This window comes from Dipodomys spectabilis, unplaced genomic scaffold (genome assembly GCF_019054845.1).
Source record: "Dipodomys spectabilis isolate Male_0828 unplaced genomic scaffold, ASM1905484v1 ptg000030l, whole genome shotgun sequence".
In the NCBI taxonomy this organism is placed as follows: Eukaryota; Metazoa; Chordata; class Mammalia; order Rodentia; family Heteromyidae; genus Dipodomys; species Dipodomys spectabilis.
The window spans coordinates 12,270,595-12,401,671 of NW_024870707.1; the positions used below are offsets into that span (position 1 = coordinate 12,270,595).

General features: G+C 55.1%; 14 protein-coding genes and 1 pseudogene across 24 annotated transcripts; 6 read left to right on the forward strand and 9 right to left on the reverse strand.

Annotated features, from left to right (window-relative positions):
- The first annotated feature begins 1,656 nt into the window (after positions 1-1,656).
- On the forward strand, positions 1,657-9,268 carry Rps6kb2 (ribosomal protein S6 kinase B2). 3 transcript variants are annotated; one of them, XM_042676606.1, is made up of 16 exons: positions 1,758-1,965; positions 2,268-2,308; positions 2,408-2,528; positions 2,806-2,874; positions 4,896-5,043; positions 6,003-6,060; positions 6,150-6,250; positions 6,506-6,596; positions 6,685-6,775; positions 6,888-6,995; positions 7,754-7,816; positions 7,923-8,000; positions 8,085-8,192; positions 8,283-8,395; positions 8,587-8,787; positions 8,821-8,834. In XM_042676606.1, the coding sequence occupies exons 1-15, from the start codon at positions 1,888-1,890 to the stop codon at positions 8,774-8,776; spliced, it is 1,458 nt and encodes a 485-aa protein (XP_042532540.1). In that variant the 5' UTR covers positions 1,758-1,887; the 3' UTR covers positions 8,777-8,787; positions 8,821-8,834. The 3 variants fall into 3 exon arrangements, with proteins under 3 accessions (XP_042532541.1, XP_042532540.1, XP_042532539.1); XM_042676607.1 differs by having other exon boundaries at positions 1,657-1,965; positions 8,088-8,192; positions 8,587-9,268; XM_042676605.1 differs by having other exon boundaries at positions 8,587-9,268.
- LOC122105363 (protein tyrosine phosphatase receptor type C associated protein) lies at positions 9,055-11,226 on the reverse strand. Its single transcript, XM_042676608.1, has 2 exons — positions 11,127-11,226; positions 9,055-9,839 (listed from the first exon to the last, which is right to left on the reverse strand). The coding sequence occupies exons 1-2, from the start codon at positions 11,127-11,129 to the stop codon at positions 9,231-9,233; spliced, it is 612 nt and encodes a 203-aa protein (XP_042532542.1). The 5' UTR covers positions 11,130-11,226; the 3' UTR covers positions 9,055-9,230.
- A 312-nt stretch (positions 11,227-11,538) lies between these two features.
- On the reverse strand, positions 11,539-17,337 carry Coro1b (coronin 1B). 3 transcript variants are annotated; one of them, XM_042676603.1, is made up of 11 exons: positions 17,222-17,337; positions 16,306-16,508; positions 15,852-15,974; positions 15,617-15,746; positions 15,255-15,436; positions 15,050-15,169; positions 13,984-14,088; positions 13,769-13,914; positions 13,504-13,561; positions 12,126-12,395; positions 11,539-11,992 (listed from the first exon to the last, which is right to left on the reverse strand). In XM_042676603.1, the coding sequence occupies exons 2-11, from the start codon at positions 16,504-16,506 to the stop codon at positions 11,867-11,869; spliced, it is 1,461 nt and encodes a 486-aa protein (XP_042532537.1). In that variant the 5' UTR covers positions 16,507-16,508; positions 17,222-17,337; the 3' UTR covers positions 11,539-11,866. The 3 variants fall into 3 exon arrangements, with proteins under 3 accessions (XP_042532537.1, XP_042532535.1, XP_042532536.1); XM_042676601.1 differs by having other exon boundaries at positions 11,539-11,995; XM_042676602.1 differs by having other exon boundaries at positions 11,539-11,995; positions 17,229-17,330.
- A 4,498-nt stretch (positions 17,338-21,835) lies between these two features.
- On the reverse strand, positions 21,836-23,317 carry Gpr152 (G protein-coupled receptor 152). The gene has a single exon (XM_042676600.1). It carries the CDS (start codon positions 23,315-23,317, stop codon positions 21,836-21,838), a length of 1,482 nt encoding a protein of 493 aa, XP_042532534.1.
- A 2,733-nt stretch (positions 23,318-26,050) lies between these two features.
- On the forward strand, positions 26,051-29,961 carry Cabp4 (calcium binding protein 4). Its single transcript, XM_042675854.1, has 6 exons — positions 26,051-26,404; positions 26,675-26,705; positions 26,815-26,958; positions 28,690-28,799; positions 29,594-29,741; positions 29,871-29,961. The coding sequence occupies exons 1-6, from the start codon at positions 26,051-26,053 to the stop codon at positions 29,897-29,899; spliced, it is 816 nt and encodes a 271-aa protein (XP_042531788.1). The 3' UTR covers positions 29,900-29,961.
- A 3,571-nt stretch (positions 29,962-33,532) lies between these two features.
- Positions 33,533-39,209, reverse strand: Tmem134 (transmembrane protein 134). 2 transcript variants are annotated; one of them, XM_042676512.1, is made up of 7 exons: positions 38,960-39,209; positions 38,026-38,090; positions 37,260-37,349; positions 37,066-37,142; positions 34,183-34,227; positions 34,009-34,062; positions 33,533-33,909 (listed from the first exon to the last, which is right to left on the reverse strand). In XM_042676512.1, the coding sequence occupies exons 1-7, from the start codon at positions 39,131-39,133 to the stop codon at positions 33,827-33,829; spliced, it is 588 nt and encodes a 195-aa protein (XP_042532446.1). In that variant the 5' UTR covers positions 39,134-39,209; the 3' UTR covers positions 33,533-33,826. The 2 variants fall into 2 exon arrangements, with proteins under 2 accessions (XP_042532446.1, XP_042532447.1); XM_042676513.1 differs by lacking the exon at positions 34,183-34,227 and having other exon boundaries at positions 38,960-39,201.
- Positions 39,210-43,103: 3,894 nt separating this feature from the next.
- Positions 43,104-50,562, forward strand: LOC122105263 (aryl hydrocarbon receptor interacting protein). Its single transcript, XM_042676424.1, has 6 exons — positions 43,104-43,336; positions 46,400-46,579; positions 48,166-48,354; positions 49,580-49,756; positions 49,849-49,990; positions 50,262-50,562. Exons 1-6 carry the CDS (start codon positions 43,238-43,240, stop codon positions 50,465-50,467), a joined length of 993 nt encoding a protein of 330 aa, XP_042532358.1. The 5' UTR covers positions 43,104-43,237; the 3' UTR covers positions 50,468-50,562.
- A 538-nt stretch (positions 50,563-51,100) lies between these two features.
- Pitpnm1 (phosphatidylinositol transfer protein membrane associated 1) lies at positions 51,101-64,682 on the reverse strand. Of its 2 annotated transcripts, none has more exons than XM_042675977.1 (24): positions 64,531-64,682; positions 63,479-63,597; positions 61,828-62,042; positions 61,604-61,725; positions 61,168-61,392; positions 59,588-59,914; positions 59,399-59,494; positions 59,212-59,316; positions 58,527-58,588; positions 58,186-58,436; positions 57,709-57,898; positions 57,517-57,624; positions 57,139-57,296; positions 56,854-57,059; positions 56,066-56,236; positions 54,446-54,610; positions 54,053-54,201; positions 53,857-53,967; positions 53,468-53,584; positions 53,140-53,288; positions 52,918-53,067; positions 52,655-52,838; positions 52,231-52,359; positions 51,101-51,622 (listed from the first exon to the last, which is right to left on the reverse strand). In XM_042675977.1, the coding sequence occupies exons 2-24, from the start codon at positions 63,554-63,556 to the stop codon at positions 51,359-51,361; spliced, it is 3,732 nt and encodes a 1,243-aa protein (XP_042531911.1). In that variant the 5' UTR covers positions 63,557-63,597; positions 64,531-64,682; the 3' UTR covers positions 51,101-51,358. The 2 variants fall into 2 exon arrangements, with proteins under 2 accessions (XP_042531911.1, XP_042531910.1); XM_042675976.1 differs by having other exon boundaries at positions 59,212-59,319.
- LOC122105407 lies at positions 56,596-56,709 on the reverse strand (annotated as a pseudogene).
- A 935-nt stretch (positions 64,683-65,617) lies between the features above and the next one.
- On the reverse strand, positions 65,618-67,659 carry Cdk2ap2 (cyclin dependent kinase 2 associated protein 2). Its single transcript, XM_042676492.1, has 4 exons — positions 66,974-67,659; positions 66,583-66,683; positions 66,371-66,503; positions 65,618-66,110 (listed from the first exon to the last, which is right to left on the reverse strand). Exons 1-4 carry the CDS (start codon positions 67,053-67,055, stop codon positions 66,043-66,045), a joined length of 384 nt encoding a protein of 127 aa, XP_042532426.1. The 5' UTR covers positions 67,056-67,659; the 3' UTR covers positions 65,618-66,042.
- Positions 67,660-74,357: 6,698 nt separating this feature from the next.
- Positions 74,358-79,127, reverse strand: Cabp2 (calcium binding protein 2). Of its 2 annotated transcripts, XM_042676223.1 has the most exons (7): positions 78,047-78,167; positions 77,465-77,629; positions 77,083-77,113; positions 75,965-76,099; positions 75,450-75,559; positions 75,215-75,362; positions 74,358-74,472 (listed from the first exon to the last, which is right to left on the reverse strand). In XM_042676223.1, exons 1-7 carry the CDS (start codon positions 78,101-78,103, stop codon positions 74,447-74,449), a joined length of 672 nt encoding a protein of 223 aa, XP_042532157.1. In that variant the 5' UTR covers positions 78,104-78,167; the 3' UTR covers positions 74,358-74,446. The 2 variants fall into 2 exon arrangements, with proteins under 2 accessions (XP_042532157.1, XP_042532158.1); XM_042676224.1 differs by lacking the exons at positions 77,465-77,629; positions 78,047-78,167 and adding an exon at positions 78,896-79,127.
- Positions 79,128-86,528: 7,401 nt separating this feature from the next.
- LOC122105105 (glutathione S-transferase P-like) lies at positions 86,529-89,076 on the forward strand. 2 transcript variants are annotated; one of them, XM_042676220.1, is made up of 7 exons: positions 86,529-86,606; positions 86,745-86,780; positions 87,221-87,327; positions 87,439-87,526; positions 88,339-88,442; positions 88,532-88,639; positions 88,818-89,076. In XM_042676220.1, coding segments are annotated over exons 1-7 (633 nt in total). In that variant the 5' UTR covers positions 86,529-86,605; the 3' UTR covers positions 89,007-89,076. The 2 variants fall into 2 exon arrangements, with proteins under 2 accessions (XP_042532154.1, XP_042532156.1); XM_042676222.1 differs by lacking the exon at positions 86,745-86,780 and having other exon boundaries at positions 86,572-86,606.
- LOC122105104 (glutathione S-transferase P) lies at positions 86,576-109,435 on the forward strand. 2 transcript variants are annotated; one of them, XM_042676219.1, is made up of 7 exons: positions 86,576-86,606; positions 106,862-106,897; positions 107,106-107,212; positions 107,303-107,390; positions 107,696-107,799; positions 108,935-109,042; positions 109,193-109,435. In XM_042676219.1, coding segments are annotated over exons 1-7 (633 nt in total). In that variant the 5' UTR covers positions 86,576-86,605; the 3' UTR covers positions 109,382-109,435. The 2 variants fall into 2 exon arrangements, with proteins under 2 accessions (XP_042532153.1, XP_042532152.1); XM_042676218.1 differs by lacking the exon at positions 86,576-86,606 and adding an exon at positions 106,589-106,659.
- Positions 109,436-118,170: 8,735 nt separating this feature from the next.
- On the forward strand, positions 118,171-123,903 carry Ndufv1 (NADH:ubiquinone oxidoreductase core subunit V1). The gene is made up of 10 exons (XM_042676137.1): positions 118,171-118,343; positions 119,849-119,931; positions 120,004-120,174; positions 121,550-121,733; positions 122,010-122,199; positions 122,528-122,740; positions 122,880-123,046; positions 123,306-123,387; positions 123,501-123,646; positions 123,753-123,903. The coding sequence occupies exons 1-10, from the start codon at positions 118,272-118,274 to the stop codon at positions 123,837-123,839; spliced, it is 1,395 nt and encodes a 464-aa protein (XP_042532071.1). The 5' UTR covers positions 118,171-118,271; the 3' UTR covers positions 123,840-123,903.
- Positions 123,904-124,060: 157 nt separating this feature from the next.
- On the reverse strand, positions 124,061-127,064 carry LOC122105085 (double C2-like domain-containing protein gamma). Of its 2 annotated transcripts, XM_042676190.1 has the most exons (10): positions 126,818-127,064; positions 126,659-126,738; positions 126,513-126,584; positions 126,293-126,402; positions 126,007-126,142; positions 125,851-125,904; positions 124,745-124,899; positions 124,582-124,663; positions 124,393-124,489; positions 124,061-124,325 (listed from the first exon to the last, which is right to left on the reverse strand). In XM_042676190.1, the coding sequence occupies exons 1-10, from the start codon at positions 127,062-127,064 to the stop codon at positions 124,195-124,197; spliced, it is 1,164 nt and encodes a 387-aa protein (XP_042532124.1). In that variant the 3' UTR covers positions 124,061-124,194. The 2 variants fall into 2 exon arrangements, with proteins under 2 accessions (XP_042532124.1, XP_042532123.1); XM_042676189.1 differs by having other exon boundaries at positions 124,061-124,489; positions 126,818-127,063.
- Between the last annotated feature and the right edge of the window lie 4,013 nt (positions 127,065-131,077).

The following is a 131,077-nucleotide window of genomic DNA, read 5'->3' on the forward strand; positions in this document are numbered from 1 at the left end:
ACTAAAAAGCTGAAATTTTTTTTTTTGGGGGGGGGGCCCAGTCGTGGGGTCTGAACTCTGGGCCTGGGCGCTGTCCCTCAGCTCTTCAGCTCAAGGCTAGCACTCTACCACTTGAGCCACAGCGCCACTTCCAGCTTTTATTCTTTTTGCTTATGTGGTGCTGAGGAAAAGCTGAAATTTTCTTAACCATGTGTTTGCTCTTGAGCCACCTAGCTTGGACCTATCTTTTCCCTTAACAGTGTATTTTCTCTCTTTAATTAAACTATTTGCTTTGCCACTTTACTATTTTGTGTGTGTGTGTGTGTGTGTGTGTGTGTGTGTGTGTGTGTACCTTCATTCAATTCTTGGAGTCTTGGATCTTCACCTCTGCAGTAGTAACACTTAGGCTCATGACACACTAGCACAGGAAGAGAGAATCTCTCTAGACTGTATTTGTTGTTCAGAAGCAAGAATTCTGTTTCTGCTCAGCACAGGAGCTGTGACACAGCTCCCCAGGCATTCCTACCCAAATAAAGTGACTGAGTGAAGTGCCTAGACTATGGGATTGTTTATCTCCAGTGAGGCTCAGCTGGGGAGGGGAGGAGGGAAGAAGGGGGGAAATTCTGCAATCTGGGGCTAAGTGAAAACCAGCCCACAAGCTGGACCTCAGGAATAATCTGTAGTAGGAATCTACCTTATACTCACCTCTGGTCCAAACCTGAGGACCTCCTCTTGTGGGATCACAATCTGAGGCTACATTCAAGTAAACCCTTCACACGGGAGTGTGGGGGGGGGGCTGCTGGTGGCTCATGCCTGTAATCCTAGCTACTTAGGAGGCTGAGATCTGAGGATCTCAGTTCAAAGCCAGCCTGAGCAGGTAAGTCCCTGAAACTCTTATCTCCAACAAACCACCAGAAAACCAGAAGTGGTGCTGTGGCTCAAATGTAGAGGGCTTGCTTTGAGCTGAAGAGCTGAGGAACAGAGCCCAGGCTCAGAGTTCAAACCCCACAACCGACCAAAAAAAAAAAAAGGCCATCAAGTAATCTCGTCACCACGTCACCAACCTGGGAACCCCCAAATTCTGTCCTACAGACACTAAGCCTCTTCTGTGCAAGAGGTAAAAACAAATAGATAAACCCCAGCAGTCAGAGCCCACACAGCCAGGGTGGGGCAGTAAAGATCTGTATCAATTCTGATAAAATCTGCCCTTCCCTGCTCTACGTTTCTAGCTCTGAATTCCAGCAAAGGTTTGCATCTTTTCCTAGTCAACTCGGTATTGAGAACCCTCTGAAGGCTTCAACGCTGCAGCTACAGTCCCATAAAACACAAATCAAGATGTAGTCTCAAGTCTTAGGCCAGGTTTAATATGTTCACTCATCTTTTCATCCATATTCTGTAATGTGCCTATTCTGTACCAGGCAGTTGAATTTAGTAAGTGTGCTTAAGAATTGACAGAAGCTCCTGTTCAGATGTCCCAAGCTTTCTAGGACAGGATCCTGGTAACAGCCTGGCACTAAGCTTGACATTCACACCTGTGTGTTGTACTTGTGACTCTGTACATCCAAACCCAGACTTTCCCTGGAGCCCCCAACTGGGAGCCTTTGAGTCGCTCCTATCTGATGTTGAACCGTAGTGTTTGGAAGAGAGGTTGAATAGAAAGCAGGTTCAGTGGGCTGAAGGAATAGGTAGGACGGGTCTCTTGGACTACAACTCCCGAAAGACATTGCGCAGGCGCCATCTTGGCTCCCGGCCAAACGAACAGGCCTGTCTGGAAACCAGGCGAAGCTATTTTGCGTCACGGAGTCGGCGACATCTGGCGCGGAATGATTATGTACTGGCCCAGGCCTGGGACTGTCAGTCAGAGCTCGGCTTCCAGCCCGCCGAGGGTCCTGCGGGGCCGGCGCGGCCATGGCGGCCGTGTTTGATCTAGACCTGGAGACGGAGGAAGGCAGCGAGGAGGAGGGCGAGCCGGAGTTCAGCCCCGCGGTGAGTGCTCCTCCCGGCGCCACTGGATGTGGGAGCCGAGCCTGTCACTCGGGCCAGGCCAAGCCGCGGCTCTGCTTCCCACAGTGGGCTCCGACCCCTGCAAACCCCGACCCTCCTCCGCTCCGGCGCGCTTCAGCTCCCACCCTCTCCCGCCCCTTCTTCCGTCCCCAGCCTCGGGCACCGACTGTCGCTTTCTGCCCCGGCCTCTCCTCCCCAGCCCTTGCTATCTCCCACCCCTGCTCCCGCCTCTCCCCGGCCAAGCAGAGCCCCTTCCTTGCGTCTTACCCCTCGGTTTCTCACAGGATGTGTGTCCCCTTGCCGAGTTGAGGGCTGCTGGCCAGGAGTGAGTGCGGGTCCTGAAGGGGGTTGGGGGATGGAGTGGGGAAGGGGTCCCTGGGAGCGCCGGAGCCTGGTCCGAATTGACGACTTCTTGTGCCCTTAGGCCTGTGGGACAGTATGAGGAGGTGGAGCTGACCGAGACCAGTGTGAATGTGGGCGCTGAGCGCATCGGTCCGCACTGCTTTGAGCTGCTGCGTGTGCTGGGCAAGGGGGGCTATGGCAAGGTACTGGCACCCCACCCCCACCCCCACTCCCACTTCCTCAGCTGCAGCCCTGGGGCCTTCGTAGGACTCTCAGTACAGAGTTGACTTGGGAGGGAGGCACGCCTCTGATGGGATTCAGAGCTAGAAACCTAGGAGGGAAGGGCAGACGTTCTCAGTGGATAGAGATCTTTACTGACCCGCCCTTGGCTTTTCGGTCTCAAGGCTACAACTGCAGGGTGGGGCTTCTTGAAGGTAGGCCTTGGAGAGGGAAGTTGATCCTGTCTCCCCTGCCCTACAGGTGTTCCAGGTTCGAAAGGTGCAAGGCACCAACTTGGGCAAAATATATGCCATGAAAGTCCTGAGGAAGGTGAGTCATTCACTTAGCCAGCAAGTACTGTGGCTGCCACCCCTGTGTGTGATGTCAGGCTTCCAAAGCCAGCAATCAACAGGACTGAGGACATGGTCCTTGTCTTTGTCATTGGCTAGTTTATTATTTGTTGCGATAATTATTAATTATTGATAATTGTTGGTGCATTGGAACTCCCAGGGGTCATGGGCCAGTGTTTGGCCGGGCGTTTGTATCAGAACTGGTGAGGGGAATGCTGTTGGCCTCGAGTGCATAGAGGCCAGGGATATTGCTAAACATTCCCCAGTGGACATGACCAACTCCCACAACAAAGCATTGTCTGCCCACTATGCCAATGGTATCAAAGTTAGTCAGGCCTTGTGGGGTGTACTTGTAGTCCCAGTGTTGGGGAAACTGAAGCAGTAGTAGCTTAAAAGTTCGAAGCCAGCCTGGGTTACAGAATGAGACCGCGTCTCCGAAGCATTAACAAATTTTAAAAATAGTGTCAAGTTGAAAAACCCTTTGTTAGAGAGGATAAACCAGTCTCTGAAAAGGCTGACTGCAGCAAAATGTCAGAGCATTTCAATGGAGTGACAGAATATGACAAAAAGGTCCTGGCTGGGAACCAAGAGAACCATGTAGAATATGTAAATGTAGACCATTGACCTTTAAAAAAATTCCAGTTGTGGCCAGGCACTAGTGGTTCATGCCAGTAATCCTAGCTACTCAGAGGGTGAGATCTGAGGATCACGGTTCTAAGCCAGTCCAGACAGAAAAGTCCTTGAGACTTTTTTCCGATTAACCACCAGAAAACGGGAAGTGGTGCTACTGCTCTAGTGGTAGAGCCCTAGCCTTGAGCAAAAGAGCTCAAGGACAGTGCCTAGGCCCCAAATTCAAGCCCCAGGACCAACAACAGATAGATAGATAGATAGATTAAAATCTAGTTGTTTTTGACCTGGCAGTTGTTGGCTGTAGGAAAGCAGCTCATTGTGATCATGTTTCACCATATGTCCCTGATTTTTTTTTTCTTTTGTTTTCTTTTTTTTTTTTTTTTTTGCCTGTCCTATGGCTTGAACTCAGGGCCTGGACATTGTCCCTGAGCATCTTTTTTGTTCAAGGCTAGCACTTTATCACTTGAGCCACAGCGCCACTTCCGGCCTTTTCTGTGTATGTGGTACTGAAGAATCAAACCCAGGGCTTCATGTATCCTAGGCAAGCACTCTACCACTAATCCACATTCCCAGCCCCTGTTTCCCTGATTTCATGTACTAATTATTGAGGGGGTGATCATGATGTCACTGTAGGTCCACAGTATACTCAGACCTTGGCTGGTAGGACTCAGTTGTGTTTAGTATGTAAAGAATTGTATCTCGGAGGGGCTGGGAAGGTGGCTCAGTGGTAGAGTGCTTGCCTTGTATGCATAAGGCCCTGGGTTCGATTCCTCAGCACCACATAAGCAAAAAGAAAAAAAGCCAGAAGTGGCGCTGTGGCTCAAGTGGTAGAGCGCTAGCCTTGAGCTGAAGAGTTGAGGAACAGTGCCCAGGCCCAGAGTTCAGGCCCCATGACTGGACCCAAAAAAAAAAAAAAAGAATTGTATCTTGGAGTTTTACTGAATTACCAGCCCCTCTTTTGTTCCTCTGATTATTTGGAGTTTTGTTCAAGGTTAAACATTGTGCTTGCAAAATAATAAAAGCAGGAAGTGGAGGAGAAAATAAAGGTGTTGGCTAGTGAGAGACTAAAGGAGAACTTGGTGCCTCATCTTCTTTTTTTTTTTTTTGTCGGTCGTGGGGCTTGAACTCTGGGCCTGGGCGCTGTCCCTCAGCTCTTCAGCTCAAGGCAAGTGCTCTACCACTTGAGCTACAGCGCCACTTCCGGTTTTCTGGTGGTTTATTGGAGATAGGAGTCTCACGGTCTTTCCTGCCCCAGGCTGGCTTTGAACCGCGATCCTCAGATCTCAGCCTCCTGAGTAGCTAGGATTACAGGCGTGAGCCACCAGCACCCAGCTTGGTGCGTCATCTTCTGATGGACCCCTGCATCTCTAGGCAAAAATCGTGCGCAATGCCAAGGACACAGCACACACTCGGGCTGAGAGAAACATTTTGGAGTCTGTGAAGCACCCGTTCATTGTAGAACTAGCCTATGCTTTCCAGACAGGTGGCAAACTCTACCTCATCTTGGAGTGCCTCAGCGGTAGGTGTCTGATCAGGGTGAGCTGGGGCAGCATAAGCAGCATTGCTGACTTGGGGAACCCTGAGAGGGTTGCTTGTAGCCTCACCAGGAGGGCCTGCACATTCCCACGTACCCTTTGTCTCTTCATTTGTTCATCAGTTCATTCAGCAAACGTCTGTCCAGTGCCTAGTGTGTCCCATTGTTTTGGAGGTGGTTGGGGATGGTGGGAGTTTCCACAGAAGTCCAGAGGGTGGTTTTATGCATTTCTACTTGAGGTCCTCCATTTAGCTCTGTCTTCTGCAGTAGCCACTGTCCACGCTTGTAGCAGTCAGAGTGGGCAGTGGTCATTGTTGTTCCTTCACAGGAAGGCAACTCCTCTGCTTAATGGCCAGGGTCTTCTTCTTAGAGTGCAATTGAGTCCTACACTCCTGCTCAGAACCTGCTGAGTCTATAATTTTGACACTGCTTTGGCCTCCAGGACCCATTGCTCACTGTGATGTGGGCCAGGCCTGCCCTTTCCTGCCCGCATCCCCAGTACCAGTTTTTCCCTTCATGTTCTGGATCTCAGTCTCTATCACAGAGCTGCTCTGCACAGCCCAGTGCCACCTCACTTTCTGTCTTGTGTTGGGATTAACTTCATCTCCCCTTTCTCCACCGTGGGGTTGTGTAGTGAGGCTCTTGGACTTGGTGCCTCGGCCAGGTGCGCTGGCACAGTGTGTGCGTGTCTGTCTCCCCATTAGAATGAGCGGCAGAGGGCAGTGGCTGGGTCTCCTCCTCTCTTCCCCCAGCCTCACTGAGCACAGGGCCAGGCACCGGATAGGCGTCCGTAGATGTTTGCTGATTTGAATTGAGTCCCCCACGGCAGCTCTGGGAGGCAGGTAGGGCGGGATTTACGAGCCCCACTTTCCCCAAGAAGCAATGGAGGCTCAGAGAGCAATAGGGCCGGGTCCTAGCACACGGCTGCTATGTGTTTGTCACAGGTGGGGAGCTCTTCACACACCTGGAGCGAGAAGGCATCTTCCTGGAAGACACAGCCTGGTAGGTGTGATGTTTGCAGATCTCCTGAGGGGTCCCTGGCCCCATGCTATTCCTCCTTCCTCATACTTAACCCTGTCCTGTCTCTGCAGCTTCTACCTGGCGGAGATCACACTGGCCCTGGGTCATCTCCACTCCCAAGGCATTATCTACCGAGACCTCAAGCCCGAGAACATCATGCTCAACAACCAGGGTGCGCACCTGCAATCTGCACACACACACACACACACACACACACACACACACACACACACACACACGAGGCATATACATGCATGTACTCTTCCTGTGTGTATGCACTCATAGGATAGGCATATGCATGCACATAGAAACACATGCACCCATGCACGCACACACAACTGCTAACCAGGGTCTGCAGGGCAGAGCTAAGGAGCCCGTGGTAGGCAGGGTCCTGACCGTACCCCCCTCCCCCCCAATTCTTCCTCAGGCCACATCAAACTGACAGACTTTGGCCTCTGCAAGGAGTCCATTCACGAGGGCGCTGTCACACACACCTTCTGTGGCACCATTGAGTACATGTAAGTGTCTCCTATCTGGCCAGGGGGGAGGAGGGCAGCAAGAGGGAGCTGGCCTGACTGACAGTTTTACCCAACCCCAACCCCCCAGGGCTCCTGAGATCCTGGTACGCAGTGGACACAACCGCGCGGTGGACTGGTGGAGCCTGGGAGCCCTGATGTACGACATGCTCACTGGATCGGCAAGTCCAGCCTCTGTGGGAGGAGGGCAGTGGTGGGGGAGAGCCCCCGCGTGGGCCTGGCCAGGGCCTGGTGGGAGGCCCACAGGCCGCCCTCACCTTCCGCCTCCTCCAGCCACCCTTCACCGCAGAGAACCGGAAGAAGACTATGGATAAGATCATCAAGGGGAAGCTGGTGCTGCCCCCCTACCTCACTCCGGATGCCCGGGACCTTGCCAAAAAGGTGAGGCTCCCTCCTGCCCACACCCCCCAACTCTCCTCCTAGGCCCTGTGGGCCACACGTTCCTGGGTGTCTCCCTGGGTGGCTGAGCAGGCTGTGCCACCCCTGTGTGTGTAGGGGGACTCAGGCTGAACCCCCCCCACCCCCGCCATATACACACAGACTTTGGGGTTGCAGACCTAAGTCCTGGTCTTAGCCTCCGTGGTAAGGCCAAGTCCTAGTCACAAAGCACCCTGGTAAGCTTGCGTGGGGTCAGCTGCTGGCCAGGCATGAGGGTGAGGATGGCGAGCATCACCCAGATCTAATGATGGAGCTTTACTAAAGCCATCTGGAGCCGGGTGCCGGTGGCTCACTCCTGTCATCCTAGCTACTCAGGAGGCTGAGATCTGACTGAGGATCAGATTCAAAGCCAGCCCAGGCAGGAAAGTCCTTAAGACTCTTATAGCCAATAAAGCCAGAAGTGGCACTGTGGATCAAGCAGTAGAGTGCTTGCCTTGAGCTGAAGAGAGCAGGGACAGCACCCAGGCCCAGAGTTCGAGCCCCACGACCGACCAAAAAAAAAAAAGTAAAGCTATCTGGGGTGACGCTAGCAATGCAAAACCTTTGTAAAGGCTTCCTGGAGAACGTGCCATCTGACTCACCCTGAAAGTCCTGGGGGGCTTGGCTTGGCCCTCCTGGCCCTGGCCAGCCCTGGGGGGGGGGGCTCTGGGTGTCACCAGTCGTGGCTCCCCCAGCTCTCACCCTCTGCCCTGATCCTGTAGTTTCTGAAGCGGAATCCCATCCAGCGGATAGGAGGCGGCCCTGGCGACGCGGCTGAAGTTCAGGTGAGTGTGGGGCCACCTGAGGGGGCAGGGCCCGAGGACACGGCGGCTACCACTGGGACCAGGCAGAGGGACCGCTTGGCATGTTTGGGGTACTCCCTACCCTCAGAGGCACCCCTTCTTCCGCCACATCAACTGGAACGACCTCCTGGCCCGCCGCGTGGACCCTCCTTTCAGGCCGAGTCTGGTGAGTGTGCGGGTCTGAACCCGGGGCAGGGGCTGCTGGCCCCTTGGGGTACCTCGAACCCTCCTCGTTTGGGTCGGCTTACAGCAGTCGGAGGAGGACGTGAGCCAGTTTGATACCCGCTTCACACGGCAGACGCCAGTGGACAGTCCAGACGACACAGCCCTGAGTGAGAGTGCTGACCAGGCCTTTCTGGTAATGCAGGGCCGGGGGGCCTGGGGGAGCTGGAGGGGATCGCAGCCCAGGGGTGCGGTCACTCAGCATGGCCCGGCCCCACCTCTCCAGGGCTTCACGTACGTGGCGCCCTCTGTCCTGGACAGCATCAAGGAGGGCTTCTCCTTCCAGCCCAAGCTACGCTCCCCACGGCGCCTCAACAGCAGCCCCCGCACCCCTATCAGGTACCGAGGTGCAGAGTGCGTGGCTGGGGGAGGGGCTCTGGCCCATGCACAGCAGACCTCAGCTGCTGCACACCGGGTCTGGGCAGGGGCTTACGCCTGGGAGCTCCTGTGCGGCCTGCCTTTCCTCCCGCAGTGCCACCTCCCCAGCGGGTCCTGGGGGCTCTGACTCTCTGCCTTGTTTTCCCCTGTAGCCCCCTCAAGTTTTCCCCTTTTGAGGGGTTCCGGCCAAGCCCTGGCCCACCAGAACCCATCGATCCACCTCTGCCTCCACTCCTGCCGCCCCCATCGCCGCCGCCGCCCTCCAGCTCCGCCCCTCTCCCCATCCGGCCCCCCTCAGGGGCCAAGAAGTCTAAGAAGGGCCGCGGGCGCCCCAGGCGCTAGGATGGTGGGGACAAGGGTGGCACCGAGGGAAGTGAGGCCCCGTGCCAGCTTCAGGAGCCTGGTGTGGCCGGGGGACGGAGGGGGATCTGGTGAGGATGTGGAGCCCCAGAATCACGCACGTGGAAGGCTGCACACTGCAGGTGGGGGACACCACACTGCGCTGTGCCCTTGTAGAATTAAAAGACTAAATCATGGCACACAGACTGGCTTCCACTGGGCTCCAGAGCAAGGGAGGCCCCCGGCTTAGGGAGAGGAGGGACACTTCAGGACCTCAGAACCACAGGGCTGCGTGCTTTTATTTCAGGGGTGCCCCAATGCTTGTGGGGTAACTGCCCTTCTGCAGGAGGAGCGCTCAGGCTTGGAGACTGGGGGGCACTATCTGGGGTTTGGGTGACAGCAGGTCTAGGGCAAGCTTGGGAAGCGGTGGCACGGGTCTGGGACCTGAGGCCGGCTCCTACAGCGCTGTGACGTGGAGGCCCGGGCCTCCTGCTGCCCTGGCGCTGTCGTCCCACGCCGCACTGCCTGAAAACGCATGCAGGTCGCTCAGCAGGGCCTCAGCACTGCCCCCTGAGCCCACCAGCCCCACAGAGCCGAGGCCCAGGGCCCCTTCATGGTCACTGTCCTGTGCTTCCAGGGCCTGCTCGGGGTGGAGTCCAGAGCCCCGCTGCTGCTCCTTTTCTCTGGGGATAGCCTCCTCTAGGCAGACACTGCCGCTGATGTCCTCATCTTCCGCATCCTGCTCATCCTCCTGCTGTTCTGGGTCCTCTGGGGACCCCAAGTCAGTGTGGGCCTGAAGCCAGCGGCCTGGGGGGCTGGCCCAGAGCAGGCGGCGGGTCCGGCCCCACAGCGCGGCCCCCAGGCGGGCCGGGTGGTAGTAGCCCCCCGAGTCTCGGCTGAGGCGGCGCCAGGCTAAGGCCAGGCCTGTGACCAGCAACAGGAGCAGCAGCAGCAGCAGGACAATGGTGACAGAGCTGGAGCCTGCGCCATCCTCTGACCCACCTCCGGAGCCCAGGGCCCCTGGCAGGGCCAGCAGCACTCCAAGCCCAAGGGCACGGGGCAGAGCCTGTGGGAGATGGGGTACAGGGGAGGCTTGTCATCTGGGCCTGGCTGGCTTGCTGAGACCACATTCCGTCTTTCTCTGAGAAAGTATTCTGTTGCTTCTCAGACAAAGTGGGGACAGTCAAGCAGAAAAGCCTGAGTTGTTATTTGGGGCCCTGGTCCAGCATGACCAGCCCCCAACCCTGCCACTCGCCTCTGCAGCCTGAGGCCTTGGCTTTCCCAAACTTTGCCCTAAACGCTGCACCCCACAGCCACGTGGCTGCCCGCTCACCTCAGCCTCGGCTCCACTGAGATGAGGCCCAGCCTTTGACCACCAGCCTGCTGCTTATGACTGTGGTCAGCCACTCAACACCCCCCATATCCCCTCACCCACCCTACCTTCTCCCATTGCACTTCTTACAGAGTAATTCTAATCGCATATGCTGTTGCCCCCTCAACCACAGTAAATTGCAGGACAGCAATGAAATTGGGGGGTCCAAACACCTAGATGCATATCTTGATGCTTAGTAAGTATTGGCAACACAACATCAAAACTACCGAGGGTGGAGGCGGAGCGGGGAGAAGGGGCCCTGCAGGGTATCAACCAGGCAGGACAAACCGAGGCAAGCTTTCATCTTCTGCTTGGTTGGGACCCAGGATCAGGATCCTTGAGCCCTACTCTTCCTCCTAGCCATGGGGCTGCCCCAGCTGCAGAGTTTCCGTTCAGCGCCCCATCTGCCCCCGTCCCCAAGGGCCTCAGAGCCGGGGCTGGTGGGTGCAGCTGTCAGGAAGCCTGCGGTCAGAACAAGGCAGGTGGGGTATGTGGTAGAACGGGTGCTGGGTGAAAGTTTTTCTCCAGTCCCCCAGGCTCCTGGGGCAAGAGACATGCCCAAGGCTCAGCTCACAAGAGGCCCAGAGGAGGTCCAGCCCAGGGGTCCTGAGCAGAACCAGACCTGGAGCAGAGTAATTTTTTGTTGTTGTTGGTCATGGGTCTTGAACTCTGGGCCTGCGTGCTATCCCTCAGCTCTTCAGCTCAAGGCGAGTGCTCTACCACTTGAGCCACAGCGCCACTTTGGTTTTCTGGTGGTTTAAGAGTCCCACGGACTTTCTTGCCAGGGCTGGCTTTGAACCAAGATCCTCAGATCTCAGCTTCCTGAGATCTGAATTATAGGCATGAGCTTGGAACTGGTGCCCAGCTTAGAACAGTAATATTGAGCCCCACAAAGCCTTGCAGCCCAGCTCCCCCTGCCCCATGATCTCCCTGGGTATTCTGCCCCAAGTTCCCAAGAGCCCAGCAGGCTTCATTGCTCACCATTGGTCCACTGGCCTCTGTGCTGGGAGCCCACCTCCAGTTCTGGCTGTGTTGAGCGAGAAGTGAGCCCCAGATCTCTCAACTGCAGCTACGGGTTACCCGACACTTCCGCTTCCTGCCCACAATGCCCCACCCACTCCTGCCTGTCACAGGACCCTGGTGGAGCCTCAGCATCTTAGGACCACCAGACTCACCAAACTGTCCAGGCCTCGCAAGATGAGGCCCAAACCACAGAGCCTGTGACCAGGCCTGCACGGGAGGAGCAAGTCCTGCTCAGAGCAGGGCACAGAGGCATGTATCCGTGGGTCTTCTGCTCCAGTCTGCCTGGAGGGGTTCAGGGGAGCCATGAGTTCCCACACCTCACCTGTCCCAGGCCCCAAGATCCCTGCCCTCTGCAGCAACAGCGCAAGCGTAGCTTTTAAAAAGAGAATTTTATTTGGAATGAAAATATAGATCCCATTCTTGCCATCTTCTCTGGGGAGTGGGCAGAGGGTTGGGTGGGCCAGAGACGCGGTCCCTCAGAATACAGGCGAGCTTGAACTGATACAAAGATTCCCCCATATATACGAATGACAAGCTAGGCGATGGCCTACCAGGGCCCCAGGCAGGGGTGAGGGCACAGTGGCTCATGCCCTGCCCAGAAGCCCTGGGCAGCCGAGTCTGGTGAGGCCTGCCGGCAGAAGTGAAGTGAGAAGGGTCTGAAGGAGGCGTGTGGGCACGGGCACAGGCGGGCAGCAGCCCTAAGCATCCCCGTTCTCCAGGCGGCCGAGCTGCTCCTCCAGGCGGCCGATGCGCTCTCCCTGCTCCTTGACCAGAGCCCGCAGCCTCCGAAGCTCCTGCACCACTTCCTCCAGCTTCCCAGCCTCCTGTAGGGACGTCCGAGGTCAGGGGCCAGTAGCCACACGGCTCCCCAAACCTGAGGCCCAGGCAGCGTCCAGGTGCACGGCAGATGAGGCCAACATCTGGGACTCCCTACCACCACCCTTGACTGGCACCTACCCCGGCCCCCACGAGGCTGCTGCTGGGGGCGGTGTCAGCAGTGGCGGAGACGGCTGTGGATGTCCCGGGGCGGGCAGCGCTGGTGGGCCGGCTGTCTGACAGCACGTTGCGCCGGCTGACCTTCAGGTCACGCTGCTTGCTGGGCACATACGCCTCTCGCAGTGAGATGAGGATGGGGTCTGCATCCCGCCCGCTCACCCACTCCTCTGCCTCCAGGGCTGCCTCAGGCCCCGCTGTGTTGGGGTACAGATCATCCTGGAAGAGGTCGGACTGCAGGGCAGGCAGGTGGGAGAGAAGGGCACGGTCAGGGACTTTTCATCTGGTCCCTACGTGCCCTCCCCCCCCCCCCCCCCGGCCTCCACTGGCAGCCCAGCCTCCAGTGTTCCGGGCTGGGCTGCAGGTGACAGTGCTTGCCAAGCGAGGACAAAGCTTTGCATCAAAACCCACGTGCCACCAAAAAACCCCACTAAAATCAAAACCTGCTCTTTCACTTCCTTTCTGGGCCTCTGTGATTCCCGGCGCCCTCTGAGATTCTCCCTAGCCTCCCCAGCCAGAATCCTTGAATCCCAGTCCTCACCCTCCCCTGCAAAGCACAGGGGTGGCTATGTGGCTTTGTTGGTTCCTGGGAGCTACACTGTGCCCTGCAGATGGAGAGCTCATGGGCAGGCTCTCAGCCTCGCTCTGGCTGCCCTGAGACGTGCCTGGCACGTTGAATGCAGCTGCTCTGTGAACTCGAGCTGAGAACAGTGGCAGTGTGTCCCAAGCTCCAGGCTGCACGTCTGAGGCCAAGCCACGTGTGGCCCGGCCCCTCTTCACCTGACTCCACGGCAGCCACAACACCCATCCCTCGTTCCACTCTCAGCTCCAACCTTCTGCCAAACCCTGCGTCGGTCCTGCCTCTTAGAGGAGGCCTTCCACGACTGCCACTCTCTCTTCTTTTTTTTTTTTTTTTGTCAGTCTTGGGGCTTGAACTCTGGGCCTGGGCTTTGTCCCTCAGCTCTTCAGCCCAAGGCGAGCGCTCTACCATTTGAGCCACAGTGCTACTTCTGGTTTTCTGCTTATTGAAGATAAGACTTTCCTGTCCAGGCTGGCTTTGAACCGTGATCCTCAGCCTTCTGAGTAGCTAGGATTATAGGCGTGAGCCACGGCACTCGGCTAGGACTGCCACTCCTGACTGTCTGGTGTCTGTCTCCTATGGCTTGTTCACAGCAGGACCTCAGCTCTCCCTGTCATCCGTGAGCACGTGGGTGAGATCTTGGGCACAATGATGTTCATCTAGCCCACCAGCACACCCATTCTTAGGCCCAGCCCGTCACCCTGTGCGGCTCTTCTGCTAGAAAAGCAAGCAGGTGGGGGGGGGGGAGCCTAGTGGCCTCACCTTTCTTGGCACAGTCATAACAATGGGCTCACACTTGCGCTCATGTAGTTTGTAGAACCTGGGAAAGGAGATGAGGAGCCATGAGTGAGCCAGCTTTCCTGGCTGCCTCCCACCCTCTAGAGGCAGAGCTGCGATCTCACACACAGCTTCCTTGGGACTCTCCCACAGACAGACCACCCTGCTTCTCTGCTTCGAGGGTCCTTGGGCCCTGTTCCCAGGCTGACCTGTACCCAGGCCGGGACCCCACCTCAGCGGCCCCTCTTACCGGGCAATCTCACACTTGCTGACCTCCAAGCCCCTCTTGGGCATGCTGCCCATGCCCCTCTGGGGCTCCTTGCTGGTGAAGGTGTTCAGGAAGTGGATGAAAGGAGACTCGTCTGTGATCTCAAAGTACCGGATACTGGAGTCACCCTGTGGGGAGAGGGGGTCAGCAGCTGGCCATGCTCCTTCTCTGCGTCGGCCAGCCCCACCCGGTCTCACCTTGCCACAGACATAGACCACGTTGGTGTCAGGGTCATAGAAGGGCAGCAGGGCCCCATTGCTCGAGTCCAGCTCCTGCAGGGCCATAGGCTCCTGGAGGTTTTCCTGGAACACAGAGGGAAGTCAGGCCACGCCAGCCCCCCTCAACCCAGACCCCTCAGCCCAGACCCCTCAGCCCTGGCCTCAGCTGCCTTCACACGTCACACTGCCCAACCTGCTGCTGGTTTTCTGCTCCCAATGTCCACTTTTTTTTTTTTTTTTTGGTCAGTCATGGGGCTTGAACTCTGGGCCTAGGTGCTGTCCCTGAGCTCTTCAGCTCAAGGCGAGTGCTCTACCACTTGAGCCACAGCGCCACTGTCGGTTTTCTAGTAGTTTATTGGAGATAAGAGTCTCACGGGGCTGGGAATGTGGCTCAGTGGTAGAGTGCTTGCCTTGCATGCATGAGGCCCTGGGTTCCATTCCTCAGCACCACATAAGCAGAAAAAGCCAGAAGTGGCGCTGTGGCTCAAGTGGTAGAGCGTTAGCCTTGAGCTGAATTGCTGAGAAACAGCTCCTAGGCCCAGAATTCAGGCCCCATGGCAAAAAAAAAAAAAAAAAAAGTCTCATGGACTTTCCTGCCCAGGTTGGCTTTGAACCATGATCCTCAGATCTCAGCCTCCTGAGTAGCTAGAACTATAGGTGTGAGCTAGCAGCGCCCGGCTAGTGTCTGCTTTCTTGGCCTCTTCCAGGCCTAAGACTCCTCCCAGGCCTCTAACCAAAAATGGAGAACATCACTGTCATGGGAGCCTGCAAGGCCGGGCAGCACCAGCCTGTCTCAAAGGGGCCCTGGAGGTCAGTGCAGATGCCCGCGACTGTGGGGCAGCTCAGAAGGGCAAAGGCAAGGAGAAGGCATCCGAGGGAGTGCTGGGCAGCAGGGACATGGAGGAGCTGGAAGATCCTGGGGTCTGGAGGGTCTCATGGGCCAAACTAAGGGTCCGGGAAGCACAGCCCTCTCTTAAGTGGAGCCCCCTGGGGCAGCAGCCCGAGTCCCTAAGCTGTCGCCTCAGGCTGTCCCCACATTACTCACTGGATCCCAGAGTGCCAGCTGCCGTTCACTCATACGACTGAAGCCCGTGGTGAACACCTTGCCATCTGCCAGGAAGATGGCCCGCATGGGCCGGGCCCCTTCATGAGCCTTCTCTATCTCCTGTGGGAAGGACAGGTAGCCAGTTCAGCATCCATCAAACCCCTCGGCCTATCCACAGCTGTCCTCGCCCTCCTGGGCCACCTACAGCAACCAAGGTGCCCCGGCGGGGGTCAATGATGCGCACGCTCTTGTCTTTACATGCGGAGCAGAAGAGGCTGCCGTTGCGATTCCAGCTGATGTTGTAGATGAGGTCCGGGTGCAAGCTATCTAGGCGGTACAGCTCCTCGGCGGTCCCCACGTTCCAGATGAGCACCACATTGTCGCAACCTGGCACGCAGGAGAACATTACTTCAAGTCCAGGGGTATGGAGGCAGAGGGGCCTCAGCCTACCAGGTCCACTTTGCCAACTCCCCCTGGACCTCAGGAGGCCTCAGTTTCCCTATCTGTCAGGTGGGCCTGGGAGAGGCACCTATGGAGAGGGCGTGGGGGTGGGAGAGCCGTGCAGACCTGCACTGAGCAGCACATTTCGGGCTGTGGGATGCCAGGTGACAATGCCCACACGCTTGGTGTGCCCCTCTAGCACCACTACTGGCTCCGTCAGCGGGGAGGTCAGCCCGTTCTCCGGGATCTGCCATACCTGCAGTAGGGGTGAGGATGCTGGGCTGAGGCTCCGCGTGTGCCCCCACCTCAGGCCAGCAGCTTGGAGCCACGCCCAGGACCCTGGCCTGAACAGTGTGCTCACCATCACGGTGCAGTCCTCCGAGCCGCTGGCAATGACTTCGTCATTGTGGGGACACCAGTCAATGTCCAGGACAGGTCCCGTGTGCCCACACACTGTCGGGTAGGCCTTGTCAATGCGGCCTGTCTGTGGGCGGGAGAAAACAGTCAGCAGAGACACCCTCCCACCCCACCCCGGACAACATGCCTCCCTCCCAGGGGCTTATGCCCCTCCACAGAGGGAAAATGACATCTGAACCATGGTTCAAGGGTGACCCAGATGGGCCCCACCCACAAGGTGAGCAGGAAATGTCTATAGTCTCTGACCTGATGGTAATAAACACCTTCTCTACCTGTGCTAATATCTTCTGGGTAGTAATTCAGGATTATGATACCTGCTCAGAAAGGGGGATGGGGCCACACGCATGGGTGTGGCTCAGGCACCCCCAGCCCTCCACCCTACAGCTGATGAGGCCTACCTTGCCTAAGGGGAGAACCATAAAGGCGCCTCCACCACTGGCCTCCACGATCACAGCCAGGAACTTGGGGTTGACGGCGCAGAAGGTGCTGTCCCAGGTAACACGGGACACCCGAATGTCTTCATAACATTGATCATTCTTGACCGGCTGCCCGAACACATGCCGGAATTTGCTCTGCCGAACCACTTTACGGAAGGACATGTCTGCAGGACAGAGGGCCCTGGATCAGTGCCGCCCCTCGGAACAAACCCCCCACCCCGAACCCTGTCCTTCCAGGGCTGCACAAAGGGCTGAGGGAGGATGAGAGGGAGGCCAGGTCATTGCAATCCACTTGGGTCTGTTTCTCCAGTTATGGAATGGGGTCACAGATGCAGACCATGCTGCCTCCTCGGCTGGTGGTTTGAGTAGGTAAATGCACCACCCGGGCCCTGTCCACTGCGGAGACCTAACCGGGGCTGTGCAGCCCCTCCCTGCTGGGCTATGTGGTGCTGAAACGGAGAGGGCTTAGCTCTCCTGCAGGTCCCCGCGCTCGGGCAGCCCTTCCTGCCCGGGGATCTGCAGCTGGGAGACGGGGAGGGGAGGCTGGCGAGGTCTTCCCACCAGGCCCGGCTCTGCGTCCCGGGGAAGCCCGGCCGCAGACCCCGGCAGGACCCGGTGGAGGACCGGGCGGGGGTTCGCAGGAGACGGCGCCGCCAGCCGCCGAGCATCTCCCGCGGCCTCGGAGCGCGGTCTCCGGGAGCCAGGACCCAACTTCCAGAGACCCCCCCCCCCCGGCCCGCCCCGAGGGGAGAGGCTGGGAATTCCAGGGTGCGGGGACCCGGGGTGGGGCGCAGCGGGAGGGACGGGCTCCCCAGACCCGCGCCCCCGCCCCGGGCCCCGCCCCGCCCGCGCCCCGCCGCGGTCCCGCCGCGCTCACCGCTCGCCACTGGCCGGGGCGCCGGGGGAGGGGGCTGCGCGGCGGCCTCGGGCGGCTCCGGATCCCGGTGTCTGGGAAGCAGGAAGCGGGAATCAGGAAGTGACAGAGGAGCGGGGCGGGGCCACGCGCGGGGCGGGGCCGGGCGAGGCTCCGCCCCGTGGGCGTGGCCAGCGGCGTCCCCGCCCAGCCTCCCGCCGTCTCCGGCCCTCCGCGGCCCCCGGCCGCCGTGGGGCGGGGCCGGCGGCGGGTGGGCCGAGGCTTCCGCTGGGGTCATCGTGGGGTGAAGCTCGTCCTCGGTCCCCGGACGCCCCATGACCGCCCCGCGTCGCCCCCAAACGACATCTACACGGACCCTTTCACGGCCCGGTTCTAGGTTTTTAGAGTTAAGAACACTAACAATGCGTAAAGAAGCTTTGGAAGGCCCGCGGGTCCCAGATGGACACCCGGGATCCCGTCCCGGCCTCTTACTAAAAACGGAGACGGAGCCGCCATCTAGGGGGGAGGCCTGAAGTCGGTCCTGGGCAAGGAGCCCAGACCAACCTCCACGGATCCACCCCGGGAAGCCTTTCATGTCCTGTCCATCTCACGCTCAGCCCTGCCGGGCAGCGGCCACCACCCTCCCTGGGTGGCAGGGTCCCTTTCCCAGAAAGGGAAGGAGTCCAGGGGAGCCTTGTCTTGGGCAGCACAAAGCCCCCAGATGTGTTGGAGGGTGGCTTGAGTTAGGACCCCTCACCACATCCTAGTAGGAAATCAGCCCAGAGAGGCCAAGAGCTTGTGGAGGTCACCCAGCCAAGACCCATTCCTCATTCACCGGCTCCAAAATCCTGGTGTTTTCCACTGTTCCATAAACCCTGGGTCTGGCTGGCCAGGACTGTGGGAACAGGAACACGTCTGTGGTGGGACCCTGAGGAAAGGCGGGGACCTACAGCCGAAGCTCAGCCAGTCCCAAGGGCTCCCGTTCACAAGCTCCCCCTACCCCGCGCCGGATGTGTCCCCCACCATCTGCCCCCTGTGAGCCCTGCTCACCTCCCTCATCACCCCCGTCTTCTCTTCTGCGTGTGACCAGCGGCACTGAGCCTCCTGTCTCTGAATCACGCCGCCTTCATCCCCATGCTGGCCGGGCACATCGTGCTCCCTGCCCTCTGGTCTCCACCGCGAGGCTCTTCCCCCAGGGGTTGTCATTGCCCGAGGTCTCTGCTGATGCGATCTCCCTTCTCACCTGGATTCTGTCTCTAGTCCCACTGTGGTGTTCTTAATCACTTCCAGATTCTAATTATACTTACATATTTCTACATCTGTCTTTGGCTTCACCCCACTTAAAGATGCCAGAGAAGAGACGGCAGACACTCTGATTTGCTTCCCACTGACCCCCCCCCCACCCAGTGCCCAGAAAAAGACCCAGTACCCAGTAGATAACCACTTAATACATATTGAGTGAAAGAAGGCACAGAACCCTGAATGCAGAATTGAAAAATGTTCATATTTACAATGCTCAGAATCAGCATCTGGTCCCTGTGAAGGAGAGGAAGGGAGTCTCACCCGGAGAAGGCAACATGAGCCCGCCCCCAGAACGCTAGGGTAAAGTGGCAGTTCTGTGGAATGTCCTCTCTTTGTGGCCCTGTTTCCTTCAACACTATCCTCCTCAGGGACCTCTAGGAGAACTCCTTTATAGCCTGCAAAACCCTCCAGGGCAGTGTTCTTTCTCTTGGAAAGCAATCACCTACTACGGCTGGGGTTGCCCTGGGTAGGAGGGTGGGGATCTTGCAGGTGGGACTGGCCCACTCCCAAAAAGCTGGGGCTTGGAGTGTGAGCAAAGTTGGATATTTTGTTCACTGATGTGCTGCTGGCCTGAAGAGGCTTTGTAATTCCTCCAGGGGGAAGGGAGGGGAATTCTGCAGAATGCCTGAGGGGAACAGAAGTCCAGGTCCTGCCTCAGAAAATGTACACCCCTACGGACTATGGTGTGTGTGTGGGGAGGAGGAGACCATGAGCCCCTGAAGGAGGAGGGAGGGTGGCAGGGTGGGAAGGCCAACACCTGGTGAGCCAAATACCTGCCAGCTGGACTCTAGCCTGAGGCAGTTTGGTCTGGGGGGGATGGCTAAGGTGGGGGGGAGAGGTGCACACTAGTGTGTGCACTAATGGCTAACAATTATTGAGCACAGATTCCACCTCAGACCAAGGTTCAAACCTTTCATAGAGCTCCACCGTAATTATGATTCCCAATATACAGATGGGCAAACTGAGCCCCAAAGACAAGTCCAGAGCTTTGCTGGAGGTCGGATGCCTGGTGAGTGGGGGAGCCAGGAGTTTAGTAGCCCTTGAGCAGGAGCACCAGAGACGTACCTGGACCCTGATGCCTGTGTGTCTCCAAAAGGGCAGGCACCTGGCACGTGCTAGCTAACTATTTAGCCAATGGATGTTTATATCTGTCTCTCATTGGCTACCATCCCATCAGGAAGATGCCCTTCCCTTACCTGTGTTGACAGCCCTGCAGGGGTCCTTCCACCCCCATTTTACAGAGAAGAAAATGGAGGCTAAGAGCCAGTCAGATGCCTGAACCAGATCTGACTGTTTTCCCTCCCTGCTGCCTGCACCAGCAGCCTCTGGCTCTACTAGAACACAAGCACCAGAAGAGCAGCCTAGAAAACGTCATCATTTGTATCTGCTGGGGAGGGCATCGGTCAGCAGCAAAAGGTCACAGTGCTAAATGGGAAGGAACGGTGGGAAGAGGGGGGAAGGATGATCTCAGAACTCTGGGGCTTGGGAGAAAGCCCAGTGGGGTGGAGGGAGGGGCAGTGTGGAGGGAAGTAGTGAGAGACAGGCTTTTAGTACTTCCTAGTTTTTCCTGCAGTGTCTGCAGCTCTACCAGAGAGGTCCTGTGACCTTTGGAGCTCTTCCCCTAGGACCATAGGTGCCCAGGACAAATCTGTCCCTGGGCAGCCTCTTCCCAGAACCCTTGGGCTGGGATGCTGGGCAAGCTGGGGCCGAGGAGACAGATGGCTATTAGTGGAAACTTTGAATGGTGTCCGAGGAGGTCCTGTGCGCTCTCAAACCACCTGGGTGCCCCCAGCTCGTGCAGGTCATTGGGATCTCAGCCAGGTGGTGCTTCTCCTGCCTGCCTCCTGCCTGCTGCGTCCATCACATGTCAGCAAAGGAAGAGGCCCTTGGCTTACTGGGCCCTGCTGGGTGCCAAGCTCCTGTGGGCACTGCCCATACTTCCTCATTTAATCTTCATTACAGCCCAAGAGGCAGGAGCAGCCAGACTGGAATCCAGGTTTTGTCACTCTCGCTTCTTCTCTGGCTGCTTTTTGGGGGGAAGTCCCGCCCCAGCCTCACTCACTGCCCACTAGAGAAAATCAACTGATGGAGATGGCTTAGCTCTGCTCAGCCAGCTCGTGGACCATTAGGGTTTCAAGGCTTTTCTTGAGTCTGTGGACTCCTGAAAGCTTCCCTTTCTCCCATCTGTTTAGGGTGCATGTGTTCAGGTTGGAGGATGGGACAAGGAAGTGGAAAGAGGAAGGAAGAGCGGCAGGGAAGTCAAATGTAACCCAGGACAAGTGACCCCTGTTGTCTTCCTCCACCAAGACAGGGGCATGAGGAGGGCAGGGAGCTGGGGAGGATGGGGGGGGGGGGGGGAGGAAAAATCCCAGCAGGACGCCATCAGCTGGGTGCTGGTGGCTCACACATCTAATTCTAGCAAATCTGGAGACTGAGATCTGAGGATCACAGTTCAAAGCCAGCCCAGACAGGAAAGCCTGTAAGACTCTTTTATCCAGTTAACCAGCAAAAGCCGGAAATGGAGGTAGGGCTCAAGTTGTAGAGTGCCACCCTTGAGCAAAAACACCAAGTGAGGGGCAAGGAAGGTGGCTCAATGATAGGGTGCTTGCTTCTCATGCATGAGGCCCTAGGTTGGATTCCTCAGTACCACATAAATAGAAAAAGCAACGGGGTGCCGGAGGTTCATGCCTGTAATCCTAGCCACTCTGCAGGCTGAGATATGAGGATCATAGTTCAAAGCCAGCCCAGGCAGAAAAGTCCGCAAGACTCTTATCTTCAAGTTAAAAAAAACAAAAAACACTAGAAAACTGAAAGTGGTGCTGTGGCTCAAGTCGTAGAGCGCTTGCCTTGAGCTGAAGAGCTGAGGGACAGCGCCCAGGCCCAGAGTTCAAGCCCCACGACCGACCAAAAAAAAAAAAAAAAAAGCCAAGTGAATGCCTAAGGCCTTAAGTTTTGTGCTCACTACAGGAGGCAAAGAAAGAAAGAAAGAAAAAAGAAAGGAAGGAAGGAAGGAAGGAGAAAGAAAGGAAGGAGAAAGAAAAGAAAGAAAGGAAAAAAGAAAAGAAAAGAGCCTGTGGGCAACTATGTATAAGCATGGAAGATCTGGGTAGGGAAGACTCGGGGATCACTCACAACGAAGTGGGACTTTTGGTGTCTTCTTTTCACTTCCCCTTGGTACTCTTTGTAGGCCCAAGGGATGGAGCAGTGGGTGGGGTGGGGGGTGGGAGACTCAGTGGGGCTTTCCACAGGGAGATCCTCCCACCTCTCTGATTGGCTGCTTCCTCTGGCTCCTCTGGCTTTTCCACTGCCCTGGTAGGCTTGGACTTCCCTGGACCCTCAAGTGGGGCCAGTACTGGGGGCCTCCTCTGGTGGGGCACTATTAGGCCTTTCTCCTTCAGGGGCAGCTGGTGTGAGTGGGTTCTCTGGGGTCTCAGGAGTGGGATCTGGGTGTGGGTTAGGGGAGGCTTCCTCACAGGGGCTGGGGGCCGCCCCAACAGGGCAGGCAGGGGTCTGGGGTACAGTGTCTGACTTTGGCTGGATTGGGGGGCTGGCCTGGGCCCCGGGATTCAGCTGTTGCTGGGCTGGGAGGCTGGCCTGGTTCTGGGCCCCGGGATTCAGCTGTAGCTGGGCTGGGGGGCTGGCCTGGGTCTGGGCCCCGGGATTCAGCTGTGGCTGGGCTGGGGGGCTGGCCTGGGTCTGGGCCCCGGGATTCAGCTGTGGCTGGGTTGGGGCGCTGGCCTGAGGCTGGGCCGTGGCATCTAGCTGTGGCTGGGCTTCAGGTGTTGGCCCGGGCAGAGTTGGCCCCTCAGAGCCCACCTGGGTCTGTGGCTCGGCTGGTGAGAAGCTGCTGGGCCATTCCTCACAGAGAGCCGCCGCGAAGGACGACAGCACCGAGCGCAGCAGGGCCCGGAGGTCGGCACTGGCCATGAGGCAGAGGAAGGGGCTCAGGCAGCTATTGAGCAGGATCAGGTAGTCGGAGTAGACCAGGGCCTCCCAGAGCAGGTAGCCGGGGTAGATGTCCCACAGGAAGGCCAGGTAGAGCAGCTGGGCCAGCTGGTATGGCAGCCTCAGGACCACATAGGCTGACAAAATGGTCTTGGCAACTCGGGCAAAGCCCTGGCAGGCAGGGGGCTGGGGCTGGTGGCAGCGGCAGGTCCTGCAGGCGGCAGCCTGGGTGAGCACATGACAGACCAGCAGCAGCAGGAAGGGCAGGAAGCCCCCGAGGATCTCCAGCATCCGCAAGGGCAGCTCCTCACTGTCCCAGAAGTCCAAACAGATGACCAGGTCATACCACCAGACGGCAGCCTCGGGGAAGACAAGCCAGGGCACGCTGAAGAGAGTGGCCAGCACCCAGACCCCAGCGCACACCCACAGTGGCAGGCGAGCTGGGCGGCGGCCGGGGTACCAGCGTGGGCACAGGCTTAGCAGGCAGCGATCCAGGCTGAGGGCGGCCAGCAGGAAGAGGCCTGAAGAGTAGGACACAACCCACAGGAAGTAGTAGAAGCGGCAAGCAGCAGTACCCAGCGGCCAGTGCCCTCCATGCTGGATCTCCAGGATCTGGAAGGCTGCCGCTGCCAAGAAGAGAAAATCAGAGAGGGCTAGGCTGAGCAGCAGCAGAGCCAGCCTCGTGCCTGCCCCATGCCGGGCCTGTGAGCCTGCCAGCCATGCCATCAGCCCGTTGGCTGGCAACCCTAGGAGCAGCAGGGCCACTAGAAAGACCGTGTCCCAGCTACCCTGGGGGTAGTAGTCGTCATCATCAAGCTCTGTGCGGGGCCTATGGCCGGCATCGCCCAGGTTGGCTTTCATGGCAGTGTCCATCCGGGGTCCCCAGGGTACTGCTGGACACAAGCTCTGTACCTGAGGAATCAATGAATGAATGAATGAATGAGTGAATGAAAGAGACTAGCCTGGCACCTGTGGCTCAGACCTATAATCCTAGCTACTCTAGAGGCTGAGGTGTGAGGATCACCATCCAAAGCTGCACCCAGGAAGAAAAGTCCATGAGATCTCTTAGCTCCAATTAAACAATAAAAAGCCAGAAGTAGAGGTCTGGCTTAAGTAGTAGAGTTACAGGTGTGAGTGAAAAAGCCAGGTGATAGTACAAGGCCTTGAATTTAAGCTCTGGGGTGTGTGTGTGTGTGTGTGTGTGAGAGAGAGAGAGAGAGACAGAGAGAGACAGAGACAGAGACAGACAGACAGACAGACAGATAGACAGACAGAGACAGAGACAGACAGACACAGACAGGAGAGACAGAGGAGAGAGAGAGAGGAGAGAAAGGCTCCTGCACATCTCCAAGAAAATCACTGTTCGTCTGAGTCAGTGTTACCCTTTGGGGGGTAGTTAGCTTGTGGCAGCAACTTCAGATAGAAGTCCTCCTGCAGTCTACCTCCAATCCATTTCCCAGTGGGGTGAGGGAGGGAGATCGTTTATTGAATCAGGGATTTGTCCAAGGTCACAGACAGGAAGGGAGGCAGACCTGATCTTGGCCATTCTGTCACATGAATCTCTACATCCATGTAGACTAAACCACAGGCTTTCAAACATATTGAGAGCTGGTGAGACTATTTAAATGAAGTATTATATGAACTAAAAGGTGGCGCTCAGATTATAGAGGCACGGGAGAGACACCTCCAGGAAACAGAGTTTGGAAACCACTTGATACACTCCTTATATGATCCCCTTATGCCTAATATTCTGGGCAGGGTTCAAGTGTTTAAAAAAATCCCAAGTGGAGGCTGGGAAGGTAGCTCAGCGGTAGAGTACATGCCTTGCAAGCATGAGGCCCTGGGTTCGATTCCTCAGCACCACATAAACAGAAAAAGCCAGAAGTGGTGCTGTGGCTCCAGTGGTAGAGTGCTAGCCTTGAGCTGAAGAGCTGAGGGACAGCGCCCAGGCCCAGAGTTCAGGCCCTATGACCAGCAAAAAAAAAAAAAAAAAAAAAAAAATCCCAAGTGGGAGCTAGACACTGGTGGCTCATGCCTGGAATTCTAACTACTCAGGAGGAGATCTGAGGATCCTGGTTTGAAGCTAGTCCAGGCAGGATGGTACGTGAGACTTATCTCCAATTAGCCAGCAAAAAGCCAGAAGTGGCAGTGTGGCTCTAGTGGTAGCGTACCAGCCTTTCACAAAAGAGCTAAGCAAGACCTTGAGTTCAAGAACCAGTAGTTGCCCTCCAGGGGAGGTCCTGGGCCACACGGGCGCATAGGAGTTGGAGAAGGGCCGCAAAGGAGGCCTCTCCCGCAAAGAATGCTGCTCAGAAATCTGGGGTAAGGTCTGAGTCTCGGGCCGTGGCCGGGGGCTGTCCTGAGAGCAGCATGTGCCCCTTCAACGTCCTCTGCAACCTCCTGAGGTCTTTCCTGCGTCCCACAGCACAGGCAACGGGTGGCCCTGTTGTTTCACACAACTACTTGACAGAGAAGGCGGCGCTGTAGGGAGGTGACAGGGAGGTGGATGGGGACACACAGGCCTGGGTCCTAAGTGGCTCGGTGCCTCCATGGCTGCAGCCTGCTGGCCTTCAGCATGGGGCCTCCACCTCCCTTGCTCACGGTTTTTCCTAAAGCAGACCCCCTCCCTGCTCCAGTCCCCTACTGGATCAGAGCTCTGTCCTCCCCCTCCCCCACCCCCCTAGGGCCCTGCCCGGCATGCCTGGCTTACCTGGGAGGCCTATGTGCCTGCCTGATTGTGGCCCAACTGCTTGCCAGCCCCACACCGGGGCCTGCTGCATGGCACCGGGTGGCGACACGAAGGCGGGCGGGCAGGAAACCCAAGCTGAGAGGACATCAATCATTCATGGGGCTGCTCTCCAGGAAACCCTAACCCCAGCCCAGGAAGGACAAGTGACCAGCAAGCGCCCTGTAACCCCCCTAGGGCCGGACAGCAGCACCCCTTAACCCAAGCAGTTCTAGGGTCTGAACCAAGGCCATGACTCTGAGATCCCAGAAAGGAAGAACCTCCTCAGCCTGCGAGGCTGGAGGCCCTGGGCCCAGCCACTCCCACACCCCTGCCTCTCACTCAGCTTTCCAGGCCTCTCTTCCCAGTTTATATGCCTTCCGTCCAGCCAGGATGTCACCCAGCGGAGCCTGAGGGTGATTGGTCTTTTCCTTCCCCACCTGCCAGCCTTTGGCCGCGCTTTCCTCCTGCTGCATGCCTCCTCTGTCCTCCCTACCCCGCTAAATCTTGCTCATGTTTCCTGTTGTGCCACAGTGCTTGGCTTTAAACCAGTAGCCCCCTCCCTTCATTTTACAGATGAGGAAACTGAGACGTGGGGTGTTGGCTTGGCCATGTCTACCAGCCAAGCTCCTTTCAGCCAGTCTGTCCTGACAACCCAAATGCACAGGACAGCAATCGGGATGCGTCAGGCTCTGCCTGGCCAACCTGGAGTAGAGGGCAGGAATTAGGTCCTGGGCTGCCTGCTTCACTTAACCCTAATCCCCCTCAGTGCCCAAACCCAGGTGATCGGCTCTAAGACTGGGGTGCATAAGCAGCTTTATGGGTCACAAAGCCAAGACTACTCAGGGGAGCTGCATCTCAGCCCCGGCGTCCATTCCTAGATGGCCACAGGGCCCAGCCCAGCCCAGGCCTCTGGTCCCCAGAAAGATCCTACGGGGGTTGTATCTTCTGGGACTGGTGGCTCTGAGGGTCCCCCTTTAGCCAGGACCAGGAGCAGGAGGGAGAGAGGGCTCCGACGGTCCCGGAAGAGCAGTTCTGGGGAGCAGAACCCTGACCAGGGTTCTGAGACCAAAGGGAACAGCAAAAACATCTCAAAGACTGGAGAGGGGAACGGGCCACCCGCAGTATGTCCTGGACCAACTTCTCGTCGCCAGTCCCACCGGCATCGTTCTGACCCCCAACAGGATGCTGCTCAGAGGACATATGGGCCTCTGCTCAACCGAATCTTCGGGAAGGTCAGGGGAGGGGGGGCGTGGGCGGGGCTGGCATCCAAGGTTGGTGGGGGGAGGGGAGGGTGGAAGCTGCAGCCCCTGGGGAGCCCAGGCCACGGGCTGTGGCTTCTGAAATTCGAAGCAAGGTGGGCTTCAGGCGTGCTTAGTGCTGGGGGCTCACTTGAAGCCCCAGAAAGATGATCCTGGGGCCCTCAGAGTTCACCTGCCCTGGTGGGGCTGCCCAGGGGTGGGCCGTGGCTGAGCTAGGGGATCTACTGTGCCATCCCTCCGCAGGACCGTGAGCTGGGCCCCGAAGAGCTGGATGGTGAGTGGGTGGTTCTCCACGCTGCCTGGGGAGGGAGGGTGCGGGGAGGGGTTTGGGGGTGGGGAGACCCTGGCCTATGGTCATCCGGCCTGACCTGCTTCCCTGGCAGAGCTTCAGGCTGCCTTTGAGGAGTTTGACACTGACCAAGATGGCTGTATCAGCTACCGGGAGCTTGGCGACTGCATGCGCACGCTGGGCTACATGCCCACGGAGATGGAGCTCCTGGAGGTCTCACAGCACGTGAAGATGCGGAGTGAGTGGCTGAGCCCCTGGGTGGCCGGGGTGGGAGATGCCTGGCTGGGCCCTGGGAGCAGGCTGGCCACAGTGCTCTCCGTGCCTCTGGCTCCTCCTCTTGGTGAGGAGCTGCAGGCCAGGAAAGCAGCTTGTTGGCCCAGGAGAGGCCCATGAGGCTTGAGTTAAGCAACTTGGAGCCGGGCGCCGATGACTCCCACCTGTCATCCCAGCTACTCGGAAGGCTGAGATCTGAGGATTGTGGTTCAAATCCAATCCAGGCGGGAAAGTCTGTGAGACTCTTATCTCCAATGAACTGCCAAAAAAACAGAAGTGACGCTGTGGCTCAAGTGGTAGAGCACTTGCCTACAACTGACTAAAAACAAAATCAAAAACAAAACCTGGCCTTGGTGGGAGCCATATAGCCGCTGTATGCATTTGTGCTGCCGCGGGCCAGTGCTGCAGCCTTGGCTTGGTTCCGCTAGGTCATAACATGCTCTTTGCAGGTACTAGCCACCTAGTGCTCCTCCCTTTCCCTCTCCCCCTGCTTCGCTCCCTATCCCCAGGTGACATCTAAATTGGGGTCACCTGGAAAGAATGCAGTCTTCTAAGGCTCCAGGAGGCTTGGTTTGACTGAACCCTGGCTGCCCTTGTTATGGAGTGCTGGGTTGATCACTCACCAGTTTTCTCTTTTTAGATATTTTTCAAATGTTTTATTGTAATTCTAAAGGTGATGTATGGAGCGGTTACAGTTGCATACGTCAGGTAATAAGTACATTTTTTTTTTTTTTTTTGTCAGTCGTGGGACTTGAACTCTGGGCCTGGGTGCTGCCCCTCAGCTCTTCAGCTCAAGGCGAGCGCTCTACCGCTTGAGCCACAGCGCCACTTTCGGTTTTCTAGTGGTTTATTGGAGATAGGAGTCTCACAGTCTTTCCTGCTCGGGCTGGCTTTGAACCGAGATCCTCAGATCTCAGGCTCCTGAGTAGCTAGGATTACAGGCGAGAGCCACCAGCGTCCAGCTATGAGTACATTTCGCTCTTTCTTTTTTTTTTTTTTTGCTGGTCGTGGGGCTTGCGCTCTGGGCCTGGGCGCTGTGCCTGCGCTCTTCAGCTCAAGGCGAGCGCTCTACCGCTTGAGCCACAGCGCCACTTCCCTACGAGTACATTTCCTTTTGGACGTTCTCCCTTCCCTCTCTCTCTCCCAGTTTTGCACTCTCATCCCCACCCACTAACTTTCACTGTTTTTTTTGGACGTCTTTCATCCTCTTCCCTCCATTCCAGGAGGTCTGTCGGTTTATTTTTGTCTTTGCTGCGATCTCCAGAAGTCATGTGTAATTTGCAATTGAATGACACATCCAGCGCCAACTTCGCTTCTTTCCCCCAAGGCCATTAGTGCGGCGTGGGAATGGAGCATCTTTAGAGCTGAGGGGCCAACAAAGTGCCTCAGTGTGTGGGGAGGCTTCTGAAGGGTCCCCACCACCCCACAGCCATGAATGCTACCCTCAAAGCCCATCCTAGCTAGAGGCCTGGAGGTGGGTAAGCCTCCAAGGCTGGGCAGCAGCACAGGATTTGAATCCGGGCTGCCTGCTCTGCAGGTACAGGCGTGGGAGCTTCCTGGAGGCCAGCTGCGGCCCTGCCCCAGCCCCAGCCCTCTGTGGGTGGAGATGGGCTCTGCCTTCCCTGGCGCAGAGTGGAGCAGACGGGAGAGGTGTTTTCCAGTGGGTGGGATTGTGATATTCTGCTCGGATTCACAGTGGGTGGATTTGTGGATTTCGAGGAGTTCGTGGAACTGATAGGCCCAAAGCTGCGGGAGGAGACGGCACATATGTTGGGGGTGCGAGAGCTGCGCATCGCTTTCCGAGAGGTAGGAACTGTGGTTGGGGTGGGCCATGGGGTGCAGCATCTGTGTGTGTGTGTGTGTGTGTGTGTGTGTGTGTGTGTGTGTGTGTGTGTACACTTGTGCATGCATCCACGCATGCATGCTGGGGCTAAGTCTTTTTTTTTTCTTTTTTGCCGGTCCTAGGGCTTGAACTCGGCCTGGGCATTGTCCCTGGGCTTCTTTTGTTCAGGGTTAGCACTCTACCACTTGAGTCACAGCGCCACTCTGGCACTGAGGAATCAAACTAGGGCTTCAAGTATGTTAGGCAAATCCTCTACCACTAAGACACATTCCCAGCTCCCAGGACTGGGTCTTGAACTCAGGACCTGTCTGCTGTCCCTTATCTTTCTTTGCTCAAGGCTGAAGCTCTACCTCTTGAGCCACAGCTCTACTTCCAGCTTTTTGGGTGCTTAATTGGAGATAAAACTTTTCCTGCCTGGGCTGGCTTTGAACCTTGATCCTCAGAACTGAGCCTCCCAAGTAGCTTGGATTATAAAAGTGAGCCACGGATGCCAGCTCTGAACAGCATCCTTGCTGGGAATGTAAAGGCCTCAGCCTTCAGGACGTCCAGAGCCTAGCGGGGCAAGACTAGGGCCCAGGGACAGGCAAACATGGTCTGTCTAGCTGAAGGCACCATTGAGGGAGACTGCGCGGAGCAGGAGAGCTGTCTTGGAATGAGACAATAAGAAAAGTTGGGGCCAAGTGAGTCAGTCGGGGTAAGTGGGCAGCATCTCATTCCCAGAGGCAGCCAGGGGAGCTGATCCCTGCCTGGACGCTAGTTTGACAGGGACAGAGATGGACGGATCACAGTGGCAGAGCTGCGGGAGGCAGCACCGGCTCTTCTCGGGGAGCCGCTGCAGGGGACTGAGCTGGATGAGATGCTCCGAGACATGGACCTCAATGGGGATGGCACCATAGACTTTGACGGTGAGCCGCTGCCCACCAGCCCTGCCCCAGCTCTCCAGCACCAGGTCCAGCATTGCCTGGGATTCTTCACCTAGATGACCCTGAACTCTTGTCTTCTCTTTCTCTCTCCCTTCCCCGCCCCCCCCTCAGAGTTTGTGATGATGTTGTCTGCTCGCTGAGGTCTGGGCAGCAAGAACCAGATCTCCTGAGACTCAGACACCAGCAGGACCTGCTCAAGGAGACCCAGCCACGCTAGCTGCTTCTTACTTTGACAGCACTGGCGGATAGTCAGCCTGGGCTGGCTTTGAACTGTGATCCTCAGATATCAGCCTCCTGAATAGCTAGGATTAAGGTGTGAGCCACCAGCGCCTGGTAAAGGACAGTCCCTTCCTTCCTTCCTTCCTTTTCTTCCTTCCTTCTTTCCTTCTCTCTCTCTCTCTCCCTCTCTCTCTCCTTTCTTTCTTTGACTCAGTGCCTTGTGCTTTCCACTTTGCTTGCTTACTCATGATTGGCAATCTACCACTTGAGCCATATCTCAAACCTCATTTTTTGCTGGCTATTCGAGATAGAATTTTGTGTCTTTTTTTGCCCACACTGGTCTCAAACCTCCATCCTCCAATCTCAGCTCCTGAGTAGCTAAGATTATAGATGTGAACCACTGTTTTTACCTTCTGTTTTCTTTTCTTTTTTTTTTTTTGGGGGGGTCCGGTCGTAGGGCCTGAACTCTGGGCCTGGGCGCTGTCCCTCAGCTCTTCAGCTCAAGGCTAGTGCTCTACCACTTGAGCCACAGCGCCACTTCCGGCTTTTTTCTTTTTGCTTATGTGGTGCTGAGGAATCGAACCGAGGGCCTTGAGCGTGCAAGGCAAGTGCTCTACCACTGAGCCACCTTCCCAGCCCCTACCTTCTGTTTTCTATGCAGTTTCTCTTTGTTTTTTTTTTTTTTCTTTTCCAGACTTGCACTGATTCAGTTAGGAATTCTCCTTTTCCCCACTTTCCTCCAGGTGTTCTCCCTCTGCTCCCCCAATATTGGGGGTTGGACTCAGGGCACTGCACTTAAGCAAGCACTCTACCACTTGAATTGTACTTCCTGCCGGTCTTCCTCTATTGATTTGACTGTTGAATGAAACATTCTAACTGTTATATTAATGGCAACCCTTATAATGAAGTCTAAAGTTAATCAATAAACAGAAGAGCAGATATGTAGATTCTTCCCTATTGCTGAGTCCAGGATACAGGAGACACACTCAGAATGCAATGACAACTAGAGGCTGAAAGTGATGGCTGAGAGCAGACTTATTAGAAAATTTAAGGAAAGCTGTGTTAGTGCAGAAATAGTGGCCCACAATGGACTACGGATCAAGGTGAATTGAGTCACAATTCACTAAGGAAATCTGCATGCTCCTAATTATACGTCTTTAGGCCAAGGAGACATATGGTATTTATTTGGAGTCTAGGGTCTCCATCATTTTCTGAGAAATGTTGCTGTCAATGTGATCTAGATTAGATAAACACACAAGAAAAAGCCAGACTCTGAATTGGGAATGTACCTCAGGGGTAAACTGCTTGGTTAGCATGTACCAGGACCTAGCTTTTTTCTTTTTTTTTTGTCTTTTTTTCTTTTTGGTAGTCTTGGGGCTTGAACTCAGGGCCTGGGCAGTGTCCTGGATTTTCTTTTTGCTCAAGGCTAGCACTCTACCACTTGAGCTACAGTACCTCTTTTGGCTTTCTCTTTGTATGTGGTACTGAGGAATCAAACCCAGTGCTTCATGCATGCTAGGCAAGCACTCTACCACTAAGCCACATTCCCAGCCCTATTGCTCACTTACTCATTTTTTTTTTTTCTTTTTTTTTTTTTTGTCGGTCATGGGCTTCAACTCTGGGCCTGAGCTCTGTCCCTGAGCTCTTCATCTCAGGCTAGCGCTCGACCACTTGAGCCACAGCGCCACTTCCAGTTTTCTGGTGGTTATTGGAGATAAGTCTCATGGACTTTCCTGCCCGGGCTGGCTTTGAACTGTATCCTCAGATCTCAGACTCCTGAGTAGCTAGGATGACAGGCGTGAGCCACCGGCACCTGGCTTATTGCTCATTTCTTAATGAACCATTTTGGTAATGTTTCCATTTTTGGTGTTTGTTCTGATCATATTTATTGAAAGGAATATAATGTGTACTTGGATTTGGTGTATCTCTTTGTTTCACTCTTCTAGTTTTTATTTTACCTAATAAAAGTATTGTAAACCCTTCATTCCTTGTCACAGCTAGTAGGAGGGGGCGGGTAAGGAGTTCCTGCATCAAAGGGGGCCCCCTAAGTGTTTTGATGGGGGTGTGAGGGAAGCAGGGCTGGGCAGGCCAGGGTGTAGCAGCAGGGGTGGGGGCATCTGTCCACTCAGCAATAGCACAAGGGCTGGGAAGGTGGCTCAGTGGTAGAGTGCCTGCCTAGCATGCATGAAGCCCGAGGTTCCATTCCTCAGTACCACATGCGCAGAAAGAGCCAAGAGTGGCGCTGTGGCACAGCGCTAGCCTTGAACAAAAAAGAAGCTCAGAAACAGTGCCCAGGCCCTGAGTTCAACAACAACAACAAAAAAATCATGACTTTAGCCAGGTGACAGCGGCTCACACCTGTAATCCTAACTACTCAGGAGGCTGAGATCTGAGGATCTCGGTTCAAAGCCAGCTCAGGCAGCAAAGTCCGTGAGACTCTTATCTCCAATAAACCACCAGAAAACTGGAAGTGGCGCTGTGGCTCAAGTGGTAGAGCGCTCGCCTTGAGCTGAAGAGTGCAGGGACAGCGCTCAAGAGTTCAAGCCCCACGACCGACAAAAAAAAGAGAGAGAGAGAAATAAACAACAGCACAAGATACCATGGTGCTCAGTGTCCTAGTGCTGTGGACTTGCAGGGGGAGAGTCCTCTTTTAAGGGTGCTGACATTTTAGTCAGAAGAACAGACTCCTCATTCAGTGGGACCTTTGACAGCTTGGTTTCCCCCTCCTTGGTTTCCCCCAGAGTCATGGAAAGGACCTGGTCTGGTGCTGGAACCCCTCCATTATGGTTCTGAGTGCGGGCAATCTGCAGGTGGGACTTGGGTGGGTCAGCTCTCCTCTGTAAAACGGGGGTGGCGGCAGTGAGGACTTCACGACCTGACCCACGTCTGGTGCTCAACAGCGGTCTGGTGCCTTAGCCCTAAGAGCTTGGCAAATAGGAGCTATTATGAGCTCAGATTTCAGTCTTCTCAGAGATTGTGTGTCAGTCCCCAAGATTCCAAGATGTTCTGATTTTCCAAAGTCCTGATTTTTTTTTTTTTGAGATGGTCTTTCTAAGTGCCTTGTGGGTCAAAGGGTCTTTAGTTCCTAAGGCTCCTGTCACGAGGCCTGCCTCCCACATCCTCTGTCCCCTAGTTCTCCCAAACTCTGCTTGGGAAATAGGGCATGGAAGGAGGGGCGGGGCCGCTGCCTTCACATGGCCCACATTTGCAGCCGGCTGTGGCAGCCCAGGGCCCCAGAGCCAGGCGGGATCCAGAATACCAGCCTCCAGGCCCCAATCCTGCGTCATCTCTGAGTCTCTGGGCCAGGGTTCCTAGAACAGGCTCTGGCTGAGTCTGCTGAGAGTTGGGGCAGAGAGGCTAGGACACTTCTTCCAGACCCAGGTCTGGCCCTCAACATTAGTGTCCTTGGGCAAATCTCTGAGTCCCAAGATTGTTGTGCATATAATGGGCGATGGATGGTCTCCAAGGCCGGTCAGCCCCGGGGTGGGGCCTTTTCTCAGCCTTGTGGGAAAAAGTTGTAGTCAGGCCAGGAAGGCACAAACATCCCTTTCTGGGCTCATTACCCTTTTATTAGCACAAAATACCACCAGCCCTGCAGCCTGTGGGCCCAGGCATAAGTTAAGGAGTGGACAGGCGAGGGGCAACGTTCCCAAGGCCGGGCTGGCAAGCCCCAAACTTCCTGAGCCAACTCCGGAGGGGGCCGGGCCGCCAGGGTCCTGAGGGCCTCTTCCCCTGAGATGAGGGGAGGGAGCGGGGCGCCGGTCGGTGGAGCACCCGCCCCGTCCACGGAGGCCGCGGCTCAGGGCCCTGGCCACAGGTGTCCGAAGGTCCCCCGGCGGCTCACTTGCTCACTTGTCGAAGTAGGGCAGGTAGAAGAAATGGAAGCCCCGGCGGCCCTGGACCGCGCAGTAGATGAAGATCACGTGGTACACTGCGGGGCGGGGCTGTCAGCGCGAGGCCCCGCCCCGGCCCCGCCCCTCCGCGCCCGGCCCCGCCCCTCCGCGCCCCGCCCGGGCCGGGCCACGCTCACCTCCCGGGACCAGCAGCAGGAAGCCCGGCACGAAGAAGATGGCGCTGGAGACACCTGCGGAGGAAGATGGGCGCTGACTGCCTGGCCAAGCCTCCTCCGCAGAAAACAGGGCTGAGTCCTGCTGGGAGGGGGGAAGGCTTGCCCAGGGCCCCTGGGCACAAGGAGGGCGCTCACCTGGAGAGGGGGCCACCTCCAGTCCCACGCCGACCAAGATGAGCACTGCACACAGACGGGCCCGGGGAGGTGAGGGCGGAGCCTCCCGCCCCCCCACCGACCCCCAGCCAGGCTAGGGTCCCGGGGTGGCGGTCCCCACCTAACCTGGATGCCAGGCGGAGACCCTCCCCAGGAAGCTCACTCAGCTGCTTTCAGAGCTGGGCACTTGGTGGGCCCTGGAAAACGTCTGTGAAATGGGAGATCTTTATCTGCTCCTTGGTGTGGCCTTTCAGTCATTTAATGAACACTTAATACTTCCTGCATGCCTGGTGCCCACAAGCCGGGGTGAAAGAGAAGGGCCCTGCCATCTTGGCCCTTCCTTAATGGAGGGACCAACAAGAACCTGAAAGCGGGCTTGCTGTGCAGCCCAAGTGCTGGAGTGTCTGTGTAGAAAAGCACAAGGCCCTGGTTTCAACTCCACTACACCCAAAACCAGCGGAACCAAGACTCCCCGTAACACTACCACCTAAACTAGGTGCCAGTGGCCCAGTCTGTAAACCTACTCAGAAAGCTGAGATCTGTAGTTCAAAGCCAATGCCTGCCCAGGCAGGCTTATTTCCAATTATTTGGAAAGCCATAAGTGGAGCTGTGGCTCAAGTGGTAGAGCTTGAGCCTTGTGCACAAAAGCCCAGAAACAGCTCCCAGGTTCTGAGTTCAAACCCTAGAACCAGCACACAGACTTACACACAAACACAAGCTACAACCCAGGGAGGGTAGGGGTGAGAACAGAGCTGTGTGGAAGCCTAGAGCAGTAGCCCTGTGCCAGCCTGGGAGACCAGGGAGAGCAGTCCTGGAGGCAGTGACAGCTAAGCTGAGCAGAGGTGAAATTGCAGCAGTTGGAAGTGGCACTGTGGCTCAAAGTGGTAGAGCAATAGCCTCGAGCAAAAAGAGCTCAGCTGAGTGCAAGCCTCATGACGGACAAAAAAAAGGTGATCTATCTCTAAACATATAGTTTATCTACAGATATATAGATATCTATAGCTATATCTATATTTATAGGTGTATCTGTAGATATCTATATCTGTATCTATAGTATATCTATATAGTATATCTATAATCTATTGATCTATCTACAGATGGATCGATAGATAGATATCATCTTACTTTGCTGGGCACTGGTGGCTCATGAAGCCTATAATCCTAGCTACTCAGGAGGTTCAGATCTGAGAATCACTGTTTAAAGCCAGCTGGGGCAGGAAAGTCCATGAGACTCCAATTAACCACCAGAAAACCAGAAGTGGTGCTGTGGCTCAAAGTAGTAGGGCAAAAGAGCTCAGAGACAGTGCATAGGCCCTGAGTTCAAGCCCCATGACTGATCACCCCCCGTCCGCCCCCCAAAAAAGAAAGAAATAGCAGCAGTTCACGTATGGAGCACTTCCGGGGTGCTCCAGACACTGGCTAGGTGAGTTCCATCACTGCCTTGTCACTCTGATGGAATGGAAAGTCACCTGCCCACGGCTGCAGTTGGAAGGTGAAAACTGGCTGTAGAGGCTTTGCTGTGGGCATTGTTCAGGCAGAGAAAGAATTCCAGGCTGAGGGAACAGCATTACAAATGCTAAGTCTGGCTGAGAGCTGCCAACCTTGGGCAAGACTGCCCAAGAGCCCAGCTGGAGGATTCTGGTAGGGACTGTGGCCCCTGGCAGGGATGTTGACTTTGGCTGACAGTGGGTGATAGACAAGATGGACAGGTTATGGCTGGATCTACTTTTTCAGATCCAGAGTCCTAGTTGGAGGGGCAATGGGGCAAGTTTTGTGTGAACAATACAGTCTGGGCCACAGTGTGCTGCCGTCTGTTTCCTGTACTGCTGAGAGCACCTCAAAAAGGGGCACAAACTCCCTCCCTACCCTCTTGCTTATGGCTGCAGGCTCTGCCCTCCCAGAGGAGCCATCTTTTCCTAATTCCCCGCGAATCCTTTATGAGACCTTGGTGGGTCCCACATGTGGGTTTATTCCTGCTTGTCTGCTTCCAGACTCAAGCAAGCCCCTTCACTGGCCTAAGTCTATGCTGCCAGGCTGCTAGAGATGCTTGTCTCACCAGCAGACAGGGCCATGACTGGCACCACAGCTTCTTCTTCTGCTCAGGCTATTGGGCTTGGCAGAGACTTTGACCTCCCTGGAGTGGGGAGGGGGCAGCAGCCATAACTGGTCCCTCTTTAGGGACTCCTGACTCAGCCCCTCAGAATGAGGAGCCTGGGAGTCAGAAACATATAGCAGTGAGATGTACCTGCTCAGGGCCTCGGTTTTCCTCATTTGAGCAATGGGAATGGAATGAGATCCTGATTGGCTCTTAGATTCCAAAGAAGAGAAAGTGATACGAGATCCTGATTGGCTCTTGGACTCCAAAGAAGAAGTGATACTCATGTAACTGTAACCCCGCTGTACAGTATCTACAAAAAAAGTGACAGGAGCCCCTGGATGGGGTGGCTGGCACTCAGCATCCTTGCCACGGGAACACCTGCCCTCACACTCAGCTTTTGGATTCTGTCTCTCCCTTGCTGTGTGACCTCTGTATGGTGGGAAAATAAGCCTGCCCAAAGTCAACACAAAATAACTAGCAGAGGAGAAGGAGGGAGAGGAGGAGGAAGAGAGGAGGAGGAGCAGGAGGAGAGGAAGAGGAGTAGTCAAAGTCAACAGATGTTTGGAGCATTGACCCAGGTTCCATTTTCAGTCTGTGATTTCCTGGCTGGTGATCGGAATCCTGGGCCTGCCCTTCTCAAGGGCCTTCTCAAGGCCCTGGTTCCTGACAAGTAACACAGAGGACTGGACTCTGGGAGCCCAGTGTATCAAGGGGATATGGAGGCTGTAGGAAGAGGGAAGGAGAGGCTGGGCCCTTAAGGCACTCACCTAGCCCTAGCAGCAGGAGCAGGAAGGAGGCCAGCACTACCCTGCGGTTCTTCTGGATCAAAGGGTGTTGGGTCCAGCTGGTGGCAGGAGAGCAGGATGAGGGTGAAATAGATAAAGGGTGGGGAGCTAGGGCTGTTGGCTGGAAGGGAAGGAGGGCACTTGGAGGTAGGGGCTCAGGACAAAGAGGGTCTCACCTGCAGCAGGCATTGTAGGAGCGCTGGGTGGTGTTGCTGATGGTGCTAAAGGACCACTGGGAGCTGCGGATGGATGTTTGCCCAGAATCCCTGCAGGACACAGGGGCCCAGTGAGCAGGAGAAGGAAGGGGCGTGGAATTATGATAAATGTAGGCGTGGTGCCCTGAGAGGGGGCAGGGATGAGGTCAAGTGTGTGTGGGGGGGGCATCCTCAAGACTGAGTAGGGGAAAACGGGGATGAGAGCTAAGAGTTCCTGCAAGACAGGTAACCTATGGATAGATGGGGGATCAGAATAGACTGTGGTTCCCATAGGATAAAAAGCCTGGTGACTCAATACTGGTGGTTCGCATCTGTAATCCTAACTATTCATGAGGCTCAGACCTGGAGGAGATTTGAGGCCATACCAGGCAGGAAAGTCTGGAGACTCCAGTTCCAGTTAATCAGCAAAATGCCAGACTGGGGGTATGGCTCAAGTAGTTGTACACCAGAAGTGATCAAGAAGGCCCAACAAGAGCATAAGGCCATGAGTCCAAGCCCTGGTACTGGCACATACACACACAAAGCCTGATGTGGTAGGTGGTTGATGTAGTGCACTGCAGTAATGTGGTCTTGGTGGACAGGAGACCCTACCAGAGTAGTGGATCTAGCAATCTTATAGAACATGGGAGAGCTGAGTTTAGTGAGTGGGGGACTGGGCAGGTCCCAGTAGACAAGGGCCAGAAGCATGGGGTTCAAGGTACAGGGTGGGTCCCCACCTGGCCCTAACCTGGTGCTGATTCCCCCATCTGGCTCTGGAGACGCCTGTGCTCCATCCTCATCATTCTCCAGGTTCTGTTCCAGAACACAGGGTTCAGTCGGGTTGCTGAGCTCAGGCCCTTGTTCATGCCCCTCTTGAGAGAGGAGACAAGCAGCCACACAGCAGTTTGTCTGGCCGCCTGGCAGCTGCTATCCTGGCCCTTCACCCTCCCAGCAGAACAAGTTTGATGATTCACAGACACCGAAACCTAGGTAGGATGTGGGTGGATGCTGGGAGTTGTAGGGACCAGGAGCTAGCAGAGGTCCCAGGAGCAAGTTAGGGAGTCCGAATGGAGCTCTCAGGATATTTCAGGAGCCAGCCACAGAGGCTGGAGATCTGGGGTGGCAGGGCAAGACAGCCCAGGGTTCCCAAATTTGGGGCACACAATCTCCTCCAGGTTGGGAAAAGAATCCCAGGAAGGAAACTAGGATTGATGGAGGAGAAAAAGGATTTCTAGTTTAGTCGTGGGGGTCAAGGGGTGGGCGGATTCCGAGTAGGGCGCCTCCCAGCTCTGGGATGGTATGGGGATCTCTAAAACAGACAAGGGGATGCAGGTTACCCTAGATCATCTGGCCTGGGCCAAAGGGGTTACTCCACGGATGAACAAGGTCTGCTTCGGATTCAGTAGGGACCCCAAACTCAGTGGGAGTCGGGTGTCAATCTCCAGGAAGGGTTAGGACTCTGTGTGCTCCCTGAGGGTTAGCTGGTCCGAGGTCCCCGCTCTTGGTGAAGGCTGGGGACACAAATCGGAGCTGGAAGCGTACAGGCAGGGCCCCGGAGCCGGGGACACGGCCAGGGGGCAGTCTCCCGCTCTGCTCGGGCCCCCAGACAGATTCTAAGCTGGGCTCTCCAGGACCCGGCCTGCAGTCCCGCCCGGTCCGGCCCTGGGGGGCGGGCCGTTCACCTGGTAGCGCAGTCCGGACGGCTTGTCTTCGTCAGCCACTTCGAACCGGGGCCGGCGCTCGAAGTGCAGCGGCCCAAAGCGGGAGACCCCGCTGGACTCCGGCCCGGGCCCCGTGTCCTCCAGGGTCAGCTCGAAGGCGTCATCGATGCTGAACTGGGGCCGGGCGGTGGTCATGGCCCCCGCCCGCTCAGACGCTCCGCGCCGCCGCCATCAGCGCCGGCCGCCCGGCGATGACGACGCCCCGCCCGCCGTCAGGGCCACGCCCACCTCACAGGCCCCGCCTCGGCAAGGCCACGCCCCGTCGCCTGGGGAGTTTCTCGGGCCAGCGCTCCGGCTCCGGCCACGCCCTGCGCAATGGCTACGCCTCCTGCCGCTTACGGCAGGCCAAAGCTGCTGAGCGCCGAGCTGACCTGCGGCGGTGGGACCGGGACCTGTGGGAACAGGCCTTGCCCGCGGCGCCGCCCCGCGGCTGCCTGGGCGGTCGGCAGCTGTGTCCGGCCCGAGCTCGGGCCTGCTCGCGGACCTCGCAGTCTTCCTGCCGCGACCTCCGGGGCCGATCTGTGCGTTCCAGCACGGGCCTGGGGTGGTCTTGCCATTCTGCAGATGTGGATACTGAAGTTCTGGGTTTCGGTGACTTTCCCCGGACTCCAGTGCGGTCTGCACGCAGAAGCCAAACGTTCTTTTAAAATGAGTCTTCCAGCTGGGCTCCGGTGGCTCACGCCTGGAATCCCAGCTACTCAGGAGGCCGAGATCAGAGGATCACGGTTCAAAGCCAGCACAGGCAGAAAAGTCCACGAGACTCTTCTCTCCAATGAACCACCAGAAAACTGGAAGTGACGCTATGGCTCAAAATGGTAGAGTGCTAGCCTTGAACCAAAAAGCTGAGCCAGAGCTCAATATGCTGAGTTCAAGCCCCAGTACTGGGAGAAAAAAAAATCTGTAATGAATATTGTGGCTCACTCTTGAAATCCTAGATACTTAGAAAGTGGTTCCCAGCCAGTAAAACCCCATCTCTTTTTTCGTCTTCTTCCTTTGTGAAATTTGATCTTAATCAATAAAAACTTGGATATAGTGACACACATAACCTGTTATCCCAACTATGCAATAGGAGGAATCATGGCCCAAACCAGCTGGGCACCAGTAGCTCACACCTATATTCTAGCTATCCAAGAGGCTGAAGTCAGCTAGGCACCTCACATCTGTGTAATCCTAGCTATTCAGGAGGCTGAGATCTGAGGATCATGGTTCAAAGCCAGCCTCAGCAAGAACGTCTGTGAGACTCATCTCCAATTAACCACCAGAAAACCAGAAGTGGTGCTGTGGCTCCAGTGGTAGAGCACTAGCCTTGAGCTGAAGAGCTGAGCGACAGTGCCCAGGCCAAGTTCAAGACCCACAACCAAAAAAAAAAAAGATAGCTGTGTTCTATACAACATAGAGTAAAAGATCTAGTGTGTTCTCATTTAGCTTCCTAAGCACTGAGGTAACAGGCAGGTACCACCATACCAATTTCTCTCTCTCTCTCTAGTGGTACTGGTGTTTGAACTTGGGCCCCATGCTAAACACATACTCTATAACCACTTGAGCCATGTCCCCATCCCTATTTGTTAGTCTTAAAAACTCTTTTAGAAGCCAGGTGCCGGTGGCTCACACCTAGCTACTCAAGAGGCTGAGTTTTGAGGATTATGGTTTAAAGCTAGCCCAGGCAGGAAAGTCCTTGAAACTCTTATCTCCAATTAACTACCAGAAAATGGGAAGTGGCACTGTGACTCAAAGTGATAGAGCACTAGCCTTGAGCTGAAGAGCTCGGGGACAGTGTCCAAGACTAGAGTTCAAGCCCCACAACTGACCAAAAGAAAAAAACAAAAACCCACAACTTTTTTAGGGTCTGGAAGTGTAGCTCAGAGAAAGAGCACGTGTAGGCCGTGCTTTCAGATCTAATGCTAAACAAAATAATAAATAAAAATCCTGTATAAAAATTAGTATGCTGCTGAATCTGTTTAGAACCTCCTTGATTTTCCATTGTGACTAGAATCAGAACACTTGATAAGATTCTGTGAAGCCCTGAATGCTCTGCAGCCCATCTGCCTTTTCCACATTCATTCTCTAGCCCCTTTTCACCCTACTTAACCTCATTGAATTTCTTAGTTTTCCTGTAGAGGCAAAGCTCAGTCCTACCTTAGGGCTTTAGCACATGCTCTTCCTCCTGTACCTGAAAACACTTAAGTTTGCTCTTCTCACACTATATCACCTACAATCAATTTCACATCACATAACACTTACCTGAAACTACTTTATTTTCTGTTGTTTTATTCACCTCTGAATCTACAGTGCCCAGAAAAGTGTTTGGCACAAAGTAGATGCTCAGTAAACAGTTGTGACTGAGCCAGGGCATCCTGCCTGGATCATGCTCCTGTTGGCATTGTCTTCTAAGCAGATGTATTTGCAATTTTTAATTATTTTTATTATTATAAAGGTCACGTACAGAGGGGTTACTGCTTCATACATTGGGTAATGAGTGCATTTCTTTTCGGACAATGTCACCACTTTCCTTGCTGTCTCCCAGTTTTTCCCTCCCATCCCTGCCCACAAGTTGTACAGTTCATTTTCAACAAGGTGTCCAATGAGTACCACTGCAGCATTTGTTCGCCCTTTGTCCCTCCATTTCATTTGCAATTTATGAACATGGTGTCATGTACCAATCTCACCGTGGTATTTCTATTTTTCCACTGGCACTCATCTTGTTTCTCCTAGTTTGCAAGCACTGGGCTTCCCCATTCACTCCCACATGCCACTGTAGGGAAGATCTTCCTACCGTCTCCTATGAAAGGTGGGAAAACATCAAGACTTCCAGGTCACAGGACCTGTGCCCTTGGGAATTCACAAAGCATGGAGCTACCCCCAAAGGTGGCCAGTGGCTTTCTCTTAGAGTTGGTGTTATCTAGCTCTTTTTTCTGCTCAAGGCTAACATTCTAAGCCTCCACTTCAGGCCTATTGGTGGTTAGTTGGAGATCAGGGTCTCAAGGATCTTCCTGCCCAGGTTGGCTTCAACAGAGATCCTCAGCTCTCAGCCTCTTGAGCAGCTAGGGTTACAGGCCTGAGCCACTGGCTCCTGGCTCATTTTGAAGATATCAATTGGCTTTCTTTTCTATTCTAAAATGGGTAACACTTGGATGCATAAAATAGGAGTTATACATATTCTAAACCCTCTTTTTCATTTCTGTGGTCTGCTTGACTATTTCTCAAGCTAAAGTCATATGCCTTTTTTTCCTTATTATTATTTTGTGAGCCAAATGTCTTATTATATATCACAAACTGACTTAAAGAATCACTGTACAGCCAGGTTTGCCTTCAACTTGTAATCTTTATGCCTCAACCTCCAGATTTCTGGGATTATAGGTATGGATTTCCTAAATATGTTATTGAGAATGTTATTTTAGTTATTTTCCCCATGCACTGGTGTTTGAACTAAGGGCCTTGAACTTGCTAGGCTGGTGCTCTACCCGTTAAGCCATACTTCCAACTCTGGCTTTTTGCTGGTTAAGCGATGATAAAGCCTCTCAGATTTGTCTGCTTGGGCTGGCTTGGAACCTTGATCTTTAGATCTCAGCCTTATGAATAGCTAGGATTATAGGCATGAGCCTAGGTGCCTGTCTTGAACTCAGGGTCTAGGTATTGTCCCTGAGCCTCTTTGTGCTCAAGGCTAGCGCTCTACCACTTATGCCACAGCACCACTTCTGTTTTGGTTGGTTAATTGGAAATAAGAATCTCATGGGCACTTTGCTGCCCAGGGTGGCTTGGAACCAAGATCCTCAGATCTCAGCCTCCTGAGTAGCTAGGATTACAGAAGTGAGCCACCGGTGCCTGGCTCATCTGCAATTTTAAATGGAGTGGCACGCAGCCATGAGCGAGGACCAAAGTCCCAACCAGCTCAAAGACCCAAAAGCGAGGGTCGCCCCGTCGCCCCCCTCGCCTTCCCTCCCCCCATCCCCGCTCCCCGTCCCCCTCCCCGCTCCCCGGCCCCCTCCCCGCTCCCCGTCCCCACGGGCTGGGCTCCGCCCCTAGGCATCCTCAGGCCCCGCCCTTGAAGATCCACGGTACCCCGCGCAGCATGGAGAACCAATCACGGCGTGCTTCCACGTTCCCGCCCCTTTTGGCTTCTGCCCTCAGACAAAATGGCGCCAGCTCGGAAGCTGCCGAGGCTCTAGGAGTTGTCGAAACAGTTCCGGAAGCTACCGAGCGAATCCGGAAGTTGCCGAAAAACAGCAGCGGGGAAGGAGGATGGCGGAGATCATCGCAAGACTCCGAGAGGACGGCATCCAAAAACGTGTGATACAGGAAGGCCGAGGAGAACTCCCCGACTTTCAGGATGGAACCAAGGTTCGAGCCCACCCCTCCCCTTTTCCACTCTGCCGCGGGATGCGCATGCGAGGCGGGAGGAGGCCCGAGGCGAGAGGTTGCGCATGCCCAGAAAGCAGCGGCCGGTGACTCTACTGCTCACGTGCGGAGCTCGACGCTGATTGGTCTGGATTTAAGTAAGGGGTAAATTCGGAAGCGTGTTCCCGCCCCCTGCCTTGCCCTTGGGTTTGTATTGGTCGCTAGCAGGCTGTCAGTTGTCTCAAGCGGGTCCCCAGTCAGGTACCAGAGCCTTTGGGGTCTGAGAGAACTGAAGTCCTGAGACCCCGAGACCAGGTTCCCCAGACCAGAAACTGTTGTCAGCTTTCCAGTGAGTCTAGTCTGGGACAAACGAGGTTTTGGAAAGTGAAGAGCCATTCACTTTCCCGCTGCTTACCTCCGGGTCCCAGCCCCTTCCCCTAGGCAGCGTGCACCCCAGCTTCCCTGTTTCTGAAGTTCCTTCGAAGTGGAGATTTCTCCACGTTGGGATTTTGTACGTAGCTAAGAGCTCCAGGGCAGCACACGAGTGCCTAGCAATCGAGCATTCACGCGGGGAAGGTAGCTGGAGCTAGTGGATAAAAATCCTGGTTAGTTCCAGGAAAGAGGAAAGTGTCGGCCCTGTGAATGAGTGTCTGCTCCCTGGCCAGCGCTGTGCCAAGTTGGACTGATAGTCGTAGCCCGATCGTCTGGGAGCTGTGAGGAGCTGTGTGGTTGTAGTGTTCAGCTTTGTTAAAAGATCTCCAAGAATAGAGAGGGTGTGTGGTGGGGTACATCTCTCTCCCCCCCACCTCCCGGGCTGGGAGCCCCTAACAATGGGGATTCTGGATGGAATAGAACTAGGAGACAGTAACACAAAGGTAGAGAGATCTATGAATAGTGGCATTCAACAACAGGAAGAAACAGTATGAAAAGGCCATCACACCAGGTGCTGGTGGTTCACACCTGTAGACTTAGCTATTCAGAAAGCTGAGATCTGAGGATCACAGTTCAAAGTCAGTCCAGGCAGGAAAGTTTAGTCTGTAAGACTCTCATCTCCAATAAACCTCCAAAAAGCTGAACGTGGAGCTGTGGTTCCAGTGGTAGAGGGCTAGACTTGAGCAAAAGAAAATCAGGGACAGAGCTCAGACAAACAAAACACCCAAAACATATTGCCAGGACTGAGGGCGTAGGACTGAGTGGCAGTCAAGCATGTGAGGCCCTGAGTTCTATCTCTATACTGCAGCAAACCCCAAGGCCCCATTCACCAGCACTGTTTGCCGCTCAGTGTGTGAGCTGTGTGCTACATGATGTTCTCCTCTTCATTTCCCATAATGGGAGATTGCTATTAGTGTTGATTCGATTTTACCAATGTGAAACTGAGTTCACAGGAGCCCTGTAGTGCAGCAGTTGAGAGCGTGGGCTCCTCTAACCACATCCTGTCATGGACTTCTGTTTTGAGCTTTCTTTTCTGCTGTCACTCGTGTGTGTGTGTGTGTGTGTGTGTGTGTGTGTGTGTGTGTGTGACACATTAGTACTGGTGCTTAAACTCAGGGTCTGAACACTTTCTCTTCCTTCCTTCCTTCCTTCCTTTCTTTCTTTCTTTCTTTCTTTCTTTCTTTCTTTCTTTCTCTCCTTCCTTCCCTTCCCTCCCTCCCTACCTCCCTCTCTCTCTCTCTCTTCCTTTCTCTCTCTCTCTCTCTCTTTCTTTCTTTTTCCTGTCATGGGGCCTGAACTCTGGGCCTGGGCGCTGTCCCTCAGTTCTTCAGCTCAAGGCTAGCGCTCTACCACTTGTGGCACAGCACCTTTTCCACCTTTTTCTGCTTATGTGATGCTGAGGAATCGAACCCAGGGCCTCAGGCATGCAAGGCAAGCACTCTACCACTGAGCCACCTTCCCAGCCCCACTATTTCTTTTTTTAAGATGGAATATTGGTATCTTTATTTCACAGTTAGCAAGCCAGTTGTTATAAAGGCCTGCAGCCCACAAACACACTTAACACAGCTAGGAAACAGGCCAGAGAGGAAAGAAAGAACGAAAACAGTACCAGCAAATCAATTCAGCTCCAATGGAGAACTGATTGGGATGCCATGACAGCCAGAGACAGGACACGGGATAAGATCGTGGAGACACACATGCATGGCGTTATGGGACCTGTGAGCGCTATTTCTTTCCTGAAGGCCGGCACTCTAGCACTGGAAACCAGCCCCACTTCTAGCTTTTAGGTGGTTGATTGGGGGTAAGAGCCTCACAGACTTTTCTGCCTGAATTGGCTTTGAACCTCAATCCTTAGATCTCAACTTCCTGAGTAGCTAGGCTTATGGGTGTGTGAGCCACCAGCGCCCGGCTACACCTGTCATTCTTTTGGTCTAGAAAGTTCTTCTCCTAGTACTTGTCTTGCTGGTTTCCTTTCTTGCTCTTTTCAGGTTTCTCATTAGATGTTGGCTCTTCAGAGGTGCCTTCATCTCCGCCATTGTTTAAACTAGTCCTTCCTTACCCTGCTGTATTCTCTCGAACCCTAAGTGTTTGTCTTCATCTAGCATAGCATATAGATGAGCCCCAGGCCCATCTCTTCCGTCTAGAAGTTCCTTTGGTGCTCTTGTGTGGTAGGGACTTTTGTTCACTGCTATCTACCACCAAGTTCAGGCACATAGTAGATGCTCAGTAAATAGTTTTTCAAGGCATGATTGGAGTTCCACAGGTTGGCCTGTGTGTGTGTGTGTGTGTGTGTGTGTGTGTGTGTGTGTGTGTGTGTGTGTGTGTGCTAGTACTGGGGCTTGAATTCAGGGCTTTGTATTCACTCTTGGCCCTCTGCTACTTGAACCACACCTCCACTTCCAGTTTATTGTTGGTTAATTTGTCTGCCTAGCTGGCTTTGAAGCATAGTTCTTCGATTTCGGTCTCCTGAGTAGCTAGGATTACAGGTGTGAGCTACCAGTGCCCAGCTCTTAGTTCCTTGCTGGGGTGAGAGAGTCAGATATGGTTCGATGATGATCCTGTGTAGAAGGGGCTGGAGGTGACGGTTTCTGGTGAATGTTTGTGGACTTTCCTGATGTCTCCTGTGGTCCGCAGGCCACATTCCACTACCGGACGCTGCACAGTGACAATGAGGGCTGTGTGCTGGATGACAGCCAGGTGCGTGGTAAACCCATGGAGCTCATCATTGGCAAGAAGTTCAAGCTGCCTGTGTGGGAGACCATCGTGTGCACCATGCGCGAGGGGGAGATTGCCCAGTTCCTCTGTGATACCAAGGTACCAGCCTGCAGCCACAGTGCCCAGCCGTGCCCTGGTCCCCCTCCTCCACATCACACCAGTCTCCTGACTGTCAGGCTGGCCTCTGTCTCACCTTCTTCATCCACTAGCCAGACTGCAGCTAGCTTTCAAGTGTTAATGGTCCGTAGGACCCCTATTCTATAGCTCCTGCTCCTTATCAGGCTGGATAAAAGTGGCTGCTCCTGGCCCTTCAGGATCTGTTTTTTTTTGTTTTTGTGGTGCTGAGGAATCGAACCCAGGTCTCATGCACATAAGGCAAGCACTCTACCACCGAGCCACCTTCCCAGCCCAAACTTAATTTTGCCAGACACTGTTGGTGCATGCCTGTAATCTTTTTTTTTTTCCTTTGGGGGATGGGGTCCGGTCGTGGGGCCTGAACTCTGGGCCTGGGCGCTGTCCCTCAGCTCTTCAGCTCAAGGCTAGCGCTCTACCACTTGAGCCACAGCGCCACGTCTAGCTTTTTTCTTTTTGCTTATGTGGTGCTGAGGAATCGAACCCAGGGCCTCATGCATGCAAGGCAAGCGCTCTACCACTGAGCCACCTTCCCAGCTCCCTTCAGGATCTGGCCCCTGCTGCCTCCCCACCTACCTGCCTCTCCCTGTTCATTTCCATTCTTCACTGCTGAGCCCCTCCCTCATACTTCATAACTCATTTCTGGGTTACCATTCCTTGGGAAGCCCTCCCTGCCTGCCAGAGGTTGGCTTGAGCCCCTCTGGTCTTCCAGCCTTCATGCACTGCCTGCCAGGATCTGGCCTTCTGTCTGGTGAGATCTAGCCTGCTTACCTCTTGCTTCTGGTTGAAGACATCCCAGAACTCAGGCTCAGGACTACACGAGTTAGTCCAGCAGTGTACCTTTGTGGACAGCAGGGGGCAGTAGAGAGCTAAACAGATTACCACCATCCAATTAAAGGAGAGAGGCCAGGCCTTCTGTACTAGCTCCTCAAGAGTTTTTGTTGTTTTTACTTATATTTGTTTTTGATATGTGGGCCTTAGTATTGTTCAGGCTGGTCTTAAACTCCTGGGCTCAAGTGCTCCTCCTGCTTCAGCCTCCCAAGAAGCTGGGACTCCAAGTGCCTGCCACCAGCCTGCACCAGGCTATTCCTCTAGGGCTTGTTGCCCCAAGCCCAGCTCTGAAGGGGGTCTAGACTCAGGTAGGGGTAGGGCAGGAGGAGGAGGAAGTGGTGCTGGAAAACAGATGTGAGGAGTCCAGCTTATGAGGAGAAGAGGAAGGGAAGGAAGAGATGGAGGAGGAGGAAGAAGAGGAGGGCCGGGGAAGGAGGGGGGGCGGGGAATTCCATTGAATCTAAAAGGCCGGATGATACGACTGGATGGCAGGCTTGTATGTTTGCAGGTGGTTCAGTGGTCAGAGAGTGTGGCTGAGCTGGGAAGGAGGGAAGAGAGGCCAGAGGAGCCCAAAGCAGCCCAGGGAAACAAGCTTTCTCAGGACTTTAGCACAGAGAAGGGACAGGGCCATTGGTCCCTGTTTGGACAGGGACGGGGAGTCAGGCCTGGTGAGCACCAGCCCACATTGATGGAGGCCCTGGCTCCCACCCGCCCTCCTGCAGCATGTGGTCCTGTACCCACTGGTAGCCAAGAGTCTCCGAAACATCGCCGCAGGCAAGGACCCGCTGGAGGGCCAGCGGCACTGCTGTGGCATCGCCCAGATGCATGAGCACAACTCCCTGGGCCACGCGGACTTGGATGCCCTGCAGCAGAACCCCCAGCCGCTCATCTTCCACATTGAGATGCTGAAGGTAAGACCCCCCCACCCCGCTGCTTCTCTGGGCCCCTGCTACCCAGGGTGCCCAGGGATGGTGGACCAGCGTGTAGTCTGATACAATAGGAGCAGGGCAAAAACACCCTAGAATCCCCACAATCTCCAGCCTCCCTCGCGAGGCCCCTGGGCTTCTTCAGGCCTCAGTGTTCACCACCTGCAGGAGGCCGGTCCTGCTGCTCCTTGCTTCCTGTATCCGCTCTCCTAAGCCCACCTCTGCCTCCACAGCCTGCCACACCAGGGCAGCTGGACATTATGAACTTATGTGTCTGCCCACAGCCCTGCCAGGGCAGGGGCACACTATCTTGTTTACTTGTACTGCCACAGTGCTGGGCATGAGAGATGCTAAGGAGTTATGCGTTGAACTGTCAGTGCATGGAACAGCGTCTGCTCTGAGCATCTAGTGTCAAAGCCCAGCTGGTGTAGGCGCTGGTCAGATCTGTGGCTGAGGACACTGGGATTCCCTTGCGCTTTTGTATGTGTGTGCCAGTACTAGGATTTGAACTCAAGGCCAGGGCATTTTCCTTTAGGTTTTTCTTTGTTGTTGTTTTAATTTAATTTAGTTTTTTGTCGGTCATGGGGCTTGAACTCTGGGCCTGGGCACTGTCCCTCAGCTCTTAAGCTCAAGGCGAGCACTCTACTGCTTGAGCCACAGCGCCACTTCTGGTTTTCTCCTGGTTTATTGGAAATAAGAGTCTCACGGACTTTCCTGTCTGGGCTGGCTTTGAACTGTGATCCTAAGATCTCAGCCTCCTGAGTAGCTAGGATTATAGGCCTGAGGCACCAGCACCTGGCTAATTTTATTTTTTTGATAGTCATGGGGCTCATCCTCTGAGCTTTAGCACTACCCTGAGCTTTCTTGTTTGAAAGTAGTGCTCTACCTCTTTGAGCCACAGCTCCACTTTCAGTTTCTGGTGGTTACTTGGACATGAGAGTCTCATGGATTTTCCTTCCCAGATTGGTTTCAAACCACATTCCTCAGGTCTCAGCCTCCTGAGTAGTCCCTTAGCTTTTTCACTCAAGGATAGTGCTCTACCATTTGTGCTACACCTCCACTTCCAGCTTTTTGGTGGTTAATTGGAGATAAAGAGACTCACAGACTTTTCTGCCCAGACTGACTTCAAACCAGGACCCTCCAAGCAAGGATTGTGGTTGTGAGCACGTGGCCCTCGGGCTCTGTCGTGATGTCGCCCCTGCCTTGGCAGGTAGAGAGCCCTGGCACATACCAGCAGGACCCATGGGCAATGACAGATGAGGAGAAGGCCAAGGCGGTGCCGCTCATCCACCAGGAGGGCAACCGCCTGTACCGTGAGGGCCAGGTGAAGGAGGCTGCCGCCAAGTACTATGACGCCATCGCTTGCCTGAAGAACCTGCAGATGAAGGTGTGCGGGGGAGATGGCCATGGGCGAATCGGAGAAGCAGAATCTGGGCCCGGATCTCACCATCTACTTTCTCCATGCCCCTGTTTTCCCAGGAGCAGCCTGGGTCCCCCGACTGGATCCAGTTGGACCAGCAGATCACACCACTGCTGCTTAACTACTGCCAGTGCAAGCTGGTGGCGGAAGAATATTATGAAGTGCTGGACCACTGCTCCTCCATCCTCAACAAGTACGACGGTGAGCGGCAGGTGCCACACGGGAGGGCCAAACAGCCCGTTCCTCTCTGCCACCGCCGGACACGGGGGCTGAAGCCTGAGCTTTGATATCCCAGCTTGACTCCCTCTCCCCACTCCCCCAGACTAAACACCCCACTCAGCTCTGTTGCCTGGGATGCGTGCGTGGACAGTGGCAGGGTTAGCCCCAGGTCAGGGTCCCCTGATGGGTCCCCATGCCAGGCGGCAGGGCCCCGTGGATGGCCGGTCCCCCTCATGCCTTTGTGTCCCTGCAGACAACGTCAAGGCTTACTTCAAGCGGGGCAAGGCCCATGCGGCCGTGTGGAACGCCCAGGAGGCCCAGGCCGACTTTGCCAAGGTGCTGGAGCTGGACCCTGCCCTGGCGCCTGTTGTGGGGCGCGAACTGCGGGCACTGGAGTCCCGGATCCGGCAGAAGGACGCGGAGGACAAGGCCCGCTTCCGAGGCATCTTCTCCCACTGACGGGGCCTCCTTTCCTGCACCACCTCGCCAAGTCCATTGCTGCCTCCAGCCCACTCACTGCTTCTGTGTATATTATAAAGTCCTTATTTATCTCAGTGTGTCTCTGGTGAGCCCATCCATGCAGGGGGGGGCGGGGATGGCAATCAGCAATGCTTCCTGGTCATCTGGTAGACCTTTGGAGGCAGCTCTGAGGCAGCTCTAAGACCTTTCGACTTCAGTGTCACTGCTTAATAAAGGGGTATTCCTCTGGGTGGTATCAGGGAACCCCAGGAGGTTCATCCTGTCTTAAGGGGGAGATGAAGGTCTGGCTAGGTAGCTTGCTTGGTGCTTTGGTGAGGTGGTCTTTTGGTGTAGGCCTTCCCCTGTCTCTGCTACTAGGATCGCCCTTGCTTGGCTTCTGGAGGCAGAAATTGTCTTGGAGGAGGCAGAGCAAGAAGCCTGGCGGGGAGGGGGATCCCTTCTAACTCTGGCTGGGGTGACGGGGAACACTGGGCCTTGCGGGAAGGAGTGGCAGGGTGCTCTGTGGTGCTGTGGAGGCCTCGTGACCTGGGCCTGTCCCAGCTCCTCTCTGCGCTTCAGTGTCCCAGCTAGAGGCTGGGCGGTGCGCTGTGCTGCGCTGCCAGGCCACTAGGACACAGGTGAACGCAGGTGTTTATTTTTATGAGTTCACACACACTGAAAAAGCCACTGGGCCTGGCTCACTCCCCCCACCCCCTCCCGTGGGCAGGGTTCCCCAAGAAAGGGAAGTAACACTGAGGAGCAGACAGATGTAGGGTGTCTAGCCAGGGGACCCATGGCTGGGGCCACAACTCTAGGCCCTCAGTCTCCCACACGCAGGCATCCAAGTGTCAATAAATAACCCAGGTCCAGCCACATTTGGGGGGGGGGGGGTCACTCTTCACAGTCCAATTTGAGGCTGATGCTTCGGGCCTTGCCCCGGGCCAGGGTAGTCGGCGGGGTCCCTGGGCCCTCTCGGTCTGCCTGGCTGGGGCCCCTGGAGCGAAGCAGCTGGCTCTGCTTGCGGAGAAAGTCCACTGGAGCAGCTACACCATAGCTGCTCTTGGCCAGGGCAGTCCTTGGGGGTCCGGGTGGGGCATGAGAGTGGGAGCCTGCCTCCAGCTGGCCCAGGTGGGCCACGTAGCCATCTGACAGGAACTGCAGGCAGAGATGGGCAAGGATGAGGTGATGCCAACCTGAGTTCACCCCCCCCCCCACTTCCCATACCCTCCCCAGGCCCCTGCAGCAGGGCCGGGCAGCTGGACAGCACTGCAGATGACACGTCTGGCCCAGCTGACCCCAAGCCTTGTCTCAGTAGTTAAGCTGTTGAACCAGGGTGCCCTGCTTTACTCCTGCCCCGGCCCTGCTCTGGCCTATCTTACTTAGAAGGCAGCATCTTGGGTAAATAACTGCAGCTAATATTTAGCAATCACTTACTGCCCTGGGCAGTAAACAATGCCATCTTTACAATGAGCAGATGAGGCCAGGGCCAGCATTATGTTCAGCTTACAGGCAGAAAACAGGCGCGGAAAAGTCCAGGCCATGGCGGAGGAGCCAGCCTTTGAGACCTGGAGCCATACGCCTGCCTGGGCTACCCCCGGTCTGCCTTGTAGCTAGGTAGGCAATCTGCTGTTTGTGATTCCTGTCCCAGGAAGAACTTAGGCTCCCTGTGGCGGGTGGGCTGCTCCGGCTTCCTCACCCCACCATGAGTCCCAGCCCCGTGGGCGGTTGTTAGGTCCTGTTCCCTGTAGTCCCTTGATCCTCACCTGGCACTGCGCCTGCAGCTTCCGCACAGCACGGCCCACAATGTAGGTCTGGCCAGGGGACAGGCCAAGTGCCGCATAGACAGCAACGTCTTTGGGGGATCCGTAGCCGGCTACAATGTTCAGTTCTACCTGTGGCAGGAGAAGCCAGTGACCAGCCTGGGGATGGAACCTTAGGGTTGGGGGTGGGGCTTGTGAGCATTTTCCAATCAGGCCGTTTTGGGGGTGGGCTCTCTGGGCAGAGGTAAAACCAGCTGACTCAATTTCCTTGGTTGGCCCTAAGGACTAGGGTCCCCTAGAACCAGGATGGCCAGCCTACAGGGACTTCCAGTTACTTGGCCAGGGCCAAATGGGAGTAGAATGAGATGGGTCTTTGCTGTCGTGCCTGGGGTGAGGGCCGGGAGGGGACCTCCCCCAGCCACCGCACCTCCTGCACCAGGCTCTGCAGAAACATGGCCTTCTGGCGTAGAGGGTCATGAGTGAGGCCATCGCAGAAGGAGACGACCCCGTGGGGGAAGTTGTGCTGGGACAGCCAGGCCACCACGCGGTGCTTCTGCATGTCAGGCCGGCCAGTCACATACACGATCAGGTAGCCCGAGTCCTGCCAGTGTCTGTGGGGTAGGGACCCGGTCAGCTGCACAGGTCAGGGTGGGGGCCGGTTGCTGTGGTGAGCAGGGTGGCAGCTCCTACCTGACCACGTCCACGGCACCAGCGCGCACCTTGGGGTCGCTGCCCATGATGGAGACACTGGCGGTGAAGGAGCCATCGATGCTGAAGACCACAGCTTCCGTGCCACGGGCCACCACTGTGAGGCAGCACTCGGCGTAGGTGTGGTCACCCCTGCAATGGAGGGGGCCTTGAGCAGGACGGGACAAGCCCAGCCCCCCAGAGGCCCAGCTGCCTGCTGCTCACCTGACCACCATCCGCACGGGGTAGACGCCGATGCCCAGCGCCCGCTCACCGGGCACTGGGAAGGTAAGACGGCCCGAGCTGTTGGTGACTTCAGTGCCAAAATGGATCCACTTGCCTGACAGCGGCTGTGTCATGATGTAGACATCCACCTGGTGGGAAATGGGCGTGGAAAGGGCCACGGGAGCAGAACTCTCAGGCGCTGCCCGGCTTCCGGCAGAGGAAAGCAAGCCTGGCCTGGCACTGGAAGAGGGTGGGAGGCCCAAGCCCTGCTGATCAAGGGGGCCAGGAGGTGGGGCCAGAAATACCGGGGCTGAGCCCAAGTCCTGACCTTCTCTCCAGTGAGCGTGACCACATCCAAGGGCCCGTACATGAAACGTCCGTTCAGCACCTGGGGGCGGCCCTCGCACACCACTGTGTCGCTGGCCCGATGGTTGGAGGTGACATTCTGCGGGGAGGAGACGGTGGGCGTTATAGGGGAGGGCGGATGAGAATGTGGGATGGACCTGGAGCAGATGGGGCCTCTGGGGGAGACCCCGGAGGGCAGGCACCCCTGCGGACCTCAACGTGAGGTGGTGAGCGTGGTTTCAAGGGACAGAGCTGTGACTGGAGGGATGCTGAGATGAGATCCACCTTCATAAAGGGAGCAGGAGGTGGAGTGGGCGGGGCTAAGGCAATAAGGGGGTGTGGCCAACCCCTTGGGTGGGGCGTGGCACTTACCCGGATCTTGACTTGGGTGCGTTTGCGTTGCCACTTCTCCCTGGGGAAGGCAGGGCTGTAGATGGATGGTTCCTCACACTCTGCCAGCTGTGGCCGCTCCTTCTCGATCACCTGACGACAGAATCGGGGCCCAGTGCAGGCCAGCCCTGGCTCTCATCCTCCCCTGGGACCCTTCCACTACGCTGCCACCACTCACCTGGCGTAGGATGAAGGCCACCACGTCGGCAGACTCCCAGTAGCTGGCGTGGAAGAGGTGGGGCAGCGTGACCGTGGGGAAGGCGGTGAGCGCCTCGGGGCAGTACAGCGAGTAGTCGATCCGCTTGGTCCCCCACCAGCGCTCCAGGACTGCACGGCCACGGTGGGCAGTGAGTCAGGGTGGTCAGCTCCGGGCGCCCAAATGCCCTGCCCCTGCGGCTCCTCCCTCCCTCCTCTCTGCCAGAATGCTAACGTGCAGACCGGATGCTATAGATGGGGCCCAGGGTACTATGCTAGGGGACAGGGTGTTTATTTTATGGACTAAGAACCCCCCCCCCACACACACACACACACATACACACAGGCTGAATTGCCCAGTGGCTTGCTGACTTACTCTTAACCACCTCACTGGTGGTGCTGGGGGCCGCTGGCTGAGCTGTTGGCTCAGTGCCTAACTCAGTGCCCTTCCAGAAGGCACCACTGGCCGACGTGGGCGTTGAGGGCACCATCATCTCCAGTTCCTCCAGAAAGAGGCCCGAGTGGGTTTGCAATGTATCAGCTGGGAAGACAGGCCAGCCTCAGCCCTGGGCAGGGACAGCTTTCCCTCCCATCTCCTTACCCAGGGGTCCCCTCGTAAGACTGCCTGTCCCCTATCTGGGCAGGACAGAAGTGGGGAGGCTTTGTCTCTGGCTATCCCCAGCTACACTTCTGATATAATGAATGCCTGTCACCACACCCCAAACACATTTGCACAACTGTACCGGTGCCCATGACCCTTCCTTGTGGCACCAATGAATATTTAATTACATGCAGACTTGTGCATGCTCCTGGCTCAGGGAGCCACAGTGAGCCCATACAGATGGACACACCTAGCTGTGGCACACCCTGCCTGCTAGACTCCCTTTGTCTCCTCTCTCTAGGTTAGTCATTGCCCCCGCCCCCCACTTAATACAAGTTAGAAGGTCCTATAGGCTGGTTGCTAGTAGTTCACGCCTGTAACCTAGCTACCCTGGAGGCTGAGTCTGAGAATTGTGATTCAAAGGTAGCAAGGGAAAGTCCTGGAAATTATTATTCCAACTAGCCACCAAAAGCTGGGAATGGAAAGGTGGCTCAAGTGTCAGAGTGCTAGCCTTGATCACAAAAGGTCAGGGATAACACTCATGCCCTGAGTTCAAGCCCCAGGACCAGAAAAGAGAGAGAGAGATTGACAACTGTGATTAGAAGCCAGCATGGGGGGCTGGGAAGGTGGCTCAGTGGTAGAGTGCTCGCCTTGTATGCCTGAGGCCCTGGGTCCGATTCCTCAGCACCACATAAACAAAAAGAAAAAAGCCGGAAGTGGCGCTGTGGTTCAAGTGGTAGAGCACTAGCCTTGAGCTGAAGAGCTGAGGGACAGCACCCGGGCCCAGAGTTCAGGCCCCACAACCGGACCAAAAAAAAAAAAAAAAAAAAGAAGCCAGCATGGGCAGTAAAGTCCAGAGACTTACCTCCACTTAACCACTAAATCATCAGAAGTGGAGCTGTGGCTAGCTTTGAGTGAAAAAGCTTAGGGACAAAACCCAGGCCCTGAGATCAAGCCCTACTACTGGCACAAAAAAAAGGTGTTGTAGATCCAGACACTCCCCTCTCCAAAGGCCAGCAGAGGCTCCCAGGTCCTGGGAATGAGTGACAGGAGAGGTCCGGAGGTGGATACTAACTAGTACTTTTTTTTTTTTTTTTTTTTTGGTCAGTTGTATGGCTTGAACTCTAGGCCTGGGCTCTGTCTCTGTCTCTGACCTTTTTTTTTTTTTTTTTGCACAAGACTAATGCTCTACCACTTTGAGCCACAGCACTACATCTGGTTTTATAGTGGTTAACTGGAGATAAGAATCCCTCGGACTTTCCTTGCCCAGGCTGGCTTTGAACCCTGATCCTCAGATCTCAGGCTTCTAAGTAGCTAGGATTACAGGCGTGAGCCACCAGCAACTGGATTGCCTTGTAATGCCTCCCCCTTCCTCCCTTTTGTTTGGGAGCATACCCAGCAGCAGGGATGAGCCATCTCCCAGGGGGAACTTTTGGTAGCGAGGCACAGCCAGTGGGGCAATAGCTTGGAACTTGGGGGCCAGTAGGGGCTCCAGGCGGGAGGCGCAGGGGTCGGCTGCATGGAAGAGGTTGTAGATCTGCTCGCAGGCTGGGTGCATCTGTGCCACTGCGTACCCAGAAGACAGAGAAGGTAGGAGGAGGTTCAGCGGGACATCCAAGGAAGGCGGGGGCCACGCAGCACCCGGCATGCTGAGGGATGCTTGGGTCCTGCTGGAAAGGACGCGTGTCTCTTGGCCAAGCAGAGATCAGGGCCTTCAATCAGCTCAACTTCAGGATGAAATATTTCCCTTCCTGTGGGACCATTTCTTACACAGAATCTCTCCTGACTGTAAAGCTCTTTCCAGACAAGCTGGGTGCTGTGGCTTATTCCTTTAAGCCTAACTATTCAGGAGGATGAGAAATAAGGATCATAGTTCAACGCTAGCCTGGGCAGAAAAGTCCATGGGATTCTTTTTTTTTTTTTTCAATTGTAACGCCAGACAGGAACCAAAGAAGAGTTTTACTGCCTCATCTCTGGGTTTTATGGAGATTTTATTTACCTTTCTGTGTTAGCCTCTTAAGACACGGGGTCCATGGGATTCTTATCTCTCATCAACTACCCAAAAAAAGGCAGAAGTGGAACTGTGGCTCAAGTGTAGAGCACTAGCCTTGAGTGACAAAGCGTAGGCAGAGAAGGAGGGGAAGGAGCAGACGAGAGGCAGGGCATCTCCCACCCCGGCTCACCCTCCAAGGCGGGCATCACGGTTTTGCGCAGAGCCAGCACCAAACCCAGCGGGGAGCCGAAGAGGAAGAAGCCAGAGACCTTGAAGTCCAGGCGCGCGGCGCTGACGGGGCCATCGGGAAGCGGAGAGCTGGCAGCAGGCGGGCAGGAGGCTGTGCTTGCTCGCCGGGGCTCCCCGGAAGAGGTGATTGTGGGGGCCGCCTGTAGACTACAGAGAAAGGGGGTTTGGTGCTGCTGCCACTGAAGCCCGACCAGGGAGGGGCACTGGAGCGGGGTGGGGGGTTCACCTGTTCTGAGAGTTCTCCGGCTCAGGATTGGCCGCATCACTGGGGGTGCGCTGGGAAGGCAGGGCCGAGGGTTCTGGGCTAGCCCGACCGAGGGCCTCCACCCCATCTGCCAGGGGGTCTCGTATGGGGCCCACCTCCGGGGAGAGCAGCTCATTGTTCTGGAACACAGGAGAGAAGCTGCCTTAGGCTGGAGACTACAATTTCTCCTGAATTTGGAGAAGAGTCAGGCTTGGGGCTGGGTCGGGCAGAGTCTCAGAGGAGAACTGCAGACTAGCCTACAACCACAAAGGCCAGATTCCAGGCCCCGAGACTTACAGACAGAAAGACACCTCCCTCCCCTCCCCCCGCCCCAGGCAGGCCACGAGTGGCCACACTAACCATGCTCCCACGCCGGCTGCTGCCCCGACTCCCTGTGCCCGCATTGGCACTGTGGCAGAGCGCGTCGAAGCCCAGGATGCCACCAACACCATCTCCAATCAGCACCACCTGGGTGGGAGGAAGGGTGCACTGAGCAGGTGGTCACGGCCCAGGCAGGGCCTCGGCCGGGCTGCCATGGAGGATGGCCCCGACCTGCCCGCAGAAGCCGGTGCCCTCCGACGAGCGCAGGAAGGCCGCGTAGGCTTGGTTGGTGCGAGTGATGACAGTGGTCACGGCGCCCTGGTAGCGGGAGGACGAGGTGGCCAGCAGTGGCAGGGCGGCCAGCGGGATGTGATCCTGGGAACGGGACAGGCTGTCGCCATCGTGGCTGTAGGGGCTCAGGCTGCAGGAGGAAAAGGATACGGTGGGAGGTTAGAGGCCCCGGCCCCACCCCTGCCCCTCAAATCCTTTGGACTGGTTGGCAAACCCTGGCACCCTGATCTCTCAGCGGTGTCAATCCTAAGAGACATCTCGGAAGCACCGAGGGAAACAGGTCCAGCCGAGATCAGTGTGGACCCAGTGTGTGGACCCCTTCCCCAAGGGACCTCCTTGCTTTGAGAAGCCATCAAGTAGCTGTCTGCACCTTGGGGTCCCCTGTATACCTCCCACCCTCCCACCCCTGGCCAATACTTGGAGACAAGGGCATAGGCGGCAGCGCAGATGGGTGGGCAGGGCACCAGTCGCAGAGCCACGTGGCCCAGGGCCTCCGGGAAGTGGATGCGAGTGACGGCCTCAAAGGCAGAGCTCAACGTCTGCACGTCTGCCTGCTTGGAGCTGGCATCAGCAGGGCCCGAGTCCAGGATGCTGCCGCTGTGCAGGATGAGGAAGAGCACGTGCACTGCGCACGCCTCGGTCCCCAGGTCCCCTGCTCCATCTGGGCCCTGAGGGGCACAAAGGTTAGGAGGGTGTCAGGGCAGAGGCAGGCCAGCAAATGGACAGAACTCCAACGTGGCAGGGGCAACCAAACCCACCTCTGAGTCCCTGGGTGCTCGGGCCCCATCTTCAATGACTTTAGCAGTCTCGGTTCCTGGGTCTACAGGGCAGGGAAAGCCGGTAAGGGCAATGGGTTCCCCATCACACTTCAGATACCCCAGCTCCTGGCAACAGACCGAGGCCTCCCCTCCTCCTCCTCTTCCTCTCTACCAAGGCATTTCACTTTCTAGAGTCTTCTTCATGCCAACCTTCCATACCATGTTTGCCTAGCAAGTTTCTTATAATTCCACCAACACCGTGGGCACTTGCCACATGTAGCTATTTACATTTAAATACAAGGAAAAGATCCACTCCCCCCCCCCATCACACTGCCACATTCTAAGTGCTTGACAGCCACTGGGGCTAGTGGCCATCACACAGGGTCGTGCAGATCTAGAACAATCTGTCATCACAGCTGTTGTCCTTCAGAACCCAGCCCAGACAGCAGCTGCCATGAGGCTTCTGGAGTTCCCAGGGAAAGCCCCGTACCATCCGGAGAGGGGACACCCTCCCCACCCACCCTCGCACCCTTCCATTTCTCCCCTGCAGCCCCATCTGAGTACTAACGGGTCCCCTGTCCACAGTGACATTTCTGGCAGGCCCCCTTAAGCCCAGGACTGAGCTGTTCTAAGTCCCTGCTGCACATGGGGTGCTGGTGGCTGGCACCCTGAGGGGAGTCTTTACCAGGAGCCCCCTCTGCCTCGGTTGGGGAGGCAAAGGCGTCGATAAAGTCATTGGAATTCCACTTGGTCATCTCCTTGGGGAAGACCTCGTCACTGTCTGAGAAGCCTTCTGAGGGGACAGGAGGCTGTGTCATGGGGTGGGAGGAGCTTGTCCGTCCCTCAACCCCCAACAGGGCCTCTGTGCTGACCGTGGGCATCGAAGAACTCCTCCTCCGAGCTGTTCTCAGAGTCTCGGGCTATGTTCTGCATGCGCCATTCAGACAAGCTCTGGGGAGACACGCCCCCTGCGGGGCCACGTGGGCCTCAGCCTGGGAGTCCAGAACTGGGGGGGTGGGTGGTGACCCCTTCCCATCCCTGGCTCCCCGCCTCAGCCTCACCTCCATGCTGGGATGAATAGGAGGAACGGGAGGAGGAAGACCACTGCTTCCCAAAGCTGGCATCGGGTGAGGCATCGGGGCCTGTGGGGACCTCGGGCCCATCAGGGGTGTCAGCATTGTTGGACCCAGGCCGAGCCTCCGTGCTGGACTTCCCAAGGGGCTGGGCCTCAGGTCCCTCACTGCCTGAGTTACACTTGGCCATGCGCTGGGCCAGCATGCGTGCAGTCTCCTCCTCAAGTGCCCGGATGTCAGCCATGCTCAACTCTGTCCACTCGTCCTGCCAGCACCAGGCCTGGCGGTGGGCTCGAAGCATCACCCGACGCAGACCTGTGAGTGCCCCAGACATCAGAACCATGTTCTCCTGTATTCCCTGTCACCGCAGCCTCATGCCCGGCCCTTACTCAAGGTTGGGTAATGGCTCCCCTGGTACACCACCCAACAAAAGCCACAAAGTAGGGCAGGCAGTGCTATCCAGGGAAGAGCAGCAGAAATTGGGGCATTTTTCTTGCTGTCCCCTCCCCTCCCCTGTCCACTGCTTCTTTATCTCCCTGGACACCCTAACTCTGAGCACTGACATCACCCCTTCAACTCCAGCAACTGGGACCAAGGAGTTAACAGTTCATTAAGATGTTAATGAAATTGCCAATGGTTAATGAAGGTGTTAATAGTTAATTGAAGTGTTGGCACTCCTTGAAGGCTATAGTGAAAGATGATCCCATCCTGGGATATTTTTATCATAAGCAGAGAAATAGAGTTAGAAACTTAAATGTCTAGGAAATAAAGTCCTAATGGCTGAATTATAGCTTTCTGGAAGAAAACATATCAAAACCTTCAGAGAAGTTACACATGTGTGATCTTAATTTTCTTCTTTGTACTTTTTGGTATTTTCTCCAATGTTAATGCAAGGATTCCCACTATTCTCCTTGTAAGAGAGGAACAATTTTACCCATCACCTTGTAGGGGAGTTCTAGGAGCTCATGGAGATCTTGGTCAGAAAGCAATTTGCAAAGTAATAAGTTGTGATTATGTAGTCAGTAATGGCTCTTACTGTCTGTGACGGTCCATGGCTTGCTGGGGGCTGGGGGGGCATTTAGTGGGGAGACTGAACTCATGCCATTGGACACCTTCACCAGGGAGGCACAGTCCTGCAGGAGCTGGGGAGTAGGTTTGGGGAGGTTTTGGATTGGGGTGGCCTAGAGGGAATGACACTGAAGTCACAGCCTCTTCGCCTGTACTTCTTGGCATGTTGCCTGCTAGGGCTGATGACCCCACTGAGCTTTGTTCAGTCTTGCTCAACCCACAGGATGATGGAGAATCTAAAAATCTTCCTGCAAGGAGCATTTATGAGGTCAAAGTGGCACAGGTCTCAGAGATCATGTTGCCAGCCTCTTGTCTCCTGGCTGTTTCTGGTAACTCCAGGCCGGCTCCCCTGGCTCCTGGCCAGGCTTCCCTGCTTCCCTCCTCCTCCTCCCCTACCCAGCTCCACCTCAAATGGGAATCATAGCTTGAAGCTTTGTGTCTCCAAACATGGGGCCTGCTGCATGCTGGGTAAGTGGAAGCTCCCCTGCACAGGTGCTCACCAACGTCGTGGATGAACTGCTCGATCTTGGCCTGCATGCCCCAGTAGCGGAACTCAACCTTACACAGCTTATAGGCACACATGAGGGGGCCTGTCTGGGCTGCTGTCCGGGCCCAGTCATCAGCCAGTGGCCCTCGGCCTGTCTTGACTGAGCGGTACAGCCTGGGGTCCTCTTCTGCTTTGTACTCGCCAGGGGCCACCGCATCCCGCACAATGTCGATGGTGTCTGGGGGTGGGGGTGGGGGCGGCGTTTCAGCAGGCACTGAGCAATGCCAACCCTCTCAAGCCCCCTCCCTCACTCCCCCTCTCTCCCCCAATGGGAGGACAGCCTTTCGTAAATAGGAGGCTGGGGCCTGGAGGGGACAGGGGCTTCTCAGAGGTAAAAGAAAGCCTAAGAAGAGGGGCTCCAGGGGTCCCCCGATAGTTCCAGGCCTCACCCAGGATGCGTTGTCTCCTCTCAGCCCCACTCAGGTTGAAGACATTTGGCTGCTGCCCCCCATCAGGCAGGTAATAGGTCTCTATCTCAATGGAGAATTTCTCCACGAAGGGGCAGGTGTACCTGGGCAAAGGGCCAGGTGAGAGCCACGTTTGTGCCCTCCCCCTCCACCCCAGGGCTGCTTCCCCTCCTGGTCTCAGGCCTGTGCCCACCTCGGACACTCACCGAGTTCGGGTGTAGGGATAAGCATTCCAGGATTCCTCCTCTACCTGCAGGGCAGCTTTGGGCAGCAGGGCCCGGAACCAGCCTGGGATGTGGGAGCCAACGTGGTACACCTTGTGCGTGTACTGCCCACTGCCTCCAGGCCCATCCGTGTAGGGCCGGTTGGCCAGGATCTCCACACCGCTGCCCTCACCACTAGACTCCTCCCGGCTCTTTTTCTGCAGCCCAAGGCAGAGACGAAAGCTCAGTTCTTGCTCAGCCCCAGCTCTGTTTATGGGGGTCCCTTGGTCCTGGTCCCCTGTATAGCCTTTTCAGTTCTAAGCAGCCTGACGTTGCTCACCCCCCCCCCCTACACCCCCACAGCTCCCTGGGACCAAGTTCACAGGCACTGCCCGTTGTCCATAAGGCTCTGCAGCCTAGCATTCAATCAGTCACCGTGCTTGGGTTCTATTCACTGCAATGCATTAATGAACACAACAGAGACACTGCCAGAATGGGACTTCTGTTGCAGTGGAGGGAAACAGAAATCAGGAAGAAGGAAATTGTATGATAGGTTAGAAGTTAGTGCCATGAGAAAAAGAAAGCACAGAGTTCATCTGATGCTGGGAACTGGTGGCTCATGCCTGTCACCCTAGCTACTCAGGAGGCTGAAATCTGAGGATCCCAGTTCAAAGCCAGCCCAGGCAGGTAGTTCATGAGACTCTTATCTTCAATTAACTACTAAAAATAACCTGAAGTGGAACTGTGGCTCAAGTGGCTGAGCACTAGCCTTGAACACAAAAACTAAGAGAGTGTGCCTTAGGCCCTGAGTTCAGGACCCAGGACTGGTAAAAAAAAAAAAAAAAAAGTTGATATGAAGAGACAACCTGAGCAAGACTTGACCATGACAGGAGGTGGGGGAGGAGCCAGCGGATGGGGGGGTGGGATGGTGGGGGGGAGATCCAAGGCAGAGAGGAAGCCAGGGCAAGACCTGAGGGAGGAACATGCTAGCTGCACTCAAGGAATAAATAACAAGGCCAGGATGGCTGGCCTTCTACCTCTCAGAGGACCTTTTCTCTGTGGGACCCCCGATGCCCCGGAAGCCCTTTCCCAGGCCAAGCTTGACACACACAAACCCCTGGAGGAGACCCCCTGAGGCCTCAGACTTGTCCCTGCCCATTCTTCTCACAGCAAAGGCCGGACAGCCCCTCTCACCTTGGGCTCCTCCGGCTCCTCCATTCCTGGGGCCTGATCTCACCCCACCGGTGGGTGGCAAGGCTGGGCTGGCAGACCAGCACCCGGCCAATCTCCCTCCGGAGCCCTCCCTCCCTCAGGCCTCCTCACAGGCACCTTTCCCTTCCCCCAGGGGATTACGGATCCTGAGGATTAATGCTGATCAGCCTGGGCACGGGGGGGGGGGGGGGGGGGGGCGGGCACCACTTGGCCCTTCTGCGTTTTTCTCATGGCCCCCCTACATCCCTCTCCCACCACTCCCCGCCCAGCTCCCACATCCGAAGAAGGGTCTCTCTCTCTCCTGCTCTGGGCTCTGGAACCCCGAAGATGGACTGTCCCGAATCCAGCTGGGCTAGACCCCCAAGTCTGGAGTGTGGCCTGCGCCCTCCCTCGGTTACCCCATCATGAGGTCCGGCCGCATCGCCCTCCCCACCACGCTCACCTGGATCATGTAGAGCTGGGCCACTTGGTACTCGTCCAGGCTCATGGGCAGCAGGATGTGGTACTCCTTGATGAGCATCTTGGAGGCGCTGGGCCGGCCGCGCGCGGCCTCCGCTCCGCCTAGCGCAGGGCACCGCTGTCAGGGCCGGGAGGCGGCGCGCGGCCCCGAGCCCAGCGCCAAGGCAGAGGGGCTCGGGCCGCAGGACCCCATGCCCCGCCCGCCCCCCACTGCCCGGGAGGCAGAGGCGAGCCCGGCCACTCCGCCCGCGCCGCCCGGCCCGAGCCGCAGCGAGGCTGAGCGCTGACCTCTTTTCCGCACAGCCCCCGCCCCCCGCCCGCCCGTCGCCATGGCAACCGCGCGCTGACGCGGGCCCCCCGGAGCGCCGGGCGCCCGGTGGACGCGAGGCCGGGTCGGCCTAGAGTCTCCGAGGCGCGAGCACCGACGCCGCCGCCGCCGCGTCGTCCCGAGTCCCTCGGAACGCCCCACCGCGGGGCCGCGCCCCTGGGAGTCCCGGGCCCTTCCCTTCGGGCCCGCCCTCTGCCACCAGCCCCAAGGGGACCCGCCCCTTCCATCCCGTTCCCCAAACCCCACGTCTCCCCCGCAGTCATATCCCCCACCACCAGACGTCCACCGAGAACCCCGTCCCCCCGGTGCCGCGGCGGGCGGCCCCCGTGCGCCCCGGCATCTCTGCCCGCGCTCCCCGGCCCCTGCACCCGAACTCCCCATCAGGGCCCAATGGCTCTCCAACCCCAAAACTGCCTCTGCTGCCTAGCGGGCAGCCCGGCGTCCACTTCCCCTCCTTCGCATCACCCCGTCATCCTCCCCCGAGGCGGATCCCCTCTCGGAGGCGGGCAAGCGAGGGACCTCGGTACCCCACGGGCCTCCGCCCCGGGACACCCGCGCAGCCACCTGCGCCCGGCCGGGCACAGCGCCTTTGCAGACGCCCTTGCACCTCGCGTCGCCCCAGCGAGCGGGCGCGAGGCCCCGCCGCCCCCACTTCCCCCTGCTCCCCGGCGGCCCGGTCCCCGTTCCCAGCCGACGTCCCCGCTCACCTCTAGCCTAGGGCAGGCGCCCCTCACCCGGCCCGAGGGTCGGGGCCCAGCGCCCCCAGCCCCGGCCTCGGATTCCAGCAGAGGCCGGACCCTCGCAAGGCGCAGCGCCGGCCCATGGCCCCGACCTTTTTCCCGGTCTGCCCGCCGGCGCCCCTGGGTCCCTCCCCGCCGCGTCACCGCGGCCGCCCCGCCTCCTTCCTGGGCCCTCCCGGCCCTCCCCACCCCACCCCGCGGGGTCCCGGCGCCCCGCCCGCGCGGAGGCCGGCCGGCCTTCCCAACGCCGCCGCGGAGCCCGGCCTCCCAAAGCCGGCGCCTTTCCTGTCTTCTGAGCCAGATGTCGGGGGGACCCAGACGCTCCGGGTTCCTGCTTCCAGGCCGGCCCGACCTCCGGTGTGAACGGGGCGGGGAGGTTTCGGCTCGGCTGGGTCTCAGGCCGTCCTTCCCGTGGCCTCAGCTTCTGCCGCCCCCTCTCGGGGCCTGGGAGCCCGGGGTGTGTGTGGGGTGCTTCCCCCATAAAACCTAGCCCGGAGCTCGCGGCTGCAACTTGTCTCCATCTAGGGTTAGGGTTCCAGGGCCCCCGGCTCCTTCGGCCATACACCCACAGACTCTGTCCCTCCCAGTCGCCGGACCATGGGCAAAGGCCACAGTGGTGAGGGCTGCTCGCCGGCGCCACACCCGGCACTGGGACTGTGGATGGGAGCCCCTGTTTAGAGGCTTCCAGGGCCAGTCCGGGGCGGAGGGCGCTGGAGGGAGTAAACTGGGAGTCCTCAGCCGGGAGTCCTCAGAAAGGCCCTTCAGGCGCGGGCTGGCCCACCGCGCCTCCCGCTGTGGAGGCCGGCGAGGCCCTGTGCTGCCCCCTGGTGGCACATCACGGCGGCCCACGGGCCTCTGGAACACTCAGGAGCGCGGCCCCTCCTCACCACTCGCGGGGGGGGGGGGGGGGGGGGGGGCAAGGCAGAGGACCTGAGGGGCAGGGGCAAGGCTGCCCCACCCAGGTTGACTTTCCCTCCCAGCACCACCTCTTCTCTCTTCCCGAATGGTCCACCCGGGCTTAAGGTTGGAACCAGACCCAGAGAAGCTCAGGGGCTAGAGAACAACTTCAAATCATCATTTATTTATAGAAAAAGGGCAGATTTAGCAAAAGACACACTGAGAAAACAGTCGCTATGGCCCTGGAGACAAGGCAGGGAGGTGACAGGCCTTCTGCGCCCTGGATGGGGAGAAAGCCTGAGACGAGTGGTGGGGCCACCGAAAGGAAAGCTCCAGTTGGATCGACATCGTTGGCAGGTCACGGGTAGGATTCACAGCGGCCTCTCTGCTAACTCTTGCAGGGGAGGGACCAGTTTGTGCGGCCAACCAGAGTGACGGCTCCCTGGCTCCTGGAGGGTACCCACCAAGGGACACAGACAGGAAGCCCAGGATAGGAAGTGCAACTTGGGACGGAGGCCAGGGAGAAGCAGGTGTTCTGCAGTGGCCGGAAAGGTCCAGACGCTGAGGCCAAGGTGCTTCCTGTTACGTGCGGGCGTTTCTCTCTGTCTCTGCCAGGCACTCTCTGACTAGTGCCCGGGCATGGATGATGCCTGCGGTGGGGGTGAGACGGGGAAGTAACATACAGGGTCTCGGTACCCTCCCCCACCCTCCCCACCTTTTCTTGTTCAGCAAGATCAGGCCAGAAGTTCTCAAATTCATACTGCTGAAATATTAGAAGCACCTCTCTGGGCATTTTTGGTCTAGACTAGCTCTGGTGTCCTGCTCTGACTTCAGATTCCATTCCTTCTCTAGGAAGGACCACAGTCCTGTGTCTTTCCCCACAGAGGAGGGTGGGACTAGCCTCACTTACCTCTCTTCAGGCGCTCCATGGCACTCTTGCTACCAGCATAGGTGGGCCGGATCTCTTTACCCATCTCTTCTATGACAGACAGCAGGTCTGTGTAGGTGCTCTGGGAGCCCTGGGCACCAGGTGGCTTCATCGCCTAAGAGTGTAGAGATGTGAACTCAGGCCCCCAGGGACCTTCTGTTCTCATCCAAAGGCAAGCCACTGGCCAAACTCACCTGCACATAGCCCATGGAGGGCGGTCCAAAGTCGTTAAACAGGGGTCTGAAAGGGGCAGCGGCTCCTGGCACTGAGCCCGAAGGCGACGGGACACTACCGGCTGCAACAGGTGTAGAGTGTAAGAGGTTAGCGCGCGCAAGGACGCCTCCCCACTTGCCAGCCGACTGGGATCGCCCCATCTCCCTCCTTCCACGCCGATAAAACTTCAGAAGCACGCGCCTCCCCCTGCGCTCCACCCACGGGCCCTACGTGACCACGCCCACTTCACAGGTCAGAAAACTGAGGCTGAGCAGAGGAGGAGGCAGGCCTGGTATTGCAGAACTCTGGCTGTGTTCTCTTGAAGACCAAGACCACCAGGACACGCGAGCGGGGGTGGAGTTCAATCCTCACCTGTAGGGACCGGGGTGCCTGGCCCAGGGGTGCTGGAGCCAGGGGTGCTGCTGGGGGCGGGTGCGATGGGTTTGTAGGACATCCCCAATTCCTAAGTGCGGCGGACGCCTGCCGGCCGCTCCTCCGGGGTTGGCTGCCGGGCAGCTCTGCCGCACTGTGATTGGCAAGCGGGCTGCACGCCCCTGGTAAATAGAGCTCCGGCCGGAAGGGCGGACGGCTACCAACGCTCCTCACTCCCGATTGGCGGGCACAGCTGTCATTCCAGCCTCCTTATTGGCCAAGGCCTGCCCTCACAGGTCGCAATCGCTGCTGATTGGCTTACGCCTTCCGGACCTCGCACCTGTCTCCTCACGATTGGGCAGTGGCCACCGCCCTCCGCAATTGGCGAGTTCGCGGCCCGGGCCCGCGCGCTCTCAATCCGATTAGTCCCAAGGTCCGAGAGGCGGGGCCTCAAGAGCTCCGACCAAGGTCCGGCGACCGCCGGGGTTCGCACCGCGGAAGCCGTCCCGGGCCTGGGTGCCGCCTCCGTCCCACCGCCGTCCCACCTCCGTCCCGCCGCCTCGCGCGTCCGCGCGGTCCAGTCTTGCTCCGCCTCGGGTTGTCCTTGCCGCCGGACGCGCCTCGCCTCCGCTCCCGGTGCCGGTGGACGCGGAGCTTTGACGTGCCGAACCCTCTTGCCCCACCCCGAGCGCTTCTACGTCACCTTTCACCGGTTCAACACCCTCTCCGCGCTCTGCGCATGCGCCCGCCTCGGGCCTTCATTCGTTCCCATGGCAACGGGTCCTCCTCAACGCCACCACCCGCGGGTCTGCGTCGGGATTGGCTGTCCTCAGGCCTACGCTGACGTGCGGTACCGGGGTGGTCTCCGAGAGCCCCTCAGCCTGCACCCCGATTCCCAAGCCTCCGCCCCAGATAACGACGGCGGGGTCGGTTGACCTTCGTGGCTTCCTATTACGTGCTGGACCCCGAATCGTGAACGAGCGCGTCGCCGGGAGCCTACTAGCCGGTTCGAAGCCGAGCACCTCTCCTCCCCCCTGCCCCCCCCCCCCCCCAGGTGGCTGTCCTCGCTAGGCCTCAGTTTTCCCATCTGAAAAATGGAGAATGGTTGTTTAGCTGAAATGAATATACGTAATGGCTTGAGCCATTCATCTCTTCCAATGCTCAAACCTAGACCCGACCCTCTCCAACACGCGCTTTCTCCCAGGCTCCTTCCTCAAGCCTCTCTGGCTTTGTGAATCCTTCATGCTCCGGTTCTACAGTTTCCGGGCCATTCATCTATCAGCAAACATATTCTCATTTCTTCTTCCTCTATTCTACATCTTGTGCTGAATGAAATGAACTGGCCACGAGTGCCGATCTCTGCAAATGCCTGGCATTGGGGCACAAAGGTGAGCCGAGGCACTGCATTAAGACTGCAGACTGTGGATAAGCGGACAGAGTGCATTGGAATTCAGGAAAAGGAGACTGCCCGGTGACATCACAGAGATCTCAGGAGCTGGCATTTGAGGTGGAGGTAGGAGCAGAAATGGGGGTGGCACCCCAAGAGGAGGGACTGGCATAAGCAAAGCCTGGCATGTGAGGGCCCAGGTCATTGGGAAACAGTCCCTTTTTCCCCTGGAGAGTTCACTTGAAAGTGGGTGGGGTAGTAGTGACCCCAGCCTGTAAGCAAAGTGTAAGCAAGCTGTCATGGTGATGTCAACATTGTTTTCTAAACAGCCGTTCCTGAAACTCACTCATGGATGTCACCATCCAATTAATGTTGCCTTTAAATGAACTTGCAGCTTTTTCTGTGCTGTGTTTTGAACTCAGAACCTCACACTTGCTAGGTAGGTGCTCTACCAGTTTCACCATAGCTACACCCCCCCTTTTTTTTTTGCCAGTCCTGGGACTTGAACTCAAGGCCTGGGCACTATCCCTGAGCTGCTTTTACTCAAGGCTAGCACTCTACCACTTGAGCCGCAGCGTTTTCTACTTATGTAGTACTGAGGAATTGAACCTACAGCTTCATTCATGCTAGTCAGGTACTCTACTACTAAACTACATTCCCAGCTCTTTTTCTCTAGTTATTTTCTAGGAAGTCTCTTGTGTTTTTGCCTGAGCCTCTAAGTCATATTCAAACTGTGCTACTGTTAGAAAAAAGTGCTTATCTAGCCACCCAAGATCTCCCACTCCCTACCCAGGGAACCAAGCTAAGCTTTGGAGAAGGGCTGTGGATAGAGAGGAACAAGAGCCATTGACTAGAACTCCACTGCTGCTTTGGGAAACCGAAACCCCACACTTTTCAAGCCTTAGGCATTCCCACTTTCTTCATTGCCAGCCTTTTAGTCTATCTGGGCTAATATAGACAACACAAAATACCAGGCTGAGTGGCTTAAACAATAAAAGATTGTTTCCCTGGGTGCTGGGTGTCAGCTTGCTTGTTTTCTAGTGGGAGCAGCTTCTTGTCATCAGATGGCCTTTCTGGTACAGGAAGGAAGAGGGCACGTACAGCTGGGGTCTCCTTATAAGGACATTGCTATCAGGGTCACACTCTGTGACCTCACTTAACCCGAATGACTTCCCCAGAGGCCACACTGGGAACCCAGGTTTCGGTATATCAATTTAGGGAGTGACACATTCAGTTCATAACATCCATATTGGGGAAATGGGTGCTTAGAAGGTAGTTCTCAGCTTGGTATAGACTATAGTTGTAGTTTAGATGGGTCCCTTCTGCCCCTTGAGCCACAGCTCAGATAATTAGGGATAAGAATCTCAGCCTGGTGCTGGTGGCTCATGCCTGTAATCCTAGCTACTCAGGAGGCTGAGATGTGAGGATCATAGTTCAAAGCCAACCTGGGCAGGAAAATCTGTGAGACTCTTATCTCCAATAAACCACTCAGAAAACCAGAAGTGGCGCTGCGGTTCAAGTGGTAGAGCGCTTGCCTTGAAGGGCTGAGGGACAGCACCCAGGCCCAGAGTTCAAGCCTCAAGACCAACAACAAAAAGAAATATTGCGGACTTTCCTGCCTAGTCTTGCTTTGAACCATAACCCTCAGATCTCAGTCTCCTGAGTAGGTGGCTCACAAAGATGAACCACCAGTGCCCAGCTCAACATTTTTTTTTTTGTATAATTCTTCCTGCTCTACTGTATGTTTGGAAGACACTTTTTTTTTATAGCCAAATGATGAAAATGGATGAATGAGTAAGAAGATAACTGCTAGACACTCAGAATGGCATAAATCCAAAACTGCCCGGCACTGCTGGGGGAGTGAGCAGCAGGAGCTCGCGTTCACTGTGGTGGGAACGCGGAAGGTGTGTGGATGGCTTCTCCCAAGGATTAAATATTACCGTACACTGCAGCCCAGCAACTGTACTCCTAAGTATTGATCCAAGTGATTGGCAAACATATTTCCCCACCATAAGGAGCATGGACTTGTTGAGAGGAGTTTTGTAATCTCCCAAACCAGAGGCACCCAGATGCCCTTTCTGCTAGTCATCTTTCATTTGCTGTGAAGCAATAGCTGAGAGTGTAACTTCTAAGGAGGAAAGGTTTGTTTCCTAGTTTCAGTGCATGGTGACTTGGGCCTGTTGCTTTGGGCCTGTGGAGAGGAACCGCTGTGGCAGGGAGCACGTGGCATGGGAGAAGAGATGAGCACCCAACAGGCCCTACCTTCAAAAGTTCCCACCACTGGCAACAGCGTTAGGAGTTTAGGGACTAAGCCTGCAACACCTGGCTTTCAAGATCCAAACAGGGCGGGTGCTGGAGGCTCACGACTGTAATCCTGCCTACTCAAGAGGCTAAGATGTGATTGTGATTCAAAGCCAGCCTAGTCAGACAAATCCATGAGACTCCTATTCCCAATAACCACCCAAAAAGCTAGAAGTGGAGCTATGATTCAAGTAGTATAGTACCTGCTTTGAGAAAAAAAGGCTATGGGACGGAGTTCAAGCCTTGAGTTCAAGTTCCAGTACACACACACACACACAGAAAAAATGAAAAAAATAAATCATCTGGGATGTTGGTGGATGTCAGGATGGAAATCAGGAAGCGACTAAAGATGTTTTCTGTTCTGCAGTATATATGAGAACCTCCGTGCAGGGGCCGCTAGAGGCTGAGTGGTCTCCACAGAGGATAGTAGAGCAAAACACTTTCCTTCCCTCTCTCTCTTCCTCCCTCCCTCCCTCCCTTCATTCCTTCCTTTCTTCCTTTCTCCTCTCTTTTCTCTTTCTTTCTTTCTTTCTTTGGCAGTACTGGGGTTTAAAGTCAAGACTCCGAGGTATCCTTTCTTTGTCTTCCAAGGCTGTATTTCACATTATTGTGAACTGTCATGAACTCACATTACTGGGCTGCAGGAAACCTGAACTTAGTCATTCTGTCTAACTGTGCCATTGACGCTTCCCTGCTGGATAACTGCCTTTTTATACATCAGCTCCATTCATTGGTCAGTTGATAGCAATAGGGGTTTGGAGGCGTGGTTTAGTTGGTAGAGTACCAGCCAATGAGCAAAGCGTCAGGCACCAAGTTGAGTTGAAGCACATTAGTGCTTCTTATTGTCTTTGTTCCTCCAGAAAATACTGATTACTACAGAGAGGAAGCTGAGCATAGACTTTAGGGTAATTCTCTGCACTGTCTTCACAGTAATTCTGTCAGCCTAAAACAATTCCAAATAAAGTGAATGTAATAGTCATTTTGAGTAATTGTTACTTGGGTACATACATGTAAAAAGTCATTGAATTGTACATGTTTAAGATTTAGACTCCACCAGGCATTGGTAGCTCATGCCCATAATCCTAGCTACTCAGTAGGCTGAGATCTGAGGATTGAGGTTCAAAGCCAGCCTCGGGCAGGAGAGTCTGCGAGACTCTTATTTCCAATTAACCAATAAAAAGCTGGAAGTGGAGCTGTGGCTCAAGTGGTAGAGCGCTAGCCTGGAGAGAAAAAGACAAGCAAGAGCATGAGGCCCTAGTATGGTCACAAGAACAACAAAACACAGGGGCTGGGATGTAGCTCAGTGGCAAAGCGCTTGCCTAGCGAGTGCAACGTCCTGGGTTCGATCCCAGTACCAAAAAAGAAAAAAGACAAAAACAACAACAACAACAAAACACAACCAAACAACAAAAATTCCTACACCTACTGAATACAAGTTACATTCAAAACACATGGGCTGGGGGTGTGGCTCAATTGTAGTGTATATGCCTAGCAACCATGAAATCCTAAGTTCAAACCCAAGCACCGGGAAGAAATAGAAAACAACCCAGAGCCTGTGTGATGTGAACATTAAAAAAAAGAAATGTATGTGGTAGGTTTCATGTACAGCTGATCTTACAATGTGGAAAATCAGAAGATGCGGTAGCTCCACTTGCTGCAGAGCAGGGCAGGGGGTAGAGCAGGGCAGGGGGCAGAGCAGGGCAGGGGCGGGACCACCTTAGCAGGGGAGGGGGCTCCCGGCTCTGTGGTCTCGGGCCTGCCTATGTCCCTTGCCGGGTACTGACCCCCTAGGCCTTGTGGATTAGGAATCATTTGGGGATGGGGGGGCATGTTGAGATTTGGGGGAGCTGTAGGCACCATGAAGACCACCCAAGTTACCGCCCCACCCCAACCCCAAGACTCCCAGCTAAGTCCTTCGGGGCAGCCAGAGTGCCCCCTGCCCTGCAGAGAGATGCCCTCAGTGCCAGCTGTCAGACTCCCTGGGAGGCCACTGTGATGGGGTGCCCCCTCCCTGTCCCCGGGCTGCCAGCTTGGCAGGGGTGATTGCCTAATTGAGGTTTAGGATTAATTGGGATCTGGGGGGGTGGTGGCACCCAGGCTGCTGCAGCCAATCCTCGCGCCTTGGCATCCCAGCTCCCGGCTGGCAGCTGCCCTGGTCTGTTCTGACCAGGGCTTCAGAAGTGACTGACCCCTCTTGCCCTGGGCCGCAGGCAAGTGCCACATGCCAGGGCTTTGCTGTAGCTACAAGAGGCTGAGCCCCATCCTGGGTCCAGCTTGCACGGAGGGGCCTTCCCTGACTGGCACTGGCATTTCAGAGTCCTTGAGCCTGGATGCCAGCCCCAGCATCCATCATAATCATATGTGTCTTCATGCTAGTCCCTCATTGCCCTACATCGGTCCCAGGCAAAGGGCTGGACAGACATGCAGACCATGAAAATCACAGCCAGGCCCTAAAAGGACACACACAAGGGGACATTTTTGTTTGATTTTGTGCGGGTACTGGGGCTTGAACTCAGGGGCTGGGTGCTGTCCCTTAGCTTTTTTTACTCTAGGCTGGTGCTCTACCATTTGAGCCACAGCTCTACTTTCAGCGTTTTGGTGATTCATGGGAGATAAGAGTCTCTTTGGACTTTCCTGCCAGGACTGGCTTCAAACTATTCTTCTTAGCCTTCTGAGTAGCTAGGGTTATAGGCCTGAGCCACCAATGCCCAGGGACAAGTTGCTGCTGCCTTTTTTTTTTTTTGGTCAGTCGTGAGGCCTGAACTCTGGGCCTGGGCGCTGTCCCTCAGCTCTTCAGCTCCAAGCTAGCGTTCTACCACTTGAGCCACAGCGCCACTTCCGGCTTTTTTCTTTTTGCTTATGTGGTGCTGAGGAATCAAACCCAGGGCCTCATGCATGCAAGGCAAGCGCTCTATTACTGAGCCACATTCCCAGCCACTTCTGCTGTAGCTTGAATGTCTGAGTCTCCACCCAAAATCCTGTTCACACTTAGTTCCCAGCACCTCCTGTCAGGAGGTAGGCTCTTTGAGGGTGTTTAAGTTTTGAGGCTTTGTTTTTAATAGGTGGGATTAGGGCCTTCCAGAAGGTCTGGAATTTGCCCTCAGTGGCTCCCGACTGTAATCCTAGCTAGTTTGAAGGCTGAGATCTAAAGATCCTTGTTTGAAGCCAGCTGGAGCAGGAAAATCCCTGAGATTCCAGTTAACCAGCAAAAAGCCACAAGTAGAGTGGTAGAGTGTCAGCCTTGAGTAAAGAAGCTAAGGGATAGCACCTAAGCCCTGAGTTCCAGACCCATTCCAGCGACACAAAAGGGCGGAGGCTGAGGCTAAGCTGAGTGGTCAGATCCTCCCCCGCCCCTGCTGTGGCTGTGCTCAGGTGGCACTGGGGGTCCCAGGAGGAGTGGGATGTCAGCCCTAAAAGGGAGAGGGCTCTCCTGATGCCCCCTCCCCCAAGTCCTTCTGCCAGGCTGACTCATTCCTAGAAGCTGAAGGCAGGGAGCTCAGCACAGCCCCTTCTGGGCACAAGAGGAGGAAATGTCCCCAGGCCTAGGAGATCCCCTACAAAAGAAATAATAATAGAAAGATAAGCAATTGAGGGCAGACACTGTCTCTGCAGGCTTGAAGAAGATTTATTGTCAAATAAACAGACATGAGGGGTGAAGGCAGAGACAGGCACTGTGCCCAGACAGGGACAGGGAGGAGGGAAGGACTGGACAGGATGGACTTCAAGGAATGGGCAGAGGCGCCATGGTCCTCAAGTCCTATCTAGTGCTTCCAGCTTCTGCAGGTTCAGCGAGACATCATCCGCACAAATTCTGCCAGGAAAAAAGCCAAAGTTTGAGGGATCCGCCCTCCTGGCCTTATTCAGGTTGAGGCCAATCTGCTTGTTTTTTAAGAGTGCTGGAGTGTGATTGAGGAGAGGGGCTTCAAGGTCATTCCCCCACTAAACCTATTTCCCTATTTGCTTTGGCTACTCAGAAGCTCTGGGACCTACTTTTGGGGAGAGGACTTTTTTTTGTTTTTTTTTTTCAGTCGTGAGGCTTGAACTCTGAGCCTGGGCACTGTCACTCAGCTCTTCAGCTCAAGGCTAGCGCTCTACCACTTGAGCCACAGCACCACTTTGGGTTTTCTGGTGGTTAACTGGAGGTGAGTCTCACAGACTTTCCTGCCTGGGCTGGCTTTGAACTGTGTGGTTTTAAACTCCTGAATAGCTAGGATTACAGGCGTGAGCTACTGGTGCCCGGTGGGAGGACATTTTTATACACTAATTTCCTTGCATTTCCAATTAACTTTTGACTTTCCTTTGTGGAGAAGGAGCCAAGTTGCTCTAGACTCCAGTCTTGGTCCCATGCATTTTCTTTTGCTAAGTACCTAGATTTTCCCGAGTACTGACTTCCTTCTAACATCTCCCTGTGGGGATAATAATAGCCCCCCTCTTCCCGGGGGCTCAGTGTGCTTGGCACTGGGTCTGGCACTCAGGACTGGGGCTCCCTCTGTCCTCTGTTGGCTCAGAACCTGCCAGGATGTCTGTCTGTTGCTAAGTGCAGCCGGTGGTACCTTCAAAGTCAACCAGGCCGTCTCCGTTGAGGTCCATGTCCTGGAGGATCTCGTCCACCTCCCGCTGGCTGAGCCGCTCCCCCAGCAGGGCCTTGAGGGCTGCCCTGAGCTCCCCGATGCTGATGCGTCCATCCCCGTTGGTGTCAAACTGTAGTGGCATCGGGGGTGGTGTGGGGTCACCGACAGGGGTGGCTTCCTGTCAGCCCCTCCCCGACCGCTACCTCTGCCCACGCACCTCCCGGAAGGCGTCCCGCAGCTCCCGCACCCCAATCATGTCTGCCGTCTCTGCCAGCAGCTTGGGACCCATCAGCTCCACAAAGTCTTCGAAGTCCACCTTCCCGCCACCTGGGGGTCCAGTAGAGACTCCAGCCGAGCCCCACCCTCCCTCCTCTGCCTGCTCCCCTCCCTCCTGCCAGTCCTCTCCCTCCCTCCCTCTGCTGCCCAGGGCATGGCCACATTGTTTCCTGCTGGGAATCAGGTCTTTTACACACACACACACACACACACACACACACACACACACACACACACACACACACACACACACACACACACACACACACACACACACACACACAGCATAGATGGGCCCAAGGGCAAAGAAAAAAGATGGTGACATTCTTAGGACCACGAGGCCCTGGGCCCTGGGCTGACCTCTGCAGCCACCTCTGACCCTGGCGGCCAGTGCCCCTGGTTCTGGCCAAGACATCTGGGAGACCTGGGGATGGGGCAGGTCCGAGGCGCACGTACTGATCTGCTGGGAGATCTCGATGAGCTCCATCTCCGTGGGCATGTAGCCCAGCGTCCGCATGCAGGCACCCAGCTCCCGGCAGCCGATGTAGCCATCCCGGTCTCGATCAAACTCCTGGAAGGCGACCTGCAGCTCTGCCAGGCAGGGTGAGGTCAGATCTCCCTCCCTAGAGCCCTCCCAGGCCAGCCCTGGACCCCCAGCCCATCCCTCTTCCTTTGGCCCATTCACTCCTAAAGATCAGCTCCTGTTGGCTGCCTCATGACTATTTTTTTGTCCATTTTTAGCCAGGCACTGGTGGCTCACACCCGTAATCCTAGCTTCTCAGGAGACTGAGATCTGAAGGTCATGGTCTGAAGCCAGCCCAGGCAAGAAAGTCTATGAGACTCTCAATTTCCAATTAAGCACCAAAAAGCTGGACATAGAGCTGTGGCTCAAGTGGTAGAGTGCCAACCTTGAGCAAAAAACTCAGGGACAGTGTTATTCAGGCCCTGAGTTCAAGCCCCAATACCAGCACACACACACACACACACACACACACACACACACACACACACACACACACACACACACACACACACACACACAGTGATAGAAATCTGGGGATGTAGCTCAGTGACACTGAGCTTACTTAGCATGCCTAGGGAAAAAGAAAACATATAAGGGAAAAAAGGAAGACAGTAGAAAGAAGGAGAGAGAGAGAGGGATAAAAGAGAGAGACCCCCTGAAGGAATTCTAGAACATTCTCCCCTCTAGTTCCCAGTCCTCTGCATTGCTCCTCTCCTCCTCTGGCACCATTTGCACACACATGCCATCCCGGCACGCAGGCCCCGTATCTAGTTTTCCAATTGCCCAGTGCTGAGCGCAGGGCCACCGGTGGGCACCTGTTCGAGGCCTGCGGCCTGCCCGGTGGGGGACCTCCAGGCACTGACAGTTGGAGAGAGAAGGACCCGCCCCCTCCCTGCCCAGCCTTGTCTGTGTCCTCACTCCTGTCCCCTGTGGTCTTCTTGTTCCTGGCTCCTCCTGAAGACTGCTGAGGGCCCCCCCAGCCTTGTGCCCCCCACTCTTTGTCCCATCCCCCACCAGCCACCTGGGCCTGGTCCCCTCTCAGCCCCTTTACCTTCAATCTCCTCAGGCCGCAGCTCCCGGTCCTAGGGGCACAGAGGGGTTAGCAGCTCCCCACACCACCCAGTTTTCGGCATCTTCTTTCCTGCTCCCCGGGGTGCCAGCCCGCCCCGCCCTTAGCCCTCCACATGCCGGACACTGCCTCATCTTCTCCGTGGCCTGGGTATCTTGGGTGTCCTCTTCTCTGTCAGGTCAGGCCATTGGCAGGGCTCCCCTCTCCCCCCCGCCACCCTCATCTGGGATGCACAGTTCCTTTTGCAAGCCATAGATGTTGGGGGCCGGCAGAACCTCCACTCTGACGTCCCCTCCCTCTCCCTCCTGCGAAGGGACCAGGGTGGCAGGCTGGCTGGCAGGAGATCGGGTAGCCGGGTACATACGAGTTGGGTGGCGGCGATGCTGGGCCGAAGAAAGATGCAGGCTGGCCCCACCAGGCTGCCGAGCACGGAGTAGCCCTGGGCGCCCCCTTGCTCCTCGGGGTGGGGGCGGGGGTGGGGCCGGGGGTGGGAGCCCCCCAGGGGGGAGCCGGGCCACGGCCAGGCGTCCTGCGGCAGAGCCAGCCAGCCATGAGTGAGGACACCCGCCTGCCCGTCCCCCCCGCCCCCCCAGCCTGTCATCTCCTTCCACCCCACACAGGACATGCGCACAGGACCCTCGACTGTGACCCTCCGGCTGGAAAGGGTCCACCCCTGATGATTAGTTGGGTAAACTGAGGCCTGGAAACCCGGTGTCACCCAGCCAAGGCCGCTAGCACAGAGCACAGAGCTGGCACAGAGATGTCAGAGTGGGAAAGGGCATTTTGGCCAGGAGGCAGCAGCCTGCGTGCGCCAAGAAGGGCCTGAGTGTGGGGGCATCCAGTGCACAGAGAGCCACAGCCCCGTCCACTCAGCACTCTGCCCACCTGCCTGACCCCTAGGGTCACCCAGCCTCCTGGCCTTGGTTTCTCCGCTCAGCCCACTTACCTTAGGCCCTCGGTGCCGAGGCCTCTTGGCACAGTTCCCCATGGCCCCCCGAACCATGCCAGGCCAGAGTCCCCAGGCAGATGCCACAGATGCTGCTGGCCCCCAGCCGCTCCCAGTGACAGCCCGGGAGCACTGCTGGGGATTTTCCCAGGGTTTTGTGGGCAAGATCGGGCGGGTGGGCAGGCGGGGGGCCCTAGACCCAGGGCTTGGGTCCTAATCCTGGATTATCTCTGAGTATCTCTGAAAGGGAGGGAAGCCACTTGGGGCGAAGGCCCCCTGGAAGGCACAGCTTCCCCCTGCTTCCCCTTAAGGGTCTCCCAGACACCCCCTTTCTAGCACCATCTCTCTGCACCCTGCCTGTAATCTCTTCCAATCAGGAGAGCTTTCACATCTTTGGAAGTAGGCCTGGGTCCAGGAGGAGGAGGAGGAGGAGAGCTTGGTGCCAGGCTACACTGGGCAGGGCACCCTCCTTCAGAGCGGCACAGCCAAGCCCTGAGGAGACGCACCTGCCCCCTTCTCTGCCCAGTCTGAACCCCTGTGGCTCCCTGCCCTGGCTTTCCCTCAGAGCACACCCCAGTGTTCTCTGACCACCCAACCAGGAATGGCCACAGCCCTGTGCAAGGAGCTCCTGCCTGGGCACTGTGGGCATCTTCACAGAGGTGGCAAAATGGCACCCCTGGCCTCTCCATTTTGGGCTGGTCCCTCCTTCATGTTTGCTTGGCCTTGGCATTGGGGCTGTGCTACTGGGTCCCCACTGAAGTCTGAAGTCTTTGCTGCACCTTCCTGGTCCCCCCAGTCAGGGGCGGTCTCCCTCCTCACCCCTCAACACCCCCCCCTCCCCCCGCTTACCTGCCCATAGGCCGCCTGCACCTGAGCCTCCAGGTCCCGGAGCAGTGCCTGTCTGCGGGCTACTGGGCTGGCAGGGGCCTGGCTCGGTCCTGGGGTGCCTGTAGAGGGGCTGGGGTCCCCTGAAGGGGTGCTGCCATCTGTTGGGCCCTGGGGCAGGGCCATGGACACAGGGACTCCGCACCTCCGTTTGGCCCTGCTGTGTCTCTTGTGTCCTGTAGGCCGGTGGCTTGGTGGGTGGGCGTGGGCATGGCTCTCCACGGTCCTAGCCCCATGGGCTAGAAGGGCCTGATGCCCTCGAAGCCCCTCACACTGCCTGCTGCTTCTCACATGGCCCTGCCAGCCGGGCCCAGGCCACCTCGGACACCCTCCTCTTTCTCCATGCTGTCAGCCTTCAGCTATAAGGGCCAGGAAGCCGCACCTCGGCTTCCATCCTGGGTCCCCTGGAGGCCCTAGTGTCTTGCCTCCCCTCCCGTTACTGTGGCCTCCTCCTTCCGCATTTCTTGCCTCCATCTCTGGCTCATGACTCCCCCAGCGCCCCCTCCACGGTCTCTCCACTTCATACCTGCCTTGTTCTATCCCTTCAGCCGTTGCTACCCCTCTCTCTGTCCATCAGTGTCCCTGGGGGCCTCTGCCAGTTCTTCGCTCTCTCTGGTGGCCCCATGCCTTTCTCACTTTCGTCTGTTTGTCCATTCTTGCTGTCCCAACCTCCCTCTCCCACTCCCAGCTTCCAGGATTCTGGGAAAGCAAGACACCCTCTCACCGGAACTTCCACTTGGTCTACTGCAAGTTCTGCTTCTCAAGGAAAAAGGGCAGAGGTGGGTCAGGCAGCACCCCGCCCCCAGCCTCTGGTACCCCCCCTGCCATGCCCCAGACCACTTACCACCCGGCTGCCTGCTCTTCAGCTTCCAGAACGAGGTCAGCTGTCCTGGCCGCCCCTGCTCGGGTCCCTCATGATTTATTTAGCTGCCCCTTGCACCAGCCTTTGTCCAAGGGAACCAGATCCCAGCGGATGCCTGCCACCTGAGCTGGTGGCTCTGCCATCCATTCAGTATTACCTTGGCCAACGTCTGAGGCTCGCTGGGGCCCAGCCCTACGACAGCAACTGGAGGCATATGGCAGACATCCACCTGTCCCAAAGACCCTGCTCCCAGGCACATGGGGCGCAGAGAAGAGCCACCAGGCAGGCTGCTGTTCTTAGCACTGACCCTGGAGTGAATCAGGCATCTCAGAGATGAGGGAAGGGGCAACACTTCCATCCTGGTCCTCCACTGTTAGCCTCCACCTCAGCAAAGGCTGAGGCCCTGAGATGAACTTGCACTGTTTCCTGGATGACTTTCAGAGGTGACTCAATGGTGTCTGTAGCCCACCTGTTCTGAGCTTTCCTGAATGTTTCCAGAACTTTCTGTTCCGTGGGGACTGTACATTCAGCATCACAGAATTTCAGAAGATGGGAAAGGTCCCAGAGGTGGTCGAGAGGGAGACCTAGCCAGGTGCTGGTGGCTCATGCGTGCAACTCTGGCTACTCAGAAGACAGATCTGAGGGTTTGGGTTCAAAACCAACCCATGCAGAAAAGTCCATGAGACCCTCATCTCCAAATAACCAGCAAAAAGCGCCAGAAGTGGGGCTGTGGCTCAAGGGGTACAGTGCTAGCTTGAGCAAAAAAGCTAGGGTCCAGTGCCCAGGCTCTGAGTTCAAGCCTCAGTCGCAGCACAGAAAAAAAAAATTAAGGAAGGGCAGCGGGGATAGGGAACAGCATCAAGAGGGATGGGTGACCCATGGCCAAGGTGCGTTTGAGAGATCTGAGGACAGGTTAGGATTGGTGGCCAAGTGGGGAAGAGTCCATCCAATGACCCCTCATGCTGGTTGCCCTGGGGACAAGGAGCATGCAAGTATTCCAGGTGGCATTCCCAGAAACATTCCTGAGAGATCCGATTCTCCTGTGCTCTACAAGGCTGAAGAAAGGATCTGCTGAGTTCCCCCAGTCACTTTCTGTGGGCCTTTGGAAAAGTCATTTCACCTCTCTGAGCCTCTACTTCTTCATCTGAAAAATGGTGGCCCACCTCGTATCTGTCTCCAAGAAGGTGAGAAGTGTCAAGAAAAAGATGTCCCAATGTAAAATCTAGGGTGGTGGAGACATAACTGGTCAGAAGATAGCAGTAAGTTTTCAGTCATGGAACAAAGTGTTTGCAGGTAGGTGGAGGAGCATGTGTAGTTTGGACATCCTTCCTGGCTTGTGTTTCATGAGAAGGAACATGGAACATTCATCTTGGTGAGCTAAACTTGTGAAGCCTGACTTGGTCAAGATGGGGCCCTAACTCTGGGGTTCAGGGTAAGTGAGGTAGACTGATGAGTAGACAGATGCATGATGGATGGATGGCTTGATGAATGGGAAGATGGTTGGGTAGGTGGAATGGGTGGGTAGATGGATGCATGAGGCTGGGACCTGATGTCTGGTATTTGGTTGGCGGCTGGAAGGAAGAATGGATGGACAAATAGTTGGGTGGGTAGAGGGAAGATGGATGGATGAATATTTGGGTATGTAGAAGGGAAGATGGGTGGATGGATGGCTGGAAGAATTGATGAATGGACAAATGGATATTATTTGATGCTTGATGGCTGAATGTTTGCACCGATGGTTGGTTGGGTAGATATTTGGATGAATGTATAGACAAGAAGACAGAAGGAGGGATAAGCTGATGGAGGATAATTGGGTGGATGAATTGGCAGGCAGATTTTGGTTCTGTGGTACTGGGACTTGAAGTAAAGGCCTTCCACTTGTTAGGCAGGTGCTTTACCATTTGGGCCACACTCTCAGCCCTCTTTGCTTCAGTAATTTTTCAGATAGGGCCTTGAGTCTCCCCACCTGCTTCCAGGGCCAGCACAGACCATTCTATTTTTATGCTTCATGTGTGGCTGGGATGACAGGCATATGCCACCACACTCAGCTTTCATTGGATGAGGCGTTATCTTGTAAACTTTTTGTGCAGGCTGGCTTCAAATCACAATCCTGATTTCTGCCTCCATAGTAGCTTGGATGACACGTGTGAGCCACTCTGCCTGGCAGGTAGATGGTTATTTTGATGGACTGGTGGCTGAATGTTGCATGAATGGCTAGATAATTGGGTAGAGGAAGTGGACAGATGGATAAATGTAGATACAAGTTTTGTATTCTTTATTGAAAGAGTCCCTTAGGTTATAGACCATATCTTTTTGCATATATTGTGCTAGTATTGGGCTTAAACTCAGAGTCTTGGACTCTTGTTTGACTTTATTTGCTCAAGGTTGAAGCTTTCCCACTTCAATCACACCTCCACTTCTGGCTATTTGGTGGTTAATTGGAAGCAAAAGTCCCACAGATTTTTTTTCTGCCCAGGCTGGTTTTGAACTGCAATCTTCATATCTCAGCCTTCTGAGCAGCTAGGATTGTAGGCTTGAGCCATCAGTGCCTGGCTGTGCATATCTTAACCTACTTCATTGTCTCTGGTGGTGTCCAATCCATTCGTTGCCTGACAGGTCAACACACAGCTGAAGATGGCGTCTGCCTCTCTCCCTTTGTGCCTGCTACACAGCCACACCTCCAGCTTTCAGCCATGATTCTTCAGATGGCAAAGATGACAGCTCCTTCTCTACTTCCGCCCAAAGCCAGATCCCGAGCTTGGCACCTGGAAGTCATGATACTGAGAACACCATGGTTCATATCCACTAAAATAAGATAGACACTAACAAGTGTGGTGAGGACCGCCGAGAGCTGGAACCTTGCATGTTGATGGTGAGATGCTCCCTTGGGGCCGCTACTGGGGGAAAAAGTCCGGTCCTTCCTCAGGATGAGTGATCACGTGACCCACTCCTGGGTGAGCACCCAAGGGAACTAAACCCATAGCTCACACAAAAATCTACACAAATGTTTCCAGAAGCATTATTTCTAGTAGCCAGAGTGAAACAAGCCAAGTGTTTATCAACTGATGAATGAGTAGGCAGGTTCAAGGCCAGCCTGAGCTACAGAGCAAGATCTTGTCTTTAAAAAAAAGAAAGTGAGAAGTGGACCTGTGGCTCAAAGTGGCAGATCACTAGCCTTGAGCAAAAGAAGCTCAGGGACAGTGCCCAGGCCCTGAGTTCAAGCCCCAGGACTGGGAGCGAGGAAAAAGAAAGCAAGAAAGAAAGTGATATAAGCCTGGTGCTGGTAGTTTGTGTCTATCATCCTAGCTACTCAGGAAGTTGAGCCCTGGAAGTTTGAGTTTCAAAGCCATAGCCTGGCAGAAGAGTCTTGGAGACTCCATTTCTAAAATGACCAGAAAAAAGTAAGTGTGAAGGCATGACTCAAGTGCCAGCTGGATAAGCAAGCAAGCTGAAAGCTTGAGTTCAAATTCTAGTTCCAGGAGAAAGAAAGAGAGAGATTAGTGGTTGCCAGGGAACAGGGGAAGGGAGGATGTTTGAATTTTCTTTTTAGGTATGATGGACATATTCTAGAATTAGACAATGAGATGACTACTCAATATTGACCATACTACTATCTACAGAGTGTACATTGAATAAGGATAACTTTTACATAAGGCTTTTTTTCTTTGTCAGTTGTGGGACTTGAACTCTGGGCCTGGGCTCTGTCCCTGAGGCTCTTCAGCTCAAAGCTAGCACTCTACCACTTGAGCCACAGCACTATTTCTGGTGGTTAATTGGAGATAAGAGTCTCATGGACTTTCCTACTAGGCTGGCTTTGAACCGCAATCCTCAGAGCTCATCCTCCTGAGTAGCTAGGATTACAGGTGTGAGCCACCAGTGCCCAGCAATAAGGCTGTTTTAAATCCCACCAAGAAGCTGGGCACCCGTGGCTCATGCCTATAATCCTAGCTACTCAGAAGGCTGAGATCTGAGGATTGGGGTTCAGAGCCAGACTGGCAGGAAACTCCATGAGACTCTTATCTCCAATAAACCACCAGAAAACTGGAAGTGGCATTGTGGCTCAAGTGGTAGAGCATTGGGCTGAAGAGCTCAGGGACAGCACCTAGGCCTAGGCACCTACGACTTACTGAAAAAAAAAAAAAAAGGTAAATCCCACCAACATAGGTGTTGATGGACCCCAGGCTGGAGGGAGCTGCTGGACCCTCTGAATAGTGTGCTTCTGGGATCCAGACCAGGTTTGCACCCCTGCAGCCGGAGGACTGTGGGTGAGGGCAGACATCTGGGACGACTCAACAGTGCGACAAGTGTCCTGAAGGGGACAGCCCGCACGGCCACGGCAGCCTCCTGCAACGGCTCTGCTTTCCCTCACTGGAACAAACACCTGAGGAAAGTCATGTTAGAAAGAGAGATCACCGGCGCAGGGCGCTGGTGGCTCACGCCTGTAATCCTAGCTACTCAGGAGGCTGAGATCTGAGGATCACGGTTCAAAGCCAGCCCGGGCAGGAGAGACCGTGAGACTCCTATTTCCAATAACCACCAGAAAAACTGGAAGTGGCGCTGTAGCTCAAGTGGTAGAGCGCTCGCCTTGAGCTGAAGAGCTGAGGGACAGCGCCCAGGCCCAGAGTTCAAGCCCCACGGCCGACCAAAAAAAAAAAAAAAAAAAAAAGAAAGAGAGATCACCAGGCGCTGTGGCTCACACCTGTTATCCTAGCTACTCAGGAGGCTGAGATCTGAGGATCATGATTTAAAGCCAGCCCAGGCAGGAAAGTCCATGAGATTCTTATCTCCAATTAACCACCAGAAAACCAGAAGCAGAGCTGTGGCTAAAGTGGTAGAGTGCTCACCTTGAACTGAACTGCTGAGGGAGAGTGTGCCCAGGTCCAGAGTTCGAGCCCCACGACTGCCAAAAAAAAAAAAAATGGAAAGATCTATTTGATTTACAGTTTAGTTTCAGCAGCACAGTACTTGGCCTTTGGGGCCTAAGGCAAGTCAGCGTGACATGTTGGGAGGTGGTGGAGGAAAGCTCTCACTTCACAGCAGCAAGACACAGAGGAAAGCAGGAAGGGTTGTGATCTTCCTTCACATACCCCCCCCCCCCCCCATGACCTAACTCCCTCTCATTAGGCCCTACCTCTTTAGGTTCCACCATCTCCCAACCGTGCCACAGGAGGGCAGCGTAACCTTTGACACACAGACCTTCGAGGGCACTTATATTTCAGGCCAGAGCAGGTGAGTAAACCTTTCAGAGCTTCTCTGCATAACGGGAACACGAGCCCATCCCTCCCAGGGTTGCCCTGGAGATGAAATGAGATCATTTCTATGAAAGCTCTTTGTAAGCAGCTCCGTGCTGGGCAGATGTTCATGCAGCTGTGAGCCAGGGCCGAGAGCCCAGCTCTGGCACCTCTGCCACAGCCACCTCCTCCTCCCTCCCCTTCCTACACTCCCCTTCCAGCTGTAGGCCCAAGGGAGGCAAAGGAGTAGACCTCTACCCCCAAGCCGGAGCTCTCACTGCAGGGTCCTCCAGTGAGAGCCCCTATTCCCTCCTCCCCTCAGTGATGGAAAGTGAGGAGGAGAACCCGGCTGGGGTGCCAGGGCCTACAGGGAGGCAGGACAGAGCTCTACTGCTCGTCTGTTTATGAATGTAGAGGAAGCAGAAGAAACGTTTCCTCCACCATGCTGGGCTTTTAGAGGAGTGGGACACTGTCAACCGGCATCGGGGAGAAATCAGAGAAACTCCGACAAGGAAGGAATCTGGATGGAAAGAGGGTCAGCAGAGGCTTAGAACCCCACCCAAGCAGTGTGTCATCAGAAAACAATAGATGTGTAGGGAATGAAGGAATAATAAAAGCTCAAGGAGCAGGGGAGCACCTACAGGAAGGCCCAAGGTGGCACTGGGGTTTGAACTCGGGCCAGGCACAGAAAAGCAGGCTTTTTTGCTCAAGGGTGGTGCTCTACTTCTTGAGCCACATGTCCACTCCCAGCTTTTGGATGGTTAACTGGAGATGAGTTTCACACACTTTCCTGCTTTGAACTGTGATCCTCAGATCTCAGCCTCCCCAATAGCTAGGATGATAGGCGTGAGCCACCAGCGCCCAGCAAAGGAAGGCTTTGTCTATGGATCCTTCTGGGCTAAGAGTAGCGCTATCACCAGTAAAGGAGAATTTATCTTGCAACTTTAGGCGGGAAGGGAGGATAGCTCCAGGTTTCTCATCTGCCCACATCTATATAAGCATTTTTAGGTTAAAGAAGCATACGTCGAGCATCAAAGTAGAAAGAATGAGAGTTAAAAGTGAAGTCCCGGGAGCCAGCCTGATTAGGCTGTGTAAATCCGGTTCCCTAGCTGTGTGGCCAGTCTTCCTTCCCGTAAAATGAGGGTAGCGGGATCAGTCTACCCTTCCGTCTCCATGGAAACCCTCCAACTCTCCTCGGGCCTAAGGGTGTGCTGTTACCATCCCAGACAAGGCGTGCTTGTTGGCGCTTCGTTTATCTGCGGAAAACGCCTTCTTTCGGGAGACGAGCCTTTCTTGAGCACCTGCTGAGTCCCTGGACGCTAGCGATGTGGACGGTGCTCAGACCCGGCCTGCGGGCCGCGAGGAGCGGCGCGCTTCGGCGTGCGCGGCGTGCGCGTCCCGCGGAGGCTGAGCTGAGCGCGGCTTCGGCGCGTGCGGCGTGCGGGCCCCGCACTCCCAGCGTGCCGGATTCGGCCCTTTCCGGGGCAGGCGGAGGGAGGGGCGAGGGGTGGAGCGGGACGGTGCGCGGCAGCGGCCTCAGGTCGCCTCCCGTCCCGCTGTGCGCTGCCGCCGCCCGGAGCAAGTGAGTGGGGTCTGGATGGTGGGGGCCGGACGGGGCCGCTCTCCGTCCCGGGGGTCAGGGGCCGCGGCCGCCGCCCCTGGGTCCGCCCTGGGCCCCAGCGGGTCCTCCTCCATCGCGCGGTCTCTCTGCCTCTCCTAGTGCCGCCCTACACCCTCGTCTACTTTCCCATCCGAGGTGCGTTTCCAGGCCTTCCGGAGGACAAAGGGCGCACGCCGCTCCCGGCTCCTGCCTCCCTGAGACCCGGCTCGAGCCAGAGGGGACGGGCCGCGGGGCGGGGCCGTGCGCAAGGGGGCGGGGCCGTGCGCAAGGGGGCGGGGCCATATGCACGGGGGCGGGGCCATATGCACGGGGCGGGGCCGTGCGTGCGGGGGCGGGCCATGTGCACGGGGCGGGGCCGGGTCGCAGGGCGGGGCCGTGTGAGCGAGGGGCGGGGCCGCAGTCCTGGGAGGGACCTAAGGGGGTCCTGGCCTCTATCCCTCTTTCCCTTTCCCTCTCTTCCGCGGGAGGCTCCCACGCTAGGGTCTCTCTGCCCACCCGGTGTGTAGGTTCCTTCCCCACCCTCTCGACCTCCAAATTGTCTTGCGGCTGATCTCTGCCCTGTCTCACCAACCCAGGGCGCTGCGAGCCCATGCGCATGCTGCTAGCTGACCGGGGCCAGACCTGGAAGGAGGAGGTGGTGACCCGAGAAGACTGGGGGCAGGGCACAGTCAAGGCCTCCTGCGTGAGTGAGCCCACTTGGTGGGTGGGGGAGGGGCTGGCCTTAGGGGGCTGTGACTAATGGGGGAGGGGTGTCTCAGCACCCTTCACAGACCATACTCTTCCCCCCATCTAGCTTTTCGGACAGCTCCCCAAGTTCCAGGATGGAGACCTCACCCTGTACCAGTCCAATGCCATCCTGCGGCACCTGGCCCGCACCTTTGGTGAGTTCTAAAGCTCAGTGCCCCAGGCTAGAAAGACTCCTGCCAAGTGCTAGGCAGAATGTCCTGGCACCTCAGCTGCTGCCCCTGCTGTCTCTAACGTCCCACCTGGCTGGAGATCAGGCCAGATGTCCTGAAGGAAGGTTGAGGATCTGGGTTCTAGAAGGCCCTAGGTGTGGCTCTGAGCTGCCATCCAGGCAAGCAGGAGCTGTGCAGTTCAATGAATTTTTTTTCTGTACCCGTTCCTTTGATGACAGCTCACGCAGGGTCACCAACCCTCATGTGTGGTAGCACAGCGGGGGTAGGAGCTTCCCAGTCAGCCTCTGGGCCCATTGCTTTCAGAGGTGCAGAAACCCTGCTTCCAGGAACATCACTACTCTTGTCTATCTGGACTAGCGAGGCGGTGGGGAGAAAAGCCGGTGTCCCAGGGGTCTGTGACAGCCAAGGTGAGGGAAGAGGAGCAAGGGGAACAACAGGCCAGGCTTTGCCCCAACTTCCGCAGGATCCAGGTGGAGGCCTGGTGCTTCCTCTTCTGCCCCACGCTGTCCTGAAGTACATACAGACACAGATTCCACATCCAAGTCTAGCCTCAGGCCTAGGAAGACCCACACCAGAGCCTCGGGCCTCCCTTGTCAACAGGTGTGGGCTGCGGCTGGGTATGGCCTTGTGGCTTTCAGACTTCTCACCCATGAGGGTGGGCAGAGAAGGCTATCCAAAGCAGAGGACCAGAGCGGGGTCCTGTAGGCTCAGGCTAAGGCCGCTGGGCTTTGAGGGGAGAGGACAGGAACTGACCCGCTGTCTGATTGCTGACCCAGGGCTCTATGGCAAAGATCAGCGAGAGGCAGCACTGCTGGACATGGTGAATGACGGAATGGAGGACATCACCAACCGCTTTGTCCAACTCCTCCACCATAACCCTGTGAGCAGGGGCCGCAGGCTGCTGCTGGAGGGCAGGGTGGGCAGGAAGGTCCCCTTGGTCAGTCTGGCTGATCAGACTTCCGTTCACAGGAGGAGGGCAAGGCCCAATATTTGAAGGAGCTTCCGGGGTACCTGAAGCCTTTTGAAACTCTGCTGGCCCAGAACCAGGGGGGCCAGGCTTTCATCGTGGGAGATCAGGTCAGTACAGGGTCTGGCGCCTTCCAGAACTTTGTAGGGACATTTTTCAGAAGGGCAGCTGGAGGCCCAATGGGGGCCAGGTCTTTACACCACAGGCAGAACCAGGGAGTAGCCAGTGTTCGGCCCTGGTGCCTCTCTCCTGCCCTGCCTTAATCCTCCTCATGCCCCTGCCCTGCAGATCTCCTTCGCAGACTACCGCCTGCTGAGCCTGCTGCTGAACTTCCAGGTCTTGGCTCCTGGCTGCCTGGATGATTTCCCCTTGCTCTCGGCTTACGCCGTACGCCTCAGCGGCCGGCCCAAGCTCAAGGCCTTCCTGGCTTCTCCTGAGCACATCAATCGCCCTATCTCTACATTCCTCAAGAAGTGAGCCTGTGTGGTGCCTGCCCTCCATCTGGGGACTTGCCACCCTTGGGGACCAAAAAAAACACTGACGTGCATTTGTTTATTTACTGTGCTGGTACTTGGGCTTGAACTCAGGACCTGGGTACTGCCCCACAGCCACAGTGGTATCAGACAGTTGCTGCCTAGTGTGGTGATGTCCTCCTGGGGTACAGGGTCAGGGCAGTGTCTGCACACTCACCTGTGGCACACACGCTTGAGGGCTTGATGGCGCCTTCCTGTTGTCTGTTCTCATACATTGCATGGCCAAGGACCTTAGGATACCCCAGCCCATGGGGCAGCAGGCTCCAGGTATGAGGGTCAAAGGTAGGCCTGGAATTCTGGGTGCCTTCTGCTGCTCAAGGACTGAAACTGAGGGGCTCCCTCCCCTCCAGAGCCTGCATGAATTCAAGTTGGGCTCATCCCCAAGGGCCTCCGGCCTCCAGCCCAGCCCTAGCTCTGGCCTCTGGCCTCTGAACCACGATTGCCATTGCTTGCTGGAGTCCCTGAGCCAGCCTGGCACCTACCAGGGGCTCAGGCCATGCTAGAAAGCCCATCCTCAAAACGAGGCACTTCTGCCTTACACCTGTAATCCCAGCTACTCAGGAGGCTGAGATCTGAGGATCAAGGTTCAAAGCCAGCCCAGGAAGCAAAGTCCAGGAAACTCCTATCTCCAATTAATCACCAAAAAGTCAGAAGTAGAAACCGGGCACCAGTGGCTTATGTCTGTAATCTTAGCTTCTCAGGAGGCTGAGATCTGAAGACTGGTCTCCTTAAGGAGGAATAGACTTGCTCCTCCAGGTAGAATTTATGAGGGGGGGGGTTGGAGGCATGGATCAGCTGATTAGAGCAGCAGCCAATGAATGAAAGCATCAGATACTGAGTTTGAGTCTCAGTCTGGGACCAAAACCAAAAGGGGGAGGGGACAACAAGGCAGACACATCACTCTGGATCCATGTGAGCTGTTGCTCCTCCTCCCTGACTGTCTCTAGACCCCTCCCTCATTCAGAGCCCCATCCAGGGGGAAAGATCGGTAAAGACGGCCCTCACATCTGCTGTGTCTGTGATTGGGCGCTGCCTTAAAAGTGTGCCCATGGTGAGATGGTGCCGATGGTGTGCTGATGGTAGTCCAAGGCCTCCAGAACTCCAAGGTTCAGGGTGATACCTTTGCACCTTCACTTAGCTCTAGACCACTCTTATGGACAGGTAGCATTGCATCTCCACAGTTTGAAGCAGTTGTTTTTTTTTTTCCCCTGCTATTTCAAAAATAGTGTAACCACAACCTTTCGGTTGGAAGTCCAGCCAAAGCAACAGTTGCACACACAACTGGGCTAGCTGCCCAGCTCCAGTCTGGCAAGATCTTGGGTACACTTCCCCTACTTCCTTCCCCTCCTGTGCCAGACTCTGCCCTTCAGACACAGGACACGCATGTGACTCAAGGCCAGCCAATCACAGAGCCTCAGCTCTGGCTACAGAGATTGGTGCAAGTGGTAACCATATGAATGGAGCTGGGCCAGAGTCTACCCTGGACTCATTCCAAAATCAGCTGGCCAGAAGCCAGAGCTCCCTCTGAGATCTGACCTTCCACTCAGATTAAGAGGCTGTGGGAGTGTGGATTCGAAGCAGACTGTGGTGTTAGCTACAGTTGTGAGAGTCGTCCTCACAGACAGGACCTCCCACTTGCTAGGAAAGCGCTCTACTGCTTGGGTCATGTGCCCAGCCCCCTGGTTTTTGCCCTAGTTTGTTTTCAGATAGTTTCACTTTTGCCAGAAATTGTTGGTCTAGGATCCTCCTATACCTGCTGGGTCGCTGAGATTAAGACATGTGCTATCACACCTGGCTGAAAATGGTAAGAGTGGAACTTTGGACAGAGAAAAGTTTGTATGTGTGTGCATTTTGTATGTGTGTGCACATGTGTGTGTGTGGGGGGAAGGGAGGTAGGAAAGGAAGGAGGAAGGAAGATCACAAATGTGTGTGTTGTGGGCTGCTAAATTCTTGATGCAGCACAACAAAAGACAACATTTGCCTTCACATGACTCATGGTTTCGGCTTGACAATGGTGGCAAACACTCCCACAAACATTTGGTATTTCACCTTCAGTAGTGTCCACTAAATCCCACTAGCCATACAGTGTGACTTATTATAGAGAGGGCCTTATAGTAGACGACTTCACCCAGCTGTGGCCTAACGTGTTCTGATCACATTTAAGGTAGCTTCAGCTGTGATGTTTGGTAGATGAGAATATTATATGGCTTTTTAAAAATGGGGTTTGAACTCAGGGCCTTGCATTTGCTTGACAGGTGCTCTAACCCTTGAGCTGTAACCCCAGCCCTAAATCAAAGCTTTTTTGATTCATTTTGAACAATCAGTGTATTACTTATGAATGAAAACTGAACTGAACATTGGTGGCTCATGCCTGTAATGCTAGCTTCTTAGGAGGCTGAGATCTGAAGCTGGTGGTTTCACAGCCAGCTCAAGCAGAAAGTCCGTGAGACTCTTATTTCCAATAAAGCACCAAAGAACCAGAAGAGGAGCTGTGGCTTGAGTGAAAAAAGCTCAGGGACAGTGCCTAAGCCCAGATGGGTTCAAGTCCCAGAACACACACACACACACACATGCACACACATGCACAAGTTACAAATAGGAGAAGATATTTACAAACCAATGAGGACCTGGCTTCTAGTTGTCTTCCTATATCTGAGGTTTTTCTTTTTTTTTTTTTTTTTGTCGGTCGTGGGGCTTGAACACTGGGCTTGGGCGCTGTCCCTCAGCTCTTCAGCTCAAGGTGAGCGCTCTACCACTTGAGCTACAGCGCCACTTCCGGTTTTCTGGTGGTTTATTGGAGATCAGAGTCTCACGGTCTTTCCTGTCCCGGCTGGCTTTGAACCGCGATCTATCTGAGGTTTTTCTTTGCATGGTTTCTGTTACCCACAGTCTAAAAATAATACATGGAAATTTCCAGAAACAAATAGCTCATAAGTTGTAACTCTTATTGCAGCAAATTGTTAAGAATTGCTCCATCTTATTACTGTTACTAATGTCTCTTTACTTTATAAATTAAGTTTATCATGGGTATGCATATGTAGCTATATGCAAATGCATATTGCTCTATAGGAGGAATAATATGCACATTCTAGCACCTGCTGTGCATCTAAGAGAATATCCTCTACAGTTAATGGAGTGTAAAACAGTTACAGAGTGTAAAACCTCGGCCCACCCCTCACAACAAGAAGCCACGACTGTGTGCTGCACTGGAGATTTTATGGAGGTGGGAAATAAGCACACAAAAAAGATATTCAACTTCAAGAATTGCTGGGTGCCGGTGGCTCACACCTGTAATCCTAGCTATTCAGGAGGCTGAGATCTGAGGATCATGGTTCAAAGCCAGCCTGGGCAGGAAAGACAGTGAGACTCTTCTCTCCAATAAACCACCAGAAAAAAAAAAAAAAAAACACGGAAGTGGCGCTGTAGCTCAAGTGGTAGAGTGCTAGCCTTGAGCTGAAGAGCTGAGACACAGTGCCCAGGCCAGAGTTCAAGCCCAACGACCGACAAAAAAAAAGAAAAAGAAAAAGAACTACGCAGGTGCCAAGTGCTCGTGGCTCACACCTGTAATCCTAGTTATTCAAGAGGCTGAGAGCTGAGGATTTTGGTTCTAAGCCAGCCTGGGTAGGAAAGTCCATGAGATTCTTATCTTCAGATAACTACCAAAAAGCCAAAAATGAAGTTGTGGCTTAAGTAGTAGAGCTAAAAAAAAAAAAAAGACTAGCTGGGCTATGCACATTAAAACCACAATGAGTAATCATTCCCCTGAAAACTGGCGACAGCAGCAGATGCAGGAGAGACTTTGAAGAAACTGGATTGTTTTTGTTGCTGGTGGGCGTGGGAACTGGTGCATTTATTCTGGAAAACTTTCTTCTAAAACTAAGCATGCAAATTACCATCTGCCAAGCAGTGCACTCTTGAATATTTGTCTCAAGAAATGGAAACTATGCTTGCACACAAAACATTTGTAAATGAATGATCATAACAACCTAAAAACATACTATGGCAGAGCTAGAACTCACTGGCAGTGTTGAACTAACATTTGGGAGGACTTACTTTTGATCCCCATACACACCCACTCACACACACACACACACACAAAATGGGTTGAGCTGGGTGCCAGTGGCTCACACCTGTAATCCTAGTCTTGAGCTGCAGAGCTTGAGGGACAGCGCCCAGGCCCAGAGTTCAAGCCCCATGACCCACAAAAAAAAACAAAAAAGAACTATCCAGGTGCCAAGTGCTGGTGGCTCACACCTGTAATCCTAGTTATTCAAGAGGCTGAGAGCTGAGGATTTTGGTTCTAAGCCAGCCCGGGTAGGAAAGTCCATGAGATTCTTATCTCCAGTTAACCAGCAAAAAGCCTGAAATAGAGGTGTGGCTCAAGTGGGAGAATACCAGCCTAGAGTGAAAACACTAAGGAAAAGCATGAGGCCCTGAGTTCAAACTCCAGTATTGGCACATACACAAAATAAATGCTCTGTGCCTCATAAATTTGAGTGTCATTTTTTAAAGCCTGTGGGGGGGGGGGGCACAGATGTAGGACTTGGACTTGGGGCCTGGGTGCTGTCCCTGAATTTTTTGCTCAAGGCTAGTGCTCTATCACTTTGAGCCACAGCACCACTTGTGGTTTTCCCGTTGCTAATTGGAGATAAGAGTTTCACAGTCTTTCCTGCCTGGCTGGCTTTGAACTGAGATCCTCAGTTCTCAGCCTCCTGAGTAGCTAGGATGACAGGTGTGAGCCTTTTTTCTTTGCCTCTTTTGAAGGTAGTGTCTTGCTGTGTAACCCAGGCTGGTCTGGAACTCCCCATCCTCCTACCTCAGCCTCCCTAGGGTTTGCATTCCTGTGTACCATGCTGTGTATCATTCTATTTTCAGCACAGAGCTTTTGTCTCTTTTCTTTTTCTTTTTGTTGGTTGTGGGACTTGAACTCTGGGCCTGGGCGCTGTCCCTCAGCTCTTCAGCTCAAGGCTAGCACTCTACCACTTGAGCCTCAGCACCACTTCTGGCTTTTTCTGCTTATGTGGTGCTGAGGAATCGAACCCAGGGCCTCATGCGTGTAAGACAAAGACAAGCACTCTACCACTGAGCCACCTTCCAAGCCCCAATTTTTTCATTTTCTAAAGGTTAAAACAACTAAGTTTATCTGAAAGGGAAAGGAAAACTGTGAAAGAAAGTAGCAGAAACTCTCCATAAGGGGTGAGGTGTTGAAATAGAGTCCCGATAGCTTTTTCATAGTCCTCAAAATAGAAGCTACCCAGATGTTTTCCTGTGGGTGGTTGTTCAACAACCCATACAAGGGTAATGAAAGGACCCAACAATTGATACAACAGCCTGCATGAAGCTCTGGAAGCCTTTTGCTGAGGGGGAGGGGAGAGCTGATCCCCAGAGGTGGCATACATTCAGCTTCCATTTATATAACATTCTTGAAATGACAAAAATATAGAAATGCATCACAGATTTCGTAGTTGCCAAAGATTAGGAATGGGGGAGGGGGCTGCAGTGGGTGTGGTCATTAAGCAGAGACCTCAGCATGGATGATGGTGGCTCACCTATGTCAGCCCAAGCTATTCAGAAAGCTGAGATCTGAGGTTCACGCCAGGCCAGGAGGAAAGTCTGTGAGATTCTTATTTCCAATTAATCACCAAAAAATAAAAGCAACAACCAGCCAGAGTGAAGCTGTTCAAGCAGTAGCAGGCCAACCTTGAAGGAAAAAGCCAAGGGCCAGCTAGCATCCAGGCCCAGGACTGGCACACGCATGCGCACATGTGTGTGTGCACGTGTGCATGCACGCGCGTACACACACAGATTGTGAGAGGAACCTGTGTGCTTTTACCACTGAGGAGTACTCAGGCTTTCCCACCCTGGCCTGGAAGCTGGGAAGTGCTGGGCTTTGCAAGCTCAGTCCCTGTTGTTAGAAAGGTGTTGCTATGGAGCCCTTCAAAGGAGTTGTCCCGGCCAATCAGAATTCTCTTTTTTCTTGAGGCCGTGTCTCTGGCCCAGATCTGGGGTCCAGGAACAGAAGTAAACAGTTTAATCTTTGAGGTAAACTACTGCTATCTGTGGGAACTGGTGCTTGTAGCAAAAGGCAAACACAGATAACCTTATCAGCACCAGAGCATGGCTGGGCACCAATAAAACTTCATTTACAAAAGCTGGCAATGGGCCAAGGTCCATGTGTGCCAGCCCTCGAGCAAGGTGGCGACCTGGCAAGGGCTGGCCTCTCCCTCTTTTATTGGAAACTGCAAAGACAAATATGGATTTCAGAAAACAATTAAAAAGTGAGATGCACTCCCTCCCCCCTCTCTCTCCCTTCCTCCCCCCCCCCCCCCCCCCCGTAGAGGGGGACTGGGGGTGGTAATGAAAAGCATTGGAGTTGTCAAGAGGATGTCCTTCCTCTTTGAGTCCCCAATGAGATCGGGGTCCCCAATATGATTGTGTCCCCAATGCGATCAAGTGCACCAACTCTCTGAGGGGTGAGGTGCTGACTGTTGGTGGCTTTCTGGCTTCCATGCCTCCTTTGCCTGAAGCTCCCCCAGGGTCAGAATGTTCTTGAGAAACGTCCTTCCTCCGTGCTGCCCCTCACCCCAGCCCTAAAGGGAGAACATGAGCTCCGTGCTGCTTAGAGGGTGACAATAAGATGAGGGAGATAGCTGTGGTCTCCTGGTTCCTGGGCTTGGCCCTTCCCTCTCACTGTAACCACACACACGGGTATTCTGGCAAAGGAAAACTAGAATTTCGGCAAAGGTAGGTTAGCAAACTAAAGCCAGGCAGAATAGCCATGTCCACTAGGGGGCGCAAGCGCACAGATCCTGGGGATGAAGTTGAGTAGTGATGGAGAATGAGTGACCACACAGGCAGAGTCCACCTAATAGAAATATCCAAGCTGGGCGCCGGTGGCTCACACCTGTAATCCTACCTACTCTGGTGTCTGAGATCTGAGGATCACGGTTCAAAGCCAGCCCAGGCAGGAAAGTTCATAAAATTCTTACCTCCAATAAACCACTAGAAAACCGGAAGTGGTGTTGTAGCTCAAGTGGTAGAGCACTAGTCTTGAGCTGAAGAGCTGAGGGACAGCACCCAGGCCCAGAGTTCAATACCTATGACTGACAAAAAAAAAAAAAAAATCCAAGACCTGAAGAGCAGTTACTAGCAACATGAAACCGGAAGGTCAAATAAAACCAGTGAGAAGAAATAGTAAATATAAAAACAAGAATTGAAAAAAAGTCCAGTAACAGATGAGACAGATCAAATAATGTATAAAACTGAAGGTTGAAAAGCTGAGCTTAGTGGTATGTGCCTGTAATTCCTCCAGCGAAAAGTTAGTGAGACCCCGTCTTCATCAACTGGCTGGGTATGGTGGCATGAGCCTGTTGTCCAGCTATGTGGGCCAGCCCTGAGCAAAACCAGAAGATCCTGTCAGAAAAATAAGAAGTAAAAAGGGCTGGAGGTGTAACTCCAGACTGCCTACCTAGCAAGCACTCTGAGTTCAAACCCCAGTACCTCAATAAAAAAAGAAAAATAGAGAAGGAAGATGGTTTTAAGTTTTGAAGAATGAAAAGTTATAACGATACGCAGTAAGATCTGATTTTGAAGGTAAATCAGGGAAAAGGAAGGTAAATCAGCAGCCAGGAATTCAGAGACAGATGCTGATTCCTGAGTAGCTGTATTAGAAACCCAGAAGCGCTGTCTACTTGCTTTAAGCCTTCTACTCCCGCAGCAGCTATAGTCAAAGGCAGCTTTCTCCGCCCGGCCCTGCCTGCTTACTCAAAATCACTTTTGTGCTCTGAAAAATGAATAAGAATATCTTTGAAAAAGGCACCCACCCTGAAAAAACAAAGACACTTGGGAAAACGATTTCCTCTCAACACATGTGTTTAAAAGTTTGACATGTCAAGGATGGATCTCTGTTTCAAACCCCTGTCTTGAAGGGAGCCTGTGGCAAAACTCCATCCTTTCTTTGAAGAGATGCCCAGACGTCCATGCCAACTGCAGCAAGCAGGTCAGTTTTATTTTTATTATTTTATTATTATTGTTTTTTTGGTTGGTTGTAGGGCTTGAACTCTGGGCCTGGGCGCTGTCCCTCAGCTCTTCTGCTCAAGGCGAGTGCTCTACTTCTTGAGCCACAGTGCCACTTCCAGCTTTTTCTGCTTATGTGGTGCTGAGGAGTCCAACCCAGGGCCTCATGCATGCAAGGCAAGCACTCTGCCACTGAGCCACCTTCCCAGCCCATTGGGTGATATTTTCTATAACTTCCATTTTCAAGCCATTGACACTCTACCACTGAGCTAGCTTCCCAGACCAGGTAGGTCAGTTTTAAAGTCTCTGAACCCAATTGAGAAAAGTGTAACAATGAGAGTGATTAACAGTGTCAAGTGTGAAAACACTTCCCTTAAGGTGAGTTTGAGCCCAACTCCAACCTTCTTTTCACCACTGTTCAAGCCCCCAGCACATCTGTGATTAGCTGTGCCACGCCCATGTCTGGGTTGTGTATTGTTTGCATCTTTCCTTCACTTTGCTTTACTAACATTCTTGGTCTCCACGTCAATATCTTCTCAGATTCTTTTCTGCAACATCAAGAACTTGGTACCTACCAGGTGCTGGTAGCTCACGCCTGTGATCCTAGCTACTCAGGAGGCTGACATCTGAAAACAAAGGTTCAAAGCCAGCTCAGGCAGGGAAGTCCCTGAGACTTTTTTTTGTCAGTCGTGGGGCTTGAACTCTGGCCTGGGCTAGCGCTCTACCACTTGAGCCATAGCACCACTTCGGTTTTCTGGTGGCTCACTGGAGATAAGAGTCTGATGGACTTTCTTGCCCAGGTTGGCTTTGAACCGTGATCCTCAGATCTCAGTCTCCTAAGTAGCTAGGATCACAGGTGTGAGCCACTGGTGCCCAGCTGTCCCTGAGACTCTTAATCTCCAATTAACCACCAAAAAGCCAGAAGTGGAGCTGTGGCTCAAGTGATAGAGCACTTCAGAGCCAAACAGCAATATAGTATATAAAGAAGTGAATTATAAGAGAATAGGTGCCCCAGTTAAAAATGAGTAATAGAGCTCATGCTTATAGTCCTAGCTATTTGAGAGGCTGAGAATGGGAGAATGGGGGCACGTTTACACATTTATAAGTTCAACCAAGGGTTGGGTATGGTGGCATGCACCTGGCATCCAACCTTCAAGGAAGAACTGAGCTTCAGGGCTAGGCTGAGGAATAAAGTGTGAGACCCTATACCAATAGAAAATGATGAGTTCAGTTGGGTGCTGATGGCTCATGTCTGTAATCCTCAGGAGGCTGAGATCTGAGGATCATGGTTCAAAGCCAGCCTGGGGAAGGAAAGTCTGTGAGACTCTCATCTCCAATGAACCATCAGAAAACTGGAAGTGGTGCTGTGGTTCAAGTGGTAGAGCACTAGCCTTGTGCTGAAGAGCTGAGGGACAGCGCCCAGGCCCAGAGTTCAGGCCCCACAACTGACCAAAAAAAAAAAGAAAATGATGGATTCAATGGCACATGTATTTCATACTGGCTATGGTAGGCAGACTTTGGTCTAGGAGTGTGTGTGGGCAGAAATAGAGACCCCTACCTCTGAATAATCAGTACCATATATATATATAGACATATATAGACATATATATCTATATATAGACATTTATATCTATATATATGCCGAAGATGTGGCTCAGTGGTAGGACACTGCCTAACAACTGTGATGTCCTGAATTCAAACCCCAATACCACACACAAAAAAAGGTAAAATATTCCCACTGACACTTTAACGAAGGTATCTTGTTGGCAACCACACAAAAAGGTGCTTGTCCCCATAATCCTGTGGGAAATGTAGAGTCCTGCTGACAAACCTCTACAAACTGGAGATTCATTTTTTTCTTTTGATGTGGCACAGGAAATTGAAGTCATGCCAGGTAAAGGTTCTCCACGACACACCCATCCTAGACGCCAATCACAATGACTTGACAAAACTTGATGGTACTAAGGTTAATTGGGATGCCCGGCAGGGCAATGGGGATTCTTCTAGATTGTTCTGGAATGCTACAGGGGCTTTGGTGACATTTTAGAATCCCAGGGGTCATGATCCTGGTTTTTGTTTTGCCAAGAAGTGTTTGGCATCATTCCAGGGTCATATAAATGATCAGACAGACCAGGAGGGAAGATAACAAGAAGCATCTGGATCTGTCTTGTCCTGTGACAAATGATGTTGGGGGCCAGATGTTTCCCGATCCTGTCAGCAAGAACTTATCTTTGCCTTTGCTTTCAGCGGCCATTACTTCAATGATGAATGAAAGGAGGACGGAGGACAGCCGGTGAAATCACTGTGACTCAGCAAAAGCCTCCTAAGAAATACCCACCAGTCCACGCGCCACCCCGGGGAAGAGAGGACTCTCAGATCCATCTCCTGGGAGAAGTGAGATGCCACATACTACAGACTAGGATTTCTTCCTGCCTTTCTTTCTTCCTCTTCCTGTTTTGTTTGTTGGTCATGGGGCTAGAATTCTGGGCCTGGGCGCTATACCTCAGCTCTTCCGTTCAAGGCTAGTGCTCTACCACTTGAGCCACAGCGCCACTTCCCAAGTTTTGTTTTTTCCTGGTGGTTTATTGGAGATAAGAGTTTCATGGCTTTTCCTGCCTGGGCTGGCTTTGAACTATAATCCTCACATGTGAGCCTCCTGAGTAGCTAGGATTACAGGCGTGAGCCACAGGCGCCTGGCTTGTTTTTGTGTTTGGTTTTTTGTGTGTGTGTGTGTGTGTGTGGATCCTGAGGCTTGAACTCAGAACCTGGTACTGTCCTTGTGCTTCTTCTGCATAAGGCTAACATGCTACCACTTGAGCCACGGCTCTAGTTCTGATGGTTTTGCTGGGTATTTTTGGTTTTTTAAGTTTAAGACACATGTTAAGTGAAAGAAAAGACATAAGAGTCTTGGTGGTTTGATTGTATTTATGTGAAATTCACAAAAACTACACAAATCTATGTTGCCCAAATTAAAGATGGCGAGGACAGTCTAGAGGGGCCAAGTGAACTTTCCAGATGAGAAGCTTTTACTGTGACTTGATTGGTTGGTCAACACATCTGTCAAAATGTAGCTTCTCTTTTCTTTTGCTTTGCAGGTGCTAGGGTTTGAACTCAGGGCCTCTCATTCTTCAGTGGCTTTTTCACTCATGAGTGGCCCCCTACCACTTGAGCCGTGCCTCCAGTCCAGCATTTTGCTTGTTAATTGGAGACATTCTATCTCTAAATGTTTCAAAACCTTAGTAAATATATAGTTTGTGGAAAACAGGACCTTATTCGAATGTTCCTTATATTCAAGTAAAGGGTTAAAAAAAAATACCTACAAGGCAGCTTCTAAGCCATCCAAATTGCTTATTAAGCCAGGTGCTGGTGGCTCACACCTGTATTCCCAGCCACTGAGGAGGCTGAGATCTGAGGAACACCTTTTGAAGTCAGCGCAGGCGGGAAACTCCATGAGACTCTTATCTCCAATAAACTATTCAAAAAAGCTGGAAATGGTGCTGTGACCCAAGTGATAGAGCCCTGGCCTTGAGCACAGAGTAGCTCAGAGACAGAGCCCAGGTCCTGAGTTCAAGCCCCAGGACCAAAAAATTGCTTATTAAATTCTCTGTGAATATCTTCCTTTTTTCCCATCCTGAAAACATAAATGAGTTAAAGACATTAATATCAAGTATGTTGTAACAACAATATTCTTAAGTACATTAAAAATATCTAGGATAGGTATGCATTTATAGCTATTAACCTAATTCTGAATTAATATGTGATTTTAAAAAATTAAATGTTTAGGAAAAGCTTTAATATCTAAGGTGTGCTTAATAGTTATAATGAGTTTGGGGCTGGGAAGGTGGCTCAGTGGTAGAGCGCTTGCCTTGCATGCATGAGGCCCTGGGTTCAATTCCTCAGCACCACATAAGCAAAAAGAAAAAAGCCGGAAGTGGCGTTGTGGCTCAAGTGTTAGAGCGCTAGCCTTGAGCTGAAGAGCTGAGGGACAGCACCCAGGCCCAGAGTTCAGGCCCCATGACCGGACCAAAAAAAAAAAAAAGTTATAATGAGTCATCACAGTGCAGTTTTCCATCTTTGTTGTAGAAGATCAAATGCAACACAAATATATTACAACTAGTCTTTTTCAAATTAGGCTAAAAAAATATCCCATGGGAGTTAGGCACCAGTGGCTCACACCTGTCGTCCTATTCTGGAGACTGAGATCTGATTGCAGTTCAAAGCCAGCCCAGGCAGGAAAGTCTGTGAGACTTTTATCTCCAGTTAACCACTGAAGAGTGCAAAGTGGAGCTGTGGCTCAAGTGGTAGAGTGCCAGTCTTGAGCAAAAAAGCTAAGCAAGAGCATGAACTCTGAGTTTAATCCCAGTACTAGCACTAAAACAAATCAAAAGGCTGGGGTGTGGCTCAAGTAGAAGAGTGCCTGCCAACAAGCATAAAGCCCTGAGTTTTAACCCCAGCACCACCAAAACAAAAACAAACACACCTTCTTTCCATTAAAGATTACAGAAGTGAGCCACCAGAATCCACCAAAATGTGTTTACTATGAAACAGAAATGCCTTATTGGAGCTGAGACACATAGGAAATCTAGAGGGTTCATTAGCAATTTCACATGACCTAGTAGAGCACCTGCATGGAGAAAACCTGACTTGCACTCTCAGTCCTTTGAAGAGCAGAGCGCTGGAATGGGAGTTAGGACTTGCCTCACCTGTAGCTGTACACTGGTGTAACAACCCTCCACCCGGCTTGTGTGGTGAGATGAGGTCTTAATAACTGTTGTTCAAGCTGTCTTCAAACCACAGTCCTCCTGCCTCCACCTCCTGGATAGCTGGGATTACAGGCATGAACAACCATGCCTGGCTGATAAATTTATCACATTTTTTTTTTTGGGTCCGGTCATGGGGCCCGCACTATGGCCTGGGCGCTGTCCCTCAGCTCTTCAGCTCAAGGCTAGCACTCTACCACTTGAGCCACAGCGCCACTTCTGGCTTTTTTTTCTTTTTGCATATGTGGTGCTGAGGAATCGTACCCAGGGCCTCATGCATGCAAGGCAAGCACTCTACCACTGAGCCACCTTCCCAGCCCAAATTTATCATATTTATAATTAGCAAATAACTATCAGACACTAATACAAGAAAAAGATAAAAGAGGGGCTGGGAAGGTGGCTCAGTGGTAGAGCGCTCGCCTTGCACGCATGAGGCCCTGGGTTCGATTCCTCAGCACCACATAAGCAAAAAGAAAAAAGCCGGAAGTGGCGCTTTGGCTCTAGTGGTAGAGCGCTAGCCTTGAGCTGAAGAGCTGAGGGACAGCGCCCAGGCCATAGTTCAGGCCCCATGACTGGACCAAAAAAAAAAAAAAAGAAAGGAAGAACAAAAGGCCTATAGGGCTCTCTTTTCCTTCCTTATATAGTAAAAGTACAGTAATGAGAATTATGACATTGACACAAGAGCAGACAAATAGCAACGAATGGATGAGAATACGGAACCACAGGCCATGGCAGGCCTGGGCTGGAGTTTACCATGTGATAACTCAGACGCCATTGCTGGAGGAGAATGGTAACACTGGATTCTTACAGAGCAGCACTTGGCAGAGTGACCTCTAGGGGGATAAATGTTGAAGGTATGCAGACAAGCTTAAAGGTAAAATTGCCCAGACCATAGCCTGGAGGGGGGAGGGGGGGGACCCGGCTCAGGGCTGTAATCCTAGCTACTCAGGAGGCCGAGATCTGAGGATCAGAGTTCAAAGCCAGCCCAGAAAGGAAATTCTCTGAGACTCTTACCTCCGATTAACCCACCAGAAAACTGGAAGTGGCACCCTGGCTCAAAGTAGTACAGCACTAGCCTTGAGCAGAAGAGCTCATGGATGGTGACCAGGCTCTGAATTCAAGCCCCACAACTGACAAAAAAATTAAAAAGATCGTCCAGCTCAGTGTCTCAAGCCTATTACCCTAGATACATGGGAGGTGAAGATGGGGGATGGAAGTTCAAGGTTCAAGGCCAGTCCCCAGCAAGAAGCTGGAGAAAGCCCCTCTTAGTGAATGGCTGGGCATGACAGCGTGTGCGCATGATCTCAGCGATGTGGGAAGCTCAGTGGCTGGGTACAGTGGTGCCGCCTGTCAGCCCCAGACATTCAAGAAGCACAAATAGGAGGACTGCAGCCCAGGCAGACCCTGGCGTAGAGTGAAATCTTACTTGGAAGAAAATCAGCACAAAGGGGGGTGGGGTGGGGGTTAAGGCATAGCTCCAGTGGTTGAGGGCCTACCTAGCAAGTGTGAGCCTTGAGTCTAATCCTCAGTAAACTCCTCAAAAAAAAAGGACACAATATCAGGTGCCCCTCCAAAAAGAAAAAAAAAAAAAAGGACAAAATTGGCTTGGAGCACACCTGCAATCCTAGCTACTCAGGAGGTTGAGCTCTGAGGATCATGGTTTGAAGCCAGCCCTGGAAGGAAAGTCTGTGAGAGTCTTATCTCCCACTAACCATCAAAATTCAGAAGTGGAGCTGCAGCTCAGGTAAGTGATAGAATACTGGCCTTGGGTGAACAGCTCATTGACAGTGCCCAGGCTGCTGTGGCTTTGTGCAGGGAGGCAGGGCGTGCAGGCTGGCGGTGTGTGGTGGGTGGAGCCCTTCAGAAAGGCCGCCTGGGTTGGGTCTGCTCGCAGCACAGCGGCTGGAGCTCCTGCAGGTGCAGGCAGTGAGAGTGGACTGTGGATGGGAGGAACTCAGGCTTTGCAGGCAAAAGTGGGCCCAGCCCAGCGATGATAATGAACTACAATGTTTATGGCACCCTACCCGCACACACCTGCAGTCCAGGGCACACCCCAGGCAGAGTAGAACATCAATGACCCAGGGAAATACTTTACAGGCAGCTGAGCACAAGAACAGAGGTGGGACTGGAAAGTTCCAAGTGCACTTGGGGAAGTGGTGTTGGGCTGCAGGTAGCAAGGGTAAAGGGGGAGGGTAGAACCAGCCAAGCCACACACCACACAGGTCTTGGGCTTGAACAGCACCAATCTATCCAGCAGGACCAGGGGAGAAAAAGGCCAGGGAAGAAGGAAGCCTGCAGAGGGGCTGAGGCAAAGGTTTTTGTTGTTTTGTTTTGATGTGTGTGTGTGTGTGTGTGTGTGTGTGTGTGTGCAAACACAGGGCCTGGGCACTGACCCTTAGCTTCTTCACTCACGGGTGATGAACTAACACTTGAACCAAGGTGCCACTTCTGGCTTTTTGCTGGCTAATTGGAGATAAGACTCTCACAGATTTTTCCTGCCCAGACAGACTTTGAACCTCTATCCTCAGATCTCAGTCTCCAGAGTAGATAGAATTAGAGGCCTGAGCCAGCTAGCAACTTAAGGGAGATAGATAGATTGGTAGGTAGATAGGTAAGTAGATAGATAGATGGATAGATGGATAGATAGATGGATAGATAGATAAATAAATCGATAAATAGCTAGATCTAGATCTGCAACAATAGCTGAGCACTGGTGGTTCAAACCAGTTAATCCTAGCTACTCAGGAGGCTGAGATCTGAGAATCACACAGTTCAAAGCCAGACTGAGCAAGAAAGTCCGTGAGACTTAGATCTCCAATAAACTACTCAGAAAAAGCCAGAAGTGAGTGGCACTGTGGCTAAAGTGGTAGAGCGCTAGCCTTGTGCATAAAGAAGCTCAGGGACAGAGTCCAGCCCTTGAGTTCAATCCCCAGGGCTACATTGTTTCTTGCTTTATTTTCCTTGACTTTTTTGGTAGCTCCTTGGATAACTGGCATTGAGGACTTGGGAAGGACAGATTTCAGATTGCTTACAAGTGAAGATCAAATCCAACTCAGCTCTGGGGCAGAGAGGAGAGAGGTGTGTTAAGACAGGAGAGGGAGCTGGGCGCCGGTGGCTCACGCCTGTAACCCTAGCTACTCAGGAGGCTGAGATCTGAGGATCGTGGTTCAAAGCCAGCCCAGGCAGGAAAGTCTGTGAGACTCCTATCTCCAATAAACCACTAGAAAACTGGAAGTGGCACTATGGCTAAGAGGTGGAGCACTCGCCTTGAGCTGAAGAGCGCAGGGACAGCGCCCAGGCCCGGAGTTCAAGCCCCACGACCGGAGAGGGTAGTCAAAACCCTCTGGTGAATGGGTTCGTGAATGGGCATGGCAATTAGGGGGTCCAGACCCCCCAGCTGGCCCAGCCCTCCCTGAGCAGAACCTTTCAGTCCCCAGACATGCCTGCCTGTCTGTCCCTGCTGGTACCACCTCTGGCTGGCAAGTGCCAGTTCCCGCCCCCTCCCCCCAACCCCGCTTTCTCCATAGAGAAGCAGTTCTCTGCAGTTGGCTGTGGTCCCAGATGTAGACCCAAGCCTCTGTGCCAGCTCTTTGAAGCTCCGAACGACCTTGTTCACAGGGCTCAGCGTCTCCTGCTCCTGCCCCACCGCCCAACATGCCAGAACGTGGCCACCTGCCTCCGGGATGACTGTCCAGTCCACTCATCCCTTGTGTGTGTGTGTGTGTGTGTGTGTGTGTGTGATGCCAGGATTTGAATTCATGACCTTGTGCTTTGAAGCAGGTGCTGTTTTTGCCTTTTGTTGATGGCACCCCCAGTTAACCAGGATGAGGGAATCAACCACCTTAACCCCCCCTTCCCTTTTTTTTCCGGAGCCACTACCTGGGCTGAGGGCCTGGGGTGTCCCTTAGCTTTTTCCACCCAGGGGTGGTGCTCTACCACTCGGGCTGAACCCTCACTTCTGGCTTTTTGGTGGTCAGCTGGAGAGAAGCGTTGCCTGACTTCCCTGTCAGGCCTGGAACCCGGGAGCTGAGATCCTCAAGTTGGCCGCGACGGGGTGTGGGGGCCCTGGGAGTGGGGAGGAGGAGCCGAGGGGATGGAGGGGAAGGGGGGAGGAGCCGAGGGGGGGAGGGGGAGGGGGAGGAGCAGCAGGGGGTGGAGGGGGAGGGGGGAGGAGCAGCAGGGGGGGAGGGGGAGGGGGAGGAGCGGGAGGGGGAGGGGGGAGGAGCAGCAGGGGGTGGAGGGGAAGGGGGGAGGAGCCGAGGGGGGGAGGGGGAGGGGGGAGGAGCAGCAGAGGGGGTGGAGGGGGAGGGGGGAGGAGCAGGGGGGGTGGAGGGGGAGGAGGACCGGGGGGGGGGGGGTGGATGCGGGCAGCCAGGGTTCCAGCTCTCAGGAGGCCCGGTTGGGGGAGGGGAGAGGAGGAGGGACGGGAGGGGAGCCTGGCGAGACTCGCTGGGCGTCTCTGCACATGATAACTGCGTTCGGTTATGCGTGAACAGACATTAAGTACACACGAGCCCCCCACAACTGAGCGATGCTGAGTCCTTAAATGTGGGGGGCGGGAGAGTGGAGGAAGGGGCTCCCCCTGCCCCACGCTCAGCGGGGCTTTCCCTCCGCCTCCAGGGCCCGGGACGGACGTGCAGCCGGACCTCCAGGACGCACAGACTCCAGCCCGTCCCGCCCCCGCCCCGCGGGGCGGAGCAGCCGCCCAGCCCGTGACCGGCCCGGGGCGGAGCGGGCGGCGCCCCTTATGTAAGGCGGGGCGCTGGGTGTGCGCCCAGCTCCGCCATTGACGCCTCCAGCTGCGCAGCTCCACGGTCACCAGTGAGTCTGCCCCGCCCGGGGACCCCGCGCCGGGGTCGGCTCCGCCCGCGCCCCGCGCCCCGGGCCCCAGTGCGCCCCGGATGCGGAGCTGGGTGCTGGGGTGGGGGCGGCCGAGACCCAGATGGGGCCGACCCCCGGTGGGGAGGGCGGGGACGGCGCCCTGTCCTTTGCTCAGGGTCTAACAGCTTCCTTCCGTCCCCAGTGCCGCCCTACACCATCGTCTACTTCCCGGTCCGAGGTAGGAGAGGGCGGGTGTGTTGGCGGCGCTGCGGTCCACGCTTCCCTCCCCTGCGCCCCGCAGCTGTGGGTCTCCGGCCTCCCCCCTGCTCCTCCGCCAGCCCCCCCCCCCCCACTGCCCCGGGAATCGCGGGGCGTCTCCGGGCCCGGTCCCTCCCTGGGCCCCTGCCTCGTCCCCACCTCTGTGTCTTCTCCCTTGCTCCCGCCAGGGCGCTGCGAGGCCATGCGCATGCTGCTGGCTGACCAGGGCCAGAGCTGGAAGGAGGAGGTGGTAACCGTGGAGATCTGGCAGAAAGGCTCCCTCAAGGCCTCCTGTGTGAGTGACCCCCGCCTTGGAGGGTGGGGGCTGGCCAGGGGCAGTCGGGCCCAGGCTCCCTCACAAAGCCTTACCCCTCCTCCCCACCAGCTCTACGGACAGCTCCCCAAGTTCCAGGACGGGGACCTCACCCTGTACCAGTCCAATGCCATCCTGCGGCACCTGGCCCGCACCTTTGGTGAGTCCTGAGCTTCCACCGGCCAACTCAGGGCAGAGGGGCATCTGCCAGTGACCGGGCATGTCTGCACGAGTCCCAGTGGAGTGGATGGAGCAGAGACTCTCCTTATCCAAGGTGCCACCAAGTCCTCCTGCCCTGTGCCAGGCTCCCATCTCGCTGGTTGCATGCCGGGCTCACTGGCCGGGCCAGTCCTTCCTCCCTTCCTCCTGGCCGCAGCAGCCACCGGCCCCTGGGCCAGCAGTGGGCAGGGGTTTGTGCACACTGAGGGCTCAGCCATGCCCAATTCCCCCCCCCCCCCCCCCCAGGACTGTATGGGAAGAACCAGGAGGAGGCAGCTCTGGTGGACGTGGTAAATGACGGTGTGGAGGACCTCCGCTGCAAATACGCAACTTTCATCTACACCAACTATGTGAGCCTGGGCACCACGCGGGCACTGAGCGAACAAAGGGGCTCTTACACTCTGTGTGCTCTGAATGAGAGTGCCAGAACTGGGTCACATGTCATCATGGATGAGAGCTGCCCCCCCCCCCACTCTTCCCCACCAGTCAAGTGACAGTACAAGTACAGATGTCTAGTGAAAGATGGTTCCTATCTAGGTGTTGGTGGCTCACGCCTGTCATCCTAGCAACTCAGGAGGCTGAGCTCTGAGAATCACAGCTCAAAAAGCCCAGGCAGGAAAGTAGCATGAAGACTCTTATCTCAAATGAACCATCAAAGCCTTGGCAGCAGAGCTGTGGCTGAAGTGGTAGAGCATAAAAAGCCTTGAGCAAAAAAGCTCAGGGACAGTGCCCAGGCCCAGAAATCAAGGCCAGTGCTGGCACATGCTTTCCTGATGGCCTTGGGTGGATGTGGGCATCCTAGAGCCACCTGAGGAGGAGGCTCTATGGAAGGAAGTTTCTGGAAGGAGGTGCTGGCACTCTCTGATGGGGAAGATGCTTGTGTGTCTGGGGCCAGAGTGTATGCATGAACATGGGGGGCAGCAGGTGGGGGCTGAAGGCCTTGAACTTGAGTTTTGGACTCAGAGAAATGGGAACCATTGAGAGGTCTCTGCTAGGCTGTGTTTGCATGTGAGTTCTAGAAGGATCCTCAGAGCTGCCCACTTTGAGGGGCTTGTGAGGATGAGATGGTAAGAGATGGTAGCTGGCCTGGGCACCGATGGCGCATGCCTATAATCCTAGCTGCTCAGAAGGTTGGGATCTGCGGATTGTGATCTGATGCCAGCCAGAAAGACAATCGGAGAGATTCCCATGTCCAGTTAATCACCGAAAAGTGGAGGTGTGGCTCAAATGGTGGAGTGCCAGCCTTGAGCTAAGAGGCCAAGCAAGAGCATGAGATGATCCCTGAGTTCAAGCTCAAGTACTGGCACACACACACATACAATGAAAGAAAGCAAGAGAAAGAAGGAAGGAAGGAAGGAAAGAAAGAGAGGGGCGAAAGGGTAGAATGGAGAGGAGAGCAGTGGGGGGCAGTAGGGGGTAGGGTTCGGCTTCTGGCCAGGGCCGTGAGGATGGGAAGAAGATACAGCTGTGGCACTTTTCTGGCAGGAGGCGGGCAAGAATGACTACGTGAAGGCTCTGCCCACCCACCTGAAGCCTTTTGAGACCCTGCTGTCCCAGAACCAGGGAGGCCAGGCCTTCATCGTGGGTGACCAGGTGAGCACCCTTCCTCACCCACCTTCTTATGGATGGGAACAGGCTGGAGCCATTCAGGCAGCAAAGTGGGACGGACCTACGGGCTAGCCGGCCCTCCACCTCCGGTCCACTCCCACCTGCTGAGGCCTGGCCCACCGTTCCCCCCTGCAGATCTCCTTCGCTGACTACAACTTGTTGGACTTGCTGCTGATTCACCAAGTCCTGGATCCCAGCTGCCTGGAGAACTTCCCCCTGCTCGCAGGCTACACGAAGCGCCTGGTAGCTCGGCCCAAAATCAAGGCCTTCCTGGACTCCCCTGAACATGTGAAGCGTCCCATCAATGGCAACGGCAAGCAGTGAGGGGAGGGGCCTGCCAAACGTTCCCCAGGACCAATAACATTCTCCAAGTTTGAAGCTGTGCTGTGTTTTTTTTCCTGGGGAGGGGGCTCTGGGACCCTCGCCTGGCAGGCTGGGAAAGGGGCAGCGCAGAGGCTTGGGAACCAGCATTGAAGGACAATCGCAGTGTCTACCTGGAGCCTGTTTAGAGAACTAGAAACAGGAATAGGAAAGAAGGAGGAGACGCCATTGTAGTGGGGGAACTCCTAAGTCATCTAGATGCCTTTTCTAGCACCTGCCAGGATGATGGCTTTGGGCAACCAGGACCCCAAAGAGCTGTGTCAGGAGCTCCCTCGCTTGGGCTTTAGTGGAGTGCTGACCGCAGGCTGGCTGGGGGAGGATTACCCTCCCATCCCACAGGGGCCTCCTGGCTGCCTCATAAATTTGGTGCATCCTAGACATACAGCCTACCATGGTGTACGCTGTGTTTCACCAAGACACAGAACCAAGGCTGGGTGCTGGTGGCTCACACCTGTAATCCCAACTACTCAAGGTTCAAGGCCAGCCTGGGCAGGAAAGTCTGTGAGATTTACCTTCAATCAACCACCAGGAAGTGGGAAGTGGCATTGTGGCTAAAGTGCTAATCTTGGATAAAGAAGTGTCTAGATAAAGGGTAGATCAAGAAGGTTTGTATATTTTTTCCCTTTACTTCATTATCCTGTCCTTGGTGGCAACGATTTTTTTCTTAAAACTTTGTGTTTTTTATTGCTTTTTTTTTGGTCATGGGGCTTGAACTCTGGGCCTGGGCGCTGTCCCTCAGCTCTTCAGCTCAAGGCTAGTGCTCTACCTCCAGTTTTCTGAGTCATTTATTGGAGATAAGAGTCTCATGGACTTTCGTGCCTGTCCTGACTTTGAACTTCAATCCTCAGATCTCAGCCTCCTGAGTAGCTAGGATTACAGGCGTGACCCACAGTGCCTGGCTAAGAAGAAAGACTGGGGGTCCTCTCACACCTGTTGTTTTCAAGTGCCTTAACCCCAAACAGCCAAAAGCCAGCATATTTTGAGATGGCACCTTAATTTCCCCAACTCATGTAGTTGTTAGCCAGCCAGCCAGTGTCTCAGACATGAAATCTCTGCTAGTTAAGAGGCTGAAATCAAGAGGCTTCCAGTGTGAGGCCAACCCAGCGGGCACGTTCATGAGACTCCATCTCAAAGGAAGAACCTGGGCATGCACCTATCACCTCAGCTAAAGAGGAAAGCATATAATAGAAGCATAAAATAGGAAAATCGCAGTCCAGATATACACATGGGCAAAAAAAGTCTGACCCTATATCAAAATAACTCATGCAAAAGATGGCTGGAAGCATGGCTCCAGTGGTAGAGTACCTGTCTAGCAAGGGGGCGGCCCTGAATTCAAACCCTGGTACCACCACATTCCATAATAAATAAATCTCATGTGAGATTGGGGGTGTGGCTCATCGGTAGAGCATTCAAGTTGCATGTTAAAGTTCCTGGGTTCTGGCTCCAGTACTTGGGGGGGGGAGGGGAAGGTTTCACTTGAAACTATGGCATAGCCAGTTACTATGTTTCACTGTACCTGCTGAGCTGCTACAATGTAGCCCTCAGGCTGGGTTGTACCTGGGAGCTTCCAGGCTGTGTCCACAGCTGCCCTGCTGCCCTGCAGGGACCAGTGGGGCTAGCCTGTCCACCACTAGCAGCAGCTGGGTTCTCCATGTCACAATGACCAAGATCATGGGGAGATGTTCTTAGATTATCTGCTATTTTGTACAACACTGCTGTATCTCACGAACTTGTAAGGGGGCTGGCACAGCAGGGAGAATTGCTACCAAAAAAAAAAAAAGACAAAGACAAAAATCATGTGAGTCGAGGCCCTGGCCTGGGGTGGCTCTTGCTTTGTATTCCTACTGGACAAGCGTTATAAAGCCTAATATGTCCAGGGAAACTGGAAATGGTACCAAAGAAGCCAGCCTGGGCAGGAAAGTTCATGAGACTCTTTATTTCCAATTAAACACCAAAAAGCTGGAAGTGGAGGTGTTTTTGAAGTGCTAGAGTGCTGGCCTTGAGTGAAAAGCTGAGGGACAGCAGTGTCCATGCTCTTACTTCAAGCCCCAGGATGTAGACACACACACACACACACACACACACACACACACACACACACGAAGACTTCACCGCTGCAGGTGGGAAGAATGGCGATTGTGTGACAGTGTCTCAGGTCTCTCAGAAAACTCGAGGTGCCTCTACCCTCAGAGCCAATTCTCTGCACCAGGTTGGACATCCAGACTGAGGGCTTGCCAGCTCTAGGACGATGAGACAGGCCCCTCTGGCCCCTCTTACCAGGATAAACTCCCTGGAGGGTTGTCACAGTTGGACAGAGAATGTACTGCTTCTCCTTTTGCGCCTGGCCCGTTCTGCTGACAGGCCGACTGGCTTGTCTGATGCTGGGCACCCCAGCTGGCAGAGACCAGACAGAATATTCTTGATGATCACAAAGCTAAGGTCTCAGGATGGGGAACAAGACCAATAACAACAACAAAAAGAAAAGTCACCTCGACTGATTTGATTGAGAGCCTAAGCAAAGCTTGTGTATGCAGAGGAAGACCAGGTGAGGAACGGGGCCGCCCCTGTCTGTGCCGTTTCCGGTTACACTCAGCTCTGTGCTGGTTCCTCCCCCATGATTCCCTGCATGGCCAGTGACATGGAAGACAGACAAGAAGGAAAACAAGGGGCCTCTGTGAGTCCTCGTGACCCAATCCAGCAGAGCTCCAAAGAGCCAGCTAGCTCTTCTACATGGGCTCCACCAATCTGAATTTAGAAAGGGAAGGAGACGGGAGAGAATCTTAATGTTCTTTGACTGGTCCCTGGAGCCAGAGCTCTGGCAGCCGGATGTGCTGTAAATCTGGCCTGGGGCGCCTCTGCTGGTTTTTGTTCGACGGCTCAGGATCTTTTAGCCACAAGATGAAACTGTCCCCAGCCAGGGAATCCCTGCTTGTCACCAGAAACTAAAGGAGGCAAAAATTCACCTTTACTTCATTGAAGATTTGGTCTTATTTTTGGTTGGGGTTGAGAATTAAATTGTCATAGTTGCTGTATGGTAGCATATGCCTGTAATCCTAGCTTCTCTAGAAGCAAAAGCAGGAGAATCACCTGGACAAAGTCAGTGAGACCTCATCTCAAATATAAATTAAAAACAAAAGGATTCAGGGTATGGGTTAAGTGGTAGATTGCTTACATAGCACGTGCAAGGTCCTGGATTCAATCCCCAGTAAAAACACAAACCCAAAAAGCAAAAAAAAAAAAGGAAAAAAGAGTGATGTCCCCCCCCGCCCCTGCAAATACCAGCTATCTTTCCAGTGTCTTAAAATCAAATGTGGCTGAGAATGTGGCTTAGTAGTAAAATGCTTGCCTAGCATCCATGAAGCCCCAGGTTTGATTCCACATAAACAGAAAATGCTGGAAGTGGCATTGTGGCTCAAGTGGTAGAGCACTAGCCCTGAGTAAAAGAAGCTCAGAGACAGTGCCCAGGTTCTGAGTTAAAGCCCCAGGACAGGCAAATACACACACACACACATACCCTCACACAAATAGGCAATGTGCCAGGGTGGCCTATTTAGGGGTGGTGTATTCTTAATCCCTTTACAATCACATAATACAGTTAAGAATGTGACTTAATAGTAGAGTGCTTGCCTAGCACGCATGAAGCCGTAGGTTCGATTCCTCAGCACCACATACACAGAAAAAGCCGGAAGGGGCGCTCAAGCTCAAGTGGTAGAGTCTAGCCTAGAACAAAAGAAGTTCAGGGACAGTGCCCAGGGCCTGAGTTCAAGCCCCAGGACTAGGAAAAAAATCACATAATACACACACTCAGACTTAGAATAGCATGTGGGCTCATGGCAGTATGGAAGCTAAGGAGTCTCACACTGTGCTATCTGCCAGCTAGAGACTCAGGAAGGCCGGGGGTGGAGCTTGAAACCTAGTGCCTCAGTGGATGTTGCAGATGCCAGGCTGGGCTGAAGGCCTGGAGCTCAGGGGCACCGATGATAGGCAGCAATACTCCAGAGCAGACAGCCAGGGTGAACCCAACCTCCACCTTTTTGTTCTATTCAGGCCCTCAATGGATTGTTCACCACCCTGGAAAGGCCCATCCGTGCTACCATCTCAAATGTTAGTCCTCACTGCTAATCCCAGGAATAATATTTAACCAGCTATCTGGGCATCCCATAGCTCAGCCAAGTTAACACATGAAATTTACTATCACAATAGATAATCCTGGGAACTCTCCAATGCTCCTCCCACCATCCAGTCTGCTAAAGGATAGAGAGAGGCAAAGAGAGAAAGCAGCCTGGTAACTGAGAGCTGGGCATCCACTGCCGTGGGAGGCATAGGGTGTGAGCAGATCTAGGCTGGAGGGGAACCTGAGGAAGGGGAACATGGGAGCTGGTATCGTCTGGAGGGACAGAGACACTTCTGAAGTAGAACGTTGCCCAAGCCAGTACCTGATAATCAGCCTGAAGAGAGACCGTTACGGGAGCCCATCCAGATGCCAACTCCTCTCCTTCTATTTCTAAGAGAATTCATCATAATAGGATGAAATCAAGGAGAGGACATTTGTGTCCTGGCTGAGACCTTCTGCCCAGGTACATTAGGCTGGGGAGCTGGGAATGCCTGCAGCTGGACTGACACCTAGAGACCCAGCTTTGGGGTCAAAGTACACTTGGCTAAGGCATCTAACTTGGAGTGAATGCCTGAACAGCTTGAGGAGCTGTTCAGCATAGAGTAGCCGAAAGCATGGCCCAAAAGCTGGGGAGAATGGGCCTGTGGCCACAGTAGACACTGCCAAAGGGAGGCCTTCGAGTTCAGGGAGTGATGGCTCAGGCCCATAATCCTAGCTACTCAGGAGGCTGAGATCCGAGGATCAAAGTTGAAAGCCAGCCCACGTAGAGTTTGATGCTAAATATTATATTGTTTTACTTCCTTCACCCACCCTACAAGGATGAGTGGCTGTTGTGGATCAGAGGCTGGTGTCCTGGGCTCCAGGCTGGAGCTTGCAGGCCTGAGTTCTTTCACATTTAGTCTGGCCGTTGGCCATTTGCATATACCTATCTCATTTCCTGGGGGACACAGGACCCCAGCCACACTACTGGATGCCTTTCCCTCATGCTTTCAGCTTGATCAAGGGCAGAGACATCACCCACAGGGAGGAGCAACCCCTGGCTCATCTGTGGACACTGGGGGAAGACTGGACACCTGATCACCGGGTGCCCACAAAGACACGGCCTGAGTCTCGCATTGGGACGTGAAGACAAAACCCCAGGCTGGGGGGGGGCGGGGGGGGGGGATATTGGCAGACGCCGCCTGAACATGTCCTCAGGCCCTGGGAAAACGCACGGCTCAGGCTTTGTCCATGTCTGCCCCACCTTGGATTCACCTGCAGGGCCTGTGACCAGGCCCAGAGGGCTAAAGCTCAAGAGCTTGCTGACACAGGGATCTGCAGGCTGGCTCCTGAGCAATGAACAGCCGGATACAAAGGCCCCCAGAGCAGGAAAGCTGAGGGCAGAAGAGAGGCATTCCTCATTGCTCACCTTGCCAGGAAAGAGATGGGGCTAAGGTCAGCTAGTGACCTTGGAAGAGGCGAGAATGGAAGACAGACTTTAGAGTTGCTGGGGGCTGAAGGAGAGATTGGGGTGGTCCAGGAACACAAACACACATGTCCCATGGGAATGCTGGCCCAGTGGGCCCCACTTCAGTCACGAGCTCCTGACAATCAGGAGGCTGAGTTGTGCTCTCCTTCCTGCCCACTGAGCCTGGTTAGCGGTCCAGGCATCTATTGCCATGTAACCCACTTACTGGCTTCCAGCATCGCTCACTTGCTCACACAGCAGAGCCTGGACTTAGGAAGGGCGCAGCAGAAGCCCAGAAAGGGGGAGGGAGGGACGTGTGAGGGGTGTGTGTGTGTGTGTGTGTGTGTGTGTGTGTGTGTGTGTGAGGGGTGTGTGTGTGTGTGTGTGTGTGTGTGTGTGTGTAAGCATCTCCTTGGGTTCTGGGCTAGAATGAGAGAAGAGTGAGGTCTGATGATGCTCTAGTCACCCTAGACTGTGACCATTGTAAGCCCCAACCCAGAAAACCACTTGGACACGCAGTCACATAGAAGAAAGGAGCGTTTAATGTCAGCTGGAAGCTGACAGGCTATCTCTTGTGGTATAGAGAGTAGCAAACTGCTCTCAGAGCTGTAGAGGTAGACATAGTGTCAGGAGTCTGAAGGCAGAAGGGCAGGAAATCTTTGTAGTCATAGCTGGACATTGGAGATATCAGACAGCTAGGGCAGAACATTTTATAGCTGGCCTGCAGCCAGGGAACACATCCTGTAGCAGAGACAATACATTTTATAGCTGGCATGTAGCCATGGAAAACATCCTATAACAGAGACAATACATTCTGTAAGTGGCATCTTGCAACTAAACACTAGAAACCACCTGTGACCGGGCCTGTGGGTATCTAGACTGCATTGCTAATGCAGCTGGGGCCAGTGGGAATAGACAACTGTGGCCAGGCCTGGCTTGCAGATGACCCAGGGAGAAGGCTGGCAACCCAAAGTAGGGGCGAATAAGCTTACAACAGTAGTTGCTCAAGCTGGTCTGGAAGGTTGAAGAAAGCCTCCCAGGGTAGGACATGGGAGGAAATAACCCACAGGCCTCGGAAGAACAGCAGGATGAAGGGCCCAGCAGATCCCTGCTGCCTCCCAGCGGTGTGGGCAGAGCAGTGGAAGTTGAGGCTGGGAAGCTTTAAATGTTGGCCCAAGAGGCCTTGGGTTGCATTCGGAGGCAACAGGGAGGGGCAAGATGGGTCTGAGATGACAACACTTCCCCTCCTTCCATAGTTACAAAGAAGGAACTGGATGAGAGCCCTAGGGAGGCTTGGCAAATTTCAGGTGATCGAGGGAAGGGTCACAGGTCATGGCTACCAGGCAGAGCCAGTGTCCAATAGATCTATGCCTGGGAGGTGTCCTCATTGGCTTCCTGGCTTCTGGCTCAGAGGCTTGGCAAGAGAGGTGGATCCTTGGATAGTGACACAAGATAGGACAGGCAAAAGCTGGAGCCTGGGACACTGCAGAAGAGTGCCTAGTCGGTGGCAGTGCAGTGGACACCCTTTGTTACTTGGGCAGCCGAAGCAGGTGTGGCAGGTGGGTGGGGACTGAGTGGGAGATCTGTCCTACAAGACTTCAGACTGCAGTCTGGCTGTTTCTGAAAACAGGGGCTCATCCCTCCTACGCCCCAGGTTATGGGAGGATTAAGGAGATAATACATGACAAATGCTGAGCACCAAGCCTGGCTCTGAAGGAGCAAGAGATCTTGCTGCTCACCCTCCATTACCCACTATCCTTGCCCAGCATCTACTGTCTCCAGCAGCCCAGGCTGTTTCTCCCTTGACCCAGTTACAGAGAGAAAAGGAGGACATTCACTTCCTGGTTCCATCCTGACCCCCTTCTTTCAACATAAAGGGAGTGACCCACGGGCTCAGGTCTGAGCCTCGGATTAGCTGTGTAATCCCCAGATCTGCCTGGACAATCGCTTCCTCTGCTCGGGAGAGGGGGCTGAGGATGCTCTTGGTGTCTTTCTTGAGAATATCACATCCAGTGACTGTCACAGCCATGCTAGCTGTGCTGTGGGTTTGCTGTGTGCACAGCACTCCAGGAAGGAGGAAAGGAGGGAATAAAAAGGAGGAAGACAGGAAGGAAGGGAAAAAGGGAGGGAGGGAAGGAGGATAGGCCTGGAATCCAGTCCAGCTCTTCCTGGGATCCCAGGGTTGGGAAGTCTGAGGAGAGGAGCCACTTGAGGTGCAGGCCAGCCTGGGCTACCTCAAAATTTTCATAGCCAAGCAAACAAACCAGATCTCTAGAGAGAAAGGATGAAGGATGATTAACCCAGGAGAACAGAGGAGATGGTTCTTAGCATCAGGACTGAAAGACTAAGCTGAAGAAAAGCCAAAGGGACACCTACAGTGGGACCAAGACAAGGTCCAACAAACACCCTAAAGGTTCTTAGGCCAGGAAGGGTCTTAGGGCAGGAGGGGGATCACAGCCTGACCCGGAAGAGGGCTGGTGGTGCCTTCAGTGCCAATCCAGGGCCTGATTCCGAGGACAATAGAGTCATGGCTATATTCGGAGCAGGAGATCGCCGTGCTGGGCCCCTGCTGCCTGGACTAGAGCCCCCCTCCCCCTCCCGCAACGCGGGCGGGAGGGTGTGCCGCCCTTTGACCTTCTCTGGTCTGGGCCTCCCCACAACCAGGCCTCCAGACTCACCCTCTCTGGGAACCAACTCCAAGAGCCCCAGCTTGTCTCTGCCGCTGTCTTTCCCTGGGCCCACGGGCGCCCGGAGGCAGGGCACCGAAGCGGACAGCAGCTGGACCCGTGGCCCAGCCCGCGCCCCCACGACTGTGTATATACCAGATGCACCCAAAATGCAGAACCTGTAGGAAGTGGACCATGCCAGGGCCCTGCAGAAGGATACCACGAGTCTTGTTTAGTAGCAGTTTGGAAGGTGAGGACCGCAGCAGGACGCGAGAAAACGGAGCCGCTGGCTAAGGAACCACCAAGGCTCAGACAGTTAGAAAATGATTACACCCAGCTGGAGGAGGCCGGGTCAAGGCTGCTGGGACTACAATTCCCAGAAGCCCCTGCGCCAGAAAGGTAGCTTCCGGCTTCTGTCACGGGTCCCTCTTCCCCCACCTCCCAACGGCCGAGGGCGGGACCCGGGAGCGCAGGGATGCCTGGGAGCACTGCCGGGCCGGGCCGCGTGACGCTATTCCTGTGCGCCGCCTAGAGTCTCTGTCGCGCCGGTTCTTGAGCTCCGAGCTGTGAAGGTGACAGCGGGAGGTGACGGGCCCGGTCCCCGCGATGCTGACGGCACGGCGGCTGCTCGGCGGGTCGCTCCCCGCGCGGGTGTCTGTGGTTTTCTACAGCGACACGGTGAGGCCCGGCTGGCTGGGGCGCGGGGCGTCCGCGGGCCGGGTCTTGCCGCCGCGCCTTTCGCGAAGCTCCCTGGCGCAGTGCCTTGTGCGGAGCCCTCGCTCTGTCCCCAGGCAGGCCGGGAGGCTGCCGCTCCGTCGCGGCTGAAGTTAAGGGACGGCTCCAGTGGGAGGCTGACCCCCCCAGTCGGGCTCCCTGGCTTTTCTGTTTAGCCGCCTCTTGGTCTACGGGAAGTTTTGCAAATTTGTGGAGCGTCCTCGGCTGTCCTTCTTTCCTCCCTTGCAGGCTTGTAGGGTGCGAGAGATCATTGCTTCATTCTGCATGTGTAGACAACATGGAGGGGGGTGTGCAACTCCTAACTCCCGTCCCAGCGCTCTGCTCTTCAAAGGGTTGAGAGTGCAAGTCAGGTTTTCTCCACGCAGGGTGCTCTACTAGGCCGTGTGAAATTCCTAATGAACCCTCTAGATTTCCTATGTGTCTCAGCTCCAGTAAGGCATTTCTGCTTCATAGTAAACACATTTTGGTGGATTCTGGTAGCTCACTTCTGTAATCCTACCTCTTCAGGAGGCTGAGGTTTGAGGATTGTTGTTGGAAGTCAGCCCAATTGTGAGACTCATTTCCAGTTATCCATTCTGGAAGTGGAACTGTGGCTCAAGTGGTAGAGCACCAGCCTTGAGTGAAAAAGCTCAGGCACAGAGCCCAGACCCCAAGTTCAAACTTCACTGACCACATAAAACAGATTTTTACCTCTTTAGGAGAGTTATAAATCCCCTGCCCTAGCAAAGTTTTGGTCCAGCAAGAGAGCCCGACAATTAAATAGCATGCCATCATGCAATTTCTATGTGTGTGTATGTGTGCACACACATTTGCATGCACACATGTCTACCAGTATGGTAGCTAGAATTCAGGGCTTTGTAGCCTTGCTTGGCTTTATTGCTGAAAGCTGGTTCTCTATCTTGAATCACACCTCCACTTCTGTCTTTCTGCTGGTTAATTAGAGACAGGTGTCTCAAGAACTTTTCTTCCTGGGCTGCTGCCTTTGAATCGCAGTCCTCAGCTCTCTAGTTCTCAGCTTTCTGAGTAGCTAGGATTATAGGTGTGAGCCACCAGTACCCTGGTCATTCATACAGACGTTGTTATGATTTTAGTGTGGGCTTTGGTCTTTGACAGACCTCAGATCAGATTCCATTGGTTGCTTTGAACTGTCTGATTGTTTTGTTTTGCTCAGAGACTCAGTTTCCTTCTTTGTAAAATGGAGGAAATAATCTGTCTCAGGATCGTTATAGGGATGAATTGAGATTTGGGGTGTAAAATATTCAGGCCAGTACCTGCTAAAGAGGAAGTACTGAAGTTGGTAACTAAATGGTAATCATGGTGATTCAAAGGATTTGAGGCTCAGGCTTCTGCCCTCTCTTCAGCCCAGCCCCTCCTAAACAGGAGGACACAAGAATCTGTAGCTTCTGGAACAACCTCGGCTGGGCCACCTGACCTCTTTGTCTCCCCAGACAGCGCCCAAGAAAACCTCATTTGGTTCACTGAAGGATGAAGATCGGATCTTCACCAACCTGTATGGCCGCCATGACTGGAGGTGAGGCAGTGCCCTTAGCCTGCTGGTCCCTTCGCAGGGCCTCTCCTTCACTGTTTTCCCCACTCTGTCTAGGCTGAAAGGTGCCCAGAGTCGAGGTGACTGGTACAAGACCAAGGAGATCCTGCTGAAGGGGCCTGATTGGATCCTCGGCGAAATCAAAACATCAGGCCTGCGGGGCCGTGGAGGTGCTGGCTTCCCCACTGGCCTCAAGTGGAGCTTCATGAACAAGCCCTCAGATGGCAGGTGAGTAGGGGAGACAAGACAGGCTTGCAAGAGAGTCTGGGGATGGCTGAGATTTATATGACCCTTGAGGCTGTTTCCTGAGAAACTCTAACTTGAATGAGATAAGAAAGCTGGTTGTTGGTGGCTTATGCTTGTAATCCTAGCTACTCAGAAGGCTGAGAACTGAGGGTTATGATTAAAGCCACCTGGGCAAAAAAGTGTGAGACTCTTACCTCCAGTTAACTACAAAAGAGCCAGAAGTGGAACTATAGCTTACGTGGTAGAGCACAAAAAAACTCAGACAGCACCCAGGATTGGGTGCTGAAAAGAAAATACACCCAGACTATGAGTAGATGGGATTTTTTGTTTTTTGGGGGGGGGTGTCTGGTCATGGGCCTGAACTCTGGGCCTGGGCGCTGTCCCTCAGCTCTTCAGCTCAAGGCTAGCGCTCTACCACTTGAGCCACAACGCCACTTCCAGCTTTTTTTTTTTTTTTCTGCTTATGTGGTCCTGAGGAATTGAAACAGGGCCTCATGCATGCAAGGCAAGCGCTCTACCACTGAGCCACCTTCCCAGCCCTAGATAGGATTTTTAGTTTTCTCTGGCATTCACCTTCCTCAGGGATTTAAGGTATAGCAGAATCAATAGGAAAGTTTGATTCCGGTAGGTTTGGCTGTTCAAATCTCAACTTTGCCTTATACTAATTATAGGGTTGTTATGGCTATATACCCCTTTTCTGCACATGAACATACTATCATTTTGGAATAAAAAGATAACAATAAGGGGCTGGGAAGGTGGCTCAGTGGTAGAGCGCTTGCCTTGCATGCATGAGGCCCTGAGTTCGATTCCTTAGCACCACATAAGCAAAAAGAAAAAAGCCAGAAGTGGTGCTGTGGCTCAAGTGGTAGAGCGCTAGCCTTGAGCTGAAGAGCTGAGGGACTGCGCCCAGGCCCAGAGTTCAGGCCCCACAACCGGACACCCCCCCCCCAAAAAAAAAAAAAAAGATAACATTAATTCAGCTTTTAACCCATACTTTGGTTGTCACCCAGAAAGGAAATAGTGAAAATTAGCTGCTCTTTCTCTCTTGGGCCCAGAGATTGGAGGTTGAGGAAGGCTTGTTGTGACCATGAGCAGAATTTGTCCCTCAAGGAAAGCACAAGGAGGGATACTGGGACTGAGCAGCACAAAGAATGTCCTGGTGGTTATTCCTATTCAGAGAGAGTAGACACTGAGCTCTCTCATTGGTGCTGAGTAGGCATAGCTCCAGGGGACATGGTGGGAAGTCAGAGAGGGATCAGCTGTGTCTCTAGACATCGGTGAGGCCTCCCTGGGAGGAACAGAGACTCAGTCCTTGTGGGATTGTGTAGCATACCCGACTGACCTGTGAGCCCCACAGGCCCAAGTATCTGGTGGTGAATGCTGACGAGGGGGAGCCAGGCACCTGCAAGGACCGGGAGATCATGCGCCATGACCCTCACAAGCTGGTGGAAGGCTGCCTGGTGGGGGGCCGGGCCATGGGTGCCCGTGCTGCCTATATCTACATCCGTGGAGAATTCTACAATGAAGCCTCCAATCTGCAGGTGGGCAGGGGCAGCCTCAAATGTGCACTCCTCCCTTCCCCCTACTTCCCTATCCCGCTGTTCTGGGATGTTAGTGCTGGTCTCTGGAGCTCAGCTGGCACAGCGGTGGCCATGCCTGTATGCAGACCGAGCAGGACCAGGCCTTGACGCCTTTCTTCTCTGGGCTCCTTCTTTATCACCAGTGCCTCAACTTGGAAAGCCTTCAGGGGTTCAAAGCCCCTGGAGTTAGAGGCGCACTTCTAGGTTAGGCTGGGGAATTGACATCTTGTCCCTCAGGTGGCCATCCGAGAAGCCTATGAGGCAGGCCTGATTGGCAAAAACGCCTGCGGCTCTGGCTACGATTTCGATGTATTTGTGGTGCGCGGGGCTGGAGCCTACATCTGTGGAGAGGAGACGGCGCTCATTGAGTCCATCGAGGGCAAGCAGGGCAAGCCGCGCCTGAAGCCGCCCTTCCCTGCGGATGTGGGTAAGACCTCACGGACCCTGAACCTTGTCTTGGCTGAGGCTGGCTTGTTGCCTGTGGGTGGTTTTTGTGGGATTTCTGGGTGCAGGGCCAGAGAGGAGGGTAGTACTAGCATCCAGGCTCTGCTCTGCCTCCACAGTGCCCATTCTGGGAGCTAGGGATGTGATGGTGAGCATGCGTGAGCGCCTCTGAAGTCGGGGTCCAGCCTGGGTGGGGTGACTAGTGAGTGAGATGGGCTCTGCCCACGAGATCCAGCCCTGGAACAGCTCCTGCTGCAAGAGCCCGCCCCGCCCCGCCCCTGCCACCAACCCCGTTCCTCATCTCCTCCAAGGGGTGTTTGGATGCCCCACGACCGTGGCCAATGTGGAGACAGTGGCTGTTTCCCCTACCATCTGCCGTCGTGGGGGCGCCTGGTTTGCCGGCTTTGGCCGAGAACGCAACTCTGGTACCAAACTATTCAACATCTCCGGCCACGTCAACCACCCTTGCACTGTGGAGGAGGAGATGTCTGTGCCCCTCAAGGAGCTGATTGAGAAGCACGCGGGTGAGTCCTGCTGCCATGCAGGGGCTCAGGACAAGAGCCAGGCTGAGGGGGCTGACGAGAGTCCCGGCTCAGGACGAGGCAGCTGTGCCTGCCCCAGCTCTGACCGCCCTTTGTTGGGGGGACTGACTTGGGCCCTCAGGAGGTGTCACAGGTGGCTGGGACAACCTTCTTGCCGTGATTCCCGGTGGCTCGTCTACCCCCCTGATCCCCAAGTCCGTGTGTGAGACAGTGCTGATGGACTTCGATGCGCTGGTGCAAGCGCAGACAGGCCTGGGCACGGCCGCCGTGATCGTCATGGACCGCTCGGTAAAGGGCAGCCGCGCCCACTCAGTCCTCCTGCTAGCTTGGCTTCAGCCTCCCTCTCTGGGACTCTTCTGACTCCTACTTCCTGCAGCCCGAGATACCTGTGCAGTACTGCAGAAGGGAACCAGGCCGCTGCACAGGATGCCCTAGACTGGGCGGTGCTTGGCCCAGGAAGCTAGCACCCAGGGGTGGGATGCTGCTGGGGTCTACAGCCCAGGCTCCGCACAGACCGAGCCACCTGTTCGCTTGCTTTTTCTCCCAGACGGACATCGTGAAGGCCATCGCCCGCCTCATTGAGTTCTACAAGCACGAGAGCTGTGGCCAGTGCACCCCGTGCCGAGAAGGTGAGCATTGGTAGGCTGGAGCTGCCCGCAGGGGCTTCTCAGCAGCCACCCCCGTGGCCTGCGCCCATCCCCTGGCTGGGGAACATCAGGCCCCCTTGCTGCTGTGGCTGCAGGTGTGGACTGGATGAATAAGGTGATGGCCCGCTTCGTGAAGGGGGACGCTCGGCCGGCGGAGATCGACTCCCTGTGGGAGATCAGCAAGCAGATAGAGGGCCACACGATTTGTGCTCTGGGAGACGGGGCCGCCTGGCCTGTGCAGGTACTCCCCACCCTGCTGGGTGGCTCTGTCTGGTAGCCCTGAGAGCCCAGGGCATGGGGAGGCTTTGGGACCCTGCGTCACACAACCGCCTCTCTCCCCGTCCCAGGGTCTGATCCGCCACTTCCGGCCTGAGCTTGAGGATCGGATGCAGCGGTTTGCCCAGCAGCACCCGGCCCGACAGGCGGCCTTCTGAGCCCCGTGCCCTGACCTGCCGTCTGGATTACTGGACAATAAAGCACGTGCCTCCCACTCTCCCATCCCGGCTTGTCTGTGACTGCATTTCAGCCTGCGATCCCCACTACCCCCCCTCCCCGCTTCCCCCTCCCCTCCCCCTCCCCCTCCTCCTCAAGAGCCCTGTTCCCAGTGCCAGCAGCAAGATAGAGTGGGGACCAAGGGCCAGAAGCAGGTGTTTATTTGGGGTTCACTACTTGGGGTGAGGTGGCTGAAAGGCAGGGGCTAGAATGGGCGCCGTAGGTGGGGAAGAGCCCGGGCTCCTTGCAGCCTGAGCGGTGTCCCAGCTGTGGGGGAGGGCTCGCGCAGGCCCGTGCTCACGGGTCACCACACGGGGGTGTATCGTCCAGCGGGTGCCACAGCTCCAGCCGGTGGTCGCAGCGGCCCAGGCACTCGTGCCAGTGGCGCAGGCGCTCCCCACTGGCCTGGCTGCTCAGCTGTACCCCGCCTGTGGTGGGGGACGGGTGAGGAACAGCAGGACCCTTGGGGCTCTCTGTACCCCGTATCCCACTCACCAATGAAGTCATCGGCCGTGCCCAGGTCGTAGTCCCACACAGACACCAGCAGCGCCTTCTGGGCCAGCTCTTCCCTCCGGCCCGGGTAGAAGAATTCCTGCAGGGAAGGGGCAGGAAGGAGGCGGCGGGTCCTTCGTGGCTTCAGAACCAGGTTCCGGCCAGGCTGGGGCCCTCCTGGCACAGGCTCACCTCATTGAACTCGGGGTTCAGGGTCTTTCTCCGAACACTGGTCTTGTACTTGGACTTCTTCCCCCCGTTTGGGTGCAGGAAACTGGTGAGGGAGATGGGGGCGTTGGGGTGACCCGGGATCTGGGGAGCTGCTGCCTCACCCCACCCACTCGCTTCTACTCACAGGCGGACAAAGGGGTCTGAGTAGCCGTTGGCGTCCATGGGGGCCAGGTGGGCACAGCGCAGCACCCCCACCAGCAGGCCGCGGCGCTGGGAGCTGTAGCACAGGGACAGCAGGATGCGCCCGCGCTCCTCCCCGGCCATGGCCTCCGCCTCTTCCTGTGGGTGCAACCTGGGGTGAGCCTGGCCCACCCACAGCCCAGCCCACCAGTGTCCCAGCCCCAGCCTCTGGGAGCCAAACAGGGCCAGGGCCCTAGAAGGAACCTTGTGGTCAGCTGTGCCCTTCTGGGCTGGGGGGGAGGGGGAGTTGCCCCCCCCTGCACATCCATCGTGGAAGGAAGAGACGAGGGGCTCAAAGGCCATGCACATGCTGATGCTTCCTGACTGGGCCCTCCGCCACCCCTGCAGAGCCAGCTCCCCCCCCCCCCCCCCCCCGGCAGCCGCTGGGGGGGTCGCTGTTGTGCACCTATGAGGAGCAGGGCTCTTCAGTGCCACCTTGACTACTCTGCAGAGCACAGCCCCAGCCTCTTGTCTCAGGATGCCTGAGGAGAGTGGGCTTCAGACCCCATCCTCAATGCAGAATCCAACCCTCCCCTCCCCATGGCAGGCAGTTTCCAGGAGCAGCAATGGCAAGGGCCTAAATCAGCTGCAGGCACTTATGGCTCCACCAGGGGGCAGCAACAGCCCTTTACTGGCAGGGGAGCTGGAGAACTGGCCTCAGCCACAGGTCCCCTTCCTTGCTGGACAGTGGTGCCTGGACAGGTGTTTGATGACAGGGTTAGAGACACCCTGAAGTCACCTTCCCTGCGTCCTGACCGGGAGGGGTACCCACACCGAACTGAGGACCTCACCCCTCAGCCACAGTTAAACACACATCTCAGCTCTGCCTCTAGGTTGCTTACTCTCTGCTGGCCTCATCCATGAGGACTCCGCTGGCATGACCCAGGGCCCTTCACCTCCGCCAGCCTGGCCCCCTCCCTGCCCAGCCACAGGGCCCCGACGCGTCCCTGGAGCTCCAAGGGCTCCCGGAGCTTGTGAGAAAGGGCTTCAAACTCCTCCGAGTCCACCCAGCCCTGGATCCCTGCGCAGCCCACCCCTGCCGCCACCTACCTCCTCATACAGGGACATGCCTCGGGCTGTGTCCAGGCCCTTGGGCCTCTTGACCTGAAAGGACAAGAGAGCCTGGTGACCCCGGCTGACGCGGCTGGGTCCCCTCCACCCACCTCCGCCCCACTCGCTGGCCTCCGTTCACCAGCCTCCACTCACCAGCCTCCGCTTCTCCAGGCAGACGCGGAAGCTCCTGGCTCTGTTGGGCACCAGCTTCCTCAGGGGGACCCGCAGCTCCCCGAGTGGGGGGGCGCTCCGCCTTCGCCGCAGCCGGGAGTCCTCACACACGCACAGCCTGGTGGGCCTCGGAGTCGGACCAGGCCGCACCCCCCACCCCCTCCACCACCCCCTCCACCCCCCCTTACCCTCTCCACCCCCCCCATCGCGATCAGGGGCCCCACCTCCACCCCTGCCCGCTCCCTGGTGGCCCAGGCCCGGTGCTCACCGCAGGGTCTTGTGCCCAGCGTCCTGGCAGGTGAAGCCGTGGTAGGTGAGGGTCTCCTCCCACACCGGTCCCCTTGCGCCCCGAACCGTGCGTGTGCGAAGCTGGCTGGCCTGGACATCAAAGTGGGTGAGGCCACGCGCCCTCCTGAGCCAGGCCTTGCGGGTGGGGAGATGGGGGGGCCGGTGGGGGGCAGCAGTGGAGGCCCGCGCCTCGCCCTTACCTTGCTGGCCCCTGGCAGCAAGTTGGCTTTGACGTAGGTGTCCACAGAGCCTGAGGCAGGTGGCTTGAGGCCCTGCGGGGAGAGAGGACAGGCTGGGGTTCGCCCTGGACCCCCTTTCCATGCGGGGACACCGGCCCCCTCCTCACCTTGGCGCGATGGGCCGTGCAGTGCAGGGCACTGTTGTCCGCGTCGAAGAGAAGCGTGAACTCCAGGATGCCCAGGGCAGCTGGGGGCGGGGGGAGGCAGGGTGGGGTCCCCCTGCGGCTCCCCCAGACCCCATCCCGGCCGTCCCCTCCCCTACTCACTGCTGTCATCCGAGTCCTCCTCTGGGTCTGAGTCGGGTGGCGGCAGGGGCGCCGCGCGCATGGCGGGGTCGGGGTCCGCGCGGAGCGGGGGGCGCCGGGCGGGCTGCGGCGCGGGGTAGGAGTGCGGGAAGTAGGCGGAGATGAGGCGGATGGGCCGGATGGGGCCGGGGCTCACGTCGATGGCCATGTGCTCCTGCATGCTCACGCGCTTCGGGCGCCGCGCGCCCGCCGGCGCCGCCGCCGCCATGGGGGCTCCCGCATGGGGTCCCCGCGGGCCGGGGACTGGGGCGCCCCGACCGCCCGGCCCGCCGGGACGGAGCGCAGCCGCAGCGCCGCCCGCCCGGCTCGCCGCGCCGCGGGCACCTGACTGGGGCGGCCCGCGGGGAGGGCGGAACCGCCCGGCCCGCCGTCACTCTGTTATTTTTACCGCGGTCATGCGGCCCCGCGGGTGAGGCCGGAGGTGGCGAGGGTGCGGGGTGCGGAGAGGAGGCGGCGGGCCTGGCGGGGGCTGAGAGCGCAGGGGGGAGGCGGGCCAGGGCCTGGGCCAAGGGGCGGGGCGGGGAGCTGCGGGGCGGAGCCTCGGGGGGCGGAGCCGGGGGGCGGGGCGGAGAGCTGCGGGGCGGAGCCTCGGGGGCGGAGCCTCGGGGGGCGGAGCCGGGGGGCGGGGCGGAGAGCTGCGGGGGGGGGGGGGGCGGGGAGCTGCTGCGGGGGGGGGGGGGTGCGCGGAGCTGCGGAGGCGGAGCCTCGGGGAGCAGGGCCGCGGGGCGGGGCGGGGCCGCGGGGGGCGGGGCGGAGAGCTGGGGGGGGGAGCGGGGAGCTGCCAGCCCAGGGGGGAAGCCCATCGGGGTGGCGCGGGACCCACGCAGCCCACCAACCCCCACCCCGGCCCTGGCCCCCCAGCCCACCACCTTCCTTCAGCTCCTCAAGTGTTGCACACCGGCAGCCTGGCTGGACTGCCCGATCGTGTGTGAGTGTGTGTGTGTGTGTGTGTGTGTGTGTGTGTGTGCCTATGTGCCTATGTGTGTGTACTGAAGCTAGAACGCTGGGCCTCACACTATTGGCTTAATCTCTCAAGACTGGCACTCTACCACTTGAGCCACAACTCTACTTTCTACTTTTTGCTGGTAACCTGGAGATTGAGTCTCCCGAACTTTCCTGCTCAGGCTGGCTTCAAGCCCTCAACTCTCAGCCTTCTGAGGAGCCAGGATTGAAGGAGTGAGCCATTTGCACCTGGATTGTGCTTTTACTTTTAAACTCTTAATTGAGAAATCACATGCAGAATGAGGTGATATTCCAGTGTAAGTATGCTGCGTACAAAGGTGACATCCAGCTAACAGGCGTACTCACCCCCTGTGGGGTGATGAGGTTTCAAACTCACTATTAACTATGGTGGCTCCCTGTGCACAGGTCACCAAAGCACCCTCCTCTTGTTTAACCGGTTCCCCTTAACCAACACCTTCCTTGTCCCCTTCCCAGCCCCTGGCCACTGATAACCTCTGCTCTGCATTTCTCTGCGCATGTCTTCCAACTCCATCCCTGTTCCCGCAAATAACAGGATCTCACAATCTTCCTGTCTCAGCCTCCAAAGTACTGAGTCACAGGTATGCATTGCCACACTGGCAAAATTCTCTTCTTTTTAAAGGCTGAATAATACTCCATTCTATTCCATGTAGATAAATCACATTTTCTTTATCCATTTGTCTGCTGATTGGTTTAAGTTGATTCCTTATCTTGGCTATTGGGAATAGTGTTGGAATGAACTCGGAAGTGTGTGTCTCCTTCACCATGCTGATTTTTTATTCCTTTGTGTTTATACACAGACATGGGATTATGTTCCATGTAACTAGCATGACAAGTTAGTTTTTTGGGGGGCAGTGGTCCTGGGTTGGCCTCAAACTATTATCCTCCCCATTTCAGCCTCCAAGTAGTTGGTATACGTGTATTGCAGATGTGAGTCCCTGTGCCTTGCTCTTTTTCGGATTTGTGTGTGTGTGTGTGTGTGTGTGTGTGTGTGTGTTACAAAGGTTTGAATTCAGAGTTTCGTGCTCCATAGGCAGGTGTTCTGCAGACAAGCCAGTCCTCCGGCACTTTTTGCATTAGTTATTCTGACAGGGTCTTATTTTTTGCCCTGGGCCCACAGCAGGACTGTGATCCTCATTATTTTTTAATGTTTTATGTCATATCTAGGATGATAGATGTGCATATGCCCAACTTCTGTTGAGTTCAAATCTCTTAAACTTTTTTTTTTTCCCCTCCTAAACTGGCCTGGAACCACAGCCTCTCAATCTCAGCCTCCTCCTAGCTGGAGTGACACCTATGGGTTAAGAAAGGTCTTGCCCAGGCTGGCGTTGAACCTTGATCTTCTTGATCACAGCCTTTGAGTAGCTTAAGATTACAGGAATGACTCAATGCTTCTAGCTCTCTTTAGTTTGGTAAAGAACCTTCTACCATTTTCTACAAAGACTATAGCATTCCTGCTTGGCTTTTTCCACTTGAGTGTTCTGCCACTTGAGTCACACCTTCATTTCTGCCTTTTTGCTGGCAAACTGGAGACAAGAATTTCAGGGAGGGGCTGGGAATGTGGCTTAGTGTTAAGCATGAAGCCCTGGGTTTGATTCCTCAGTACCACATACACAGAAAAAGCCAGAAGTGGCACTGTGGCTCAAGTGGTAGAGTGCTAGCCTTGAGCAAAAGCTCAGGCACAGTGCTCAGGCCCTGAGTTCGATTGGTAAAAAATAAAAATAAATTCAGGGATTTGCCTGCCCAGGCTGGCTTTGGACGTTGATCCTCAGCTCTCGGTCTTCTGAGTAGCTAGGATTCAGGTGTGAGCCACGGGCCTTTTCCTCCTTTTTTGAGTGCTGAGGATGGAACCCTGGGTTCCTCCTCCTCCCCAGGAGGTATGAAGTGACAACTCATTATAGCTTTGCTATATATTTCCTTAATGATTTGAAATGTTGATTCTTTTTGTTTTGTGGGGAAATGCCTGTCCTTTGTCATTTATTTATTTAGGTCATGAAGCTTGAACTTGGGGCCTGGCCACTGTCCCGGAGCTCTTTTTGTTCAAGGCTAGCACTACCACTTGAGCTACAGCTCCACTTTCGGCTTTTTCTGTGATTAATCAGAGATAAGAGTCTCATGGACTTTCCTGCCCAGGCTTGCTTTGAACTGCGATCCTCAGATCTCAGCCTCCTGAGTAGTAGGATGACAGGCGTGAGCCACCGCTGACTGGCTGCCAGTGCTTTTTGAATCCTGTAAAAGAAATTGCCCAGATTGGGGCTGGCAAGGTTGCTCAGTGGTAGAGCGCTTGCCTTGCATGCTCGAGGCCCTGGGTTCGATTCCTCAGCACCACATAAGCAAAAAGAAAAAAGCCGGAAGTGGTGCTGTGACTCAAGTGGTAGAGCTCTAGCCTTGAGCTGAAGAGCTGAGGGACAGCACCCAGGCCCAGAGTTCAGGCCCCACGACCGGACCCAAAAAAAAAAAAAGAAAGAAATTGCCCAGACCAATGTCTGAAGCATTTATATTTACCTGTGGCCTCTCCTAGCAATCTGAACCTTTCTTTAATCCATTTTTTTATATTGTATTCTTCCAGGGAACCTTTTCAGTCGAGGAGGCTCCTCCAGAAGCCCTGTCAGTCATGTGTTCAAATCTGGCAGGTCATGTGAGGAGCTCAGAGATGGCATGTGACCAAAGCAGTTGAATGAAGTGCAATTCTGAGTCGGACTGGCTGGGAAACAGAAGCTTTTCCTTTTGATGGAATGTGGGTGCTATGGCATCCTAGCGCTCCTGCCCTCTCTTTGTCTGTCCTGTCTGTGCACTAAGTCCCTGGGAAGTGAGGCCCGCAAAGTGGAAAGAGAAGAGAGTCCTCTACCAGGCCCAGGATCCCAGCTACGCCTGAAGCTAGCTATGTCTGGAGTCTATGATACCATTTATCTTCAGGCAAAGTTAGCTATGGGTGGAATTCTCTGCCTGACTTGACCTGCTGATATTGCCCAAGAAGTCTGCCCATACCACCCTGTCAAAGTCAGACCACCTGTTCCTTCAATGACCCTCAACTTGTTTCCACAGCCCTGGTCTATGTAAGTGATGTAGAATCCCATGACTATCTGCGACTGACAGTGTGCATGTGTGACCAGTGTAAGCCAGCCTAAGGTCCCCTCAGACTGCATATCCTCACCTCTAGCGCAGATTATAGATGTGTTCCCCTTGTAGAGCCTGCACACAAAGGCTCGGCACGTTGTTGTGTGGTCACATTGGGGGAGT

Bases quoted from the DNA above. Each gene is read 5' to 3' on its own strand.
- Tmem134 (XM_042676512.1), bottom strand. From the start codon at position 39,133: ATGACCACCGCCCGGCCCCAGTTCAGCATCGATGACGCCTTCGAGCTG. The intron at 38,091-38,959 runs GTGAACGGCCCG...GTTCTGGAACAG, and splicing joins CGTCCGGACTGCGCTACCAG to AACCTGGAGAATGATGAGGA. The intron at 33,910-34,008 runs GTGAGCGTGGCC...CCCGCCCCGCAG, and splicing joins CCTGCTGCTGGTCCCGGGAG to TGTACCACGTGATCTTCATC.
- Pitpnm1 (XM_042675976.1), bottom strand. From the start codon at position 63,556: ATGCTCATCAAGGAGTACCACATCCTGCTGCCCATGAGCCTGGACGAG. The intron at 53,968-54,052 runs GTGAGTGGTGGC...TTCTGTCGTCAG, and splicing joins TGGCCTTCATCCTACGCCAG to GTGATCGAGAAGGAGCGGCC. The intron at 53,585-53,856 runs GTAAGTGCCACG...TCCTCCCCGCAG, and splicing joins GCACCCAAGTCAAGATCCGG to AATGTCACCTCCAACCATCG.
- Cabp2 (XM_042676223.1), bottom strand. From the start codon at position 78,103: ATGGTTCGGGGGGCCATGGGGAACTGTGCCAAGAGGCCTCGGCACCGA. The intron at 77,114-77,464 runs GTATGTACCCGG...CTGTGCCCCTAG, and splicing joins GCATCGCCGCCACCCAACTC to GACCGGGAGCTGCGGCCTGA. The intron at 75,560-75,964 runs GTACGTGCGCCT...CTGGACCCCCAG, and splicing joins CGAGATCTCCCAGCAGATCA to GTGGCGGGAAGGTGGACTTC.
- LOC122105263 (XM_042676424.1), top strand. From the start codon at position 43,238: ATGGCGGAGATCATCGCAAGACTCCGAGAGGACGGCATCCAAAAACGT. The intron at 43,337-46,399 runs GTTCGAGCCCAC...TGTGGTCCGCAG, and splicing joins ACTTTCAGGATGGAACCAAG to GCCACATTCCACTACCGGAC. The intron at 48,355-49,579 runs GTAAGACCCCCC...CTGCCTTGGCAG, and splicing joins TCCACATTGAGATGCTGAAG to GTAGAGAGCCCTGGCACATA.
- LOC122105085 (XM_042676189.1), bottom strand. From the start codon at position 127,016: ATGCAGGAGCACATGGCCATCGACGTGAGCCCCGGCCCCATCCGGCCC. The intron at 126,585-126,658 runs GTGAGGAGGGGG...CTCTCCCCGCAG, and splicing joins GCACGGCCCATCGCGCCAAG to GGCCTCAAGCCACCTGCCTC. The intron at 126,143-126,292 runs GTGAGCACCGGG...GAGGCCCACCAG, and splicing joins GCTGGGCACAAGACCCTGCG to GCTGTGCGTGTGTGAGGACT.
- Coro1b (XM_042676601.1), bottom strand. From the start codon at position 16,506: ATGTCCTTCCGTAAAGTGGTTCGGCAGAGCAAATTCCGGCATGTGTTC. The intron at 15,975-16,305 runs GTAGGCCTCATC...TCCCGCCCACAG, and splicing joins TGGTTCTCCCCTTAGGCAAG to ACAGGCCGCATTGACAAGGC. The intron at 15,170-15,254 runs GTAGGTGGCCCA...TCCTTCCCACAG, and splicing joins GCCGGGGCACCTTGGTTGCT to GAGATAGAGAAGGCTCATGA.
- Rps6kb2 (XM_042676605.1), top strand. From the start codon at position 1,888: ATGGCGGCCGTGTTTGATCTAGACCTGGAGACGGAGGAAGGCAGCGAG. The intron at 5,044-6,002 runs GTAGGTGTCTGA...TGTTTGTCACAG, and splicing joins CATCTTGGAGTGCCTCAGCG to GTGGGGAGCTCTTCACACAC. The intron at 7,817-7,922 runs GTGAGTGTGGGG...CCCTACCCTCAG, and splicing joins GCGACGCGGCTGAAGTTCAG to AGGCACCCCTTCTTCCGCCA.
- Cabp4 (XM_042675854.1), top strand. From the start codon at position 26,051: ATGGCCACAGGGCCCAGCCCAGCCCAGGCCTCTGGTCCCCAGAAAGAT. The intron at 26,706-26,814 runs GTGAGTGGGTGG...CTTCCCTGGCAG, and splicing joins GGGCCCCGAAGAGCTGGATG to AGCTTCAGGCTGCCTTTGAG. The intron at 26,959-28,689 runs GTGAGTGGCTGA...TCGGATTCACAG, and splicing joins ACAGCACGTGAAGATGCGGA to TGGGTGGATTTGTGGATTTC.
- Cdk2ap2 (XM_042676492.1), bottom strand. From the start codon at position 67,055: ATGTCCTACAAACCCATCGCACCCGCCCCCAGCAGCACCCCTGGCTCC. The intron at 66,684-66,973 runs GTGAGGATTGAA...CACCTGTTGCAG, and splicing joins AGGCACCCCGGTCCCTACAG to CCGGTAGTGTCCCGTCGCCT. The intron at 66,111-66,370 runs GTAAGTGAGGCT...CCCCCACCGCAG, and splicing joins CATGGAGCGCCTGAAGAGAG to GCATCATCCATGCCCGGGCA.
- LOC122105104 (XM_042676219.1), top strand. The intron at 107,391-107,695 runs GTGAGTCCTGAG...CCCCCCCCCCAG, and splicing joins GCACCTGGCCCGCACCTTTG to GACTGTATGGGAAGAACCAG. The intron at 109,043-109,192 runs GTGAGCACCCTT...TCCCCCCTGCAG, and splicing joins CCTTCATCGTGGGTGACCAG to ATCTCCTTCGCTGACTACAA.
- Ndufv1 (XM_042676137.1), top strand. From the start codon at position 118,272: ATGCTGACGGCACGGCGGCTGCTCGGCGGGTCGCTCCCCGCGCGGGTG. The intron at 122,741-122,879 runs GTGAGTCCTGCT...TTGGGCCCTCAG, and splicing joins GCTGATTGAGAAGCACGCGG to GAGGTGTCACAGGTGGCTGG. The intron at 123,647-123,752 runs GTACTCCCCACC...TCCCCGTCCCAG, and splicing joins GGGCCGCCTGGCCTGTGCAG to GGTCTGATCCGCCACTTCCG.
- LOC122105105 (XM_042676220.1), top strand. The intron at 87,328-87,438 runs GTGAGTGAGCCC...CCCCCCATCTAG, and splicing joins GCACAGTCAAGGCCTCCTGC to CTTTTCGGACAGCTCCCCAA. The intron at 87,527-88,338 runs GTGAGTTCTAAA...TTGCTGACCCAG, and splicing joins GCACCTGGCCCGCACCTTTG to GGCTCTATGGCAAAGATCAG.
- Gpr152 (XM_042676600.1), bottom strand. From the start codon at position 23,317: ATGGACACTGCCATGAAAGCCAACCTGGGCGATGCCGGCCATAGGCCC.